At 38.9% G+C, this 144179-nt stretch overlaps 1 protein-coding gene and 3 long non-coding RNA genes across 8 annotated transcripts; 3 read left to right on the forward strand and 1 right to left on the reverse strand.

Annotated features, from left to right (window-relative positions):
- Window positions 1–2031: 2031 nt before the first annotated feature.
- Window positions 2032–21821, reverse strand: LOC146768569 (uncharacterized). 2 transcript variants are annotated; one of them, XR_014954608.1, is made up of 4 exons: window positions 11786–21821; window positions 11092–11294; window positions 7887–7977; window positions 2032–7772 (listed from the first exon to the last, which is right to left on the reverse strand). It is a non-coding gene; the product is annotated as an uncharacterized LOC146768569 (long non-coding RNA). The 2 variants fall into 2 exon arrangements; XR_014954606.1 differs by having other exon boundaries at window positions 11092–21800.
- Window positions 21822–38146: 16325 nt separating this feature from the next.
- Window positions 38147–55176, forward strand: LOC146768570 (uncharacterized). 2 transcript variants are annotated; one of them, XR_014954697.1, is made up of 2 exons: window positions 38147–51323; window positions 54613–55176. It is a non-coding gene; the product is annotated as an uncharacterized LOC146768570 (long non-coding RNA). The 2 variants fall into 2 exon arrangements; XR_014954678.1 differs by lacking the exon at window positions 38147–51323 and adding an exon at window positions 51337–53680.
- Window positions 55177–57718: 2542 nt separating this feature from the next.
- NECTIN3 (nectin cell adhesion molecule 3) lies at window positions 57719–115542 on the forward strand. 3 transcript variants are annotated; one of them, XM_085577744.1, is made up of 9 exons: window positions 57719–58031; window positions 79284–79622; window positions 86528–86824; window positions 88510–88627; window positions 90535–90686; window positions 104534–104672; window positions 106034–106115; window positions 112014–112076; window positions 112572–115542. In XM_085577744.1, exons 1-9 carry the CDS (start codon window positions 57824–57826, stop codon window positions 112746–112748), a joined length of 1575 nt encoding a protein of 524 aa, XP_085433870.1. In that variant the 5' UTR covers window positions 57719–57823; the 3' UTR covers window positions 112749–115542. The 3 variants fall into 3 exon arrangements, with proteins under 3 accessions (XP_085433870.1, XP_085433918.1, XP_085433824.1); XM_085577792.1 differs by lacking the exons at window positions 104534–104672; window positions 106034–106115; window positions 112014–112076; window positions 112572–115542 and adding exons at window positions 60973–60975; window positions 64042–64116; window positions 98828–99662; XM_085577698.1 differs by lacking the exons at window positions 104534–104672; window positions 106034–106115; window positions 112014–112076; window positions 112572–115542 and adding an exon at window positions 98828–99662.
- A 2209-nt stretch (window positions 115543–117751) lies between these two features.
- Window positions 117752–119279, forward strand: LOC146768571 (uncharacterized). The gene is made up of 3 exons (XR_014954768.1): window positions 117752–117889; window positions 118400–118525; window positions 119147–119279. It is a non-coding gene; the product is annotated as an uncharacterized LOC146768571 (long non-coding RNA).
- Window positions 119280–144179: the final 24900 nt, after the last annotated feature.

Genomic DNA, 144179 nt, shown 5'->3' on the forward strand with positions numbered 1-144179 from the left:
TTTCTAGTGGAAAAATACTCCTGTAACTGGGCATGGGAGGAATGTTCAGCCCTTCCTGAGCAAGGTTCTGATTGTCAGATTGAAGTTATGTATATTTCCTTAGAAAGCAAAGTATGCTGTGTCTCCTCACTCCTTTACTCTTACACATGCTTTCAGCTGTGGGCAGGGCTCAGGCAAACTGGCCAAATTGGTTGTTTATTTAATGGAACCAGCACTCTGCTAATTTGGGCAACAGAGCTGAGTCATGGCTCACATAACTGCTAAGCCCTATTTCTCTCTTAGTTATTTACAACTCGGGGGAAAGAAGCCCATGTGATGTTGTTTCAAATGATGCTGATATCAAAAATCAGATACCTGATTAGTGGGGCTCCAGCAGTGGAAATACCTTTAGCTGGAAAATTAAACTAAGAGATTGTACCTGACACTAAGACAGGCTCATAAAATTATTGTTGTTAAATCTCTCTGCAGAACTAATAAATCAGCTAGCTCCTTAAATAAAAACTACTAAGTATCAAAGCCAAGAATGGATCTCATCAGAAAATTCTGAATTGTTTCTCTCACTTCAACTAAAAGCAAAGAGGCTGAATATTTACTTATCTGTCTATTCCTAATTGTCTGCCAATTACAGAATGAAAATTGAGTGTGAAAATGTTATTCAAAGTCCTGCTCAGCCTTGGGCAGGTTATTTGATGTGCCACTGCTCACGCAGGCACTGTGTATTAAAGGTAAGGTGTGTGGAGCTGGAGGAATGCAACATGCTGTCAGATGATGCCCAGAAATACCTCTTAGTGTTTTGTTTCAGATTAATAATGCAGTGAAATATCAATAAGCCAGAGTGGACCAGTTTGTGGCAGAGGTTATGTAGCAAATGTTTCTCAGATATGTTCTAGACTTGCAGACCTGTACAAAAGCTCCTGAGGATATTAGACTGCTGAAATAGTTGAAAAGAAGCAGTTTCAACTTATTACATCCCTTTTCTTTCAAATTCTTCCCTGAGTTCATAAATTCAGGTACTATTAAAGGAAAAAAAAAAAAAAAAGTGACATTATATGAAAGAGCTCTGGACATGATAGGTTCCTTTGAGGAAAGTAATGGGACAGTCAAGGAGGGAATGCACCTCTCTGGCAGAAGAGAGGATTCCTTGTTCTTTCAGTTTATTATATCTATGCTATAACTACAGCATAGTTTCCAGAGCTGCTGCATGTATGGGAAAAAAACACACTGGGTAGTGAGTAAGTGTCAAGCCATCTGCTTTTAAAGTCTTCCATGGTTCTGTGTTGCTGTCATTTTTAATGAGAGTCTTGTACAGTGTCAGAAGAAGAAGAGCTCTCATGCAGCTCAGGAAGAGCTAGAAGTGAGCAGTCCTGCAAATAAAAGCTCTTATGGTTTAAAGGTGGTGGTGGAGGTGGTGGGTGCATCACAAGGAAGGGATCCTGGCTATGAGCAGGCTCCTGAGAGCACCCAGCCATGCAAGGCTGCTGCAGCTGCACTGCACTGCAGCACAGAGCTGGCTGCTCTCCTGGATTTGGGGACTGAAGCACTGCAGGAACTCGCTGGGTGCAGCAGCTGCGTGTGCAGAACAGCCTCTGTAGGAGAGAGCAAGCATCCCATTGTGCTGCTGCTTGTGTTTTCCAAATTATATTTACATATTTACAGATCTCTAGCACTTTATGCTACTGGCTGGTATTCAGAGCATGACTAAAAGTCCTGTTGCAATCTTTGGAATGTCAGGAGTAAAAGGAGAGGAAAAGTTTAAAAGTGAGACTAATATGAGAATCTCCTGTTTATGTGGTAAATGACTAGAGTAAGGGACTACACTTCATTTTCTGCACAGAAATGTGCACATCCCAGAGAGCCCTGATAGACAGCTGGGTGTCATGCTCTCAGTTCCAGACGTTGCCAGTCCATGAGTCACCTGCACCCAATGGATATTATTAGGATCCCTCACCACTGAACCCAGGCATGTGAGCAAAATGATCCAATGCAGGGCAGGTATTGTTACTGTTTGGAAACACACATAATCACAGGATATGATTATCTGCAGGTGCTTTTATTGAGAGCTCTGGGAATCAGGGGTACAGACCCAAATCTGATTCTGACACAACTTTCGAGCTGAACATATTTTATATTCTGTCGTTACATAACTCACATATTAATTATTAAACTTATATTTTTCTATTGTATACATTGACATGAATTTCTCGTGATCTTTCTTAGGTCACTGACCAGAGTTTCTCATGATTATTCTTATGATTAAACAGTAATTATATTTAATTACTAAACAATCATCACATCTAACAAGTATATCAATTATCATGTACTAGCTACTCGGTGCAGTTCTAGCAAGTACGAGTTCTCCATGTGCTTAGGGTGTTTATTTTTCCAGGGCCTACTAAGCTTATTTTTCCTTTTAACCCTTAATCCCCATGATTTAAAAACCCTTTTAGTATCAGTATGGCTGTGCTTAAATTACCAGTTCAGGTATGCTGCAGTGCACTGGGGACCATCACACCAGGAATGAGTGAGAGGATAGCCAATATCAAACTCGCTGCCTGCTCCTCTGAAGACCACTGCACACAGTGGAATGGAGTGATAAATAAAACATTGAGATACTGACCTGTCATGCACTCAAAGCCTGTGGCCACAGAGACCAAAAGTCAGTCAGGTGTGCCTAAATCCCAGGACTCTGCTCAGAAATCCTGGATGCTCTTCTGACACATGGATTAGCAAACAAAAGGCATCCAAGAAGTCAAAAGTTCAAGTGTGTTTCCACAGGGCTCTATATTGTACTTGTCTGTGCTTTTAATTGGTTTTGTTCATTACTGCAGCTTTTTTACAAAGAAATTATAAATTAGTAGTGAAGGGCATAGAAACTATTTTGATCCAAGATATCCTTTGATTCACTTGTATCCTACAGTGATTACTAGCTCCTTTGTTCTCCTTATTGCTTATTCTAATATGGATGAGAACACACATATTTTGTTTTTATTCTGACTGGGCCAGATTATCACAGCATTGTTAAAGAGAAAAATACTTTAAACAGCATGTGGCTTTTAGTTTCATCACCACTCTAGCAAAATAAATGACAGTAATATATCTCATATTTAAAACAATTCATCATTAAAAGGCATATGCAGTGAATGGCCTTTCCTGCATATATGATTTTGGACATAGATTTCCTTTAAGACCTGGTAGTATTTTATGGGTGGGACGTCTCGAAACTTCATTATTAAGACAATTAAAATATTTGAATGAAGAACTTTGGGACAATACCCTGGTTTTTCTTTGAGTTACTCTGTCTCCTTTGTTCTTTAGACAACTGCAAATGCTGCAGAGTGAGAAGACCAAAGACTGGAGAGACTGAAGTTAACAAAAATTCTAACTAGCATAGATATAGACAAGCATAAACAGAAAATTATTTTAAGGACATTTTATATTTAAAAACTTGAGTCAAGCCTGCTTTTATCCTACAAAAATATACACAGAGCTGATGTCAACCCTTTTTTAGTTTCGATTCTGTGCCTGTTTTCTTTAACTGGAGCTTTTTTATGTTACATTTCACAAACTGAAAATTCTTTTTCCAATTTTCACGTGTACAATATTTCCTTGTTTCTAGTACTTTAACACATTTATTAGTGCATTTAATATTACAGATTTTTAAATGAAAGATATTAAAATGTCTATTATAAGCATTCTCATTTTATCCAGTAAGTCTGGTATACATGCAGTTTGTATTTCCACAGGCTGCAGTGTATTAATCCTAAATAATCAATATTAATAGGAAATTCTATGTTGGTTTCTTCTGTTCTACTTCTATATGAACACATTTTACTGCAGAAGGTTTCTGGCAGCTGGTGCTGTCTGTACTACTAGCACAAGAGAACTTGATCTTGCCCTTGGCTTTCTTGTATGAAGGCTATTCAGGCTTTTCTAAATCCAATCTAGTTGGCTTTGTTTGTATAACAACACAGAATTCAAGCTTCTTTATTTAAGAAAAAGTCAACTATTTATCTTTATGCAACAATATGGACATAAAGTGAAAAGAGATGGGGTTTATTTCAGACACATCCAATATCCAGATTGTCAGAGGGAGTTTTATGAAAGCTCAGAGAGGCTCTGAACTATCATGAAAGGGGGCTAGGCTATAGGTACCTAAATGGGTTCTAAAGTGGCCAAGCATCCACAACTGCAGTGCAGTCACAGCTTCCCCAGTCTCACTTCTATTAACTATTCTATTAACACTTTGTTTAACAAGTGCTTCTTTCTAGGAAAAGTACAGATTATAGGCCTAGTTTAAGCTTTTAAGCTCTTAATTGCCAATAAAGAGCTCTTGGCTCGTTTGACTTATTGCCACATTAGCAGACTTTGCTTTACTTCCAAGTTTCATTTGAGATTACCACTGATTCACAGCTGCTGTCAACAGGATTGTCCTTGATGCAGTGGCTCCAGAGAAATAACCCAGGGCATTTACAAGCAAGACTTGTGAAGAGCTGAATCAGAATAATTATCCAGAAGGGTTAGAGTGTTGCTGAGATCTGAAGACCTGATAGGGTTGAGGAGGGGACTTCTGTCCACAGGCAGCAGGTCCTTTAAAGATTTATCCCAGGAGGTCACTAGAGAACCTGGTGACATCACTGAAATTCAGTGCAGGCAAAAGTTCTGTGTAAATTTTATACAAGAGAAAAATAGCCATGAAAACCCCTAGTGCCTATCAAGTCAGTGATCAGGGAAAAGGTCAGAAAATTATTCATTTGCTCACCAGACCCAAGGGTGAGCCTCAGGTGATGATTTTACTGACAATAACAGAAGGACAATATTTTCAAATCTGTGTAATCAAGAATCTAATCCCTTCTCTTTGCTAGTAAAAAATATGAGGTATTTTTCATGGTAAGCTTGTGTAAATGTATGAAACAGACTAAACTAAACCTGGCAGGCAGTAAGCATTCTCTATATTTCCAACACTACAAAATGCAAACCCTAAAGGACTGGCCACTCCAAACAAATTAGAGGCTCTCAACATTTGATCTGTGTGTCCAGAAAGGGGAAAGAATAACTCTGAAATAAAATCCCATTAGTAACTGACTACTCACTTGTCACTTGGGCAAAATCTCAAAAATTAAACCGTTTCTTCATAAGAAACACAACCTGCTCATATATTAACCTTTTCTGGTTAAAATATAAACTTTTAAGTTTTGCACCTCATTTATGTCCTACCTAAGGTACTGTCCATTGGTACTAACCATGAACATGTTTGCTGTGCAGTTAGAAGCATGGCTAAAATCACTTAAGGTTCTCCTCTGCTTAGGTATCAACACCATATTTGTGCATCCCATCTGATGTAGCGAAATACTTTAAATTCATTCAGGAAGGCCATATTTTAGGATACAGGTTCCACCTCTGAGATCTTTCTGGACAGTTGTGTGATCCCATATCTTTTTGTTTCATTGATTCTTCATTGAAATCTTGGGATTCCTACTGAATGAGGAGGACATAAAGGGTTACTGGTGTCTGCCAGCATAGTTTCAGGCAGAATTTTCTTCCAAAACCTGGGAGCAGAGGAGCAGATGTATTGAGGAGGAATGTGTTGTATGAACTTCAGTGTACTCATGGATGATTGGCTTTAGTGGCTCCACCTTGTAGTGCCAGAAGCTTTTTCTGGTGGCACACCTCCCTTCAGCTCTGTGCTAATAAACCCTCCTAGTTCAAGCATGGTTTTGCTAAGCTTAGTGTATGAGCTGAAGTAACTTCCACCAACTCAACAGAAGCTTGAAACTAGTGAGACAGTGAAAAAGGGTTTTCCAGCTATTAGCTTATGGGCCACATATTTATTTCTTCTGCAGAGTCCAATCTGAAATATACCTTCATCACCTTACACTGTGTTGGAGTGAATGAAGATGAAGAAGGACATCATTTAGAGCCAGGGTTTTGTTGTTTTGGTTTTTCTCTAACTGAAAAATATCTGATGCTCAAGGAAAGAAAAACACTAGTTAGGAATTACTACTTTTATCATTTTAGGGAGTAAAGGAGTTAATTTATGCTACTGTCACTACCTGTAAATTTGCCTTATTGTATTCATATACATATCCTTATTACATCAAATTATGTGTAATAAAAATAAATGAAAATAAAAATAAAAGAGACCAGCTGTCCTCTTCCTAAAATCCAATTTGCCTCATTATATGAGTAGCACCTATCTTTCTTCACCAGGTAGGTGCTACTCATACTTGTCAGCAGGTCTTTGAGTCTTCAGCTTGTCTCTCTCCATCATCCCCTGTGGCTTTGCTGCATAGAGGGACCCCTGGAAAGACATGGGGAGCAGCTCACCAGAGCCCTGAAACACATCCTTGTTTTTGTCACCAAATTGAAAAATCTGGTCACGAAATGGAACGCTTATGCCAGGAAACCTTCAGGCAGCCTCTGTTGTGACAAAATCCAAAGATAACCCTCCTCCTCCCTGCTCTGAATAGGCAGAACACAAATAAAGAGTGGTGGGCTGCTCCTAGCAGATCTGTCCCTGTCCCTCACCAGCCTGCTCCATCAGAACTACAAAGTCATTTCATACACAAGGATGGAGGAGAAACAGAGATGTGCTCCTAACGTGCAGGCAGTACATGACACCACTTTTGCCAGCTTCACCAGTGTGCATTATATATGTATGGTAAAAGTCCTAAAGAATACCTGAGGAACTACCTGCCTTTCTGGCAAGTTGTATTTCATCAATAAGCAGAGATATCTCTTCCACTCAAAATGTTCTTGGGAAGTAGAGACACTCCTGAAGCCATTTAGCAAGCACCCTGTGTTGTATTTGCAGTGGCAAACTTTGAAATCAAGATCATAATAATTCTCATGTCTTTGAAAAGAGATTTAATTTCTGTATTAAGTCATGATCAGCATAAAAATCCTAAGTTTGGTTAGTCTTTATCTGAATTTCTCACTAATTTTCACAGTATTGGTCTCACCCTCATGTTTCAAGCCAAGTTTTGGGCTTATTTTATACCTGACCTAAGAAGGCTGGGGTTGGAGGTCTGGTCTACTGAACATGAGCAGAAGTGTTGTAGTATTACTCAATACTTTAGTTTTACTTATGCATTTCAGTAGCAGAAAAAAATTACCAAGAGCAAAAATTTTTTCTTCCTGTGGCAAGTGCTAGGCAGTGGCATCAGCATATGCCAGTGAGTCAGATGGGTGCACCCTTGGAGATCCCTACAGAATCTTCTTACCATTTCATTTTGAGTAGCCTTTTTTTTTTTAAGCAGTTACTTTTAATGAGAAACACTGTGCAGCATTGTTAAGCTTGATTAGGCAAATTTAATTTGCTATAGTTAATGTATTTTTTGCAAAAGAAGTACTCATCTTAAGCGTGGTCCATAATCTTTCAGTAATTTAGAATAATTTAAATAACTACGAAGTCTTTAACTTGTAATGAAATGTATTGCAAGTAACTTCCTCTATTGTCTCTTCAACTGTCTCAAAAATTGCATACTTGCATTTCTGGCATTGGTGATCCTCAGTTTCCATGTCTCAGGTGGACACAGCCATATCCCTTTCCTGTGCCTTGATGGTTTGGGCTCCTCTCCTGTGTAGTCTCGTATCAAGAACACATTTTGTGGCTATTTGGCATTCTCTAGTTGAGAGTTTTACCATTCTGGGTTACAGACACCAGATGTAATTAGTTTCTCAGCACACCAGCAGTGCTTGCTCTGATATTTATCTCCTTCATCTTCCTGCTCATTAAGCTGCTGCATTCCCAGAGCTCCTTCCACCATAGGGGTCTGTAACAACAAGGAAATCAGAACAATTGAACCCCATACCACAGAGCTACATCAGTATAACAGATTTGCTAGATGAATATTTCTAATCATCACTTTCCATCCAGGAAAACTTACTTTTTCCTAAATTTGTCCTGCTTCATTTTCAGTTCAGCAGAGAGGTAGCAATGCAGCCGGACACTCAACATTTGCAGTCAGCTACAAGTATCTACAAGAGAGCAATCTTCCTCAAAAGAAATCATTTGCTTGCTCTTTCATACTTTCATCCTAGCTGCTATGACACACCTCAACACACATCTGCTCTGGCTATTCAATTTTAGTTATTATTTCCTGTCAACAAATAACACTGTTTTTCTATTCAGGGTTCTCCTATTTTTATTTTATAGGCTTGTGTTAATTCTCACTTAAAGGGTAAAGGCCTTCTGATGCCTGTGATTTTATTTTCTATTTTACTTTATTAAATGAACACTTCAGTCAGTAAACTTAAACCTTGCATTATTTGAAGCATGCAGTGTGGATGCTAAAGAACAAACAGCTGACTGAAAAATGTATTTCTGCTTCATTGTATTCTGTATAATTCATCCCTAATCACAGCCTAATTGAAACCAAATTGAAACCAAATCTAAGCAGAATTTTGTTTCACTGCTGTTGGAGTGCTCTGTCCACATCCATTGGTTTTCAGAGTACATCTCTAGCACTTGTAACTAAACAAGCTAAAGTTGAATGTTGCAAGGGGCTGAAGGGTTCAGTTTGCTAGATGTACCCCCACGCCTCCAAAACAGAGCACAAAGGGCAAAAATTCTCCAAATCTCCCCTGTTAACAAATAATACAGTTTTAATACCAACCATGTTTGGTGTTTTTTTCCATTCTTTTGCAATTAAATAAGGAATAAGCAGTCCCAGTGCACCTTTAATGATCAGAGTGACACCCAGATTATTACACAATTTATACATTATTTTCAACCTGCTTTCTGCAAATGATGGGAAAATATATGTTCTACACCATGTTCATCATAAAAAAAACCCTCCAGACATCAAATTCAGCATATGCTATCACAGACACAGTGAAGAAAACATCCAGTTCTCCCTTCTCATTTATATTCTCTCCTGTGGTATATTTTTAAATGTACCTGTGCATTAGAGACATCTAATCCTATTATTTCTGCAAGGTTTCATTAGTATATGGAATAAAATTCCCAGGCATTATGCTGGTCATCCCTATCCTTGTGTAAATGAGCAACCTTTTGAAGAAACAGTGCATAAGTTTCTCTAAATGAGATTGAAAAAATCTCCTAACTGCAATATATAGTGTCATTATTGCTTCATTCTCTACCAAGAATACCTTTGGCAAATTCTAGAATTGTCTATAATAACTTTTGTTAGAGCCATGTTTTTCTCTCTTTTATGCCATAATAGACTGAGACTACCAGCTGACATTATCCCCCATCACACAAGACCTTGCCTATTGTGCTGTGATTTTTTTTCCCCATTTTTACTATATCATTTTTTGCAAAATATTCCACTTCTGGTTTCTATTAAGGATGCCCTCAAGCTTTGTCTTAGTGCATTTTATTACCATGTTCTTACTACTTTTGCCTATCTTATTCAATATACATATTTACCAAAGGTCCCATGACAGATCTTTGCTAAACATAATTAGTTAACTCCCTCTGAGATTTCTAACATTCTGTATTTTTCCTCATTAGTAAAGATTGCTTATTTAATACTTCTTCTGCCAGTTTCCAGCTTTGTCTACTCTACATAATTTTGAATTCTTTGATTTGTCTTCTTGCACGCTGACAACTGCCCTGTGCTTGCAATAACCCACATTCACTCCTTTGCTACTGCAGCACAAAAGTAGCCTGAAAAAACTTCCTTTCAAATATTCAGCTTCACCACCTAACTTCTTACCCAGCTTGGAAAGACAGTGGGTTATTTGGTAAAACTTGGGGGGTTTTTATCTTTACTGTTGCTTTAGAAAGAATTTAAGACTTTTCTGTTGATAACAACACTCAAGTTTATGGTAGAAGTTCTCTCTAAACCAATATTTGTTTATTATATTCCTTTCATACAAGACTTCACAAAATAAGTTCTTCATAAAGAAGAAAAACCTCCATGCAACTCAGCAACAACAACGTGGTATAAAAAACCAAATTCTGTGAGTAAGGATTATATGTTTCACAAGAGGAATAAAGGACATCCAATAATTCATTTTCAAACAGCCAATAAACTGTTTTGTGCCCTGTTTAGAGGCTTAATAGGAACTCAATAAATCAATGTAAAACCTCTGATATGGATCACTGTTTCAGTCTTTAAAGAAAAGTATCCAGAGGAAAAACATTTTTCTATTCCTGTTGGGGTCACTGCATGGCCTATTGCCTGAAACATTAATGCTTTCCAAAGGCTAAGGTTATATGAAGGCTACTGCCAGGCTACTCTTCCATTTTCCTTCCTCTTTGCATCTTCAGTTAGACATTACCTTACAAACCAGCATAAATCATGAAGCTGCTTTTAAAGAACTATTTATTCTGTCAATCCATTAAATTTCACACCTTGTCAAAGCAAGTGATGCTCAGTCAATCAATTATGTAAGTGCATATGTTAGTGTACAGTTTTGAATTCTTCATTTTATTAAAAGTCTAATACAAGCTGGTTTTCTGGTATCAAATATTTGGTTATTGTCAAGCATTTTTCCTTTATGTCTCCTGTTAAATCCCAACCTGCAGCATGAGTTACCTTGCCTACTAACTTTGGTCAAGTTTTGTGTACAATTAGTTCTCATTATAAGATCAGTTCTAGATATGTCTCAAATAGACCTCACCCACATGATGTAGCCTCTTGTTAAGCAAACCAGTTGACTGAATAAGTTAACTATTGAAGTGTGGCACACAAATCAAATGGGTGAGTCCCACTGAAGATCTGCCACAAATTTATCAGGATACCACAAATGCAGATACTATTTTGGAGCATCATGCTGGGATTTGTAACCTCCTTTTCAGTTTCCCTACCTGTGTGTTTGTAGTCTCTGATTCATGGAAACAGCCTGATTTGAACAACAATTTCCTTGTTTTTGACAGCAAACATATTGTGTGTGTGTGTTTGAACTATTCAATAGAAGTGGGTTTTCCATAAATCTATCACAGTTATTTATTCAGCATTTTATATGAAGAGTGAACATGGACCCACGTGCATCCAACAGAAAGCATGAAACAAAAAAAAAAGAAGTCTGATGCTTGTTGGTAGACCTATTTCAATCCCTACTGAATTTCTAAACACTCTGTGGTGGAACTGATTAAGTGCCCCTCATCTCACCATGCCTTACCTGTTCTGTGAGTCCTTCAGCTGAGGGTCACAGCAGGCTGACATCTCTGCAGGATTTATAAACCCTTGTTGCACTCAGCCAGGAATGAGACTGCCACGCCTGCTCCCTGTGCATGGATGACCACACGGCAGCAAAGGGTGCACTCTCACTCTTCCTGGCACAGGCTGCAGGTGGAACTTCCTCCTAACTCTGGCTCATCTTGCCTTCACAGAATCACAGAATAATGAGGTTGGAAGAGACCTCTAAGATCATCAAGTCCAACCTGTGCCCTAACACCACAACTAGACCATAGCACCAAGTGCCAAGTCCAGTCTTTTTTTAAACATATCCAGAGATGGTGATTCCACCACCTCCCTAGGAAGACAATTCCAGTATTTTATTATTCTTTCTGTGATTTTTTTTTCCTAATATCCAACCTAAACCTTCCCTGATGTAGCTGAGGCTGTGTCCTCTTGTTCTGTCAGTGCTGCAGGTGGGAGAGACCGACCCCACCTGTCTGAACCTCCCTTCAGGAGCTGTGGAGAGCAATGAGGGCACCTCTGAGCCTCCTCTTCTCCAGCCTGAACAACCCCAACTCCCTCAAACCTTCCTCATAGGGCTTGCCTTCCTCCCTTGTAACCCTGGGCACCACTCTAGGAAAACATTACTGATGCTCTCTGCCAGGTTCCTTCTCCCTGCCAGGCATGCCACGTACCTCCATGCATTCATGCACAAATATTATAGTTTCTGGGTTGGATATCTCACTGCAAATCAGGCAGTCTCTCTGTGTGATAAACACTGGAGGTTTTCATTTTCAGTTCTTTTGTCCTTCCCAATCCCAGGACAGCTCTTGTATTTATTGTTGCTTTTCTCAGTTTACAAAGTGCCCTAGAAAACCTGTTCAGCTAGTTTTTCAGTTTCCTTGATTGATTAACTTTTCTGTTACTAAGCCAGGATCAAGCCTGCTTTCTGACAGTACTATTTTGTCTTCTTGTGCAAACTTTGCAATAGGATCAATCATACTCAAATGAACCAGAGAACAATGGTGGAATATGCATTGTTTGGTGGCCTGACACCTGACCATTACTTCTTTTTTACATCAAGCTCCCTAGAGTTATATAAGTTTTCTTAGAACAATGAATTTAATATTCAAGTTGAAATAAATGGCTATATGTCTTTACAGAGCATAGATCTTTAGTTTTGAGTGGCAACTTTAACATATCACCTTAGAATGTCTCTAATTTTCTCTTTTGCTGTAGCCCACAGCTTTCACGCTGAGCACTGAATAATAATAATTGGCAAATTCTGGAAACCTGAATGATACTAGATCATTCCATAGGCATCCTGATTATATTTTGGGGTTTTTTTAAGCAGGTTTCTCTCCAGGCCGTGCTGCTGTCCAAGGCAGAGGGGAGAGGCTGGGAGGAACTTGGACCCATGCCACAGCACAGGGATTCTGCCCTAGCAGCTAACAAGTGACACAGAAGACTGCAACTAAAGTTAGGATAGAGCTGCACAAGGGTGTTCCCACTATTCTCTAAGCATGAGGACAAGAAATGTGGAGAGCTGAGCTCCTTGGCCTCTGGATCCTGGCAGTCCTGTTTTCCCAGAAGCCTGGGCCAGTGCTTACACAGGAGAATCCACAATTTAAATTCCATCGTCTCTTCCATTTCAGTGCTTCTAGACACTGATGTCCCCAAAGATGGCAAGATACATACTCCCATTAGTAGTCAGTCTTCAGTCTTTTTCCTTATGGATTTCTTACCATCTTCTGAGCATGTTAAAGAAGTCCTTATTCACATGCAACGATGTTTATGCTGAAGGATTTTGTTTTAGTTTTGCTAATGGCATAAAATCTAGGACTATTTTTTTTCCCCTTGCACAGCTTTTAGGGCTGTTAGCAGCTTTCAAGTGCTTCAGGTATATCATTTTCAAGAGTTAAAATTGGGCAATTTAACTTTGACAAAAATTCCTCTTTTGTATCCTGAAGTTTAAAGTGTTTGCCCTCTCCTCAATCCTGCTAAAGAGCAGGTCAATTTGTTTCGCTTTTATGTTACTTACATGCACAAAGCTCTATTCTTAACCTTTCCCAGAATTTGCCTACACAGTTACATTTAAATTTCATACCTCGATGGTATGGGAGGGCAATGAATGTTAAACTTCCAGTTTAACCTCTTTTACAGCATTATGTCATATTTTTCGTGACATTTTGTTGGGCATTAAAGCATACAATTTTCTCCTCACACTGCAGTAGCAGCAGTCATTTTTTAGCTCTTATTAAGCAACAGAAAAGCCAAACCATATGGTTCTTCTATTACTTTCAGAGATGCAACAATACTGGAAAAAGAACCTGGTTTTTCATGTCCTTTAGGGAAGGGAAATACTAATTTTTTCTGATATTTATTTTGTGGTGAAACTATGGCATATTGGAATATTCTCTCAAAGCATACTGGAAATATTAAGTTTCAAAAGTCTTCAGGTAAAAAAAAAAAAAAAAAAAAGAAAAACCAAAAAAAACCCACCAAAAAACTAATGAACATGGCAAATCCAAGTTTCAGTTAGTTTGGGTGTGACCAAAACAGAATTGGAATACTGCTCATTCATTACAGCACAGCCCCAGAATTTTCAACAAAATCTAAATATTTGCTGATACTTTTAGTTAATCTTTAATACAGTGCTGTGAAAACTAGCCCACAATATGCCTAACATGTCTTGATCATTTCATAGGCTTTATCCCTGAAAGGAATTTTTTTTTGGCCATGTGCATACCATTCTGCTGATACTTTCATACCATTTCTAAGTCCTACGATAGTGACATCTCTTAAAGTATCAATACCTCCTCCCCCACCCTCCAACATTGTTTCTCCATTCCTTTAAAGATCAAAATCACTCAAAACTACCAAACCATACATTAAGTATCTTGGCATTCAGTATTGCTCCATCTTTGGTAGCCACAAAATTACACACTGCATTTGTCACTATGACAATGCAAGCTCAGGGTATTTATTTCAGAAATCTGCTTTTTGCATGTGAAATAGAGTTAATTAGCTGTAATATTTGGGGGGGTCTAACTCATTTTTGCACAAGTTTTCCCCAAGATCTTCCTCCCTGTTCCAGCAAAATTCTTTCAGTGCTTCAGGACTTCTGGAGACCTTTTGGGGTTCACTACTGTGATCCACCTAAGTCACCATGACAGGCACACCAGAGCTTTCTTAGTTGCAGGCCTGCCTCTTACCATGTTTACACAATAAGTTGGAATGCTTGCATGAGCTTTCTGCAACATTTCAGGTCAGAGGAACTCAGAGAATATTTCCACATTTTAGCTTTGCTAGAGGCAGGTCAGGTTCAATGGCTGCAATGACACACTCATTTTGCTGCCTTTTTTGCTGCTGTGCTGGGAATTCAGAAGTTGTCTTCCATGTCCTGTCACCATCCCCATCCCATAAGCTGCTTTGTTTGTCTGTAGAGATTTTTCACATCTGGAAAGAGTCTGAGTGTCACACAATACTTGAAGGTAGTATATGCAGAGCACTAATTTCTGGCTCTTTGCTCATGCCCCAAGGTTGCTTCATAGACATCTCCTAGACCCAAACCCAAAAGTTTGGGTCCAAACTTTTCTAATGCATGCTTTTCAGGCTTATAATGCAAAGTGGATGCAGAGCTGGACATCCTCCTTGGCTCTAAGGGTGGAACCAAACCCTCACAGGAGACAGACATCACATACTGTGTGAATGCAATGGCTGCACAAAGTCACCAGCTAGATGCCATGCCCCAAAACTGGGGACAACCCTGTGGCAAGCACATTTCTCTCCCTCTCAGGATTTTTCATGGAGGTGCACAGAGAGAAATGAAAGAGAAAACAATTTCTATTTCTGCTCCTTGTTTTTCCTATGTGGAATGTGTTTGGAGAATTGTTTACCTGGGGTGGTTGCTTGGTTGGATTCTGGGGAGGATTGTTTGAGCTGATGGCCAATCCAACCCACCTGGGGCTGGGCTCTCAGAGAGGGTCACCAGTTGTGGGAGGGTAAGAGAAAGTAGTATGTAGTTTGAGTATCCTCCTTTTATATAGCATATTAATGTATTTTAGCATAGTTATAATAAAGCAATAATTCAGCCTTCTGACTTGAGTCAAACATGGTCATTTCTCCCCATTGGGTTTGCCTGCATTTACAATACAACCCCACCCAAATATGGGATTAAAAGCTGAAGAAGAACACATCACATGATGCTGGCAAGTAGAAAACATCAAGGAGAAGAGCACAATAAAAGGAAGCTTTAAAACAACTATCTTGATAGCCCTAGTGTGCAAACTAGGTTTTGACACGTATTGGAGGGCAAAATATCCTCAAAAGGAAGAGCATATAATGATCTATTTTTTCAAAACAAAAGCAATAGTTACACTGGAAAAAAACAAAAACAAAACAAAAACAAAACAAAACAAAACAAAACAAAACAAAAACAAACAAACAAACAAAAACCCAATTGACCAAATTTTATGTATGGGCTTCCCAAAGAATAAAAGTTGTAACAAATGCTGCTAAGCTCATTTATGAAGATGAACTAATGGACTTATTAACATTGGCTTTTTCTCACAGGAGTAATATTTGTTTGCAGTTGGATATTTTTTCCTTCATCAAAGTTGCTGGCAAGGCAGTTTTCAAAATATAAAGATTTACTCATCTTTTGAAGGCACCCATTCTGGTTTTCACTCTCTTAGGTACTTGCCCACACGATGCATCCCTTGTTTTTCACTGGCTTTACTACCAGCAGATGATAGTGCACAATTTCTGAGTTTTCAGCTCTCAAGGACAAGAAGCTGTTTGAGGGTTGGTGACTCCTTTTTATGCTGCTTTGTGCCAGCCACAGAAAGGCCTGTAAGCAAAGGAAAGCCAAGCTGCTCTCCCTAACCAGTGATCACTATCTTACAGCAAAAGTGACTTTCATCACATGCAGGAAGAGAGTTGTAACTTGTCAAAATCTAGCAGGGCTTGTATTTTAATCTGCATGTATGAAAATAATTTGAATCTCTGTTTTATGTTAAGATGCAGTGCCACATATGGTTTTCTACTCTTGTTTTATTGTGTGGATTGGAACAGATCTCAGGCAGCCAGTATCCCTGTCCCCTCTGTGCCTCAGGGCTTTATTAATTGTGAACAATAGGTCACTGTCTCTGAGAATGAAGAGAGGCTAATGCTTCCTAAGTACATTATTGCCTATTCATTTGCCCTTAAAATCATTTGGCTGAATTTCATCTGTTCTTCCATCTGTGAAATCATCTTTTAGCTGAATGGTGATTATGCAGAGTTGATTTCCAGTTCTTCATTACTGTTTAATAGCTGTGCTGTCTTTAAAAGATTGTCTTATTTTTACTATAGCTCAAATGCTTCAAACAACTATGTTTTCATATATGATAAACCCTCTCCTTTTCCCATCACTGAATTCACTGGTGGAAACACTAGGGTAGCTCAAACACAAGGAAGCACTGGGGATATATTTTTGTCCCATGGAAGTTTAAGGTTGTTTCTTGACACTGAAGCCACCACCGTGGACATTTAACTATGAGTGAATGAGCAGGGTTGTAAGTAACAACAATTTTACATCATTTTAATGTAATTTACCCATCATTCTATTTCTTCTTTAATCACAGAGACCTTCTCTGGCCCTAGAAAGCCTTAGATTAGAGAAAATTAACTTCTATCTAGCATGATATTTTAATGCTTGCAGGCATTACTGAGCCCATGCTGTGAAGTTTATTTTTTCACTGCCCGTTTTAAAACCTCATCTGTACAGAATATTTTATTGTGTTTGTATTTGCAACGTATCATCATATGACCATGCTTTTGTTATCTATTGAAACTAGTTTAAATTTGTTCTTTTTTTTCCTGAAGGTGGTTCCTCTATTAATACAACTAATTTATCTTACAGGTGATTTCCTAGGAAGAGTAAAATGTAAAAAGCAAGTGAAGGCTGTGTTGCCCTGCTTGTGCTAGAGCAGGCAGCTTAAGGTTATCAAGCTGTTTGAGCAGCCTGTGACAGGTACATTGCACCCAAAGAACAGCTCCACCTGAGCCAAAAATTTCTGACCATCACTTGTGTCCTGGCTCAGTTCCATCAGCAGCTTCAGGGTACCTTTTCTGCACAGACAAACACAAAAACTGTCTTCTAAAGCTCTCTTGCCACTGGCAAGCAGATCTCTGCTTTCTAGATGTATGGTATTAATAATTAACAAAAGGTCAGAAAACTTTTACCGTATAGATTCTACATTCTACCTTGTCACAACTTCCTCTCATGTTTGAGAAGCATGATAAGAAGCCAAGTGCTTTCAATGTCTTTCAAACAAATGAGCCACAGTCTGCAAACCAAGAAAAAAGTCTCCATCTGGGCAGGAAGAAAGAGTCACTTTGTTCCCTGCCACAGGCTTTCCTACCCAAATGGAATTTAGGTCTACACAGAAAAATCAAAGTGAATGTGATTGCAGGAAAATATGCAGCATCAGTGGATGTCTCATGTCAGGATTAAAACTAACTGAGGATCCTGGGGGCTTGCTCTGGGGGCAGGCTTTGGTACCTGCATTTCACAGTGAAATTACACAGGGCAGGTAAAGCCAATTATCAATAACCACAGTCCCTCTTTTCACTCTTTAGGGGGATCATTTGGGGTTTTACAAGGAGGTATAAATACAGGCATTAACTTAACTGGGGTTTTGCTTAGTGAGTATAATCTTAGAATATATGTGTGTTTGCATAAATTATTCTGAACTTGATAATTTGAAGATTATTAAGCTTTTTGGTAGAGAAAAATGAGATCTACTTCAGGTCACTGGTAAAGTATCACAAAATAATCTTGTTACGTTAATGTAGATATTCATAAACCAACTTCGAGTTTAGCTATATTTTGAAATTTGTCTTGAATTTGAGACAGTCACATCAATGGTCAACTACATTCAAAACTATATGCATATATCTCATATGACAAACTAGAAAAGGGAAATAATTTTCATTGTTTTCCACAGTCCACGGTGGGCCTGTGCAAATTTATTTTCTTTTTTAAATGCGAACATCCATATTGGTGGAACCGATCTCTGACTACCAATATACAAGACAATTAAATTTAGGGACATCATTATGGCATACTACAAGCTTCCTATTGGAAGTTCATTTGTATTGCTAGCTGATCACACCCCTAGGATGCACAAAGATAAATGCAATATATCCTGTACTTACAGCAGTATGAGCTTATATTTTCATATGCACAGACATTCCGAGGCTGACCCCCATTTGGCTCTGACCAAATCAGGTCTCTGAGCAATCTGTCTTGACAAATCAACAGCAAGAGGTTAAGCAGGTTAAATGTACCATGTTATCTTTATTGGCTGCTAGGAAAATTAACATCAAGCTTTACTTTATGGGATCAAAACTTCTGCCCGTAAAGAGGGTAAGGAGAAACTGAAAGTGGTAAAGGTGAATATGTATTAACGAGTCAACAAACTTCAGTGAGATCACTGGAGTCCTCTTCATATTTCCAGTGCTAAATGGGTGTAATCAGAGTGTAATCCTAACTGGTTTTCTCTGTAACACACCTTTCCTTCCCCTACCTCCAATAAATGTAATGATAAGGTTTCTCCTGATGATGCAACTTTGTTTGTCTTTACAGAGGTAAAATTGTCCTTTGGAGTTCAAGTTTCCTTAAAACAACTGACAAAGGCTTGTTATTAGGGCTTGTTCTTTTCATTAAAAAGTGCCACTATGAACAATTCTGTGGGTTCAGTATTGTTTTTTCATTCATTTTGGCTTCATCTTCATAACTCTTAATAAACATTCAGCTGTTTCTGCTAACCACACTTTATTCAAACCTAGCTATCAAAATTACATATGCTCCAGATGAACAATGTGAACTGAAATGACCATTAAAAACATCCATGTCAGTGGATATTTTGGCATCAAATATCACTGATAGTTATGCTTTACTGCATGTCTGCAGTCTTGTGAAAAAATGTAGGTATTGATAATCCAGCTCCCACCACTGACAAACAAGCTTCTCAACCTGCCCCAAAAGAAGAAATGGAGACTTTAGGGAGCCTAACAAAAAGGGGTGCTTATTAATAGTGAAATTTCTTTTGTAGTGGGCTACAAGATTGTCATAAAGTGTATCAATTATTCCATTTGTGTCAGAGTACAACTCAGCAGAAACGCAGTGGTTGGTAAGCTAATTATTTAGTTCTTTCTTCCAGCCACCAATAATCAGCATCTCTTCATCCATGCAAACAAGTTTATCAGGGCTCCTTGTCCTTTTTAAATGGGCATAAATTGTTGTTTTGTCCTAGGGACATCTTGCTTAAGACTAAAGCAGGCTGGAAAGCATCTGGTTATCCTTGTTCCAGAAGGGGTTTGGCAGGCTGTAGCTATGTCCTGTCTGCAGGTGTTTTCTTATCAGTAGTTGGCAGTTTACCTGCAATGCTGCTGCCTGTTATCCATGGGGGACCCAGCAGGATGCACCCCCTAACACAGACACGGCTTCAACAATCATCCAGGTGAGCAGTGCAATTGGGCATATCCTGCCTGACCTCTTGATTTTGTCTCTTTTGGGGCTTAATTATTATTACACATTAGCAAGAACTCCAAAGTGTTCAATTCCCAGGCTTCAGAAAAAAACACTTGTAAAGAACAGAACTATTACACTACTTAAGAAGCAAACACTTACAGCTACTGAGATAAACAATGACTGAAAAATACCCAAGTTTGTAAAAGCCTGTAATGTCTGACACTGTGGAACATTGTGGAACAGCTTAGAGAATTTTAAAGAATTTGTTTTAGAAAAAAATCATAGAAGAGAATATATGACTAAGAAGTTTTCTCTAGGATTTTTTAACCTGGTCATTTGAAGAAGTCTGCTTCACACTTCCCATCAATAACCAAGTAACAACATCTCATATTGGATAATTATATATTATCATAAATTTCTAGCATATTTTTCTTATAGGAGACACTTGAAACTTGAGAAACTTTCAAGCAAAAATCTGTAATTGAGATCTTCAATTCAAAGTCAGCCATTACACCATGCAAGATAGTCAACTTTCAAATAAAAGTAACATTTTATCAAGAACACTGTTGCAATATTTATTTCCAGTCATTTCATGAAAAGCCTTGAAGTTTGAGGTATTATGTCAGCACTTTTAAAATGACTGTCAATTAAATGGCAATAAATAATTCCCTGACAAAGACAGAAAAACCCCATACACTCAAAATATGAAGGCTTTAGGGAGCTGAAAGGAGTGGATCAATGTTCTTTCTGTTATCCCAGCTGAGCTCCAAGGAGCAGCAGATAAGTTTACACATGAGACTCACATTAAACACCTAATCCCTCACCCCAAAAGAGCTACTGCCTGTGTTTATATTGTATTAGCATTTGATACATGAAGCAGTGAAAATTAACAGATAACTAATATTTCTTTTTCTAATAGAAATATTCCACTTCATTCTTTGCATTACAATGTTGGTATGAAAATCTTTGGGTTGCACATCACCCCAGAAAAAGAGAAAATGAAAGAAAAACCATTGTCAGGAGAGGAAAAGAAACCAATCACCATGCAAACCTTCCCAGAAATAAAGTAATCCTATCACAAATCTGTGCACTGGAGCTTTAATTTTAACACCAAAGCTTTGAAAATTCTACCAATGGGAAATAAAAAAAAATGATTATTTTTAAGGAAAAGAACACAAAATCATCAGTGTTTTTTTCCTTGCTACATGATTTTTGCACCTGTTCTCATTGAAAAAGAGCTGTTCTTTTTGTATCTGATTTTCAGTGATATGGTACAGTTTTGCAGAGGGCATGTTGGTATAAACTTTTTGATTCTATTGTTAGCTGACTTCTAATGAGAATTAGGCAATATTTTCAGAATTAAATGCACACATGTTTTTCCTTTCTGACTCCAGAGGAAGAAAATTATTTTTTCTTTTTTTTAAATAAACTTATATGCTTGAGCAAGCAGCTATCTCACTAGAAGCTTTGTTGTTCTTGTAGTAAAATTTGCAGTGCACAAGAAAATATTTTAAGCATATTAGAAGGAAATTAATTATAATGTCCTTGTGACAGTCTTTGAAATATACACACACACATGAACAAACACATGCTTAAACTGAGACTAAAATCAACACATGTTTCTGATTCTGGTAACATTTCTGTCTATTTGAAGGATGTATTTCCCAAACTAGAGCATACCTTCCAAACAAACTCAGACTGAGAGCATAGATTCTCATCACAAAATTTGGAAATGTTTACATCTGGGAACCCAGACAACTAATTCACCTCCAGTTTATATTACATGACTTTATAATTACTAAGTCAGAAAACTGGGTTGCATTCCTGATTAATGCAGCAATTAGAAATAATTTTGCAAATATAGCATCACTGAATTTTCTCACAGTCATTTACATTTTAGCTGATCTGGTTTTCTAGAGAAAACAGTGATTTCATGCTGTCTCCATCAGCCACCTCAGATGTGTCACTCATCTATGAGTGTCAGCTATCCACCACAGCTCCAAATTCCAGGGGTGTCAATGGTACAAGAAGTACCTCACTATTCTGTTAGCCTAAATCTTTTCTTTGCTTATAAATGTTGATTTACATATTAACCAAAATAAATTATAAAGGCATTTTTAATAAAGAAAATAGAAATTTAGCTAAAATTTGTATAAGCCAGTATTTTAGTAATGTAATTTGGTCTGGTTTGATTCCCAAGAGAAAACAGAGCTTCTTTATCAACAGTTATATCCACAGTATCTGTTTGTATGTATATATATATATATATATATATATATATATATATATATATATTTAAGTGGGAGAATTGTGTAACAAACCAACATTAGATTCTGTTTTTCACACTGTAAGCCAGTACCACTATACCAGTGATTATCAAGTGTGGAAGAAAACGTCATACACAGCTACCTCTCAAAAGCTAATATCTCAAATATCTATCCATAAGTAAAATACTTTACCTATTGAGGGTTCTGCCCCTCTAATTTTGCAAGAGTTAAACATGTGCAACTGGAGGAGAATGTCACCTGAGCACAAGTGTAATAGGCAGCATGCCCTTTCCTAGCAGAGAAATATTCTCAGCCTACATTACAGTGTACATTACATTAATTGACAGGACTGAAGAAAAAAAAAATGAAGAAATTGAAAGAAGACTCATCACAAAATAATTCAGAATGAGAGGAGAATACCTCATTCAAACAAAAACTAGAAGACTCTTGGAGAATGAAAGGTTGAATACATGAGCACAGCAATGATGTATTTTGCTTGTAGAAAGGACCTCTCCCAGACCTTATGCAAAGCACATGTGAGTTTGTTTTCCCATTCAGTGAGATGTGAAAAGTCCATATTTCACTGCTGAACCAGTCATATTGTTTTAATGTCCTGGATTAACAATGTGAAAAACAAATGTACAAATGTCCTTCCCAAAGTAGCAGGAGCAGAGCTCCCCAAATGCACAAGACTTACACAGACCAAGTAAGTAACTCATATCAGAAAATAAGTTTTAATGTAATTTATGCTGTCAGCAATGTTCAGGTCCATTTTAAAAAGATTTTGACATAATAAATGGGTCTGTCAGAATGCACTGACAAGTGAAAATCTCACATAATTGAATATCTCCATTCGGACTTGAGCTGTTTGCTCTTATCAGGACTGATTTATCAGTTCACATCAGAGAAGTCTCCAGGATCCTGGAATAATGTGTTGTCTTATATTATCTATGTGAGCACATATGGTATCTCACAAAACACAAGATGAGAAAAATATTTTGCTACTGTACATCACCAGCAATCCATCTGTTTTCAGCAGCAGAGAGACTGCTACTCAAAGCCCCCGACTCTTCCAAGAAGACTTCATTTGAAATGTTGTTTAGTGTAAACCAAAACCAAGCAACTGGTAGGCCAGAAAAATGCCTAATACAGTGGTCAGCACCATCATCAGCCACTCAGAGATGAAGTGCATGACAGAGCACGATACCTTTCATTAAAAGGGATAAAATAAGAACTGCTTGTGGGATTATTCACAAGGTCTAGGAAGACACTTTTGTTCTGGGAGAACATGGAAAGAAAATGCTAATGGCTGGAAGAACCTCCATTATTCTTTGCTTTCTTCCTTAGGTCTTTCCCAGAGCCAGAGTGAATCTTTGTGATCTTTCAGACTTTTTCCATCTTCCCACTTCTGGCTATTTAGAGTCATTTTTTTACTGATGACTACGAGAACTTTGGAAAACTTAGCATCACCAGCCTGAGAATCCTTCAGGTAGGCATAGTTAAAACTTCAAAGCCATGCTTAAACTCCTATATAAGACTATAGATTGACTTGCCAGTCAATTGTAACAGAGCAGTTATACATGCACAGATTTTAACTTCATTTTTTGACGCAGTGAAAAAAAGCATGCCTTGTTTTTATGCAGTCCTGTAATTCATCTTCAGTAGAACTACAGCTTAATTTTTGCACATGAAAGAGTGCCAGGTGCTGGCATTTTAACATAGTCATTCCTATCTAGCTGTGATTCTAGCAAGACTGTTAAATGTGTACACATTTTACACATAAGCAAAGAAATACTGTTGAGAGCTTATGAACACAGTGATGAATTTGTAATTTAAAGCCAAGCCATGGTGTGCTACTGTAACAAGAGTTCATAATTCTTTATGCAGGCTAAGCAATGTCAATAGGCTCCTTCATAAAATAATGAATGTTTGTAGTAATAATTTCATGGGTTGACTGCAATTTAATAGCCTGTATTTCAATATAAGTTCATGAAGGATATCATTGGTAAACAGGTTCTTATGAAATACATTCAGTGAGAATTACCATTAACCTCATGTTGGTGTATTTGGTGCAGTTTTACATGCTGTCACTGTTTATGTGATGATTCTGTTTCATAAAATTTTATGTGTCAATTAAAAGCTGGACATTTGCAATAGCTTTACAGAATATTTTTATTGATCAGCTAGGAGCTGGTGTGCCTGTGTTGCATCAGTTTTTTGCTTGTCCAATACAAATTACTTCTGAGAGCCCTTTGATATATGCAGCACGAATCCATACACAGTTTGCATCCTTTCCCTCCATCTGCCTGAATTTGTGGTGTCAGAGGGTGTCACATTCAGTACCCAAGGGATTAATTTTCTCATTATTCAACAAGGACAAAGCAAGCAGCAGACCTGCCAATGTGCTCAACCTTGACCCGCCTCTAGGGCAGAGCTGGTCATGCATTCCCTCTGCTCTTGCCTCTTTAATAAGAGAACTAAGAGCAAAAATCAGTGCTATTAGCACTCCTCTGCAAAGAAACCAACCTCAGATCTTTTACTTGTGATTTGAACTAGTGACCTGAAGATAAAGACTTTGCGTGTTTTTCATTGAACCTTTGCAATGTCTGGGTTATGAGTTTAAAATACATACTTGGTTTATATTCAGCATGTCCAGGACACAGCTAATTCACTGAAATATTAATGTATTTTTTATGACTAGCAAAGCTGGAGAGGGCAGTTGTCACTGCCCATTCCCCCTCCCTCCCAACACACCACTGTCTCTGTTGTGAATCAAACAACTGTTTGTGCAGTGAATCAGATTTAAAAATGGAGCACCATGAAAAACTTATACAGGAGAACAAAGTGAGAGCTACGTAAGCTAGTTCTGATGCCAAAACAAAAATATGTGCTACCAAGTTCTTTGTTCATCCTTTACTCGTTCTAATAAAGCTGGCCCTAATTATTTGTAAATTACAATTAATTGTACAGAAATTATTTTTACATTTTAAAGGTTGCAGAACAAATCTATATAATGGAAAGCAAAGAATTCTACAACTTCTGTAAGCTAATCCTCTGTATGCAAACAGCAAAGAAACACAAACAATAAACTATTAAATTGGTAGTGAAGAGGATGCAGCAACATATGACAATGACTGACCAGAGTTATGACTCAACTCTGTGCAAGTCATTTCCAAGTGCTTCATTTTTTCTTTTAAAATATAAGGAAAGAAAAAAATCACCTTTCACTGTTAAGAGCCTCTGAGCTTTGGAGTATATGAAAAGAGTTATATAAGTGCAAATTGCTGTGCTTAGTCATATCTATTAAGAAAACACCAGTTTTTCATTAAATGTTTTTCTTTTTTTAGAAGTCCATATCTTGATCTAACAAAACTTACTCAGCCCATTCAGATGACCAGAATCTGTGATTCATTCACTGTGTGCAGCAACACTAAAGCTTTGCAACAGCTTTGTCTGTGCCCCATGGTGGGGTGGGCTGTAATGCCAAAGTCTGGCAGCCTACAGCACGATGTGGGTTTAGATGGGAGATCTTCAAGAATGCACATTATACACTTTAACATTTACTCCTCTGTGAGAACCCCATCCTTGCTCTGGGGTCCCATGTGGTGGTGAAATTTCTCCTCCAACCTGTGATTCCAACGAAAAACTCCACAGCCTCTTGCTGTTCAGTCTCAAGGCAGTTTATTGTGAGTTATCTAAAAGATTTTCTTCTGAGGCTGCTGGGGTTTGCTCACAGCTCAGGCAGAGGCACACACACACCCTGACATCCTCTCTGACCCCGACTGCTTCTTCTCTCCCACCCAGGGCTGCTGCTATCTTTTATATGATATATTACATATTACATGTTTATAGTTTCCCCCAGTACCTACTACCTATATTATAAAGTGCTTTTCTACTCTAAACCAATCTGTGAGTGGCAACATCACCAAGAACATGGAGGCAAGGAAGAAGAAGGAGGAAGAACAGGATCAGCCCACTTTCCTCCATCTTAGAACTTCTGACCCCCATGGACAAAGTAAAAACCCCCCTGGACAGGTGCTAAAATCCCCGTTTTAAAAAAAAAAAATCCCCCCTGTTTTGTAACTACTTTTACTATACTATCTAACCCTTTGTGACTGCTTGTTCCACCTCCAAAGTTGGTAAATCATTCCATGGCTCAAACTCAAAATCACAGCTGTTTGCAGCTGCCTGCCAGGGTCTGAAATGCTTCTAACCAAGGCCTGGAACCTCTAAAAATGTCTGAGAGACATTTTGAGTTCCAACACTACTCCTTTGACAAGTGTCATGTTTCCTGGAGTCCATACTGACCTCACTTTGCAGTGTGCCTTTGGAGGTGTTCTTTACTCAATAATAAAGCAATGCCAGAAACCCAGCTGGATGGGCAGGGTTCATTTGCTGTGGTGCTGTAATAACAGGGACACTTGTAGGGCTCAGAACCTTTATTAGCTGCAAAGAAACATCATATACTTGCTCTCTCTTCAACAAATGCCAGCTATTATGAGGTCTTATCTTAACTGCTTTATTTTATCTCAATCCTCGTGTGAAAAACAGGCTTTCTACACCTCCCGTCTAATTCTTACAGTGTGCACGCCCAGCCTGTTGCTTAGCAGTTCAGAGGTTGATATCCATTATTTTCTGATCTAGTCCACTTTTATTACTGTTTCTCATCTCAATTCTATCAGCAACCTTGGATTTGTTCCTCCTTAATCCACTTTGATGTAAGATCAGCCACTGACTCACCAGTAAGCAACCACCATCAGATAAGGTCCTGTTTTCAGGGCAGCTGCTCCAGCTCTCTGCAGTAGGATTATCCATAGTGCTAGTCCAAAATCATTTATGAACTGTGCCTTCCAAATATTCACACACTACCTAGACATGTATGTTTAATGGTTTTAATTACATTTATTTTGGCTACTACATGTCTTAATAATCAGCATTCTCTAATGTAATATATATATAGTAATATTGCCAATGGTTAAAATGAGCTGTGCTTGCTAGAATGGGCTCAAAAGGTTGAAATACTGAGCTGAGAACTCCAAAGCAGTTACAAAGTGCTACAGACAAAACATCAGGGAGGGGAGAATCGTCTCAGCTTGCTTGAAGTGAGTTTGAGCCTACCTTGTGACCTGACCCATCAGAGGTTGATTCAACCCCTGTGCATCAGAATAGCCTCAGAGATGCCAACACGAGCTGCTCATAGCTGAGCAGAGTAAACCTACCCTAAATGGAGACATCCTGCTAGTTTATGATGTGTCCACTGGGCTGGCAACAGAAAAACAACCTGGAAGGAGCTCTGGATAGCCTGGGAATTCAGCAGAGGAGGGAGAGGTTCTAAGGGGACAGACACATCACACAGCAGAGTCAGGAGCAGAAGGTTGTAAAGCAGCCTCTATTTCTCTTACAAATCTCTAATGCAATAGAGGTATTTCAGAAAAAAAAAAAAGTTGTAAAATTGCAATGTATTGTCAGGTTTTATCTAGTGTTACATAAGTTCTCATTATTTTGATGTTTATAGTGTAAAATGTTGTAGATGTGCTCAGTATGCTAAGAGTAATTAATGCCTAATTATCATTACCAGACTTGCTGTTGGTATCCAAAAGCACATCCTGTTCCATGTTCTAGCAAGTGTATGGAGTACTAAAGACTTCCATATAGAAAGCTTGCTTATCCAAGCAAGTAACACTTAGCTGCTTAACTCTTGCTGTGTAAGTTGTTGACTTGCCAGTTCTTTCATCAGGCTCAAGAGAGACCTAAAATCCAGCCTAACAGTGGTCAAACACCTGCAAAATTACCAGTATCCCTTAAACCAGTGGTATTGATGCAGTTTCCTGTGGATCTATTGGTGAGACTTCTACAAAGACATCAGAAAGATGGCACTACTCACTTTTCCTTCCTTGGGATTGCAAAGTATGCATATGCTTACAGCTGATTGCTTCCTTGAGATGCTTGGATAAAAATTAACAAAATCATCCATGACAGGATTTTCCACAAGATGTGTAGAAAACCCACACTCCCACATGCAAGATATATCTCACTTCTGAAGGTGAAGAGGGGCTTTATATTTGAGCTTTGAACCTAAGTCTGGGAATTATGTTTAGGTGTGCCAGTGATGATGTGTCATCACAAAGGGTTTTGAACATGAATTGCATCAGTGGCAAATGCAAACAAATCTTTCAAAATGGCAACTGGAAATCATTATACATAGAAATATTTCTATGCATCTTAGATGACTAGAAATCCAAGTCCGGAGTTATAAATAAAGTTCTGTATCAGTTGCAGTCTGAAGTAGATTTTGAACTGAATCCAAATCTGAAAGTTTCATCTTGCCATTTCCCAAACTGCTTTTGTATCTGAAATTCTGTGAAGTCAAAAAGTTGACAGCTGCATTGTTGAATGTAAGACTATTTCCTGTACAGGCTTCAGAGTTGGTCTCCTTACCCCAGAACATTAGATGCATAAATGCTGACTCTGTGTGCAGAAATACCACCAAGGATGGGAATACACGGCATTGCTTCTATCAGCCAGAGGGCTCATTTAAACTGAACATGACATTACAGAATTTTCCCAAATTTAGTCTTCCGAAGCTGTAAAGTGAAATAATCATATGGCATGAATCAGGTAAATGGTTTGGTAATGATTTAAAAACCTGAGCTTTGGGCCTAAACAATAAGTTTTTAAGAAGTGAACAAGTTTCAGTTCAGCAAAGCAATACAGGTATGAGTGAAAACACATAAATTAGACTCTTAAACAGCCCTGTGACAGGGCAGGACCTGTAAGTCTTCACAGGCCAAGCAGATGCCTTGAGAGGCTACCTAGAACAGGGCTAGACAGTGCTAAAGGAATAAAGAACATATTTCTTAAAAGGCCCTCAAAGGATACACCTTGGGCAGTGCAAGAGCTTGGCCATGGCTCCACACAAGATGGACAACAGGTCGCATGTTTTCACACTTTTATAAGTTTAGGTCCGTTTGCATATTAGGGTTAAATGTCCAATTACAGCTTCAGGTTACGAAGTCCCATCCTCCCAGATTGCTCTCCTCAATTTGCTGTTGTTTATACTTTTTTTGAGGCCTGGACTGCAATGGTGTCCTTGGTTCTCAGGCTGCAAAATGATTGTTTTGTCTAACTAAACTGTGAAGAGAACTTGCTAACCCTTTATGTGAAGTTCAGTTATAAACTAATGCAGCACAGAATCTGGAAAATATGAAAGCTAAAACTTAAGGCATCAAAGTGACATAACAAGCAAGAAGTCTGAGGATCTCCTATCTACGCCTGAAATTTCTGAAGATGTTGCCAGTTGTTTAATTGCAAGTTGTGAAGCTAAGCTGATCCCCTCTGCCAAACATTTTGGGCACATTTTGAACTAAAAAGAATGATCATCCTTACAAGAGTAGCCTGAGGCCATCTGATGCAGTTAAAAAATGGTTTGTAAGCATATGCATATGCCACTTTGCTGACTTCTCCTTCATTCTTACTGCTGGCAGGAACTTGTCAAATCAATGTGATCCAAATGTATGAGGCCATATACTTGGGGTGTGTATATTTTTATTAGGAATGCACATGTGCACTCTTTTGTCCTCTCCTTCGTTCATTTGTTCCACAGCAGGAAATCTCAGCATATTTGGCATGCAAGCCCATCAGCACGGTGCCATCTCCAGTGAGCACCAAGAGGCTTTCCAGCTTGAGGCTGATGGATCCATAATATAATATATAATAATACTGGAAAAAAGAATGTGAGAGGGAAAGCTTGGTTCAGTATCATCCTGCTGCTCACTTGGGAGATCATTCCCAGGCTCTTTCCCTGTCTCCCTGATGTTGGAGCTCCTGTGCCAAACTGTTTCTGCAGCTCCCACTGCACCAGTCCCCTGCCAGGGCATCACAGGGGCTGTGACAGCAGGCAGGGACAGGGATAATTACACATTATCAATAAGGGAAATGCCCACTGACAGGACACTTTGCAGCAGTTCTTTGCCTTGCAGATGTTCTGTGGCAGTCACTGCACTGGAGGCCTAATTTATTGCAGCCCTTAAGACAAATTTCTACTTTATTATTAAAGAATTTCTACTTGTTCTAGTGGTGTTTGCTCTCCCCAGGTCCCAAGAGAAAACAGAGGAGTCAGGCACTGGCTTCATATTTTTAGTGCCTTCATGTTCAATATTTCTTTCTTGCTGGAAGAGTCCTTGGGCACTCCTGAACATTTCAGGCACTCCCCCATGCTTTGCTGGGTGTCTCTGCACTCAGGTATTGCTGCCTCATTCTTTGTACTGCTTTCTGCAGTGAGTGGAAAAGGCACATTACCCTGCAAGCTAAAGGTGGTGCAGACTGTTCTCAACAAAATCATCTAACATAAACCTGTACAGGTAGAGATTTTGTTTTGATCTGCACAGAACTTTCCCTCTTTTGCAGCTCTCTGAAATGGCTCTGTGCTAAAGAACTGCTTTCAGGAGGCAGGAACTAGCATTTATCCTTCATTCCAGCACAAGGCTGTGAAGGAAAAGGTGCTTTTTGACTCATTTTGACATGTAGCTTTGATTTGTTCTTCCAGACTGAAAAGGTTAAAATTAGACAACTGCAAAACAAACATGCCACTTTACTTTCACAAATGCTGTACTTAAAGCACATACTTTTCTGATAACCATGTCACATTAAGACCTACTACAAAATAAATTTCTGGCTTTTTTGATGAAAATATTTGGGGTTTTTTTCTTCTTCTTCTTTACTCGTGGTTTCCTCTTATTAAGGAAAGGAAGATATAAAGAGGGAAATAAAATTAAGTCATAAAATGGTGAATGACTTCTGAATGAGTTGCATGGGAAAGTTAGGAAGTTCCAAAAATAAGAGCACTGAATTAGGATCACATGTGTTAAAAAGAAAACGTAATGGAATGACAGCAAGATGTAGAAGTTCACATTTCTAGGGTATAACACAAAGGAGATGATAAGTGAAACAAAGATTTGAGGAGGCATCAATGCATGTTAAAGTTAATATGGTTTGAAGGGAGAGAAAATTAACAGCTAGGTGAAGTTTTTTTGATGGGGTAAAGAAAGAAAGAAAGTGATTTCTGATTGTGTTATGCCTTCCACAGGACTGAGACAATTGAAGATCTGAAAAAGCTGCAACACTGATGACAAGACAGGAGGATTAAAAAGAAAATTGCTGTATTCTATTTGCCTGTCTTTGCCACTGAGTGCATAAGCTCTGGCTGATTCCTTGATGGCACAGCTTCAATGTGGCTGTGAAAGGGGCAGGAGAAGAACAAGCCTGGGCTCTGAAAATACATGAACTGCTCAGGGGGCACATGCTAAACAAGGAATCAGATCTTTTTTAATCTGATCTCCAGAGAAAAAGCAACTTTGGCCAGGGCAGGAAACGACTATCATTTATTTTATTGAAGCTGATAGTTCTAGTTAATTTATGGTCAATGTAAAATATGTAGACAATATTTTCAGTTTTAGGTAGTTAAATGAAGGCTTTTAAGTCCATTTTCAGCACAGAAAGGAAGGAAGGCTGGTTTTCAAAAGCCATTATTTCAGTGGGGCTTATTGGTGCTCTGTCAGTTCCTAGCTAGCTGCCAAAATATGGATTTAGGAGCCTGGCTATGGTCGGCCAAGACAAAAAGCTTGGTCACAAAATATACTGCTGGGCTCTCTGTGAAAGCAAACCTTTGGAGAAAAACACCATACATACAACAACTTTTGTTTCTTGTTCAACTTTCTGGGCTGACTCAGGTGATTACCTGTTTGAATTCTGCACTCCTGGGAACACAGTATACAATAAATCCTAGAATTGCATATCTCGCTTTCTTTCCTAATATATTCCCTTCAATATTCTTATGTTTCTCTGTACACAGGCAAGGAACAAAAAGCTCAGGAAAGAAATTAAATGGTTATTTTTTTTTTTTTACCTGAATTTCATTTACACAGTTCCGTGGAGAATGAAAGTTCCTGTATGCTCCTCCTCTAATCAAAAGGCAAAAGTCTTTTACAATATGGAATGATTAAAAATTAAGTGAAAATATTAAAAACTCCACCCAACCAAACAAGTTAGAAGTAGTACCATTTAGTTTACCTGAAACAACTGCAATTGATTTATTCTCCCTCATTAAATTTTGGGTTGTTAAAAACCAGGGATACAGCTATTTGTGAGAAACATTAGATTATCACTCCTTGCTGACTCACAAGTTTTTCCCATAATTACAACAAGCCCTCAGTTTAAAAAAACATGAAGCTATTTTTAAAGGAATTTCTAAGGTTTATCTGAAACTAGTGTCCAGCTCAACACTTTTTAATATTAATCTATCTGAAAATCACTGAGGAACACTCAGCTACCTAAAGTCAACAAGAGGTAAACTGAGAGATCAAAAAAAAAAAAAAAACAAATTTGGTTTGTGCTAGACAAGGAGCACTGAACACACAGTTATTCTTTTGACAAATCAGGAGAAGATACGTGGCTTACAGGCTCCTGGCAATGCTATCAAGGAGCTCAGGGAAATTATGAATTTGCAGGAGTGCCTTGTTGAGCATGATGCTTTTGATCAATGAAAAGCTGGCAGCATTCACACTGCAGATTACACTGGTGGTTCTGCATCTGGGCACATCTGCCATCCTTTAAAAGTCCAGGTTAATATGCTCCCTTTACATATCAGCATTTGAACATCTCTTTGTGAAAGGGGCTGGAGAAAATGAAGGGCACCAGAAGAGAAAAAAGCAGTCTGAAGTGCAGCTATAACTATCCTGTAAATAGCTGATAGATGTTTTTGATAGAGCCATTATCTATACAAGTGCATTAAAAGCCACACTGAATATCCTTCAGCATAACTAACTGCAAGATGAATTTAAGCAGCAGTTGAATAGACAGTCAGGACATGATATCCACGTTCGAATCCCTGGATTAGCCCCACAGTTTACATAACACAGTCCCTGAGGTCCACTTTGTAACTGTTTCTCATCATGCGAGGATTTCCTTTGGATTAATGAAAAGATTAATGTCTGGAAATCCTTTGAATTTCCTTTCAGTGGCATGAGGAAGCAGTGAAGTTATTTACCCAATTAAACATCTCTGTTTGACTTCCCACCCTTATTTTAAAAGTGGTGATTTGACAGCATAGATAAATGAATATTAATGACAGTTGTCCTCCCTTCCTTGTCTTATCTGCACTTCATCCTCAGCTGTTGCTAAAACTATTTGCAATTTTATTTGTATTTAAATGTCTGTAAATAGAGATGCAAATTGGAGTTGCAGTTTCTGAAACTGAGGCCTATAAAAACCTCATTCCAGAGATGCTTATTTTTAAATGCACAAATGTGAACAAGTTTCTTTTCACAAAGTCCTCCCTAGACAGGGAACTGCTGCTCTCCCTCACAGATTTCTATCAGAGGATCTTTCAAACAGCTGACCACTTTCAAATCCTGCTATTGTCCCTACCTGCTGCAAATAGCTTAGCCAACTTTGAACCAAAACCAGTCTTTTCACTGGATTATGCATTGCAAAAGGCTTTGGATTATTTTGTGTGACTGGACCCCTTATTTACAGCAAGAAGATTATGGTTTTAAACAATAAAGAATTTTTGGATTCATGAGGATTCAGATCTTTTAATTAATTTGCTAAACACTTCAGGATAGAGGGCTCTTGGTAATCTTCTAGTGCAATTGATACCATAGGAATTCCTACATTTATGAACACTTTAAAAAACAGTATGTGCAACCCCTCTGATACCCTAGGTGGTAAAACAAGTCCTACTCACTTATGCTATGTAGATACTGACTGAAGCACTCAGGCTTGTTAACTTGGCTACTAGTTTTTAAAAAACAACACTTGAGAACTCATAAATTCTGGCATTTGTTATTCTGCAGTTATTATTAGTTATTCTGTTGCTGTAACATTTGGCTGTCTCACAATCTTTCCATTTAGTCATGGTTATTTACCCATGGGATTTGTAAATGAGGTGAAGCTCACAGTGGTAGAAGAAGGTCCCCAGCAAAAAGTCCATTGCACAGGAGGGTCCACAAGCACCAGACTGATGAGGTTTCATTTCCTGTGAAGTGTTGTCTCATGGTTCACTGTCTTTGGCATTTTCATTCCAAGACCAAAGTGACATTTCTTCCATGGACAGACATTTATTACACCCTTTATGTGTGCATTTTCATGTCTGTATTAAGATTGGATCTTACATGTAGCATTTACCATAAAAAAATGCAAAAATGGTCTTGTTCACCCCTGTGACCCCTTATTTTCATTACATTTATTGGAATTGAACCCCCTTTCAAGCCTGTATCTCTATTCAAGATTATTGGAACTGGCCAGCCTGCTTCCAGTGGCAGGAAAATATTTTTCTTTTTCAGGTAGAAGAAGAGCAAATGCCCACCAAGGATGCCAACTACTTTATTTACACCACAGTTGAAATCAGCCCATGACCCAGTGCCCTGTAGGAGTTTTGGTCCAGCCTTTGCTTTAATGAATGCAGCTCCACAGGGCAGTAACCTGGAGAAAGGTTTTGCTGCTGCACCATGCAAACTGCACTGCCTCACAATCTCTTCTTTTACTATAATAGCCAGCAAGCTTGGAATGATTTGAACTGTAAATAACTTCTGGGGCTTTATCAGAAAAGGAACAGCGTGGAGAATGATAAAATTGTTACTGTAAATAATAGTCTGAGAACTCCAGATCAGCCTCCCCTCCAGTGAGGCAACTACCTACCTTCTCATGAAAAACAACAGCAGCTCCCTTCCCTGAGACAAGGATCCATGCTTTGAGAACAGATGGTGCTACTTTTGATGCCAAGCACTCTGCACTTTATTAAATTGGCCAGAGAAGACTGTAAGCTCAGCTCCCAAACAACACACACGAGCCATGATGTCTGCGCCGTGCACCTTTTACACTGTAAAGTCATGGGATATGCACAGGTGGAAATCAGGTCCTCTGAGATTTTTCCTCCAGATGATTTTTTTAAAAACTCTATTTCTATTTTATTCATAGAAATTTTTTACATTTAAATAATTTCTGGAAGATCATGACAACTGTTTTATAATGCCCCCAGTACAGATGGTGTCAGTGTCCAAAGCTGGTGGAGAGGAAACACCACTGCTTTGACTTCACATCTTTCTGGCTCCCCTTTGAATCCCTCCTGTAACTTTGGTACAGAGTTCTTCATGACTGCTCTACTTCTTCCTAAAATAAGTGCCAGAACACCCAAGTCTTCAACACTGGCATGCCCATAATTTCCAGCAGAGCAGGGAGCAAACCTCCTAGCTTTATCTCCTCAGTAGTGACCCAGTCACACAGGTTACAGGTATTTGCTGTTGTAGAGGTAGTACTTGAGACATTTACACAATTGGCATTTCTCAGGATTCAGCTCAGTTTTCATATTCATCTCCTCAATTTCAATTGTCTTTACAGCACTGTAGTATACCACAGTTTTATGATTGAAACAACAAATAAAAAAAGAGACACCAAACAGTTAATTTTTGTGAAGCAGCAGTTTCTGGAAAGAACAATTCCTGTTATTGATTTTTTTACTATTTGGTATTTTTGTGATTTTAAAGATTGCTCTGAAAGGAAAGTACAGCCCTGAAACAGACGTTTATAGCACTTCACCACAACCACAAGTACTTGACAAATGCAGTTATACATAACCTGTAATCATCATCTACAGGGGGATCCACACTGCTCTCAGCAGTGAAAAATCACACTCTGCTCCTTGAGGAATGCCTGGCAGTGGTAAAGTTCCTGGGAGAGGCTCTGGACTTTCAGCTCGTGTGTGTTGACTGCTGAAAGATGAAAGCTGTTTAACAGGTCCTATGCCCTCTGACCACTCCTGCATTCATCACTTTGGCTTCCCTTCCCTTCCTTTTCCTTTTTTTTTTTTTAATTTAAATTTAAAAAAAAATCTGCCTTTTAATGCATTAAATACCATGTTTGTGTTTTCAGTTTGAGAATTGAAAATTGATCTCATTACCAATAGACATACATTTTTGGACAACCTAGCTGTTCAATAAAGGTTTTCCAAGTCTATAGAGATCAAAGTAGCTATGAAAATATTAAGCTGGGGAAGTTTTTTAGTGGTCAAAGCTTAAGTTTACAAGCCAGTGGATCCTGCACAATCAAATCAGGTCTCAGTTGGCTCCAAAGTCACATCAGCAGGCAAGTTGGAGAATCTGCAGGATGGGTTCACTGAAACCCAGAAGCCTCTGGAAACAGCAAGCAGCAGTGAGAGGAGAGGGAGAATTTAATTTATCCAAGGGAGCCAGCCGAGTCAGCAGGGAAACAGCAGAGGAACTCTGACCTAAGATTGTTCACTTTGTTCCATGTGGCTGGAAGCCATTCTGATTTCAGGTTCATTATTCTTCACCAGCAGAGGACTTCAGGAAATCAGCTTTTTTTTCTTCTTTAGTCAGTTCCTGGCTAATGCACAAGCAGAGCTTTGCTTACTAAAAAGAAAAATTATTTACGGGCGTTTTGGCATAAAGTTGGGTTTGCGTGGGCAATCAAATCTACTAAACATTACAATCAGCCACTGGCCAGCAGCAGTGGGGGTGCCTGTTGCAAGGATCCTTGCAGTGTCATCTTCCCTTGGATCAGGACACCTAAAGCCACAGTTTTGCTCAGTTCTTATAATCCAGCAGGCCAGGGTCCTACATGACCAGCACAGCACGTGCACAAATCATTGCTACTCCAACACCCCACAAAGGAAACATTTCTTAAACATCTTTGCTACAGACATAAGATGTCCCACAATGGCCATTTCTGGAGGAATGGTTTTATTGTCTATTTACAAATGTTATATCTATGTACAACCCAATCACTTCAGCGACAGGGATGTGTTTGTACACTCCAGCCAGGATGTCAATAAACACATATAGGCATAGAAATTACTTTCATCAGGGGCAATTTCTAGATAAGTTCACAGTTCCCAGTGGTTGGCCTGGTAATGATCAGCTCCTGAATTATGAAGGTCCAGTTAATAACTTAGTTTCAGTTTGGTTCATTGTCTCAAGCTTGTCCATTATCTCATCCATGAGGAGACTGCTGGGATATTCCTGAACCCCTCAAGAAATCCATGATTTGGTGTGCACATAGGCACCCTGTTACCAAGCTGCACCACAATTATAACTAAAGAATAAGCTTGCTTTCCCTATTTATAACTCACAAATTAAGTCACATAGCTCTTGTCACACCTAGTTGTCCTGGATGGAAGGGAAAAGATGTGGAATAGTTTTCCTGCTCTTGATTATAAATAATTGTCTGTATTAGAATGTCCCACTTGAAAAGAATTTAATCAGCCAAAGCAGAGGATGATCACTCAGATATTTCCCTGCCCTCCCTCAGGGCAGCTGTGGGGAACTGAACTTTGAGCTGTAAGTTGGAATGCCTGACTTCTGTAGTTTGAAGGGAAGACAGCAGCTCTAGTTCACCTGTTATTTCCTCTGCTCTGAGGAAAGAAAGAATTGAGAGCACGATTAGGCTGCTTTAATTAAAATACACTGAATTTTTCAACTCTCAGCTAGGCTGAAAGAAAATTCAGATTCAGTCTTCATTCTTCTACTGGAGATACAATTTATTAGTATGAAGTTAGGGTCTTCATATCTGAGAATTACAATATCCTATAAAGTCTATTACTCTTGATACTCTTATTTCATAATGAATTCATTTCTTAAAATTAATCCAGAAAATTGTCAGAGGAGATGAGAGGGAGAGAAAAAAGGAGGGCAAGGAAAGGAATGGAAAAGGAACAGAAGGTTAAGGGAGGGTAGAGGAACTAGGGATGGAGGAAGAAGGGATGGCAGATGAGAGGCAGGGAGGGGAGAAGGCATTTTCTGTACATTTCAATGTAGTATCATTTATTCTAGCAGAACTGTCATGCTTTATACTAAATGAGAATCTGAATTGAAGTTACTAAATTGGTATATAAACCTTAGTCAATTAAAAACAAATTTAAAAAAAACCAGACAAAACAAAAAGACACCAAAAAAAAAAAAAAAAGGACACCAAAAAACCCAAACAAACAAACAAAAAACCTAAAAAAAATCAACCTGAGCCCCTACTGATCCTGGCACTTTCTCTTTTGATATGCATTTATGTAAAACAATCATTAAAGGTTTTTATGGGAGCACATTTACTTCTGTCTCTCCAAACAATGACATTCCCATGGTAATCTTTCTTATCTTCAAAGCTTTTATCCTAGCTTTACAGGATTTTTACTTACAACAGCAATGTTCACTGAAAGCTATCAGCAGTGATATAATTCATCAGTAGATATTCCAGTAAATGCTCTTTTGGACAGTCATCTTCTAACATGAGAGGAAAGATGTAGTCAAAGGGAAAATAATATGAACCTCTCTCCTTAGATCCACATTCTGCAAATACTTGAGTACTCTCAATATTAACTGATCTACACGTGAATGTACAATACTCAGTTCCTCAGTGGAAATAATCTGCAGCTCACAGAATCAGATATCTTGTTTTAATGTTAAGGCAGCTCATGTAAATCACATGTAGCCAAAAACACTCCCTATTCAAAATTGTATGATTGATTTGAATCAAAACAACCAAGTCTTAAGCATAGGTATTCAGACAGCTGTGTCTTTTTATATGTATGTAAATATTCATTAGAATGTCCAATAGCTTCACTGGAAGATTAGTGAGATTTTACTCTGGGGTTAGCTAATAAAAATAAATTGTTGAATGAAAAAAAAAGAAAAAAAAAAGGCAAGAATAATTGTCATGGGAATTGGATAAAATACTCCTGATACAGTTCTTGGGGAACAATTCCATTCCTTCTTTCTGCAGCAATCACCTCCTGAACAGTACATTAGTCTGTGTACAATGTTATGTGTGATTTCACAGAACCTGACATCAATGTCTTGTTTCTAATTGCCAGCACCATATGATGGAAAGCATTCATTTAAAATACAAACCTATTGGAAATTATTCTTATCTCAACCTAACTATCAACAACATAGTCACAAAAGAAGTCACTTGAATTGTCAATATTTTACTTTCAATATGCCTGCATTTGTCCAGCTATAAAGCAAGTATATTCATCACTTATTAAATCACCTGAAATAAATAGATGAAGTTTGCTGGAATTAACAAATATGATATCAGGCAAACACAGATTACTTTAATGTGTATCTGAAAATATGCTTTTATTATTTTAGTGTTTATATTCTGTGAACAAAAGTATTTTCTTATTATATGTTTTATATTCAAAATTGCTATAAGTCAAGGTGATCAGAGTTCTAGCTAGCTAGCTAGCTGTTTTGAATAAAATCCTTTCACTAAGCTTTTGGTTTCTGCTTTTCTGTCCTTGTTACAACAAAGATCCTCAGATTTGAAGTAATAAAATGCCGTGCATTCCCATGGATAAAACCAGAGCTTAAAAAAGCTCAGAAAAGATTTTGCACAGTTCACATGTCAGACAAACTTGCACAGGCTCACGTTGCAGCAGAAGACAAAGATCAGGAATTCCTAGCAGTATGTACGTATGCATTCACTGAAGTTGCCTGCAATTTTCGAGTGATATTGGCACAATGTTGCTCAGAAGAAACCACAAAAATCTCCTTTACTAAGAGTCTGAGAGGACAAAAGCGAGCAAAGACAATGAGAAGCCTGCATGCAGATTCCAAAGCTGTTTCAGTCATGGGAATGCAAACATGGGTCAGTTGTGTTTTTCAGTAAGATGTAATAAAGTGACTCAGAGAGCAAGTACAAATTAGCATGGTGTTACAGTGGCATGGATACTGAAAATGTGAGAATTACATTCAAATATTACCAGGTGAATGAGAAATCTCAAGTGACATCATTATTTGCATAACTAAATGTATGTACACAATATGCAAACTCCCTCCCCCTGACTTCTAGTAGAGAAAAACTTAAAGAGGAGATTTTCTTACACTCTTTTACTTATACTTTTTCTTACATTGGGCCACTTTGTCCTTCTTTCAATCCTGTTTGCCACAGAAAGGTGATAAAGAAAATCCAGTCACAGTACACTGAATGGTGAATGTAAGTAACTTTCATCTAGCATAATTTATAATTTCATAATTTACCTAAGAGGTTTACTTTCTTTAGGTACCAGTTCTGCAACAAATATCATTCAAATGATAATCAAAAGGGGTGGGGGGCACTGTCTTTTTTTATGACTATATAAAGCTGTAGGACTGCTTCAAAACCACGGTCTGTTACAGGGTTCACATCCTAGATTTTGAATGTTTTGATTGGCTACCAAATTTATGTCTCCTAGGAAAATTTCAAAGGATGGCTCATGCTTCCTTGATGCAGGAAATATTGCCAATATTATCACTGCTGCACACTGTATAAGCTGCATTGTACATCTCTGGGGTCTCAGTGAATGGCAAAATAATAGGATTTTTTTTAATATAGAGTGCTTGAGTGGGCATTTACATTTCCTACACTTATTCTGAAGTCCTGGACACACCTGTGGTATAACTGATAGTGATGGCAGTGTAAATTACAGTCTGGATAGAATTTAATTTATCCAAGGTAGAGATCATGTTTAGTACTGATGTGGCTTCAGAGTTGTATCAATATGGCTTGAGAGGTCTGATAAATATCAAGAGTAACTCTAACACTGAAAGTCTAATGATGCAATGGCTTTTTTGCATAAGAATTACAAAAAGGAACATAAATTGCATTCTTGAAGTGCACTTCTTTCTCTAATACATAAGAACATTAAGCAGAACTAGACACTGAATTTCATTTTTCAAACCGGTCATTTTTTAAATTTTGCCACACATTTCTTCATCGTGAGAAACACAAATTAGACTTACAATTTTTACAGAGGTATTCACCATAATATTTATGACTAGAGCACTTTCCAATTTTCACTTGGCATGCCTGTGTGGAATATTGCAGTTCTGTACCATAATTACCCTGAACAGTAAGAAACATTTTTAAAAATGTTTTTATTTAAAGTGAATATCACTTAGACAATAAAGATTTTTACCTGCTATACACGAGAAGTAATGACCCAAACGAAAATAATGAAAATAAGCATCTGGGGTGATGAACGTAACATTTTAATGAACTTTGTCAAGATTCTGATTTAGATTAAAATCTAGAGTGACTACAGAATTTTTTATATATCAGTATTCTTTGTATTTTTTATTGGCCTATCTTTTAGGTTTCTGAGTAAGCACTGACGATAAATATGGATATGACGATAAATAGGATAAAATATGTTAGAGCATATTTAAGCATGGATAAGATGTTCAACCAAGACATCATTCTGAGACAGTATTTAATTAATTCTATCATGGCAACAGGAGATCATCTCTGCTTAACTTGCCACGTTTTCCAGATATGCTTATCCAAAGGACTCAAGCTGGTCATTAATGATCATAAAAAAGCCTAATGAATTAGTTACAGTCACAAATTTCAATATTCTGGTCAAACAATATTTTAGAAGTCTATGTTTCCATTAAGTCCTCTCAAATTTTCCATTGGGGTTTTAAGTTTTACTCCTTTAAAAGGTTTCCCTTCCAAGCAGCTATGCCTTCAGTTGGTTAAGTTGATGTCATAACCCTGAAGTCTTGTGAGCATCTGTGAAACATCACCATGTCTGATTGTAGTTTGGTAAGATTTCTTAATTTTGCTTCCTGTTACTGTTTTTGGTAGGTAGGTTTTTATTTTCTTCAACAGAAAGTATCTGCACTCTATCAAAATATCAAGACATATCAATGGCTGTCTCAATAATAATCTTATTTGTGGTAAAATGATGAAAACTTTCCCTCTGAAAAGTACAGAAGAGATGTTACAATAGCCAGAGGAGTCAGTTGATACTGAATCTATTGTTTGATATGGGTAAGACATTTTTATAATAACGTAACAAATGCTACATGCCTCAGATTCAGAAGCTACTCAGTGTCATGACTGAATTTTTAGTGTATGGCACTATGCTGGAAAAGAAATCAGTAGGAGGTCAGTAAAAAATTACTTTGTTTGCATGTCAGTGTGCATAGGTCTCCAAAATGTTGAGCTCTCCCAGACTATATCCTCCAGTGGAACTAAAGGCTTTGTCATGTGGATTAAAAATGTAAGGGTATGCTCTGCAAATTACTTTCCTTATGGGGTGCCAGAAAACAGAGCAAACACCATCTAGATTTCACATTTGAGATGGATGCCTCTGAAGGGAGAAAGCTTAGAGTGGAAAATGGGTTTGTAGCACCATTTTTTATAATTAGTCAAGGATAAATCTCAGAAAAGAATGCTTTTGGACATGAACTCACACACACATGTACACTTATGTCCTCATACATATGGAGAGAAGAGTAACAGCACAAAACCTTTTACCAACATCCAAATGAGCCTCTGGGTCCTTCAGAGTCTGACACCCCTGTACATGTGTCACACTAAAAGATGCATATACAAGAGCTGCATATGCACATTATGCTTGTGATTCAAGTCAGACAAAACCTCAATATGGAAAGAAGACTGATGGTATTAGAGCCTCCAAGGTTTCAACAGAGGCTGTTCCTTACTTCTTGTGTATTCCATGAAATTGTTGCTCTCAATAGCTTCCCTGTATGCTAATAGTGTTTATGTTCTTATGGGACAGCAAAAAAAAATTTAAAAAAATTAGCAATTTAAGATGAGCAGAAATAAGTAAGGAAATTCAGAACTTCCAAAGGGTAGAGCTACCATATTTCATGTCCATGTGAGAAAACAGGAGTTTCTTCTGGCAATTAGTGGTCCACTACAGAGCTGCTCAAAGATTCAGCAGTGGGACACAGATGGCAGGAAATTCTGCCCCTTCCCTTCTGCAGCTGCTCTGGTCTGGGTTGGTCACAGAGTGGTGCCAACAACTGGCACTGCAGCACACAGAAAACACAGAGCCAGCAGTGACCAGAGAGGCCTTAGTCAGAAAGGGTGCAGCATCTCTTCCCTTTGCCTTGTAAACCATAGTCCATTCCCACTTTCACACACTTCCCAATTTCCTTTTCATGCCTGTGCAGAGGACACTGAGGTTGTCTTCAGTCACATAAAATCTGCTCAGGTGCAAACTTCATACATAAATGGCTTGCAAAAATTGTGATGAATGTCGGCCCAGAATATATTCCTAAAACTTCCCTTTCTCTAATTTACATGTCTATAATGCCAATGCCTGCACCTGAGCTACTTAGTTCAGTTCTTCTAATTGCCCAAAGTTAGAAGAAAGCACTTTAAAAGGTATGTTCATCACATTGTTTTGATTGTCCACTTAGGACAAGATACACTGCACCACAAAGAAGCCCTTTCCTCTACACTGTCTTTGAAGAAAATCCAGAATGGAGATAATAAACACATTTTTCATCAGATTAATCCCTCCATGTTTTTCAAGGCAAAGAACAACTTGTAAAAGACACTTCCTCTAGCTGTCCGTAGATTCAATTGAGCCTCAGTCTTTATGTACACTCCACGTGACACTTTAATAACTTTAGCTGACTTTTTCCTATCCTGCTGTGAAATTTTTATTCTGGAGGGTTATGATGGTAGAAGAGGGGTACTCCTTTTTAAATTACTAAACCTTTTAAGAAGCTATCAACTGTTACATGACTTCCACAAAGCCATGTAATTGACCTTCAAGGGAGGTTGCCATAACCATCTGAACAGGCAATTAGCCATAATAAGCTGTGGCTGCATTGCCAAGCACTTTTAGAAGGTTTCCTAGTCACAACTGGAAGTGCTGTAGAGATGAAGTCCATGGGTGGGCAAGTGCAGATTCCCTAGCTCTGTGCTGTGCTTCTCTCCAGGAAGAAAAATCTGTCTCAGCCACTCAGAGGCTGAAACTGGATCTGTTGTGCTGCTGGGGCTCCATCCATTAATTACCCTGAGGATTAAGTTTAAGGCCTTCAGCTGACTTTGGGAATGATCCAGAGCCAAAAGAAGGAGAGTGGTATGAATTTCTCTTTTGCAAATGTCTGAAGCTAGTCAGAAGAAGGTGCTACACATTACAATATGTGAATTTATCATCTTCGTCTACATCTGCAAATTCTGTGAATTATAGTCATTCTGCATGGAGGCAAACAATGTAGGAAACATTGTTCTATTTTGTTAATTAGTCCCATGAATTTTTACTCGTATAAAATATTAGAAAGTTACACATTTGCACATGGGTATATTAATATCATTAGTTGTCTATTCTGAATGAAGCTAATTAACTTTCAGCTGAATTTTACATAGAGAGCAACCAAATTCTTTTTGTTAGCAGGAAAGCTGGGTTTGAATATTCACATTTCTGTTTGGAGTGATCTATGGGTAGTCTGGAATCCTAAACAGGGAGTATTTTGTAGAAAATAGCTGGCTGCCTGATTGAGTCAAAAAGTAGCTGCTGCTGCAGTAAATCTCTGCCACAGTTTAGCATAAAGGCATATCTAAATGGGGAAACAGAACCTTGCATTTTAGAAGCATATATGAGAAAGTGTCACAGGTGACAAAAAATGGCTATTTCACCTGGGAAGGGATATATATAAAATCAAAACATGCCATGACACTGGAATCTATGATACATTTCAAAATGAGGGGAAACCCAGCAGATTAATGTTGTTTGTACATTTCCAGCAGTCCTGCAGTCACCTTGTACTTAACATTAGCCATGAAATGACAGCAGAATCAAACTCAGTAAATATTTATTTAGCCCTAAAGTATTAAGACTAATCCCTTCTGTTTTCCCCTCTGTTGTTCTTTCACACAAATGTGAAAAAGTTGGCACATACAAACTTTAATTCACTAGTGGTAAGCTAAGGGGATATAGAGCCACTTTAACTTACAGAGGTACTTGCACAGGCAGTTACAAAATCATTGCAGCATTGCTGCAATGTAGGAGAAAAGGTTTAAACTCTGTAGGGTGGTGGCTCTTAACTGACTGGTGGATCAGAGGTTTTCTATACAAAGGCCTGAACCCCATCATTTCATCAGGAGAACTTTGTGCTGAGCATTTCTGTGCTGCAACCAGGAGCTGACAGATGCTTGGTGGGGTTTTACTGGATCAGCTTTACATCAGTTCAGAAAAAAATAAGCGAAAGAACATGGTCCAAATCCTTTTTGTCTTTTGCATCAGCGCAGCTTTTTTAATAGTTAACACTTGTACACCCTGGAGTTGTGCCATGTATCCTAACTCTTCTCTGCCCATTTTATGAGCCCTGCGTGTTCCACTTCCATGCCAAAGCTCTGAAGTTGGGGTCTGGTGTGTTCCAAACACATCTTCTGGATCTTCACTTTTGAGTGCCATGAGCTTTCTGCTTGTGTAGCTGTTCCATTCTGCTTCTTCAGCAGATCTCCACAAATTCAGGAAATGAAGCAAGCTCGTGCCTCCCCTGATATCTGTCTATGCAGGATGGCCTTAAGAAAGTTTTTCAATGAAATCTGCGGGCTCTGGATGAGCTTCTTATGGTGGCAGGTTTTTTCTGCAAAGCTACCCTGTGCATCTTTCAAAGGACAGTTTGAACTAAGCCAGGCCTATTTGCAGTGTCATTCCTTGCCCTAACATACTTCATCTCTGAGGGTCTAGTTATGCTGGCATTGTTTGAATTCACAGAATTTAAGATGGTTTCAAGAATCAAACATGGATGTAAGCAGCAGGAATACAGCTGGTAGTTATGTTGCATTCACACGTGGTCTGGACACCTTTAGCCCATTGTGTTACCTGTGAAAAATCAAATTAATTGCATTGTCACACACTTATGAGGTGGTTTTTTTTCCTTCCAAAATGTAATTGGGTTTAAACTGATATCCACACACTGGGTTATTGATGGCTACAATTATTACTAATACATCAGAGCAAATTATGATTCTATTTTGTTCAATAATTGCAATAAAAATATAGAAAAATCTTCTACATTGAAAAAGAAATGGACTTATTCTGTGTATTTTTCATTGTAATGCTGCATTTTGTTCCCAGATTATGTGCCTCTAATTATTTTGTCTTTAAAATATATAGACCACTTGCCAATAATAAAATGTTGTTTGAAAGAAGAAACCCAAAATGATTCATTAAAATATGTCAAAATAAGCAGTTGGTGATTTTAAAATGAAACATTTCAGATCTTTTTACACTGCTTCCATATTTTTTCAGCTGTAATTATTTGCCAAATTACATTCATTGATCTGAACAATTTTGGTCACTTTAAAACTGTACTTTCAGTGACTTTCACAGTAATTGAAAAAAAAATACCTCTCCTGCTGTTATAACAATAAAGGATGCAAAAATATTCTCTGCAAAATGGAGCAGGAACAATAGGCACAGTCATAACAGCTGAATAAGAAACAATATTTCTGTTTCACGAAAGTAATCCAGTAGGCATTTTCCAACCTGTCTACATTTAACAGTTGTGAGTGGTCTACAGCCATGTCTAAAAGCTTTAGCACCTCATGTAAAACATTTTTTCATCTCCCAGGCTGAGGTTCCTCTCTTGCCTGAGTTAGTCTGCATTTGAGTCTCAAGTACATACTCCTGCATCAGTAATTTAGTGACTTCTTTCTTTATCAGGGCCCACACTGTCTTCTTTGTCTAGTGAAGATGTTTAATGTAACAAACATGATTTGGCAAGTAGGGGTTTACCTATTTGAGATAACTTTTAGTCTTGGAGATTCTCACTATCAACAAAAATTCCAGCTTCTTTGAAAATGGTGTATACTCCCTTGTGAGAAAATCTGATTTTAATTCACCTACATTTTCTGATTATAACAGGAGATTTTGGTGTAATTTCCCAACTCACTGTAATCAAGTCAGATCAGATCTTCTTTACTGTTAAGATTAACACACAGGCTGAATACTACATGTGCCAGAGACATTGTTTTGGTCATACCAGGCATATAAAATAAAGCATATGCATAAGTCTTTGCAGAATCAGGTTACTTGTAAGAAAAGTTGATCTAACACATCTATTTAGATAAATACATTCATATACAGGTAGAAAGATGCAACATATGAGAATGATGACTGGGTTGCCACTAGAACTCTATTTTGTGTAGAACCCAAGAATTTTTCCTCTAGAAAACCATAAATTACTCTCTGTCTTCTACCACTGAGACCTTAAATTTTAAAAGACATACTTGTGTATTACTGATCAGGGACATATAAATATTTAATGGCATAGAGGTCTGCTCATAATACACCAAAATTAAGGACTATTGAACTTTTCCTTCTGGAAAGGATTTGTGCAGTGCATAATTTATCCTATTGTCCACACATACAGTTATGGGTACAATGTCTTCTGTTTATTGACTGAACAGAGCACCAAAATCACCTTTGTGGCCAGAGTTCTAACATCTCAGTTCTCATGCAGGGTTCACATCCTTACAAGTGAAGTTATTTATTAGTGCCTCACTCAAGTTTTCTTCCCTCATGGGTTCCTTGTGGATACAAGTTACTCCTGTGGACATTCTGATTAGACAAAAGACTAAATTTTTCAGAAAGAGAATAATCTGTCACTGGAATCCTGCCAAGGAATCCCCAGCACTGGACACTTTTAAGATTCAGCTGGGCCATCTTTTCCACACCATGCTTTTTCCAGAAAAGATTGGACCATCTGATCCTTGATGTCCCTTCCAAACCAGAATTCTATGACTCTCATTTTTGAGATTATTAATAAGAATATTATCAATCAAGTCAGTCTGACTTTGGAGAAGCTTTTTTATTCATTCGCCTTTCTGAGAATTTACGACCTTGATGGAGGTACCTCATGGGAAATGCAAGTGATACAACCAACAAACAGTGCAGCTAAAAATGTCTGTCAGGATTTAGAATGAGAATTTTAGATCAAAGTCAGCCAAGAATCCTTGGAAATTTGATAACAATTGGCTATATATTTTGTGATATCAAATCCTGAAACTTTTCTATCCTAGCAAAAATGTGCTTGGTTTCTCATTGAATATATACATGTTTTTGGGGGCTGTTGGCATTTATGCCTGAGCACCGCCTCTCCCCAAGAAGATCTGTTAGAATCACTCTGTTACTGATATAACCACAAGAATTTATGCAGTTTATTTAAACCCCATGCTAATAAAAGCATTGCACCATTATACATCTCATGACAAGCCATCCATTTCTGATATGTTTAAAAGAGTCAGACTTGGAGTGTCAGGGATTCAGGATGACCAGGACTATCTGCTAGTTCTCTTTATTTCCCTTTTTACTTACTGTGAGTTTCATTTAACTGATTGTCAGCAGAGAAGAACATAACTGATTAAAAATAATCACTAGAAATAACATCAAATAACAAGTTTTTTTGTGATCATATTATCATAAAGAGGTAAGAAATAAACTATGAGAAAAAAAAACTCCATGAAGTTCCATGCGTTGCAAAGCCATGAGGTAATGGCTTTTCTCAGATTTGTCATTCTAGGTGTCTCTGCCCATGGAAGGGAGATTGGAACTAGATGATCTGTAAGATTTTTTACAATCCAAAACTTTCTGATTCTATGATTCCATGATTCTGTGATTCCATGATTCAGTGATAAGAGGGCTAACAGCTCCCATTGTCCCAAAAGTGATTATGGCTACCATGGTGGTGTTTCACAATCAGGAGAAAAATCTGAAGAACAGGATTTGTCAGGTTGGCATGGTTTTTCATGCTCATCAAACTGTTTAGAGAGCTTAGCTGAAGTAAAAAGTGAAACGGTATAGCAGCTGATGCAAAAAGATCCTTAAACATTTGATAGACAACATACATGAGAGAAAGCATTGCTCTGGCTGAGAGAGGGAGAATTGCAACAAAGACCCCAATTTATTTTTGCCATTCTGCCTATTATACCTAGGATTACAGCAGAAAACAAAGAACTAATGGCATTGTTCCTTTCAAGTGCAAAGCGTGACTGACTGCACTTCATTCTGCTCCATCCCTTCTGCAGATTAAAGCCCACAAGTGACTACTATGTTTTCACACCAAAATATGATACATAAATAAATCACTAAATAAAACTGATCATCTGCTGCAGGACAGATGTTAACAAAACACTCGTGGTTCAGAAGTGAAATTTATACTAAAAACATTTGCAAGCGACTCTATGACTGGCAAGCATCAAAAACCAAGAGATTCATATTTAATGTTGGTGCTTTTCTCTAATTCAGATGTATTAAAAAAGAGACACCATATGCTCAGGGGTGGGAACAGGGTGGATATACCAAAGTGACATTACATAGAAACTATAATAAAATCACTGTTGAAGAATTGATCCCATATGACATGCTGCTGAATGTGCCTGGATGTAAAGCAACTGACAAAACAGAAATAATTAAATATATAATTAGGCCTTAAAACTTGCTGTTGAAGAATAGTACTGAGGATGTAACTAATTTCACGAGGCATTAGCAGGTGTGAGTTTGTGGGCAGGAGAAATATGTTTTACAGCCTGTGTTTCTCAAGGTATTTGCATCTACATGTCACTTAGAGTGAGTTTTCTTTTAATTGGGTTCCTCTCATTCCTAAAGTCACATAGGAGTGTGTTCTACCAGTCAAGCCTCTATTCCTCCCGGATCATATCTTACAAAGGATGACATTAGAAGAATGTCAGGTGTTTCAGTTACTGTACACCTCATGAAGTATATTCCTTTAAATTGATATATTTCATGTAAGTTGGAAAGAGGACTTTTGTATTTCTGTTACAGGATAGGCTGATTTGGATTACTTAATCCTTTCTGAATGGATTACTATAAATTAAAGGACAAAAACCTCAGGCCTCATGAACCCTTAAATAAGGTGTAGGTGTACCCTTACTCCACCCTCCACCCCCACCAGCTAAAATATTAAAAATCCAAACCTCATTTTTTCAGAATCTGAAAACATTTGTGAATTTGGGACAGCTTCCAGAAACTTGCAGAATGTCTCATTCTGGAGGACTGCAACAAGGAAACAGTAAATATTTCTGAAATGAAACACTGATACTTCACATTTAAATTATGCTTTTGTTTAAAAACTGACCTAATTTGAAGGGGTCAGCAATGTTATAAAAGCCAAACAATTGAGCAACTTTTTTTTTGGCACAACTGAAATTACATTTTTCCCTGGATGACCGAATAAAAAAAATCCACTATTATGTGCTATTAATCTACTCAGATTTTGAGCTTGTTACATAACAATTTTGATCAGGAGGTGATTTCTTCATAAAATAGTTACATAATTGCAATTTAAGTGTAGTTATTATTAATAAAGGAACCTTTTTTTCATTACAGGCATAATGCTTTTTGCTTCCTCATAATTGCAGCTTTCTCTGGTATATGGGAATATTTAAAGAGGTGCAAGATATTTACATAGATTAAGACTCCAGCCTCAGCAATGCCTTTGTGTGTACCAGTGTTGCTTCTCTTGTCAAGACTCACCTTGGGAAAGATCTCAGGTTAAAACAGAGTTTTTGAGGTTTCTGGTCTGCCTATAACAGTGTCTATTAAAAAGATGCATAGAAATGAAGCATTCTTTGTGCACAGAGACTTGTTTTTAAAGTTTCATAAGGTTCCTTCAGGTTTTTGTTTTTTTTTTTTTCTGAAAGAATCAAAAAGTGTGTAGGTGCATTCTGGGCTACCCTTTTCACACTGAAACTAGAAGGGGAAATTCAGAATTCAATTACATATGTAAAAGCATAAAAGTAAAGTGTAAAAGTTGTCTAAAATTAATATGTGCTCCTCTTTGCCACTCAGAGTTTTAAAATACTTGATCTGTGATCTGTGCTCAAAAATCATTCAGAGACTAAAACCTTCACTTCGTTTCAGGCCAACATCAATTTTTGTAGATAAAAATGGCAGAACAGAAAATGCAATGTGCACAGGCTTCATACAGTAGAAACCTACAGGTATAACAATGTGACCTTTTATTACTGAACCATGCTATGTTTCAATTTTATGCTGGTTTTTGAATTGACAGAAGATGGTTTGAAGAATCAAACACGGATGTAAGCAGCAGGAATACAGCATGTTACTACAGTTATCTTGTGAGTTTACCTTGATGCATCTTTCATACACTACATCTGCAAGCTGTATCCCTAAAGCACAGCCAGGCATAACCTTTGGGTTCATGCACTCTACTCATCACGCAGTGGGAAACCTGCTGCATTTAACTACCAATCCACAGAGGAAAAGACGAGGCAAAAGAAAAAAAAAACAAAGTTTACACATTTTTTAGTACTTAAATCCTTGCCAAGATGTGCTCATTTCTAAGGGTAAGAATAAGCATTCTCAAGAAAAATGAAAAGACTAAAGGAGGAGCAGTTGAGAAGATGAAGAGAGTAAGTCTAAAAAGAAAAAAGAGCAAGCTCCTCCAGGGAATTCTAAACCTGCTTCTACTCCCATAATTAAGTGAAGCTAGTGAAACAGTGCAGATACTAAAAATGAATAAATGTTTGCATTAAAATGAATGTTAAAACTCTCTTTTCCTTTTCCTTGAATCAGGAACCAACCTCCTGCAGGGGCTGAGATCATGTCAGTGAATTAGCGAAATGAAAATATCATTGCAAAATGTAAGTATGCACTATAAAATTGTGACCTCATTGAGATATATATTTCTTTTTTGGAAGTCATCTTTCTTCTTTTAGACACTTAAGAAAAGAAGACTGATTTTGGCTATCTCTAGCTGTGAGAGAATCCTCTGTAACATAGCAATTATCCTCCTACAGAGCTGGACCAGGACCATCTTGGATAATCATCCCTCCTCCACCACTATACCACAGGGTCTGGATGAAGCAGGTCAGGGTCTCTCCCTGGTGCAAGGAAGTCAGCCAGGCTGTGCAGGTGTGCCTGGAGGTGTGTTTGGCCACTGGAGAGACCAATGCCAAGGGCAGGGAACTGCCCTGTAGGGATGTCCAACTTGCAGCAAGCAGACTGGCAACAACCTCAGTTCTGGCTAATAGTTTTAGCCAGGGAGCAGCCCCAGGGTGAGTGACATCACTTAGCATCCTCCCTCTCTGCACCAGCTACTCCCCAGCTACAGACCAGGGCATGGTCCTTTGGGTTTCTTCTCTTCTTTCTAGCTTCTAACCACACAGCTGCTTTTAAAATGTCATGGTACCGTAACAAGCCTTCACTCACTTGTTCTCTTTTTCATCTCTTCTCCACCCGTTCCCTTCACTTTTCTCCTTCTTGCCTTCCTGCGTTCTTGCTGCTCATCTCAGATATATAATGCTTGTGCCTAGAAAGGCTGTAGTTTTAGAAAAAAGTATGCAAATTGTGCATCTGTCGAAACATTTTGTATTTATTAGTGTAAAATATCACACTTAAAAATGCAAATAAATAGTTAAAGAAGAAGAAAAGCAAGAAAACAAGCATACAGAAGGAGAGCAAGAGACTACAGTAAAGGGAAACAGAACAGAAAGAAAACAGGGAAGCATTGTATTGCAAATATGCTTCTGCGAGGAACCCTGAAGTTTTCTGTTCTCTTTGCCAATGAGGTAAGTGGAGACAGATCTAACTGGAAAATCTACCATTTCCTCACCTATTATTTTTTGTCTGCCAGAAATGTACAAGGAATTTACTAAGCTGGTTGTGAGTTTTAAATCTCTTGGCTGAGACAACAGGAATCACAGTTGTACTGCAGATTGGATGATATGTACTCCTGATCATGGGTGTGAAACACAATGCTGGAGAGTGATTGTTGTCAGTAACTGCATTACTCTTTTGTGACAAAAAGCCTGAGGTCTGGAACTTTTCTGGGCTTGACCACTCTGTGAGCAAGAGAACCAATTTTTTAGTTGTACTTTGCAATGCAGAAGGAGTCAGACACTCATATTTCTCCTTAAAGGGATAGTCCTTAATTGAAACAAGATTTAAGTGTGTCATCTTTAATAGGACTGGTAGATATATTTTAAAAATACAATATACCATGCAACTGTATGTATATTATTCTTGGCTAAGCTTGTTTATGATTTAAATCAAAATATTATGATAGACATTTTATGAGGTGACAACACAGATTGTTTTTCATTATACTGTATGCAAAGAGTGGGAAACAAGAATAATCCATCTTTATAATATATTCCTAATTGTAATCATTTTTGCATAACAGACATGGTTATAGAGCATCCTTCCCCCAAAATTTCCTCAGTGTATCCAACAGTACTAAAAACACACTCTGCTAGTGGTAAGGCAAACTGTGTGCTGTGGGGTGTTGTGTGAGCCCTTCCCAAACACATCCATGGAGGATCAGCGCAAGGAGTCCACCACTGGGTCAGGAAATTCATGCACATAAATATGCAGACCATGTCCTTTGGTCTTGCTGGCCCTGCTGTCAGTCACGCCTGCTGCAGCCTGCAGAGATGCTTTAACATTGCTTTCTAGACAAGGAATTGGACAGGCACCTTTCTCCATAGAGCACAGAAAACAATTCCTCAGGCAGCAGTTTTGCTGAGGCACACCCAGAGACAATTGCTCCCACTTCAGCTGGAGGGACGATGCAGAAGCACAACCACCTGTTAGCAAATCACAGAAACTCCGTGCACTAACAGGCTAAATACCTCACCCAGCTGGAAGCACATGGAGAAAAAAAGAGGCAGGTTTTGTTTGGGGTTGGTTTGGTGCGGTTTTATTTTAAAGGGTCATAACGGGTGGTGGTGGTGCGCAAGCATCGCCAGGGAGGCCCCGTCCCATCCATTGGAATGGAGGCGAGAGAGTGTTGAGAAAAGCACATTGTTCTGCCACAAATCTATTTGCCCATTCTCACTGGAGTGAATAGCCCTTCATTCCACTGGGAATTTGTGCCGTCACTTCAAATGTTATGCATATAAGTTAATTTCACACTGCTTCAGGACTTTGTTTTCAAACTACCAAAAGGGTTAAGAACTGAGAAGGAAACACTTGCCAAACTCCCCAGTCTAAACTAAGGGTAAGGGATTTTTTTTTTTTTTCATGGGGGAAGGACAAGTGGGTGGACAATGGCCAGAAAGAGAGGGAAATAGGGACTGGAAATAAAGTACAGTCTTTTGTATTTCTACAGCTCAAAGATGCTTTTTAACAGGACTGCTGCCAACTGTAGAACAGCATCTTTTTATGGACAAAATATGCCAGTGACAACGGATTCACAAGAACTGAGCCAGTGTGTCCTATACGCATTTATTTCATATTATGCAAGATTAATTGTTTGGAGCATCATGCCTTCAGGAGTGTTCTAAACATTGAGGAGCCAAATTTAGACTTGATATCATGAAGTCAAATTTCCTTTTGTACCACAAAGTCCCCAGGATGCCTGATTACAACAGTGCTGAATCTGGCACTGGAAGATGTTACCTACAGACTGGGCACAGTTCTGCTTAAATATGACAAATTGCATTTGCTTCCTTAGCCTGCATGTATCGATGTACATAATTTGGTGCTAGACCTTCAAAACATTTTATTTTAAACGGACTTAATGCTTTTTGTTGTTTTGGAATAGAAGGAATAAAAATATAGCAGATGGCAATTTGAATATACTTGTCACACACAGGATTTTAAGGTTGCACTCTCAATTACACTACGGCCCCATTATATTTCCTGCCCATCCTAGGAATGCCTTAAACTTGGTGTAAATGTAATTATGAAATGTAATTTGTTTTGACTGCTAACTATAAAATGGGATTTATCTGTATAGGACTCATCTATACAGGGAAATAGAATAATTAAACCCAATTAAAATATCTACCTGGGATGTTACATCAGCAAAGCTATAGCAGTATAAATTATTCTGCTACAATTATGCTCATTAGTTTTCCCGGGTAAAAAGGTTCTTATCATAAATAAAAATGGGTCTCTAATGATTAATTCAGTATTATATTTATCCAGGTTTATTGGCATGGGGGAATACATTGGTTACCATGGAATCAAAACGGAGAATCTAACAGCAGAGTAAAGGACCAGGCATCAAAAGTATCAGCAGAGTGAGAAACCCTCTTTTAAACAAAAAGGTTTGCCATATGAACATGACTGTGTACCTTTGGACAGCATCCTGTGCACCACCCAAGCGACTCCACATCCCTGCTGCACATTGGAACGTGCTGTATTGTGGTTTATACCTTGTGTTATTTCTGCAATGCTTTGTTCCTGTACACCCTATTTTCCCCAATGGTCTTACCCTTAACTGCCCCTTTTCTTACATGTTAATCCCCTTCCCCCTCTGGAGTCAATCAGCAGAAAAGTACTGAATCATTCCCTGGTACCTTCTCCATCACTCGACTCCCCATCCCACCTATCTAGAACCTTCCACATGGGCGTGGAGTGATTGGGTGTGGGATCCCTCCTGCCTGCCTTCCCCATCGGGTATCCTTCTGTCTCCCCTGAAATCCCTCATTGGTCTTGGGGTGATCCCCTCCCTCGTCTCCTCCTCGGTTTATAAACTGTTGCTCCCTACCCCTTGGGGCTCTTGTCTCGTTGCTCTGCTAAGGTTCACGGTTCCTCAGGAGCATTCAATAAACCTTGGAAGAGAGTCAGCCTGTTTCCTTCCACGGTAGTCACCAGCCTCTCCTCCCACCAGGGTCAACAGCGTATGACCTGGAGATGCTGTCCAAATTCTGTCAGAACACAGGAGAGTGTCCCCTGCTGCTAGCTGAGGATTAGGCTGATAAAATTACATTTCATAAAACCTGAAGTCCTTTCAGTTATATTGGTTTTCATAGCAAAATGTTGAGGAATGTCCAACATCTATCATAGCCAGCAATTTGCTTGTAGTAATCCGTTGCCTGAATACTGTTTGTTTCACAGTTACAAATTACTGAGGCCAGTTAATTGGCAAGTAGTGTGGCTGGAGATGGAATGAAAGCTCTATTGTGAGCATCTGATGAACTTAGCCATACATATTTTTGTGAGAAACTGCTCTTCATGTCCACTGTTGAAAGAAAGCAAATATTTTGGGGAATATGTGGTACTTACGTGAAATCTGCTAGCCACAGATATTTCAGCAGCAAGTATGGTATTTATAGCTATTCAGGTTTTGCAAGTATAGTGCATCTGAAATGAAAAGACTGTAAAGAGGCAAGACTCTCAAGCCACTTCTTTTAAGGTACCTGTATTTTGCTGCTGAAAATCACATCCAGGATACATAATGGGATACTTCCATTGACACCACACCCACAAAACCGACAATCAGCGCAAAGAAACAGTATTTCTTAGAAAAGTCACCTTTAGTTTAGTGACCTGGTTACAGACTGCTCTAATTCTCAGACAGCCCTTAGGGGGACTCCGGGGACCTTGGGCAGAGGCGTGAATTCCCTCTTCACCTCGAGCGGCCACTTTGCCCTGACAATACTCGAGCATTGGTGGCTGGGGCACCATCGCTCCCTGTGGGGCAGCTCTGCCCTCGTCAGCGGCAGCGTTTCCCGGAGCAAAGCCAAGAAATCCCTGCAGGCATCAGCGCGACAGAAACGCTGCCCGCTGCCCCCGGGCCCCTGCTGCACAGGGCCGTATTTGGTATTCCTCGGTCAGCCCCGCACAGGGCTCGCTGTGCTCCCAGATGGTTTCAGACCTTCGGATCCTGCCGCCTCCGGCGGGCTCGGCACCGCCGCGGAGCCGAGCGCTCCACGCTCCCCGAGTCCGCCCAGATGCCGCCGGGACACGGGGCCGGTGCCCGGCACACACCGCCGGGACACGGAGCCGGTGCCCGGCTCACACGCCCGGCTCACACCGCCGGGACACGGGGCCGGTGCCCGGCTCACACCGCCGGGACACGGGGCCGGTGCCCGGCACACACCGCCCGGACACGGTGCCGGTGCCCGGCTCACACCGCCGGGACACGGGGCCGGTGCCCGGCTCACACCGCCCGGGACACGGGGCCGGTGCCCGGCTCACACCGCCCGGACACGGGGCCGGTGCCCGGCTCACACCGCCCGGGACACGGGGCCGGTGCCCGGCTCACACCGCCCGGGACACGGGGCCGGTGCCCGGCTCACACTGCCCGGCTCACACCGCCCGGACACGGGGCCGGTGCCCGGCTCACACCGCCGGGACACGGGGCCGGTGCCCGGCTCACACCGCCGGGACACGGGGCCGGTGCCCGGCTCACGCCGCCCGGACACGGGGCCGGTGCCCGGCTCACGCCGCCCGGACACGGTGCCGGTGCCCGGCTCACACCGCCGGGACACGGTGCCGGTGCCCGGCTCACACTGCCCGGCTCACACCGCCGGGACACGGTGCCGGTGCCCGGCTCACACCGCCGGGACACGGTGCCGGTGCCCGGCTCACACTGCCCGGCTCACACCGCCGGGACACGGGGCCGGTGCCCGGCTCACACCGCCCGGCACACACCGCCCGAGTCTCTGCCAAGGGCAGCGCAAGCGACGCCAGGACAGCGCCGGAGAACTTTATTGTTGGCAAAACCAGCGGGCACGGGCTGCGCGCCCGCGGCCGCAGCGCGGGGTTCCAGCCCGGCGGCCGAAACCGGCCCGGCTCCCCGGGACATCCCGGCTCTCGGGAATGCCCTCGCCCGGCGTCCGGCGGAGAGGGCTGTGGCCGCTCCCCGCCCGGGCGAGCGCTGCTAGCCGATGCCCAGCTGGCGGGGCCGGCCGAGCCCGAGGGGCGGCGGCAGCACGGGCCGCGGGCGCAGAGTCCGGCCGGGCGGGCGCCGCCGGCCGCGCTCAGGCGGCGGCGGGAGGGGCGGGGCGGGGCGGGACGTACCAACAGCCCCCCGGGGGAGGGCGCCGTGACGCCCCCTCCCACGCGGCGCCCCCGAGACCAACGGGAACCCCCCGCGACGCGCGGAGCGCGTCCGCGAGTCCCGCAAAGCGGGGCGGGATAGGAGGGGGCGAGGCGACTGGTCCCGGGGCGGGGGGGGGGGAGGTGGTGGGGGTCGCGGTGGAGGCGCCTGGCACACGCGTCCCGCCTTCCCCCGACCCCCCCCCCTGCGGCGGGTGGTGCGGCCCGCTCTGAGAGGGCGGGAGCGGCGCGCCCCGCCCCGCTCAGTGACACAGGCTCCGTGTGGGGAGGCGCCGGCGGCGCGGGCAGCGGGACCGGGAGGGACCGGCCGGGCTTCGTAGCGGCGGCGGCTGCGAGCCGAGTGCGAAGCATGGCAGGGGCTGGAGCCGCTGCGGAGGCTGCTGCTGGTTTCCCTCCTTCGCCGCCTCCTCCCGCCCGCCGGGAACTTTTCGTAGCGGCTGGTGGCGGTGCCTCCCCCCGGTGGTGGCAGAGGCGGCGGCGGCGGCTGCTGCGTTCGGCGCTGCCTCCTGGGCCGGGGCTGGGGCTCCTGGGGCTGGTTTTCTCTCATTTCTGCTGCAGTAAGTGGAACTTTTACCCTTGGCGGACGGGTGAGGGGGCGGGTGGAGGAAGAGGAGGAGAGAAACCCGAGCCCCGGCAGCGCCGGGGGACGCGGCCGAGTTGAGGGAAACTTTGTGCGGCGGCCGGCGGCGGGGAGGGGCGGCGGGGGGAACCGGGCCGGCCGGGGCCGGGACGGTGGCGGAGGGAGGGATGCGAGGCGGGTCCGAGCCGGAGCCCGCTCCGCGGAGAGCTATGGACTCCTTCCTCCGGGAACATCCGCTGCGGGTGTCCCGGGAGGCCAAGCTTCCCTGGCACTCGGCTGCGGTGGCCGCGGCCCGGGTGGGGCAGCAGGGAAAGTTTATTGTTCGCGGCTGGGGCTTCCCCCGGCGGACGGCAGGTTATCCGCTGTAATTCCCGTGCTGGGCGGCGGGGTTTCGCTTGTTTGCGGGAATTCACGGGCACTCCCCCCACCCCTCTCCTTTAGGAAGGACAGAAGGGTCTTGGTGTTTTATGCGGGGGAGGGATGGTACGCGCTCTGCCTCAGGCGGTGTGGGCTTGTGTCGTTGTTCCCTCTCAGAGCGAAACCCGTGCTGGTTTCGGTGTCGGGTCGCTGGCCGCTGCCGAGGTGGGATCGTGTGCTCGCTGTACATCTCCCGCATCCTGAGCAGCGGCTGCCGCGGGCACTGCGCTGCGGGCTCGGCGTGACCGCCCGCAGGAAAATGCCAGCACCTACTCCCCCTTCCCCTGGATCTTCCTGCGAGGAACAAACAAGCGTAGCAGTTGGAAACTGAGCAGGAATTTATTTATTTATTTATTTATTTGTGCTGTGCTGCATGCGGCGTAGTGTGCCTAGTGTCTTTTTTTTTTTTTACAGCAGTGGAAGAGGAGAGGAGATAAAAGTAGACTTGGGCAAGAGCAAATCGAAAACCCTCTTGCTGCCGTTGTATTCCCAATGCAGTAATGAATAGTTGGCAAGGATATTTTATTATAGGAGACGCTGTGTCCCTTCCCTCTTTAATGAAGGAAGAACAAGTTAAAGGAGGTAGTCTCTGGAGGTTCGTGTGATAAAAATACCCAGGAACGAGCAAGACATGCCGCCGTAAAACACTTGTGTAGTATCTGAGAAATGCTTTCTCTGGGAGGGAGTTGAGGCGCTGTAGGATTGTGCTCGTGCATGTAATAGTCTCCCCCCTCTGGCAATGATGTACCTTTCAAAAAAGATTATTGTTACTAAGTTTGTAAATATTGAGAAGGCATCGCGTTTCAACCTTAAAGGCTTGAAGACTTAGTTTTCATATGGTTGGCAAACTTTTTCCACTGGCGCTTTTCTCCCCTCCCTTTGTTCAGGGTTATTTCTGCTCTTTTGCGATTAAAAAATTGAAGTTGCAGACTTGACATAACCTTGACAAGCTATTTTTACATCTAAATGTGAAGTTAATAGTAACAATGAAGCTAAGAGCATCCGTGCCTAGTGTCATACAGCGACTCAACCATTTTAGTCTTGATGAGTGTAATTTGGGTTGTCAGTCTTCCCGGATTCTTCTTTTTGCATAAGTGAGCTTGACTGATAACACTTCAGAACATCCGGCAGGAGTGGCAATGTTGTGTTGAAATAATTTTGTTCTTCGAGCACTAAGTTTTGAAGTATAATCTCTGGATAAAAAGGAAAACTTGAAAAACTGCTACAGACTTTTGGACTTGGAGGTAATCAGCAGGGGAAGAGTTTTTTTGTCGATATCGTAGGTTTTAGTTTTCTTTTCACCTTGAAATTTCCCACAGTTGTTTTCATTGTTTCTGTAACTGTAACATGTGACTATGAAGGAATAATATTATTACTGTGGCTCTTAAGAGTGCTCCTAAATATATTTTAAGTATGTTTACGTGTTGATGGCGTCCAAAACTGCTTATTACTTTTGGTTGCCTTTTGTCTTGCTACTCGGCCAATTCTGATAATGCTAGCAAAAGGATGATTTGTAAATGGTACCACAAAAGATCCCAACCCTAAAAGAATAAAGTTGCTACAAAACCAAATAAATTTTTATCCAGTCATTTCGATTGACAGTTAGAATTGATGATTTATTGGAGCTATAATTCCCCAGAGACATATTGCCAAAAACCTCTCAACACTCACACTAAAAAACTGAAGTGGGAAAGAGAAAATATATCAAGAATCTGAAATAACAGCAGCTTTTCTATTTCGGAAGAAATACAGACCTGCTTTAATAAATGCTGCTTCTTTTACAAAAGCAAGAACTGCTGGCTTCAGGTTATATGTACGAGTATTCTTCCACTTGCCTGTCAAACAGTGCACGATACAACGAAGTGCATACTGAAGTTACATGATCAAACTAATACAACCTTGAGCTAGGGGACATGTATGGCATCCATAAGAGTCATCATCACAGCCTTTAATCTATAAAGTAGCTTACTTTGAATCACAGCAAATACTTTTCAGCTGTGCTGTAAATGAGGACCTGTGTGCTACTAAATAACGAATTCCTCATCATTCCTGTGCCTCGTTTCTTCACTGTGCACACAGTGAAAAATGTTTTGAAATTTTAATTTAAGCATGAATTAAAAATAAGCAGAACTGTAAAATGAGTTGAATAGAAGGATGTTCAAGATGCATTTTGCAGATATTTTGTTGAAGAAATAATTTTATTTATTCAATTTAAATTGCTGGTTATGTTAAGCTTCTCAGTAAGGCTAGACAAAGAAGTACACATATGTCTTCTAAGATCCCAATGAATTTTTTTTTTCTTACAGGAGCCTGGAATACAGAACTCCAGACTGGTAGTAGAACTGGAAGGATTGTGTTATAAAGGTGGAGATGATATAAGAGTGCAAAAATAATAAATGAAAACAAAATCTCCAAGTAATTATTGATAAGAACAATGTGACTAGAAACATTTTTACTGATTTTTCAGGTGAAGTCATGGCAAATGAGAATGTCAAGCAAAGCAGGTTACCATCTTGGAAATGAGAAGGTGTAGTAGAGTGATCAGAAGGACAACAGAATTTGGTTTTTCCTCATTTTATGTTAATAGTTTAGAAATCTGTGTCTAAATATGCATTTATTTTTTGAAAATGGTATGGAAATAAATGTCCATTTGAACAGGTGTTTGCTGAAGCAATATGACAGCAGTGAAGGAATAGGAATGCTGTAGAAGTATTTGAGAAGTTGGAATGAAATAGTGGTGAACCATGAAGTAGGTTGGGCAGTGTATGAAGCTGCTGTGTGAAGAAACAGAGCAGCTGCACTGGTAAGAATAACAGATTGGAGAGTTTGAAACTGGATCGATTGATAACTAACAAAAAAATTTTAAAAGTTGCCAGAAGTTTGTCCAGCCTGTACTTGAGGGTAACTTGTTGGAATGTTGTACTTTTGAAAGGATTCTTAGCTGTTTCATTGTGATAAGTTTGTTATTTTCAATGTTATTGTTACACTGTGGTGCTTTTGGTGTGCAAGAACTCCCATATATATGGAAATGAAGTGCAATGTTACTTGAGTTAGAGTCTGAACACTTTTGAGTATCATAGAAGAATTGTGATGGTTGTTTAGTCACTTGTGCTGCATAAAAGTTGAACATTAACTTGATTTCAACAGTGTTTCTCTCTTGCCTTAAAGAACTTAAATCTTATGTCATGGGATATATGTACTGTTTGATAGTGAAAAAAGATACCTCTAGCAGGATTTACTTTTTGTGAGTTTAGATAGTTAAGTATCCTGTTTAAAAATATGGCCAAATTTAGGTTGTTTTCTTTCTGATCCCTTTTATGTAGTATTGCTGACAGGGTTGATACTGAGAAATAAAGGAAACAAACAGTAGCAGGAGAAGCAAAAATATGTGAACTTTATAGACCACCGGTACCAGTTGATTACCCTTCAGGTGCTGGTAGCAGAGTTTTTAAGGCAGGCACAATCTGATGTAAATTGCATCTGTGTGAGAAGGGAAAAGGAGTTGGGGAGTGTGTTGCTTCAGAAGGCAGTGTGTGGGGCTAGTGAGTGGAGCATTTGTGGAGCTCAAAGGAAAAATAAGCTGGAAGCTCTAGAATCAAAAGTCCAAATTTTAATCTGTAGAAACCAAATCTAGAGTGAAAGAAATTAAGAGAAAAAGAAAACCTGGTACACAGAAGATAATCTTGCTAAGTGCCAGATAGTTGCAGTGCTGTTGGTAAATGTCCATTTTCAGTGTTATCTGTTGAAGAGCAATAAACTGCATCTGGTGTTACACCAGCCTGTTGCTGTGGAGGTGGCCTGCCCTGCTGCTGCATGACTGAATTCAGCTTTGTCCAAACAGCTCTTTATCAGAAGGTACAGCTGTAGACTGCTTGGATATGTGTGCAAAAAAATGAGAGTGCTGAGATTGTGTGTTGTCTGCTTGCTCTGGAGCCCCTGTACTCTGCCTCTTAAAGATGGCTCTGTGATGACAGATTACTTTGCTATTTGTGTTTGTACTTCTTGTTTCCAGCGTTGAATGAATGTGTTGTATTGGATGAGCATAATTGAACTTTGGTTGGTTGATTTTATTTGCCCTGATGACTCCTGTTTTGATTGGTATGTGGATTGTTATGCAGAAGTCTCTGTCAGGAATTTTCTAAGGCAACTGATAGTTGGAAGTGAGTGACCAGATTTGCTAAGTGAAAAATAGGTGCAATTATTTAATTATTATTACTTTGTTATGCCACATGTTCTTGGGTTTTGTGGTTGTTAAAAGGTGGAGGTATAAAAGGTCTTTAAATGTGCCTTTAACCAAAACTCTTTTGTGTTTCTGTGGTTTGGTTTTGGTAGGGTTACCTGTCTAAAACAAGATTTTTAAGCAGTACTTATTTGGAGGGTAGTTGTATTCCATGCATTAGAGTTTATAGGTGTCTGAAATGTAGTAATATATTTTTATTGGGAGGATGGAGATGATGAGTTTTTGATTAGGCATGAAATGGGTTGATCAAGCTTTCTTGTTAAAGGTAAAGGGGTCATGAGTATTATTCTTTATTCCTGGTTAGAAAGCAGAAGGATTGCCTAGAAAATAGTGTAATCTGTGGGGAGTATGGGGAGAAATCGCAAGAAAAGCTAAGAAAGAAAAGGTGGGAATAGCTGAATGTGGAAAAAATGCAAGAAAATATATGAGAAGCAAATAAAGAGTGACTTGTGCAGTAAAGACTGAGGTCAGGGGAAATAATTATTGTGTTTCTGTCTCTGTTGTGGGGAGAGATGATAAAGCTGTTGGGTGAAAGCTTGTCTCGCTCTGCTGGATGTCCTGGGTGGTGAAGGTGTAAAACAGTGCGTTAAAAGGAAGTGGAGGTGTGTCTGAGGCTCCCGAGGGGGCTCATGGACAATATTTATGTTCATTTGATTCTAGAAGAACTGGCCTATGGTTGCTTAGTACATAAGCTCGTGATGAAGAGCTTTGAGGTGTAGCACAACTTCTAAGTCATGGTGAAAACACCAAACACACTTTTTTGGTGTTGTCCAATAAATGAAAATCTTTAATGTCTTAAAGCTTCTGTTGATGTCCTCTAACCTTTTACCTTGGATTTTTCAGGCATATGGGAAGGTAAATGTAGGTAAAGTTTAGTGTGTTATCAAGGTCACTTTTAGTTTAGCTTCTAGACAATCCTCTTTTATCATAGCTGCATACTTTTGTTCAGTATTTGTGCTGCTTTTCAATTGTTTTTCAAGTAGTGTGCAGGAGTAAAAGCAATTTTAATTTTTTAATAGTGTAAAATATCATCCATCTTATTCTCAGTGTGAAGGCTAGTTGAGTGTAACTCTTGAGTTGACAGGGATACTAAGATTATCTGCAGCAGTAGACAGCTCTTGCCCATTTCCCTTCCCTGATCCCCTTCCCACATCAGATTTTCATTATCTGGCATTTAAGATAATGTTATATGTCTACAGGGATTCATTGTTTTCTCCTTTTCTATTAGTCAAGGCTTGTATAACATGATAGCTCTTAAACTAGTTCTGGGATTAGTTTGTACAGAGCAGAATGTTTTCTGAAAGTGGCTGTTGTTTTGAATACTTGGCAGGTGCTAGTGCTATCAGTGTAATGCAGTGGCATGTGCAAAATTTGGAGTCATTCAAATGGCAATCTCCTGCTAAAGGTGAATAAAGACTAGTCAAGCAGGTCTCCATAGCTGATAAACCTACAGATTAGTGAAAAAAAAAAAAAAAAAAAAAAAACTGAGCTAGCTTGATTAATTTATTGATTACTTTTGGATTTGTTATTTTTATTAGGCCCTCAGAAGATTAGAGATTAGTGTTGGATTTAACTTTTTCATACTCCTGTATTGTGTGGGCATTCTTTGCCTAGAAATAGATGTAAAAGTGAAGTGAGGAAGAGCAGTGTGTGGTGGTGTGTCCACAATCTGAGACTGCTGTGACAAGAGGTCCTGAATTGATTGCTGTAAGTACATGGGACAAGACACTGGACAAAGGAAGAACAGGGAGTGTTATTAACCTTAAGGGGCTTTTAATAGAATTTCCTAATATCTCCTTGTAGCTAAACTGGTGAGATATGTTTTGGAAAGTGGATTATGAGATGGGTGAAAATTTGTGTCCTGCTGATCTCAGAAGGTTCTGATCAGCTGTATGGAGTCCATCTGGAGGCTTGTCACTGGTGGCACCAGTGCAGGGGCAGTTCGTCTGCATTCCAACTTCTCTTCCAGGTTTTAAGGCACTTGAAGCAAATTTGTGGATACTGTGGATGACTGTGAGGGTCAATTCCTCTACTGAGACTGGGGCTAATTGAGTGGGATGTCCTCAGGTCAGAAATAACTGTTGGGAACCTTGTGAAATTCAAAAGCTAGAGAGACTTCTCTTGGGAGAGATGACCTCATGCAGCAGCAGAGATGTGGTGCAGATGGTGGCAAGTACCTGTACAGGAAAGATCATAGGGGTCCTTGTGGGGTAGTATGTGCCAAAGGTAAAGAGCACACTGGGCATGGTCAGCCAGTTGAAAGAAGCAATTTGGACCTCTACTATTTGGAGCTTGTGAGACTACATCAAAAGTACAGTGCACAGTTTTGTGCTCCCAAATATGAGGCAGGTGCTGAGGTGAAAGGCCAATAAGTTGGAAAGTCACCACATGATATATGAAGAGGACTGGAGAAGTGAGTTTGTTCAGCTTTGAGAAATGTCTGAAGTGGGGCATCGTGATTGCTGCTGGTGCTAGGCAGCAGTGCAAGGGAAAACAAAGACAGTCTCTCCTTAGCTATGCAAAAGACACAAGCTTCAACAAGGAAAATCACTATAATGTCTTATGTTTTCCCACACAAAGAATGAAGCACTGAAATAGGTTGTGGAATCTGTCCCTGAAAATATTCAGAACCTGACTATACTATGACCCCTGAGCAATTTGATCTGACTTCAAAGTTGACCCTGCTTTCAGTTGGGGATGGGATTGGATAACCTCCAGAAGTCCCTTTCAGTCTAAATGAACCTCATAGTGTGCATGGGCAGGCATGAGCTAGTATACTATAGTTGCTAGCCCTAGAAGGAAAGTAGAAGTTGGAAGTCTTCTATTTAGATTAAAATGTCAAAGTCTAAAACAAGTTTTCCTATAAATCAATTTGACTGCTAAAAACTTAGTTCAAAATTGAATCCCATTGTTACTTCCTAATAGAAGTTATGTCTGTTAGAGAATTTGTTAAATAAGTTTCTGCTTATATCTTCTCTCTTATTTCAGTAAGTAGCCAGTAAGACCATCCCATACAGCACAGAGCTGGGTGACAGTGTGAGACATACTGAAAACATAGCTTAGCTGTAAATTGAGCAGCTATTAGAACAACATTCCCTAGCCTTACTGTCATGATGCAGTTCCTGGACAGAAAGAGGTTAACTTTCTGGAATGGCCTGCAGGGAGCTGGTCTTAAGAGCTAAAAAAAAGCCAGCAGTGTCAGCAATGCAGGGGGCAGCAGGCATCCCATAACTTTGTAATGTAACTGGTAACTCATCAGATTTTTTTTATGGACAGCTGAAATTTGCTGCTCCTGACAAAATAAGTTTGTTCTATATTTCATTGTGCGACCACAGTTGTTCAATATTGGCAGCTAACGCTAAAACTTTTCAGGTAATTGAAAATGTGAAGTTAATATTTAGCTGTTCTTCTGCAGTTGTTTGAGACTTTGCAACATTACATAGTGCAAAGTACAACCTCGCTTCTCTTCCTGCAGACCTCAGTTCTCCCTAGAGTTGGTGATGTGTGGAAAGACAACATAGAAAAAGTGACTGATCTGCTTGAGGCAGTCAGGGCTTTCCTAGGGATTGAAGGTCTTTTTCCTTCCTCTAGAAGGATGTCACACACGCATCAGTGTTCCTGGCCAGTTTTTAATTGCTTTCTGTTTTCAGTGTGGGAAGTACAGTGTGGGGGACAGGGAATGCTGCATGTTTACAACTCTTACTGGATGCTTAGAATTTCAGGTACTACTTAATAGTTTCACAGAAAAGCCAAAAGAGAAACTCCCCAGAACCCAAAATCTTGATAAGAATATTTATTTAAAGCAATTCAGAAACTTTGCTTGTACAGAAGTGTTTGGTAGTTATGTGGACCATGTACTCTCATACCACTAAATGCAGTGGGCAGTCTCTGATTCTGCTGTGTCCTTTTCTCCAGTTGATGTTCAGTTCTCTGTAACTTGAACTTTTACTTTATTGTTCCTATGTAAAAGTAATGCTCTACGAAAGACAAAGATGTTAATACAACAGTATTTTATTTGCCTTGTTCTTCCCAAAGTGGCTGAAATGCCCTAGATAGTTGCTTTTGTGGATTTTTTTTTTTTTTTTTAAGTTATCCCAGTCAAGGAGGTTTGTGCTTAAAATTTCTTGGTTAGGTTAGGAGTTTCATAGACCTTGCTTTTCAGTACGGCACACCTTTAAATGTTGATAGTTTTGACTTGTCAAAACCAGCCAGCATTTCTGGTGATATCTGTTGGAGTTAATAGGGGGTTTTTGTTGATTTTTTTAAAACTGCATTGTGTTTATACTGGATGAAAAAAGATGAAAACAACCCGTATACTTTGACTTCATAGACTTCATTCTTCTGAACTGAGCTGTTCAGAAATCCTCCTTTCCACCCCCACTTTTGAGTAGGTAAAATATGGTGTAGTTCTAGGACGTGTAGCTTGAATGTGATCACGTTTTTGTTAGACCATATGTCTGAACATCAAGTCAAACAGTAATTGTGAGTTTCAGAAATTGACAGTTAATTGGCTCTCTGAGTCAACTAAGTTTGCCTTGATAATAAATGTAGAGGTGGAGTCTGAGAAGTGCAGGGTAATATTAGAAGAACAGAAGGTATATGTGTATGGAAAATTAAGTTACTGAATAACAAATTAATTAAGTACGGATATAGCATTGCACAAGTCAGTAAATACAGACACAGAAATATGGTAATTCTTGATTTATATCTTCATTGCTTCTCCTAACCAGTTGGGTTGCTGTCATTTCAGCATGTGTGCTGTGCAGTCTTAAAATTAATACGTAAATTCTGGCTGACCATTGCAGCTTTCCTATGCTGCCTGGTGTAAATAGTGTGAAATGCATGAATGATCAGGTATTAATTAATTGGACTTCTCTAGTTGCTGAACTTTCCCTGAGGAACAAGGACTACTGAACTGGAGGGAGGGTCTGTCTAAGGAAGTAAGGTAGAGGGTTCTTTTCCAAAAGCATTGCTAGCTTATGAGGGGGGTTTTAAACTATGCATGTTGAGATGGCCTTTGATTTTTCTCTAATCTCAAGAGAAGCAAAGATGCAAAGAGCAATCAACAAGTGTCAAAGGGGGGTATGATGGAAATTGTTTCTATCCCTTTCATTGTCAAGGCAGCACAGATGAGCACAATTGAAGACTTAGGATCTCCTTGGGATTGCAACAATGTTGTGGAATAGTTTGCATGGCTGGAGTCAGAAATGCTCACCAAGCCACTTTGAATCACTTACCAGCAGTTCTAGTTCACTGGAAGTTAGCAAATGTGTCCAGCTCCAAGAAGGACTGGAAGGAGGATAGAGGAGACTCCAAGCCTGTCAGCTGATTCAGTGCCGGGGTTGGTTATGGAGCAGATCATACTGAGTGCCATCACTCAGCACATGTAGATGTGGCACTTGGGGACTTTGTTTAGTGGTGGACTTGGCAGTTAGCTTAATGGTTGGACTCGGTGATCATAAAGGTCTTTTCCAGCCTAAACAGTTCTGTGATTTTTAAGTCTCACGTCTGGACTGAGATAACTCCATTCAGCAGCACAGGCTGTGGTCCAAGGGGCTGGAAGGCAGCTTGGCAGGCACAGGTATAGAGAGCCCTGTGAACAACAAATTGAGCAGTATCAGCAGTTGGTCCTCACAGCAAGGAAAGGAGACCTCATCCTGGGCTCTGCTAAGCATGACAGCAGATTGAAGGATGGGATAGCCTTTGCCTCTCTTCATCACTGGAGCACTGTGTCCAGTTTGTGGCTCATGGTACTGGGAGGACACTGAGCTACCAGAGCAAGCCCAGAAGTGGGTCACTGTTGACTGGAGTACAGGGTGAGCAAGCAGAGGCTGCAAGAGCTGGGCCTGATCAGCCGGGAGAAAGGAAAGCTGTAGGGAAGGAGCCCTTATTTGCTGCCTGATGAGAACGTACCAAGAACACAGATCAACACTTTATTCAGAGATGCCCCACAGAAGGGAACAGGAACAAACTGGAGTTTGGGAGATCCTGAGCCAATGTAAGGAAGTAAAACTTCTCTGTGAGGGAGAAGGTGCCCAAAATATTTGAGGAATCAGTGTCTTGTGGTGATATCCCAAACTTGACTGGATGAATCTTCAAGCAGTCTGATATAACTGGACCTACTTTGAGCAGGACTGAGTGGCCTCTTGCCTCTTTGCCTACACAAAATCATTATTCTCAACATCAATACTAGAGCTTGTTTGACTTTGCCAATGATAAATGCATTTATGAAGAAACCTGTGCCTAGGAGTTCACTTGTGTTTGTGGTAATTGCTAGGTGACCTGGTTGGAAATGATCACTATAGCTTACATCTGTGTTTGACATAACCTGTTGAACACTTTGAAGAGATCACAGGGTTTCTGTGGAAGTTTGGTTGGTTGGGTTTTTCCCTCCCCTCTATAGGCCGGTACTGATGAATGTGATTCCTGTGACTTGAGTCTGAATGCTACAGTCTGACAAATGAAATCAGACTGATTAAGAATATCTTAATGCTTATCGTTGAGACTCTGGGATAGACATGAGCTTTTTGGGTAATCTAGGAAGATGCACATTATAGTTACTCTCATGGTTAGGATAGCAGCTTATGTAAATACTGCTGTGTAGCAGAAAAGTGACTTGCTACTTTATAATGAAAGACAAACAGCAGTAGCAAGAATCCTTTACTGAACACTTTGTATTTTTGGGTTCTAATTGAGTTGCCTTTTTTTTTCCTGTTAGTCTTTGAAATGGCAAGTTTATTACATGGTAGCATTGAAACAACAGCCATTTAACTTGGAAGGAAAGCTGTTTTTTTTTGACTGGGTTGGCATCAGGAGCAACAACCCATGTTTTTGTAAGTTTTGTGGTTAGGTGTAGCAGAATATGCTGCTATGTCATTGATAACTTCCACATCTTGAAATGAAACAGAAGTGATGGACAGTAACTCCTCAGGCTTCTGTAATATTTAGTGCTCAATCCCTCACCCCCAATTTCTCTTCCCCTCAAAAAAAAAAAAAAAAAGGTGGATATTGTAATATCATTAAATTGCTGTTCTAAATAAGGAGTGGAGCGGTCTAAAGTCTGGAAGGAAGTGGCAGGATATTTATCTGACCAGACCATTTAGCAGTCACCATGGTCTGGGAAGTTTTTCTGGGAGAATTTGTGTGGTGGAAGCTATAGTTGTAGGTGGTGCTGAAGGATAGTAGGATCTTGTCTAATGCATTTCTTTTCCTGGAGTATGAAGCACCCTAATTATGTATAACTGCTAGTTACTCTTAGCAAATTGGAATAAAGATGACTTACAGAGTTTTGAAGTACTTTAAGAAACTGAGGGATTGAATAGTTAAGCAAGCTGAAGTGTAGATGGTTGTTCAGTGATGCCCATGATGTATCGTTTATGGAGGAGAATATTAAGCTTTGTGTATGAATTACTATAAATATTAAATATTTGTATCATTGCAAAGAAGGCCTTGACTATGTGATGGTCAGTTCTGTGAGCTTTGCCAGAGGTCTGGTTTGAAGGAGCTGCCTGTACAAGGTCTGAACTAGGCAGGGGACTGCTGGGAAGCGTGTCCTCTGTCATGATGTTATATTGGCATCCTCTTTGAAGTGTAGTTATGCCAGCTTTGAAATTTCTTAGTTCTGAAGCATATACTAGAATTGAAACCTTCTAAGAAAAAACTGATGTCCAGAAAGTGTCAATTTTTGTGTAATGAGTGACATTGTCTGTATCATGAGAGGCAGTTTATATATAGAAGTCAGAAAAGCTGAAGCACTAGCTGACTAAAACTGTGTGATTAGGTGTTCCTGTATATCTCCTGAATGGAATTTCTTTCATCACCTTGAACTCACAGCCCTGCAAATAAATGAAGAGATTGAGGTCTTAAAATAAATTTTAAGCGAGCAACATTAGAGTTATGTCTAAGAATAAGGTTATAACCTGACTTATTATTGAACATACTCAGGATGAGTTATTTTTTTCAAAGCTGAAGGCTGCCATTTCTCCCAAATCTTACTTGTCGCTGAGAATAAGACTTGTTTGTAAGGAGTGATTTGAGGATGCCACAGTGACTCAGCTGAGGACAGCCTGAGGCTGACAGAGATTTTGTGGGGAGTTAAATATACAACTTCGAAGAGTTAAAAGCTTTTAACAAAGCATGTGACAAAAAATTAATATCTGCTTGTGAATCAGAATAAAAAAAAGTAAGTCATAGAGGAGACTGGTCACCTGCTATGAGCTGGCTGTCCTGATGATGAGAAGAACCTTTACTGAAAAAAGTAACTAAAGGATACAAATAGAAGGAAATGAAAAATACATTTGATAAGAAAGTAGTTATTTATTTTAACAGCTTGTGATGTTCAAGTTAAACCGAATGCAAGCTGACCTGAGAGTGTGAAAAAAGTACCTGAAAGTGCTCTAAGTAATTATGTTTTAGTAGAAAGCACTGGTGCTCAGTAAGGTCTACTTACTAAGCATTAAAAATGAAATTATTTTGCCATTCTAGATACTGTCAGTGTTAAATTCTATTTTGTGTTTTCCCTATTTCGTTCATGTATAACTAGGTTGGTTTCTTGATTTGCAAAGCAAATGGAGGATAGTCTTAAACAGTTGAAGAAACAGCAGATTTCTAGGAAGAGGACTGTGAATGACATTTGTAAAAGCAGTGTATTCTGAATTCCTCTCACAGTAGCAAGTCTGGGTGAGCCCAGTGGTCATGCTAGAGCAAGTGGTATAAGTGTATGGGATGGAATATTGCAAGTAAGTTCCTGAAGTGAACTTGTCATTAAATCCTTCAGTATGTGTGTCATATTGGCTAACAAGAATTTTAAGGAAGACTGGATTATTACTTTAGTAAAAATACCTGTTAATTTTATAGTAATGAAGCCAATAAAATCCTTGATCATGTGCAGGATCAGCTTAGGTTAGTTTGGGAGTTTGATTTTTTTTTTTTTTTAAATTACTAAATATCAAACCTTTCTAAAGGGTGTGGAGGTTTGTCATTTTGGCCAGGGTGTTCATTTGAGGAATACATGTTCTGTAGCATTAAAGGTTTTCTTTATTTCAATGGGCTTGATGGCTTGGGTTTTTTTAACTTCTGTTTTTGTTCTTTTTTTGCTGCTTTACTGGTTTATCGCCTTCCTAATCTTCGCAGGCATTCTCTTTTTGCAGTGTAAGTGCTTTCAGACCTTTATTGGGTTACCTTTTATGAGAATAATAATGAGTCCTTCCAGTCCTTTCCTGTAGGTCATGTTTTCTGGGCCTTTGAGCACACTTTGCTTTCAGACTCTCTAGATGGCTAATATATGATGTGTGCTGTTCAAGCTGAACAACTCCAGATGGAGCCTCACTGATGTTGGCTAGAGCTTATACTTCTATATTAGCATATTCTATAGTGTCACTTTCAATTTTTGGTATGTAATCACCATGCACTTGCTGTAGCTTCCAGAATATAGTTTGCTCTCTAACCAGTTATTTAACATTCTTGATGTGTTACTTAGACCTGTTCCTAGCTGGCTGCTAGTCTAAGTTGGACCCACTGCAGCTTGAAGGTATTTTTCTGCCTGACTGGGAAAGGTTTGTTAAGCATAGCTTCACTTGTTTCTCTGTGTATAATGCATTAGTCATCAGCCCCACCAAGATTCAGATGTACAACTCTCCTTCTGACCTCCAGTTTTCTGTTAAATATTTTGGTTATGTGTTTAAACTGGATGTCACATAGGAGGACTTCAGCCTTTCCCACCAGATCAGTTTGTCAGAACTATTGACTCATCTTTTGTGTTTCAAAAGATTTCTAAGATCATCTGGAACTCTTTAACAAACTTTCCAGTAAGATGTTTTAGTTATATGGAGGACTGCTTGTTTCAATCTCTTCTGTGTATTTATACCTATTGCTCAGATACTTAGGGATTTGAATTTATTTAAATGGGGGTGTGAAGCATTTTGTGGTGGTTAGGCAGTAGTGGTGTGTATATGGATAACTTTTGAACTACTTTTTTACTCTTACTAGCAGCTTTTTGAGGGAGTAGGATGTGAAGTGAGATGTCTTTCTCCAATCCTGCTGTTGAGTATGGCCCATTTATTGGAAAGAGTACCTCATTGTCCTGCTTATTTTGTTTTAAAGGAGATGGGCTTGGAAAATTTGGTGAAACAGAGTTGGAAATATTCATTACAGAAAAACTTCCAGCCACTTCATAGCCTGCCTTACTTATTAGTTCAACATGTTTTTTAGACATCTTAAAGTTCAGTGTCAGGATAAACACGTGTCTTAATTTGCTGTGTGTTAATATGTATAAAAGATTATAATGTAAGAACATGTAAAATAGACATTGATGTTAATACGGTCTAAGTCAAAATTCCACATGAAGTTTTAAAGTTCATGTGACTTTTTAAACATTCTTAGTGAGTAGTTTGATTTAAAGTTTCAACCTTATAAAATTGGTTTTCTGAGAGTGTCCTTCCCAACTCCATTTGGATCCTGGCCTAACATTCCTTTTTAACTTCCTGTAGTGTCTTAGATCATTCTGCTGCTTGATACTAAAGATCAGTGCAGCATAGTAGGAAGCAGAGTATGCAGAGGCAAAGTGCTGTCTTACATGGAGTTAAGCTAGAACAGAAGCACTGGTTCACATGTGAAAATGGTGTTCTGAATTAAGAATGGTGGGTAACAGCCAAATCTGACTTCAAGGGCAGAGTTTTTCTGAAGCTCCAACTCCTGACTGTATGAGTGGAGCTCAAGCAAATGTTAAATTCTGAATTGTAAGTACTTTTTCTTTGACTTTGTGTTGCAGGGGAGTAAAGTGTCTCTTTGAAATATCTTTCTTTGCTTTCTGTGTTACAAATGTCAGTCTTGTAGATAATTGTTTATTTTGGAGCTGAAGAGATTTGCATGCTTTTTCATCTTTGACTCCTTTTTGCCAGGATGACATTTCTTTGTCCAGTATTGCATTACCTGGCCTTTTAGCAAGCAGTGTGAGTTCTCTCTCTGGGCTCTGGATGCTATCTTATGAATAGTAGCTGTAGCTTTGCCAACAATAATTTCTATTCCTTGTTCTCTCTATGTAGATACACATATACACATGTTGACTCAGCAACTAGAGGGAGATAACTGACAGTGTCTTCCATCAGCTGTGGGAATAAAGGAGCAGAATAAGACAAACCTCCTGGCTGAATGGTGTAATATCTTGTCAGCTGTACCCTTAGGAGCAGCCAGATGGTGGTTCATAGTGTTTCAGAATTCTGCAGAGCATCCTGTGATAGCACTTAACTGAGAATCCGTCTGTCTGGAGCTTGATGTTAGTGAAACCCTTCAGCAACAGCTAACTTTTGAGACAACACTGAAATTGAGACTGATCTCTTCATGCAGTTCTCGTTGCCAGTCTCATTGAATTTTAGGTTGCTTGGAAAAGATACATCTCTGTGCAACTTTATTTTATAATTTTCAAGTAGAAATTACATTCCCCTTTCTATGGTTTTTGTAAGAAGTCAGGCTATACTCGCCTAGAGGAGAGCTGCCCATGCCATAAACCAAACCAAGACTGGAACCTCATTTTGGGCCATTTGCAGGTGTAGGAAGTTAACATTCAGAAGTTAACCATTTCCAAATGGTGCATTTACATGAGTTACATAATAATGTTTTTAGTTTCCTGTTGGTATTGCGTAAAGCTGGTTTAAAAGATAGAATCCCTTGAACTTCAGTAAAATGAAGAAGCAACCTGAGAGAGCCTGAGAATTTTGTAGTCTTGGCTTCAGACTATTGAATTGCTATGCCTCATTTCACTGAAACTTTATTTACATTCTGGTAGGCTTTTGTATGCCTATTATACTGTGTGCTAAACACTGAACAGGGTTTTAAGTTTTGCTCTCTGAGATGGAACTAATACATCCCTGGCATCCTTCTTTAAAAAAAAATAAGACAAGTTTTGTACAAAAAAAAAAAAAAAGGGAACTTGAGCTGAGTCCTGTAAATGCAATGCTTATAGAAGCTAATCTCGTGCTATTCCTGATCTCGGCTCACTTGTCCCCAAAGAACTGATTGATGGTCCACTTCAAGCAAGGATTGTGACAAAGCAGATCCTTAGGTGGGAGTAACACTAGATTATAATACTTTCTCTTTGATTTAAGTGCAGTTTTTTCCTAAGTACTTGCTTAGCACTTCTAATTGGATGCTGGTGCTGAGGCATTTTGTACTACTTAATCTTGAACCTCTTCCATTCCTTGGTTCTGATCTTTTTTTGACACGGTAATTTGATCATGCCCTGGTGCTCAAAAGACACACTGACTTCTTCCCAGTCATTTAAGTATATATTTTTATAAAACCTCAAGTTGAGGTTTCAGCTTGTTTTCTGCAGTGTCTTAAAGTGCTTTGTTTTTCCAGTTAAACAAATCTGAAAATGCTACTAGATTTGTGGAGCTGTGCTCATTGCCTGTGTAGTATTGCCACTTCTGATTGACTGAGCTAATTGAGAAGGTTAAATCAGGAAGAGAACAAGTGAATTTTTGTAGGTAGGGGTCTTTTAAGTACCTGATGAGTGCTGACACAGGAGGAGGACTGCAAGAATAAGCTTTCTGATGTCAGCTGAAATTAAACTGGCCAAACAATAACGCTTAACTTAGCCTGACTTTAGAAGTGTTCCGTGGGAAGTTCTGCTGACAGCAACTTGCTGTCAGTGAAATGGGATGTTCGTGTTGTTTTGCTCCATTCTTGATTGGAACTCTTCTGAGTTCCCTGCCACTAGTTTGTGCTAAGGCCATGTATACCCATGAGCTGAATAACTTTCTGATAGAGGGGAAAAAAAAAATCATTTTTTTCTCTTCTGTAGTTTGGCTTTGCCTTGTGGAAATAGTTGGCAGGTTGTGGGAAATCAGTGGCTAGAAAGGTCAGTATGGTCACCCCATCTTGCCAGAAGTGTGCTGTTAAGTGGGTAACAAAATGTGTTGCTTTTATAATTAGGCTTGTGCATTGCTGCTTCATATAGAAAATCTAAATCTGCTGTTTATTGCAACAAATAAGCCTGTAAACGTAGAAAGTATTCTGTCATTCCATATCATGAATACTTTGTTGTGTTATGAAGGTTGTCATATAATTCCTCAGTATCTTTTTTTCAGTTAGTGTTAGAAGCTTAATTCAGAATTGACATTGAAAAGATTATCATGGTCAGTATTTGATAGCACCTAGTTCTGTGGCTTTTAATGCTGCAAGTGAGCCTTAGGGATCTTTTTGTTTACTCTTTAAACATTCTGTCAAGTTACATGAGTAGAGTCATTGCCTCACTGTTTCAAATGAGATTCTTGACTTTATTGTCAAGCATGGCATTGGATCACTGTGATCAAAAATCAGTTAGTGCATAGGGACTTAGCTGAAATTGGATCATGTTAAAGTGCTTGAGATAGCAATCTCATCAGGCTGCATGTGAAATGGTACAGGAGAATCTTACATACTCCAAAGGAGCAAAAAGGAAAGGGAAGGCAGATCTCTAAAAACCTGGGCAAATATAAGCAAAATGTAAGAAAACCTCATGATGCTGTGTTTACCTTGAGAAGTTACAAAACATCTTGATTACTAAGTAAATACAAAGTGTATCCATAAGGCTTGATGAGAATGACAGACTTCAATATTGTGAACTTCAAGCAGAGGTGATCAGATTTCAAGAGGAGGAGGGCTGGGTTTCATTAAAACAATAAATGTATGTCCTATGTGTCAGTACTATGGATCAATTAAGGACCTGTATAGCATGGGCTTGAAGTGTCTTGTTCTTCAGAACCTTGTGCATTATAAGCTTCTAAATGTGTTATTTTGGGGAAGACATGTAGCTTGTTATTCAACTACAATATATGAGCAGAATACGGACTCTTGAGTGGAAGTCTTTATGTCAAAGGAAATGCTTATCTTAAGCATCCTGAGCACTGGAGAGCCCTGAATATCTACATGGTAATTAGCTTGCTAGTTTGAACTATTAGCTTGATTGCTCTGCAACTATAGCTAGTTAAATAATAACTGGATGGAGATTAAAACAAAACATACCATTCTAAATTAAATATGTAGCACTTCAGATGTAAACTATTTCTAGCACTTTAAACACTTTGGAGTCTACATACTGTTGTATGAGCTGTATGTAAGTTCAAGTTAAATGATTTGGGTAGATTAGTTGATTTTTTTTTCCCCTTTGGAGACTGAACATGTGTCAGTAGATGAGATAAAGGTAAAAGTGTAAAATTTGGAGTTGTGTTATGTTAGCTCTTGCTGGAGAAGGGGAAGGAAAAAGATCTAACTGATCAACATTCTATAGCTGCAAGTGTGTTTATGTCTATAAATATATATGGGTCCTGCTCAGTTCAGTCTATAAATCTTGAAAATAGCAGCAATGAAAAAGTTTGACTTCTGAAAATATTAATGTAATTCATGTGAGAACACAATGTTCTTATGGCAGAAATGAGCTGTTAGAAGTATTCCTTGGTGGGAAAATTGTTGCCTATTGACTTTTTAAATGTACAATGTTCATCTTCATGTAGCTAAAGCTTCCAGTTACTGGGAGCAGAGTTGTCAAAAAAAAAGTAAAAGGTAGCAAAAAAGCTCATGTGTTCAGTTAACTGGGATGTTTTTTCAGTTCAATTTGTTACCTTCCCCAGAAGTCTGAGCAGTTTTTGTAAGTTCACTCGTGGCTTTTTTCTGTACTAAATTGTTTGGGGTTATAGAAAGGTAATCGCTGTGATAAAGTTTAATATAGGTTAAGATTCAGTTGATTTAACTGTTGCAAAAAACTGATTCCTGAATGAAAGTGTTTTTCTTTGCTTAAATTGCATTACAGAATATGTATATCCTGTACATTCTGAAATTCATTTCACAAGTGTAACCTGTGAGCCTTATTTAAAAGGTAGAAAGCAATAGTCAAATACTTTTCAAGGAACATTCCACCTTGTGTTTACATGTAGCAATGGCAAGCAGAGATGAAGTTTGGGTGAAACTCTGCACACTGGTTTGCAAATATTTGCCCTCTTTCCAATGTCTGTCACAATAATGTGTTAGAGAAGAGGCATGAGGAGAATAGACAGAATGTTCTTGCACTACTTGTCATGGCAGCTATTCTATATTTGAAATATGTAATGGGTTTTTTTTTACTTTTGTTATTTTTTGTTTCCTTACCAGCTCCACTTAGCTATTGAGGTGTCATCAATATTAGTCTAAATTTCTAGCTTAGTTTGACTTATTTGTGTAGCTTAAGGTGTTCAAACTATTGATGTTATTCAGTAATTTTATACTAAAGAAATCCATACTTGAATCACTTTTTTGGGTGACTTCATTGACTCAGAAATGGTTTGAACAATGAAAAATCAATCGATAGTAAGCAGAAAGCTTTTAGCAATGGACATGTAGATAAAGGCTTTTAAGGACTTCTTTCCTGAACACATGGCTTACCTTTTGTGTGAGCTTGGTGAGTGAAAAGGCAGCTCATATCTCAAGTTGAATGACTTCATGCTTATGAGAATGGGGCAAATAAAAATTTATACTTGACTTTTGCTTCATCAGTAAACTTCCTCAGTTAACAGCTTGATTACTGACTTGGTTTCTGATGAGAGAATCAGAGCATTTGAAACAGTTCTGTTAAAATCTGAGCACGGGAAAAATACATACATTGTGGACTAATAGTTTGTTTATCAGGTTAGTTTGCCCTGAGAGAACTAATGAGTGGAGTTGCTGGAGCATCTTATTAGCAAAAGAAATTGTGAACCCATCGTATATTGAACTGCTTTGACCTAGTGGATTTCCTAATTTGAAAGGAGACTGGTGTAAAATGCTGAGCTCAGAATGTAGTTGCTACTGTGGAAGATATTTTAGCTATTAAGCAGAAATACATTGAATCCTAAGCAAGCACTTGACTATGCCTCCTCTTGCATATTTACTGTCTGAGATAAGATCTTGTGTGAAGACAGCCCACTACACTGAAGCAGCAAGACTGCATCTGTATGATGGGAAATGTCTTCACTAAGAATTAGGGTAGCAAAGTTCAAGATGCGGTCTTTGAGTGACTGGCACTGTAAATCTGGGATTTTGATAGGGGCTTTTCTGTTTGGTTTTTTTTTTTTTTTTTGATTGTTGCTTTGCTTTTGAAGTATTTACTGGCATGTTAACTGCTAGAAGTTTCACTTATAAAAGATATGACTTAATAAAGATTGTTTAAGGAGAGCACGTAAGTGCAGTAGGTTATCTTAAGTTTTTGCGTGATGCTCTATATCAGTAATCAGACTGCTAAAAAGTACCACGTCTTGTTTTTTTTGGTAAATCTGAATTCACTGAATGTTCATATCTAGTTAAACTCCCAAAAGACTGTTAGGCCAGTTACAAAATTGTCAGGTTATTTTTATATGTAGCTGTGTATTAGTGGTAGTAATCTCTGAAAAATGATTGATCTGTGCCTAGGTTTGATGTTTCTGCTTGAAATGCATTTCTGTAGTATTTCCACACTGTTGTGAATCAGTTAATCAGATAAAAGCAGGAATTCTCATCTAAAAAGGTAAGCTAATTATGGAAGGCTTACTGTGTAAACCAAGCAACGTAACTTTCTTGTGTAGCAACTAACCATTGCTTTGTTTTTAGGTGCCTTAGCTGGACCAGTTGTTGATCCACATGTGACAGCAGTTTGGGGGAAGAAGGTTGCACTGAAATGCGTAATTGATGTAAATGAAACAATAACACAAGTTTCTTGGGAGAAGATATATGGTAAAAGTTCAGAGACTATTGCTGTTCATCACCCTGAATATGGAATATCTGTTCAAGGAGAATACCAAGGAAGAGTGGCATTTAAAAACTACTCACTTACTGATGCAACAATCATCATAAAAAATGTCAGCTTTTCTGATGCAGGAGAATATGTTTGCAAGGCAGTTACATTCCCACTTGGAAATATACAGTCGTCAACAACTGTAACAGTATTAGGTAAGTTAGCTGTTTTTTGAAAGGAAGATTCTGAAAACTTATAAGTTGAATTTGACCATTTAACCCAAAGAAAATGCAAAATATGTGTTTGCTGGTCTTTCATTAGAGGTATGTAATTTTTACTAATGTCATAGAGGAGACTTCTTTTGGGTCTTGCTTCTGTGGAACTTGTTCTTTGACTATCTAGTTATTAAAAATAAATAACCAGTTCCTATTTAGGCATTATGCTGAAAACAAACATTCAGTTTGTGTTAGCACAGCATTTTAGAGCTTTGAGAGACCATGCTGATACCAGGGACTTGTCTGTATGTTCTGGGAAGCTGCAGAACTTGGCCTTAGCTACTGCCTTGACTAAATTCCCTCAGTTAGTACCGGGTAGTCACTGGTCTTCAGAAGAAGCAGGTATTTCTAAACTTTAACTGATTGTCTCAGTGAAATTGTCCATCATCTGTAATGAGGTTAGAGAGTTCCCAGTGAGGCTCGATGCCCACACCTGGAAGCATTCAGATGGGACTCTGCAGCAGCCTGCTATAGCTGAAAATGTCCCTGCTTATTGCAAGGGGATTGGACTGGATGACCCTCAACAAGTCCCTTCCAGTGCAATTCTATGATTTTATAAATGTGCTGCTGACATGATAATTTAATATTGCTGCTTGGGTCTGGTGATACAAACTGTTCTTTGTGTAGTGTAAATGTAAAGCAAAACTATCTAGATGACTGCTGGAGTTGTGGGAAGAGTCAATTTAAGCTCTTGACTGTTTGTGGATAGTCATAATGTGAAACCTTTATAGACTTGAGGGTTTGTTTACACTAATTTTGTCCCTCTTGTTGAGGGCTGAATATTGCTGTCATAAGGAATTAGAGCTGAAGTGCAAGTAACTCAGGTGTTACTGCAATGTAAGATAAAATGATTACCCTGAAAATCTTGAAAGCATGTTATTAAGTTGCCCTCTCCTTACAATAGTATTCCTCTTGTACTAGTATGTATCTCTTGCCAGGAGTAAAATAATATTTTCTGTAGCTGAGGTGATCATCAATGACTTGCTGCAAGCTGATGTGTTTTTTAGGATCATCTCTTGATCTTTGATTCCAGCTTTTCATAGTAGCAGGATATTCAATGGATTAATCAGATGGCTATAGCACAGTATGTAAACTGGTTTTCACCACAAGGTGGGGCAAAATAAATGCATCAAAGCAACTGGCTTAATCCAATTTGAAACTAGTAACTTGACCAAAATTGTGTGTGATGCACAAAGCATGTGGCCTTACGGTTCTCTGTTTCACCTGACTTCCATCTGTACTGCAGGTGGCTTTGTGTGTGGTTATTGTAGCAGTCTCTTGACTTCAGGCTTCAGCTATTGTGCTTTACCAATAATCAGAGGGAATTTCTTACTACCTCCCCTCACCTTTTCTAGTCAGTTTCTCTTTAAAATGTCTTTTTATTTTTTTCAGGTAACATTAGTTATTTTGTCCTATTTGCACTCATCAGGTTTCTGGAGGAACTTAAAAACATGTGTGTCTCATGTGCATATTAGCCTACATTTGGAAGAGTGGAAGGACCACAACTTGTTTCATTAGATATAACTTATGAAAAGTTGCACTTGAAATAGGCAAAGAAGTATTAGTCAAGCATACAATGGTTCTGGTCATAGCTTTTTTCATCATTGATGTAGATGTTGCCAGTTGCTGTAAATCTCTCAGGACTCTAAATAGCAAAACCCAGCTGTTATTTGCAAAGATGCTTTTCCATTCTAGTTATCGGCAGCCTTGCTTGCATGTATCACTAGGTAGCCAATCCTCTGTTGGACTTCAGTTCTTTTGTCTTAGCTGTGTATTTTCTGTCCTTTTAGAAACTTTTTGCTACACTGACTTGTAGACTTAAGCAGTCAAAATACTGGGGAAGTAATGATTTTCAGAATATGCTTGTAAATTAAAAACTTGTGAACTTTGCTGGCTGGAGCTCAGCAATTCCAAGCTCATCAGAATCTTAAGGCATGCAATTGCTGCAATTTAAATCTTGATGCAACTTAAAATAATCTTCAATGATACATTGACTGTATTCTCCCACTGGTCTAGAAAACTCTCCCTTAAGTAAGGAAAAAAGTTCCTGTCCTAAGACTGCAGCTGTTTCCAGTTGAAACAGGATTGCCTTTTTTCCTAGTTCCTGTCTGTTCTTATTTAGCAGAGAATTAGTTTCCTTCCCCTGCGTAGTGGACATACTTAGTCATGTACCAGATGCTTGTACACTGTAAAGTGGAGACACTGAAGACAAATGGAAGAAAGAAATAACTGCAAGATAAAATGCCTGGTGTTTTGCCACGGTGCACTGATTACTTAAGACCATATTTAAAACCTCTTATGCACCCCAAGTTTGACAGATGAGTCGTGTTTGGTGACTTTGCCCTCTCCTAGTTTGCTTTGTTTAGTGCTTCATGTTGTCGTAAGGAAATGCACTGTAAAAGACGAGTCTAAGACAGTGGAAACACAAAAATGCTTTTAGGGTCAAACGGATGTATTGAACTTTTCCAAAACTTTGTTAAACTTGTGCAAGAAATGGCAAATAATTTTTCTGTCAAGCTGTTGGTTTCCCCAAGATACCAAGATGCTGACCAAATGAGGCAAATCAGTGTCTCAGGGCAGAAGAAAGGGCTTGTTGCTGAGTAGTTTGCAGAGATGGCATAATTTTTAGGTTACTAATTTGAGTGCTGCCCATGACTATTTTAGATACTTGGTTTGGTTTAACTGTGTCTTGTTAAGTTGGATTTCTTGTTGAGTATTGATAAAGTAGATCTTGTTCCTCTGCAGCCTAGCTCTTACCAGTGCCACAAGTGAGGAATGAGTTGTACAGAGGAGTATCAAAGGCATAGGTCTGTCACCATGAATTAGATCCCAGACACTCTAATGCAGAAAGTATTCCAATTAGTAATTAAAAGATTATCTATGTCAGTATAGATATTGCATCCTACAGAATACTCTGGGCCAAAAAAATTAAGTAGATGGCAAATTAGTGAACTGAATGGCCTTAAAATAAACAAGCAAACCAACCCCCCTGCAACTACTAAAAAAAGAAAACCTTAATAAGTTAATTATTAATTAGCAAACAGAGTAAAGTACACAGAAAACCTCTGGTTTTGAGGTAAGAGAAAATAAAAACTTGAAATACTGTTTTGGAAAGAAGTTAATCAAAGTACATGTCAGGTGTGCTGAAGGAGATGACAATTCCCAGTGTCATACCCATGTCAAGGAATTAGTGAATTTAATGCCAGGAAGAGATAATCCTCTTTGTGTTGTAATCATGCCAACATCATCCAGGCCTCCTGTGTCCAATGTGCACTGAAAAATAGTTTTAAAAATTAACTGAAGCAATTGACAAAGGCTTATGAAGTATAGGAAAACCAAGAAGCAGGTTTTTGGCCTCAAAACTTGATGCAGTAGGATTTAAAGCTCATGTCTGGATCCTATATTATGTTATTTTTCTGTAATGTTTAAGGACCAGAGCAGTGAGAGATTTCTGATATATCCATGTTGAATATAAGGTGAAGGTAGAATAAGCTGGGTTAAATTAGTTGGTGGTCATAAGTCAGTAAAAAGGCAAGCACAGATGGGCAAATTAGTTGAGACCTTTTGAACAACTGCACATCTATTTTTCCATGCTTCAGCCATCCTGTCTTTAATATTCAAGTATAATTCACACCATGATGTTGCTTGAGATGGAACTTACACGCTGAGGAAGTAGGTCTTGCTTTTGGATCTTAGAGGATTGGTAGCTTCCTTTTCCACAGAGCATTGTCCTCACCATCTTTTTCATTTGTCCTGAATAGAGTACAACATTCTACTGAATGGGTGTCACAGCTTCTCTAATGTTCTCCCAGCTGCCTCTCTTGTGTCTTCTGCCACCACTGTGGGCAGAGAAAGTCAGTGAAAATCACATTGATGTTCTGCACTGAATGCGCTGGGATAAGAGGACTGCATATAGAAATTACACTTTCAAAAAAACACAAAAAAAATGCCACAAAAGAAATTCCAAAGCACATACATTCAATTTGGTCTCTTTTCCAAACTGGAAATGGTTTTGCACTATTTTGCACTGTGAGACATGAGATGCCAATTGCCCCTTGTAGTTATGGATTCATTCACCAGATACTTCTTAATCCATGACTGAAACATCTAGAAAGGCCATAGAGTAAGTATCTGCTTCTGCTTGCTTTGTTTCAGTTGCTGGGACAGAGTAGTCCTGAATGATGAACTATAGAAACAAGTATCCTAATTGCAGTTGCTTTCTATTTTTCAATATGTGGCTGTTTAGTTATCTTGCAGTTGGTATGTAGTACAAGAATCACAATTTGTGGGAAGATGTGACAGTAGAAGCCTAAACATTTCTGATGTATAAAAAAAACGAAAGCATGGAAACATGTAGGACTGGGAATAAGTATATTTTGTGATGCTGAGTCGTTTTGAATAGTTCAGCTTGGTGTCTAGTTGACAAGTGTAAAACCAAGTATTGCACAGTGAACTCAAAATGACAAATGGCTGGTATCATTTGAGAAAGTGAGTTTTTAAATTTAGTCTATCATGCTTTCTGGCTACTTGACTTCTTTTTCTAAAAGTACAGTACTAAATAGTCTGCTTTGGGTCTGGACATCTCTGTAACTTTGTTAAGTGTTCTTGTTTACTTATGTATCCCTTCAACAAAGAGGTGGAAGCAAAATTACGCAGTTGCATACCTTTTTTAAAAGAAAAATCAAAGGAATAGAACATTTATCAAACTTTTATTTCCAGCTGAAATTATTGGAGTATATAATTTTGGCATGAAATGCTAATGATAGCTGCTAATTTAATTTATTTTACTGTTATGGAGATCTTGGGAGGGGAGGAATACAGCAAAAATTAGAATTTTCATGCATGTAAAATTCTAAATATAAATTTGGGTTTTTACTTCTGCATTTTAGTAATACTACAGACACTATTGAAAAAGTCTCTACCAGTGATTTGAGGAGAACACGGCACTAGTGTTCATGTTATATCAGGAAAACCAAAGTGTAGGTCAGATAACAAGGCTATGTAATGTCAAGTTCTCCATACCAGGTTTTAAAGGCTTTTTTTGCAGATGGAACAATGCCTCATATGTACATCAGATATCCAAGCTTACTGCACAAAGCACTAGCTATTGCTGGTGGTGCAGAGCAGGGAATCAGATTTTGAAAGAAGCTGTATTAGAAATGCTTCAGATCTAGAAGAGTGAGTGTACAACTTGGCAGAAAAAAATGCTATTGGCTTATTTTCGGTAGGGTTACTAACAAATCTCAGAGGGTGGGCATTCAGAGAAACAAAATAGAAATAATTTGCTCTCAGTATCTGCCCAATCTTCAGTTTCATAACAACTTATATTCTTCAAGCACTTCTAAGCATAGAACAGAAAACACACATTTTTATAAGGTTATCCATTTAACAGTTGCCTTTTCCTATAGTGTAATTGATCAAATAATTAACCAACTTGTTCAGACATGAGCAGTGTTAGACTGAGCAGAAAACAGTCAAAAACTGTTCCTGGCACTGAATGGGCTGAAGCTGAAAATATTTGTTATCTTTGGAAGGTGTAGGTAGTTGGAGAACTTGCCAGGTATGGTGAACTTTGCTCTATTCTGTTACAAGATATGTCTGTGGGTCAGCTTCAATTAATTGGAAAGAAATTCCATGAACTAACTTTTCTCCTTCTGATACTGAAAGGCACAGAAGTTGCAAGACTTGTCTCTGCTTTGTGATTAGTGAGGGCTGATCCACTGAGGTGGATTCTGAAGCATTATGGTGAGTAGCAAGACCTTCCTTCGGAGGACTCCAGTGGCCAGACTAGAGCAAAAGACCAGGGTTGTGGAGCAGGCTGGCACACTGCTGCACACCTGTCCCTTACGGAGCTGGTGACACAAATGGGCCATTCTAAAACAGCCCAGCCACGGTTTGTAGCTGAAGCACCAGGTCATTCTTCTGACCTGGGCTGCAACTGGTGGGTGGCTTGTACAGATTTGCTAAACCAGAAAGAAATTTTTGGAAGCTTTTTAGTCCGTGGCCCTCAGCGGTAGACTTGTCCATGAGGAGCTCAACATCCTTTTAGAAAGAAGTATGTTCCCCAAGTTTTTAAAATTTTAGGGCAAGCAGTGGCTTTACAAGGCAGTCACATCCTTCCATGTGCAGATTTCTTTCGTTTTGGACTTAGTATTGAGTTCCATATAGGCAAAATGTTACTTCTATATAAAACAAGGAATTTTATTTTGTTCTTGAAATGTTATTTATATACCGATTGCTTTGTATATTGAAATCTTAGATAAATTTTATATACAATTGTGTATTTCTGTGTATTTATTAGATCCTTTGTTCAGTGCGTGGTGTGTGTGTATATATAATAAAGATGCAGCATGGAAGTCATTTCTATAATAGTGATCAAAAAACGCTTAAACTCTTAATGTTGGTTGTTAGAACACTGAAGTAGATTTCGGTCTATGTTGACAGTATAGATTAATTATTGAATGCTTGAAAATGCAACAGAATCTAAGCTTTTTGAAAAAAAATCTTGCAGTGTCATTTCAACCTAATACCTTAAGTTTACTGTTGTCAGACACTGCAGCTGAGCACTGCAGCTGGTGTTTTGGACCTAACCACTGTGGAATTCCCTGTCAGTGCATTAAACAGTGAATGAACAACACTGAACTTGAATGGGTGGACAAAGGGGGGGCAGTGTCAGCAGGCCAAAGCCTTGTAGAGCTGTCATCTCTTGAGATATGCGTGCTCTTCTAGGATGTCTGATTAACTTGAGCATTTGCAAATGGATTAGATCTTGTTTCACTTTTATGTAGTGACACTTTCAAAGATGTGGAGTTCTTGTTTAAATCTCCTTTTTTCCCCCTCCTTAGTTGAACCTGTTGTGAGCTTAAGGAAAGGACCAAACACTCTAATAGATGGTGCAAATAGGACAGTAGCAGCCACTTGTACAGCAGTCACTGGAAAACCTGCTGCACAGATTGACTGGGAAGGAGGCCTTGGTGAAATGGAATCCACCTCTACTTTGTTTCCAAATGAAACTGTGACAGTTGTGAGCCACTATGTGATTGTCCCTACTCGGTTTGCAAGAGGAAGACGCATAACTTGTGTGGTGAGGCACCCTGCCTTTGCAAAGGAGATGCGATACCCTTATGTGCTGGACATACAGTGTAAGTATTCTGTGAGGTAACTACTCCTGGTATGTATCTTGCAACTTCCCCCTTAATCAGTGTACACCTTCCACAGGAAGGAGATGAGCGCTTCGTGCTTCAGGAAAATGGAAACTGTATAGAAAAGCTGTGATAAGAGGCAGGTCAGCCAGGAGTAAAAGCCTAGGTCCCTGTATTGAAAATAAAGTCATGAAGCTAGCATACGTTTCTACTGTTTTGGATATTGAATCATGGGTAAACATGAGGGTTGATCCATAAGCTGCTTATAGTGTCTTAAAATTTCAGCAGTATTAAAAAGAATACTAATGAAGATTACTGTATGAGATGCTAAGTTGAAAACAGGTCTTGTGGTGGTCAGTAAGTTAATTTCAGTTTATTCACCAAGCTTTGTCAACTAGTGCAAGAAAACATGCCTAGTGTTTGTTATTCAGCTTCAGATTGCTCATATAATTCAAACCTGCAGGCTTCTTTAATGTATGGCTTTTAAAAGACATGAATACAAAGCAAAGTGATTTACAATGTTGGTTAGTTAAAACCAGTTAATATAAATAAGCTTTAAGCTTGTGGTCACTTTTTGTTACAGTACATATATGAACAAAACCAACTATTTTAATGTTGTTCCTTTGGTGTCCTGTCTTGTCTGTGTGCTGCTTTAAAGCTCCTAAATCACAGGAGTCTGTCAGTTCAAGTAGAACAAATGTACTGGCTGGAAAAAGTAGACTTGGCTGTTTTGATTTTGGCTTGGTTTTGTTCTGTCACTCATTTTGGCATAAAATAGTGACTAGCACTGCTTTATTTTATTTGACCTTGAAATAAAGTTCTAGATTGGAGGGCCATTGATACAGAAGTAAAACTGAAGAGGATTTGTATTGTCTCAAACAGTGAATAAAATAATTGTTTCCTATTGAAAATGAAGTGAGGGTGGAAGTTGGTCTTAATATTTTCATCTGAGATTAGTGTTAATGCATGTTTCAGAATTTCTAACAAGGTTATATAGTAAGGTACACAGCAGTAAGTGAGAAGCAGTGTGTGCTCTTCAGTCTTCCCTGACACTTAGTAACTTTTGCAACTGCTTCTCCATCTCAGCTCCAGAGCTTATCCCAAATCATACTGGTTTGTCTGTTCCTTGGCTTTTAAATATTTTTCCAAGGCCTCTCTGAAATCACCTCCTGGCTTTTTAGAGCTGTAACATAATTGTACATTTTGGTGCCAGTGGATAATTTAAACGTTATAGTTGACATCTGTGAACTTCTTGGTGATTTCTTAATTACCTGGTTTCTCCCAAGGTTGTTTCTGATCCTTTGCTGTATCTTTTTAGTGAGAAGTAGTTCTAAGCTAGCATTACTCACTTCTCAAAAACATGAAACTGATCCTTTTTTTCTAAAGTTCTCTCACTTCTTCAAGGTGCTGTGTGGTTGCTGAAAACACACTGGGAAAGTTGCATCAATTAAAACAATTTCTTCATTGTTGCATATTAATGTTGTAGCTTGGAACTGTATTAGTATGTTCTCTGTATATTTTGGTGGTGGTCTTTAAATTAGAAACAAAAAGGCAACCAACAACTAAAATACACACAAAAAAAAAATTAGGAAAAAAAGTACCTTTCTGTTTTATTTATCTTACATGTGATTCACTTTTAATGTAAAAACTGTGATTGTTCATAGATGAAATCTTTTTTTTGTCAGATGCCCCAGAAGTCTCAGTAACTGGCTATGATGGAAACTGGTTCATTGGAAGAGGAAATGTTCAGCTCAAATGTAATGCTGATGCAAATCCATTACCTATGGAATTTATGTGGAGCAGGTAAATATTTGTGAAAAGGGACTTGCCACATGATTCAAGTGGTATAATCACTTCACTTGCAGTAAATGCATGTTTTGAAAACAAAGGGTATATGACTTGTATTGGTCATACTGGTTTTATCTAGCATTTTAAAAGGAGAATACAAGATGTGTGTTTGTATGAATACAGGTGAGTGGATATCTTGTAAATTTATGTGCCTAAACAGTTTGTCATTACTCTCAGGGTAAAGTCTCTTTAGTTACTCAAGGTAGACTGAGCTCTGTGTGTTGTAACACGTAGAGCAAGGACCAATAACTCTAATAAGGATTCAACTATTATTTACATATATCTCTGATGAAAAAATTTAAAAGCTTGCATATCATCCACATTTCACAAATCTGTGGACTTCCATCCCAGGCTTAGTTCAAAATCACTGTGATGAGAAATTTCAGCACATAAAAATTCCTGTGTTTAAAAAAAGCCCTTAACAGCAGTACTATTTGCTTCTTCACGTGTACTAGGTTCTCAGTTCTCTCATTTGAATATGAAACATATGTAAGTACTAATCAATACTACCAAGGTTCACAATTCTAGAAGTAATTAACCTATTTAAATACATTAAAAGCCATTCAAGCTTCAGAGATCATAGTTAGATTTCCTAAACTTAAAATGGAAGAAACTTTTACAGGAAATCAAAATTCTCTGGAATAAACTTGGTGTGCCTTTCTGAGCAACAGCAAAACCCATCCAAAAAGCTGTAGTACTGGTGAATAAGAAACTTTAAGTGTAGGGAGGGAAATCCATGTAAAAGAAGGGTAGCTTGAGCTTGGAGAAGTAAGTACTGTGTTGAACAGTGTGCTGTTTTGACTGGTGTCAGATTACAGTAGATTGTAGAACTACCTTAGCAACCAGTTTTTTTCTTTGGAATCCTGGATGGCATTGTATTTACTGGGCTAGTGATATTTTCATGGTTAGCAATATATTGCATTTAGTGCTAACTGTGAAGTGTTTGTTTCTTTTCCTTTAAGTACCTGTTTTAAAGTGATGGGTGCCTTTGTGTTCAATATTACTTAAAAAAAATCAAGCTTGCTAAATGCTTTCAAGATACTGTCATCTAGTGATCTAGTTTGAATATTGATTTAAGCCTGCTTGGCTGTTAATAGGTACTTAGATAAATCAAAATGGGCTTCAATGGCATGGAATTGCACAGGTGTTTAATGTTGGGCAACAGGGCAGTTGGCAACTCTGTTAGAATAGTTCCAGGGCCTTTGCCCTTTCTCTTTATTCTCTTTTTAACAACTGTTTACACAGTTGTTACTGCAGTCTCAGGCAGAATTGTACAGGGAAATGATAGACCTAGAAAAGTCAGTTGATAAAAAATAATTTTTTTAACCAGTTGTTTCCCCAAGTGTATCACCAAGTACCACATTGCATTTCAGTGCTGTTATTTAGACAGAATTTAGAAGCGATGGGAGATAAGAAAAGGCATCTCAGAAGTTCTTGCTCAAAAGTTCTAGTCAAAATGTCCTCTAAATTAAGCATGTATAGACAGAAATATTTACTGGATGCAAATAAAAAGGCACCTAATGCTGACAGCAAAAGTGCTTCTTAGTTAGATTGTTAGTTTTCAGAGCTTGGGATGTCTTGTTCCTCCAAGTTCTTTTGAGAGGCTGTTTTCTTAGCTGTAGTAGTGTTGATTTTAGACAGCTTGCTAGTTCCAGCAGATGTGTCATTTAAAGGATTTGGCCCAGAAATTAAATACTAGGTAAACCTTCAGGTGTACACTGAGAATATTGAAGGAAAGCCCACTAGAAGTGTCAGAGCACAGTGAAAAATTAATTCTATAGGTTGTTTTCAATATTATTTTAAACTACTTCTGTTTAAACTAGTTGTAAATATACACAATTGAAATACAACTGTTTTTTTAGGTTGGATGGACAATGGCCTGAAGGATTGTTGGCTGTTAACAATACTCTGCAGTTCTGCAGCCCTTTGACTTATAACTACACTGGGACTTATATCTGTAAGGTCACTAATGCCCTTGGTCAGAAAAGTGATCAGAAGACTATCTACATATTAGGTAAGTCTTACTTCTTAGAAAAGATATTATATTAACTTGGAACATTTTTTTTGTCAGTGATTGAATTAGCAAACTGAAGAACCAGTTGTTGCATGAAATATATGAAAAATATATGCTTTTTGTGTGAAAAGCCATTGAAAGTGGATTTAAAAGCACAATTTGGGATTAAACTGACTCTTGAATAGCTACATATAGTGGAAATTCTTATGGTTACGGTGCTTCTGAGATGATTATTTTCTCTTGGTAGCTAAACTAATGGTTTTTTGCAGTGTTAAGCTGTGTTTGATAAGACATATTGACTGCAATAAGCAGTACCTTGTCTGTAATAAATTGAGAAAACAGATGTTAGTGGAAGGGGAACAACTACATTTAGAAAAGCTAAAGATGGCAGAGCAACTTTAAGGAAGTTATGGTTATGTTCTGAATGTGTGCATTTTACACCAGTTACTCGTGTAATTTTCTTGGGGTGTAATCATCAAGTTAAATACCTCATGCAAAATTCTTGCTGATCTACTTAGTACCATACAGTGAATTTCTGTGTCTGTGTAGCACTACTGCTGTTGGAACACACATCCCTGTATCATTAACACAATGTAATTAATGTTTTACTGTGACACCTTTTTTATGAAAGAGCACTATGACTTAGAGTAATTATGAATAATTCTATACAAATATGGAAAACTGTTTGGATTTCCATAAGGGATTAAGCAAATTAATTTGATCAATAAATACTAGTATTATAGGGGTTTTTAAGGAAGGTAATAGACATCAAATTAAAACTTCATTCTGTTGTACTGTGTTGCTGCTTTTCAGCAAGTTCTTGACATTAGGTATTTCATTAAGCAAGTTAAGTGTCAGCACACACATTGGCCTGTTAGAGAATACAGAGATGGTGGATACAAACATAGGTAACTTCTTTCTTAAAACCCCATATGAACACTTAAGAGTTAAAATGGGAATGAGAATTTAAGGCTAAAACTTTAAGTACAAGATGTTTGAAACCACATCAGTAAATTCACTTTTGACAGTTTTCTGCATCTTTAGAATGAATGATAATGTTGGAGTCAGTGATATAACTACACTGTAGGCCACTGTGGAAAGCTAGTAAGTTCTAATTAACTGTCCAGTCAATGAGCTAGTTAACTGGAAACTTATAAATAGTTTGAGACAGTTGAAGTACTTGTAAACAACTTAATAGCTAGAATTTTATGTAATTTGAAAGATTTCAAGTGCTGCCAATTGTTATGAAAGTTACTTCTGTGAGAGTAACTTTCGGATGTTTTGGTTCTAAGGCTGATTCTCTGGAGAAGACTTCATGGCTGCATAGCAGTCTCAAAACAAATACCAAAACTGGCACATTGTAAGAAATATAAATTCAAAAAAGTAGAAAACCAACATTAAATAGGGTGAAACATTTGACTAGAATATAATTTTCAAATACACTTACTCAAAAAAAAATAACAATGCAGTTTCTAGCTCTGTTCTCAGTCCTATATCTAAGGAGTAGGGAAAAGTTTTTTCAAGTCCACTATTATTCAGGTTGTCAGTTCTATAGATATTATGTGCAGTAAATAGACCTCATGCTTTTTACGATGACTGTCAATGCATGAAAATTAAAGGCTGTCATTCAAATTACATTTTAAAACTAAATGAAATTGGCCTAACTAAAACATGCCAACCAGGAAATAATAGATAATATTTCCTAAAATGAATCAAGTTTTTGAAAAGCAGGTGTACAGGCTAGTTGGGCAGTGATGATGGTTTATGCTCTAGCCCAATGCAAATGTTACAGAGTTTAATCCAGCTCAGTGCAGAGATTGTTAAGCTGCAGCAGCTGGCCTTTGCTGTGAACTGATGGGCACTGTTTATATGTGTGCTGCTTTTCAGCTGTGCTCAGCAATGTGGTTGTACTGTAGCGATTTAACTGCAATTAGCAAACCTTTGCTATTTTCAGGGAGTAACAAAACTTAGCCTCACTTTGTGCAGAATCATACAGGGTCATGGTTCTGCCAGTTAGGTACACCAGTGACAATAAAGGTTTTAGCTGACAGTAAATTTCAGTCTTTAAATGTGCTATGTTGATCATGCTGACAAAATGATTAAAAGCACTGTGTATAAACCTTTTGTGTATAGGAGACTTGGTAAAAGCAAGAAAGGTGAAGCAATTATTAGTGTAATACCTGTATTGTTTTTAGAAACAAATATTAAGTACATTCTATTCTAACTCTTAAGAATAACTTCTCATAGTGATTGATTTTTTTTTAATAACTGAAATGCCCTTAAAATGATGCAGGATGGGCAAGTGACTAATATCAATCTACTTATCACCTGTAATACTTGACTTAAGTCACCAGATTTCTGTTAATGGTAAACATGGCAGTGATGTACTGTAGAGCAAGAAGCTGAAATAATAAGTTAGTTTATTTTTCTGTCTTTGCTCTTAGCCACTGTATAAAACTTGGCATAAAATGTGAACAGAAACTTGGAAGCTAACAGACAAAGCTGTATGATCACACCATCTTTCAAATTTTAATTATGAAGCTGTCAAAAAAGATTTATGAAGTTAATGTTTCTGAACAGTCACCATGCTCGTAGTTGTTTAGCTTTTTAACTGCTAGGAAAAAAACCCTATTAAGTTGAAATGTGTTGTAGGTTTGGAATATAAGCTGAGCAAAGAATTGGTTTTGGTCCTGATATTCATTGTTAAAAAAGTCAAAGCTATATTTTTAATAAGTTCTGTTGTGCTCCTAAATTTTGTTAATATTCTTGAAGTGAAATACAGAAATGAAAGAGAAGTAGTTGACAGGAACTAAATAGTAACTTCAGCTTCAGGAGATTACACATCTTTGTAGGGATAGAGAAATATTCAAATGGTTTTTGAAGCATGATACTTCTTTTTATATTGCATTTAAGGCACAGCTATCTTTGTTATTTTTATTAATTTGGTGTTGTATAGTTAAAAAGTTTAACTTTTTCCATAGCTATCTTGCAAAAGTAAGTCATGCTCCTCATGGAGTTCAAGCATTGAAGTAAGTTTTCCAAAATGTGCTGTCAGTTTGATATATAAAGCACTTCCTTGTATGATATTGATTTACTGAGTTTTCTTACACAAGGAATTGAATTTTGTTTTCTTGACTCTGTGTTCTTTCACCTTCATGCTGTTTACTGAGGCTTTCCCTTTCTCCCCTTGCAAGGGGGAGGTGACCTGTGAGGCTTGCATTAAGGTAGGAACATACTTCTTCTGTCATGACAGCCTTTGGAGAGATTACTTTTGTTAAAACTAAAGCCAGCCTTTGTTAGGCAGCAATCCTAGAAAAGTGTTTTATATAAGCACAGGGGTCACCCTCTTGTAGAGTGGACATTGTGAGGATTAACATAGCAGGAACTGATCATTGGTTTTAAGTTTTGCTGCATCATATATAAACCTCTGTTCTGAGAGTGCCTTGTGAATACAGGCACTCTTTTATTTTCTAAATTATGTAATTGCAGGGGATGTTGACAAACTGCTCTTTAGCAAAGGGCTTTTGCTCCCTGGTCTAGCAGCCATTGGACTTTCAGTGGTCTTCCTGAATATTCTTCCATGCCAGAGGTTGTGTTAATAATAAGTTTCTCTTGTGTCCCAAAAAAAATACCAAAATCTTTTATTTGGTGCATGAAAGTCCCAGTTAGAATCCACAAAAGCACACTGAACTTTGAAAGTCGATGATTGATGAGAGAAACTGTTGGTACCAATATTAGTACTGTGCTGCCAAAAAGAGGTTGGGGAGCACACTGAAAACAGTGCTAGGGAAAATGTTTAGCTCTAGTGTGGAACCTTTGTAGGCAAGACACTGTGGGGAGAATGTTATGTAGTGTCCTCACTGATTACTTGACATAGAGTAGCAGTGGTTGTAGAAAGGAAAAAAGAATTATAAATTTCCAAATCAGTTACTCTTAGAAACTGAGTCTTCTTCCATGGAAGGCTGACTCCCTGCTGTCATAAAGGAGATGCTACATAAGCTTTTCAGCAGATGAAAGAAAGAGCTAATTTTTAAGACCTAGCTGCACAGAATTATTATGCAATCTTTAAGGTAATTTAGCAACAACAGCAAGTCAAGACATAGTATTATGTATGTATCTGTGCAAACATACTAGTACATACACAGGGAGATACTTGTCACTCAATAAAATGGCATGTGCAAAGACAGATCTTGTAATTTGTTCAAAGTCAACTCACTTTTGGATTAGAAGTAACAGATAGCAGGTCCTTGTCTTGTAGGAGGCAAAAAAGGTGACATCTTGAATAGTCTGGGATTGTTTTTTGCAAACGGAGAGAACTATTTTTCACCACTCTGTTATGGCTTTTGGAGCCAGACAGACTTTGACTGTCTTTACTAACAGACAGCAACACTCCAAGGAGCTTTCCCTTCAAAACTTTGTTTCTGTAATGCTTAAATTACAAATTTTAACCCAAGTAAGTTGTAGCAATATTGAATTATCTTACCTGTTGTAGAGCTGGTCAATTTGCCTCTCAAATACTTCAGAGTGGGCTAAATTCAAAATGCTTTATTGTTTAAGAGTTTTGTGTTCTCTTGTTGTTTTTTTTACAATGATAAGCTGATAATACCAATGCAGCATGTAAACCTTAGACTTTGAAGATAGTGGTCTGGTTTTTAGGGGTGATTCATCCATCTCTTTCTACTTTTATTTCTCTGACACTTGGCTTATTGTTGGCTTTGAATTGGCACCAGAAGCAGAGGTGAGTCTCAGACATTTGAAGGATGGTTTGAAGCAGGGAGATGCAGTGTTTGGATCACAAAACATGTGATGTTAGTTGGGTTTAGTTGGCACTAAACTTAATGGTAGACACTCCCCTGCCCAAGATAGGTTGTTGGTATTGTGAGAGCTGAGAATATTATATCAAGAATAGTCATTTAAGGGAAAAATAAAAATATCAAGTTGACACTTGAAAGTTGGTACTGACTTTGATGGGAAACATCTGTAAAACAATTAAGAGTGTGAAAACTGAGCAGGACACGGGAGCCATGGTCCTTTAATTTGAGGTGGTATCAGCTTCATTTGATGTCATGAGTAAATCTTCCTTTTATTGGCAGACAACTGTGTCAAAGGCTTTGAAAGCAGCTAGGAAAACTTGGCTTCTTTATGTATGGAAGGAGCCAATTTAGTTGCTATATTCATACCGGAAAATTGGGTTTTGCTTTCTTCAATTATGTATCTTATTTTAATGGGAGTGGTAGCTATGTAAGAGTAGAAGAAATTTTGTTGGGGTCTTTCCTCATCTTCATCATTATTACAGGGTACATGTAATAAGGATTTGAGCAGGCCCCAGAACATAGTAAGAGACAAAAACTGAAATCAAGATGTATTTAAACTAAACCCAAGTATTTTCCAGGATTTCTGCTACTTTCACCTCCCTGGCCCACATGGATATTTTAATATGTTATGCTTTGTGCAACAACAGAAGCCTACGTCAGTGAGAGACAAGAGCTTTTAATCAGTGGGGCCAAAGTAAAATGTTAAAGGAAGTCATCAGTAGGAAATTGTTGCTTTTGAATAAAGTGCTATATGAAACAAAATTTAAATTATGACCTTAATGTTTTGTGGAAACCATTAATAACTCAGACATGTATCAGTGATTATGTGAAATATTACAGTTTAACAACTTGCTGAAATGAAATAATATCGTCCTTCATAGCCACAGATAAGAGTGGCATTTTCTTGATTTGGAGTTGGCATTTGAGATGTGATTTGCAAGCAAAATGTTATGAGGTAAGCATAAAACTTTAGCATTCCTCATCTTAAAGTTGTTCTCTATTTGGGAAACTTGCTTGGTACAGGAAGTAAAAAAAAATTAGTTTTACGTTTAGAAAGCTCTGGGTGACATCAGAAGTGAACTCACATATTCTTAGTTGTAATTGGCGTTATAAACAAGCAGGGACAGTTTTAATTTTGTAGTTCTTCATCAATAAAAGGTACCAAAACAAATAAATCTTAGAGCTATCATGGTTATGTATTGCAGGAATACATATAAACAAATGCTTAATTGATCCTGTGTTTGCAGTTGGTTTAATGTTAATTAGTGCTTGTTGGTAATGCAGCTGGACAGCCTGACAACTGGTGGATGAATGGGAAGTTTTGAAGGAAAAACTCTTTGTAAAACACTGAATTTCTAATATATTAATAAGATTGTAATTGCCACTGTGATTATTTCACATATGCAATGGTTAGATCTGCCAGGATGCAAATACTGCATCCTTGTGGATGTGGAGAGATAGGACTTAAGACCTCAGTATCAGAGGCAAAGCAATTACAAAGCCAAATAATTAAAACCAAACAAGTATATATAGCCTGGAAGGATTTTGCTGGTACTGTTTGAAATTGTCTTTATGGCTATAAATCTTGTGTCTTAAGCAAATAAATTTTCAAGAAAGAGGGATTTGAACTTCATGGGATGTGTGGGACGTAGAACCCTGGTAAACTTGAGTTCTTTAATCTCTGCTTCTTTGTTAAATTACCAAACTCACTTTAAGTCAATTTTTACTAAAATCATAATCCGAATCCTCTTATTCATTTTGGTAGTGCATCTTTCTTGTTCAGTTTCCTGTCTTCTGTCAAATTAATTCCATTTATGCATAGTTCCCTAACGAACCATCACATTTTACATAGTTAAGGAATATAATTATGCCCTTTGAAAATCTGTGTAAAACTTTACTTATGTCATCCTTAAAATGTTGCATTCAGCAGCAATGTGTGTAGTAATCATGACAAATGTGAAAATTCTGTCTAATATGAGAAAATTGTATGTCTGTCTCTGAGTAGTGAGATTAAAAATCATATTTATGGCTATTTAATTGTGATTTGTCAAATAACTGAAAGCTTGATAGATTTAGTTCTATCTGGTTCACTCTTTGTGGTGGTAAATTTAGGATGCTTCTAATGTGGTGGTAGTACTGCTTTCATGGATCTTGCTTATGGGCATTTAACTAAATAACATAATATAATGAGCTACTTGGCTGTCCATGCAATATTCTCTCTGAAAGGTTCAAGCTATAATAACATGTTTAGAATTGCTTTTTTGATTTTAAAATAGTTAGCTTGCAATGGGCAAGGCACAAAGTAACTTCTTTTCAGCGTGGCATAGAAATAAGAAGTGGAGTTGTATATAATATTGTGAATGATTGATATAATCTCAGTGTCATCAGCCCATCACTTGGAACCTTGCCTGCAGTACAGAGGCATGCATCTCCAGTAGACCTAAAAAGGAAAGGAGCAAAGGAAAAAGCTGCATGCTGGAGAAACTTGCTATCTGGCAGTCTCTTGTTTACATGCATAACCTGACATGAAATCAGTTTATATTTTATACTGAGGAATGAATATGGAAATTTTTTTGTGCATGAAGGATCAAATGGCTTATAGAAGGAATGCATAGACATAATTTTTGGTTCAAATGTTTCGATCTTTTATTGCTTTAAAAACCTGAAGGCTCCTTGCTCAACATAAATGTTACTTGAGATTAATACATGTCATTTTTAACTATGCTTCTTTCACTAATCCCAAGGTGAGACTGAGTAAGTTTTATTAATGAAACAAATGTTTTTGGAGAGAATAGCTTAAAAATCAGTAGTTCACGTGACTGAGCACACAACTCATAGTTTTTCATTCTTATATTCAGTGCCCTGAATTATTTCTGAAGGGGGAATTTAATGTGGAATAATTGACTCTGTAGCATAATGAATTAATTTGATCCAGAATTCACTATGGCTGGATGGAAAGTTAGAGGACTGCTAAAGTTTTTCCTTCTTGGAGGAGATAAATAATGATGAACAGTCAACATGTGAGTGGAAAAACTCTTATCTCCTTACTTTGAGGAGAGCAAACTGTGTACCTGAAGGTTATTTTTATTTTGTTCACTCCTCGTACTTTCTGTCCTGCTGCAGCTTAACTCAAAACCATGTGTAAGGAAGCTAGTTCAAAGCTTGTAATTTAAGACTTCTGTAGTGCCATGAACTTGAGAATGAAAAACTATTCTTGTAGAACATACCCATCAACTTTGCTTTCTTATAAACCCTTAACTGATTTAGCTCGCATTGACATTCTGTGCCTTTTCTGTGTCTTGTCTACTTCTTTGCTCTTTCCATTAGATCCTCCTACTACTACCACTCGACTGCCCACGGTTCCCTGGCATCCTTCGACTGATGGCACCACAGGTTTAGCAACAGAACCTAGAATAATACATTTCCCAACATCAACCTTGCCAACAAAGCAGGACGACACTTGGGGTATCGTCGTCGGTTGTGTGGTGGGTGGGATTCTTTTGCTGTTACTTCTTGGTACTCTGGGTGGAGCTTTCTACTATAAGAGGAGAAAGACGTTCCGCGGTGACTACTTTGCTAAGAGCTACATTCCACCATCAGATATGCAAAAAGAGTCCCAAATAGATGTTCTTCAGTCAGATGATATGAGTTCTTACCCTGGCAGTATAAAAAAAGAAACAAAGCACCCAATGAACTTAATATCTAAAGATTATTTAGAAGACCCTGGAAAACCTGAGTTGAACAATGTAGACAATACTAACAGGTACCAGGACCATTATGAAAGACCAATGGATTACCATGAAGGTGGAACATTTGGAATGGGTTTTATGCATGGTGAATTTTATGAGGATGATGACTTTGTTTCTCACTTAGATGGTGCGGTAATATCTCGGAGGGAGTGGTATGTGTAGTAACCACTGAAAACTAAATGTATACCTGCAGTTTGCTTCATTGGTTGGTCACTTTCAGATTGTTTATACTTATACAAGAGGAGGAATAAACTTTTTGAAACTTTTTTTTGAAGGTTTTTATATTGTGACTTGACACAATGGAAATACTGAATCTGGGGAAAATGTATTTGAGCTGCTTTTTTTTTCCCAAAGCTGTACTACTGTTTAAGATTTGAGTTTTAATGCAGAGTGCTTATATTGGTCTATGTCAGAGTTAAAAAAAAAAAAAAAAAAAAAAGGCTAAATTAAAGTTGCCATTCAATATTGTTTAAGAATAAAAAGTGGCTGTCTTGGCTCTCTGATTTAAAAATAAGTTTACCCAAGGCAATGATCAAATATAATCTTTGGGGGCTTTGAATTACTCCAATCTAGGTACCATCCACAGTAAACTTAGTGCTTCTATATAGCAAATACTTTATCAGTTAAAATGTGTTACAGCAGAATTAAAGCTTTATTTTCTAGGGTTTTTTCTGCATAAAAATGAATACCTCTTAGCATTTTAATGAGCCTTCTTGTAACTATATACTTAAAAGTTAAGTCATTGCACTGAAACTAACTTACGAACAACATTTTGAGGAGTAACTGTAAACAGGTCAAAGGCTTGTATTTGAATACAATGAAAAGTTATTTTTTTATAGTCATTGATTTCTAAAGCTTACTCTAGTGTCTGTATATATACATACAGTGAGGTGTTTTGTTAGGCCTGTAATTGGCAGGATGTCAAAACTCATTAATGCATACAAGATGCTCTTTGCAAGTTCACAGGGTGCAATTTCCGAGACCTGTTCTGGAGGCTTTGTGGGAATCTCACCATTGAATTTACAAGCTGGTTAATTTGACACAACTAAGGAGAAAACACCCATAGAGATTCCGAAGCTGGAGGCTAATGTGAATGTGCTTATTTTCCCAGGTGCCAAAAAGCATTAGAGTTTCTATGAGCAGAAGTTAAAACAGCGGTTTTACGCTGCTTCCGAATAAGTTACAATACCTGCTTTGAAGAGGGTAACCAGAGTTTCAGATTTTTAGTAGGGAACTGGACACTTGCACTGCTACTTCAGGTATTGAAAACACACTCTTCAGTGGTGCAACTAAAGAGTCTGTGAAACAGGAATTCAGGTGATCTGTGCAGTCTCTGTACCACAGTGGATTTGTTTTCCCTGCAAATAATTCATACTGATTTTACCTGTTCTTTAAAATGACATTGTATCCATTTTACATAGGAAATCTTGTCTGACATGTGAAATAGTTCTACTTTATCTTGAGCAGATTCACCAAACTAAATCTGCCGTGAGGAGGAATGAAACAATTTTAGGTGAATTGCAGAACAACAATAAATGCATAAGTAGAATACTAAATCTTTTGAAGTGCCATTTTTAAGTGTTTTGCTTGAGGAAATTGATGCTGATAAGGCTATTAGTATTTGAAACCTGAAAAGGGATGTGAAATAGGCTGATAATTACAGCTGCTTCATGAGCATTGATGCTGGAAGTTCTTTTCTATCCTCACGGTGTTTGGTAGCTTACAGCATTTAGAGCTTCCCAAAAATAGTTATACTGAGTGTTGTAGACAATACACTGTGATTGCATATGACTGCATGTCTTTGGAAAAGATTAAGACAACAGCTTTATTTGAAATTCAAATGGAAAAGCATCCCTAAACAACTTAAGTTTGGGTTTGGATTAATGGATTACTGATACATGATTGACCAAAGTCTCAAAAACAGTAGCAAGTGATATTGTGGTTATCTGTAGTTTGAGTGCAAACACAAGAAAAGGAGTGAAATTTCTAGCAGAGGGTTCTAATCCAAATTATCTCTGGAATAAAGAGATTATACCTCTCTTCAAATAAAAAGTTGATAGTTCATCTTTAAAAGATGGTTTTACTTGGAAATGAACATAACCATAAACCAGTTTTCCACATGGGATATCTTGCTTTTGTCTCTGTGGATTTTTTTGCTTTGATTTTTAAAAAATATATATATATTTAATTCCTATGGGTTGAGAAGTTGAAATGTTCTGGAGTTGAAGTTATTAATAGGGATAGGGCTTACGCGCGTTGCAATGTTTTGTACATTATGTCTACTGTAAAAAGAATTGATTGTACTTAAAAATGGCTGTTGTGTGAATAAACTTTTTCTTACATTCTGAAACATAGGTAGTGTTCAAAAATGTTTCGCAGTTATGTTCTTAAAATTGGAGATGGAAAAGCACGATAAACCCAGAGGCTGGATAGAATGAATTAAGGTGTTTAAGCTGTTTGAGATGAGCTGTTAAGTATTCACTTGAGAGCATAAGCTTATAAAACAAGTGTCTTCAGAAACTCTTTCAAGAAGATTAAGAGAATGATAAATGGAGGTGTTTACTGTCCAAAACATTTCTTTTCAAGAACAGCTGATAAACTAATTAGGATTTGCATACTTCAAGATAGTCTTGTGTTTTCGTTCTATTGTCTTTGTTTACTTTAACCATATTTCTTGGAGTTAATCAAATCCCATTTATTTCTGACCATCTGGTGGTTAAAATGCTTTGTAGGTGGCACCATACATGTTACGTGCTCTCTGGCTTGTGCAGCTTGGCATGGTGGTCTGGGTTTATGATCATTCCACTGGTTAGACTGATGTTTTGCCAAAGCAGTTCAAAAAACCAAATGAAGCGTGCCCTGTGGTAATTGCATTTAAATTCCTGTGTGTCACTGTGCTGGGATATTACTATTTTTCCTGGTGTTCAGAAGCAAATGGGTGTTCATCATCGCACCCAAAATCAGACTTAATGGGTGGACTTTGATTGAAAGTATAATACTTTATGATGTCTTAACATTATAGCAGACTTTACTAGAAGAAGAGGCACCATGAAATTAGGATGAAGCAGTCAAGGAACTCTTCTGATATAATCACAAGACCAAAGCATCTTCAAGAATTCTGGACCTAAGAATGTATATTAGTTGAGATTTTCTCACTTCAAGAAGAGTGCACCCAGTGTAAACTAAACTTAAGCCAGTTAAAATGCAGTGGTTAGGTGACCCTTCCACTGATTCATGTGCCTGCTTTTCAGGAAGAATTATGAATTATGCTTGTGTCATAGTTTAAGCCCAGCTTGCAGCCAAGCACCACACAACTGCTTGCTCTCCCCACCCCCATCTCCTCCCACCCCAGTGTAATGGGGAGGAGAATTAAAAGTAAAGCTTGTAGGTTGAGATAGGAACAGTTTAATAATTGAAAAAAAAAAAGTAAAATATAATAATAATAGTAATGGATAATGAAAGGGAGGGGGAAACAAACAAGTGATGCACAATATTTCTTTCTGGGTAATTTCCCCAGTTTATATATTTGGCATGGTGTTGCCATGTTCCAAAGGGAAATGGCCCTTTGGCCACTTCAGGTGATCTTTCCCAAATATGCTCCCTCCCAGTTTTCTTTTGTGCAGCTCCTCACTGGCAGAGTGTGAGAGACACACACACAAAAGTCCTTGGCTTAGGATAAACACAACATAGCAAAAACCAAAACATGGGTGGGTTATCAGCACTATTCTCATGCTAAATCCAAACCACTGTACAAGCTCCTGAGAAGAAATTAACTCTATTTCAGCCAAAGCCAGGACAGTTTATAGTGTCCAGGCTGGTATCTGGTGGACACATGGAGCTTATGCTGGGAAAGCTATTAGATGAACCAAAGGTGGTACATTGCATTCTTCTTTGAGGAGCAAAGTAACTTCTGCAAGCTGTTCCTCTAGGACTTTATTCCTTAACATTAAAGAAGTCACCAAAAAAGCTTATTTTAGTTTTTTTCAAGTTACTTAAGTATACTGTGGGGAATATTCATGTCAGATCTTTGATAAGCAGTGAGGGGACAGGAATTGCTTTATCAGAGTGCAAGTCAGGTGTTGTATTTTGGGATATTTTTTTTTTAATTGAAGGGTTTTGCTCAGATTTCCAGCATACAGGCAGAAGAATATTAGAAATCCGAGGAATTGATAAATCATATTGCATAGTTTCAATGGTTTTATCTGTGAATAGAGCATACAGCTTTCCTTTGGTCAGAGATTAAACAGAGAATGTTTGTGTTGCTTTTGAATAATAATAAAGTGGACTGCTTTAGAAATATATTGTAGGTATAGAACTGTGTTAATTTTCAATTTCTTAATTGTTAATTTTTCTATTTGAGTACTCAATGTAAATTGAGAGCATTATTTAATGTATGCTGCCTAAGTTTTGTAGGTGTTTAGTGCAGCTGACCTGAATTATTCCAATTGTGAAACTTTTTGTTGAGCCTGTTTGCACAAGTTTAAAGCACTGATGATTTTAAATTAAAGTATGTTAGCAGCTTTTTCAGTTTTGAGACTTAAAATTTGATTTCTAAGCATAGTGAAAGGAGTGGCCTTTAAACACTGACAGGTATGTTAATTCAGTCTGAGAGTTGTTCAGCATTGGATTTGGCAATGCTAAGGTCAAAACAAAAATGCTGTAAAGGGAAAAAAACACAGCTTTTTCTCTCCTCTTCTTAAAATTTATTTATGAAAATTACTTTCTTGTAGCTTGAAGTGTGAAGTCCTAAAGATGATAGGTGGTCTTAGAGTTTGCTTTGATAAGTGTAAGCCAAGTATTTAGTGTTTGTTTGCATATTCATTGCTCCTAGTAGTTAGTATATGGGGTTTTTTTTTACCCTGATTTTAAGTTTTTGTTTTTTGCTTTCTGCAAACTTAAGTGTCTTTAAAGAAAGATTGTCAATAAACCGTAGCTGCCCAGGTTTTTGCATTAACACCTTGTTAGCTTATTTAAGTGCAAATCATACATTTTGTAATGTTATCTGTCCTTGAAATTGAGAATGAAAGCATGCTGCTAGGACTTAATAAAAGTAGTCCATAAAATTTTTGAAATCAAAAATTTTGATTTCATGAACTCTCTTAATTTCCCCAGTTTTTTAGTTGGGTAAGTTGAAACAATACTGCAGAAGTGCTAGTGCAGGGCAAGGCTTTCTGTTTGGCAGTGGAAGGAAGAAGCATTTCTCAGAGCAACACTGAAGTAGCTTATCTGAGTATTGAAAGTATATGAACTTCTTAAAGTTGTAATCTGTGCTATCACATTGCAGATGTGCCCTTTAAGCAGACATCTTCTGTTGCTGTAGCAGGGGCTGTGATTGGAGCAGTCCTTGCTCTTTTTATCATTACCATCTTTGTGACAGTGCTGCTGACCCCAAGGAAGAAAAGGCCAGCCTATCTTGACAAAGTGTGAGTATGTGTTGGACTTTTTTTTAAATTCAGTTGACAGCTATATGCAGAAAGCATTTGTTCTGTACAGTAATTTAAGGGTCTGACTTAATTTAGCAGCTACTCAGCTTTTGTAATTTCAGGGCTCTATTTTCAGAGTACACTAATGTGAAATCATACATTTCTGAAAAAGAAACCAAGAAGGTAAGAATTACTTCGGAAGTAATGTAACATTTTATCTCTTGAGAAGTTCGGGGTTTTTTGAAAGAAAACTATCCATGGATTTAACTGGAGGGCAAAAAAGGGTTCCTTCTTGACTAGTGCCAATGGCTGCTAGTTTGTTGTAACTGCAAATAAATTGGCTATGCTTTGCAAATGTGAAGGCCCCCTAAAATTAATCCTGAAATGTTTGTAAAATGAAGCAAGCTGCCACAGATACTTGCTTAGAAATTACTGACTTGTGCTTTCTGGAATGTTGGTTGTTTCTTCAAATCTTTGGCACAGACATGCAGTTTACTTTATTCAATGTGATCAAACAAAAAAGAAGGAAACAAAAGCATCTGAAAATATGTCAGTTAAAGTGGATGATGTCTAGATTCTGTTTAGATAAAAAAGTGCATGAAAAAGTGACAGGGGATTAGAAGATTTGTAATTATGGGTCTTCTTACATCCCATATACAGTTTCTTACATCCCATATACAATTAACACTAAAACTTAATCAGAAATGTTGCTCATGTAGTTAGAGAACTAAAATAAAATAACTAAGAACCTTTAGCATAAAATAAGTTTCCTCATTTGCACTGAGCTACCATGATGAATCAAGAGTCTTCTTTTAAGCAACTTTTAACATGGTTAGAAATGCTGTTTCTTGTTTGTTTTTGTTAAATTCTGTAACTGAAGTTCATTTATATGAGTGATCTTAAACATTTAAATTATTTTATAACCCACTTGCTTTCACTGAGAAAGTTAAAATAGAAAAAGTCTTGCATGTAAGAATTGCTAATAAGGCTTTCTCAAAGGCTTTTTAAGGGAAGGCTATAATTAAAAAAGTTGTATCAAGCTGTATCTAACTTAGAAACTGTTAGATATCAGTAGCTTCTGATCCTCCTTAGCTGGAGTGTATGGGGGGAAATTCAGTCTGCTTAGCAGAGGATGCAATAAATAACAAATTCTGGGTAGTGCTTTTCTACAAAAAGTGTGTGACTGAATAATAGCCAGTGGTAGATATATTCCATTACAATATATCACATCTGAGTCATTGCTGACTGAAAGGTATTTGTCCCCAAGTACTGAGTGTTGGGTGATTTGGCAGTTAATATCTGACCATTCAATTGGACTTCACAAACATGATGTGTCATATTTCATTCCCTCTTTACTACAGGATTGATCTTCCACCCACTCACAAACCAGCCTCATTTGAGGAGAGATCATTGTCGGTGCCACAGAAAGAAGCTATGCTTCAGGTGAGTAAATGTTTATTTGCATCTTAAAGTGACTTAAGGAAAGTGTTAACTTTGCTGTATTATGTTAACTTGGTCTGATTTTGCTTTTCTGGAAATATATGGTTTCCCTACGTGTGTGATATCCGAATCTCTTATCTGTAATGTTAAAGTCATCCTTAGAGGTCAGGAAGCTTGGAGACGGATAATCTTGTATTTCCAACAGCCTTTGACAGACACAGCCTTCCTTTTGAACTAGAAAAACCTATAGCTGAAATTCTGTGGTAAGAGAATATGCATGGCTTTATAAAGCAGTCTTCATAATAGGGAAAAGTTGTGCTTGGTAAACTTAAAAAGTGACTTTATCAAAATCTCCCTTGCTAGTAATAACTGTCATTCTTTTGAGTTATTAATGGTTGAGGGGTGGGAATAGATTGGAATTTGGGCTTTGGCATGGCTAATCTGCCAAAGTATGAGTTTGATTCTCGTTGAAGATCACTAAATTACTTCTAAATATTTGCAATTATGTAACTTCTAATTTGATCTTTTCTGCTTGCATTTACCAGCATCAAAAGACCCATACCAATTTCATGACAAACAACTGAATATTTACTGTGCTTTTTGGGGTAGCTTCTTGCCATCTAAAGTAATGCTGTACAAGAAAGACAGCAATAGGCAAAAAACTTCATTACCAGCATTTAATGTTTTTGTGGGTGTAATCTGATCAAACCAATTTGTAAAAGTCACACTGGAAAGCTGATTCTAGCAAATGAAACAGTTTGAGTTAGTGGGGAGCAAGGAAGAATAGGGCTACATTCTTCCTTACAGCATGATTTTGAGGTGGAGTGGCATGCTTGGGAAACTCCAGGTGAATTCAGGCATTATAGAGGAGACCTGCTCTTGAGAAGCTACTTAAGCTAATATCATTGATTATTATACTTCATATACTAAACTAGTCAGTTATAGATCCTAGCCATGGCCCCTAAAGTGTCTTTTGTGTGTGTGTGTTTATATTAAATTAATCAGTCAGATTTTTTAGATTTTTGCTTACATTGAAGACAACTTCTAGCACCTATCAGTATTTGTAAGAATTAGATGGTAATTGTTTTTAATAAAATTTTTGTTCCATCCTCAGTACATACCATAAAGGTGATTCTAACCACTGGTGTGCTGAATCATAACATTGAGCTAATTAAAACAATCATTTTTTAATAAGAAATATTATTTTTCCAATACTGTGGTGTATCTTTGCAGCTTTAAGAACCTATAGAAGTCATTTCTCACAGAGAGGAAAAAAAATCTTCACCTACATTTAAGAAGGATTTTGATGGAGTTCTTAATAATATTGAAAATATTCTTGTGGATTTTCTTTGTGATTGATGGTTACTAAAGCTCACCAAATGTCAGTTGCTGATAAAAGCTTTCCTTATATCATAAATGTTACAATGGGTAATACTTGTGTATACTGTTGATGAGTGAAGCAGGAAACTATTCTGAGATCCACTGCTGCAGTAGTAGTGGATCTAGTAGTAGCAGCCTGATGATTATTACATTGTGAAGGTAGAAAACATTTAGTTGGCATAAAGAATAATAAGTTTTCATCTTCTTACCTTAAAGGTGGTATAGCACCAAAGATGACACAAAAGAACCAGTACTTTTCTGTGCTTAGGATGGGCATCATAGCTATTTGTTCTGTTACTACAGTACTCAAAAATTGCAATTTTTGATGAATCATTCTTCTGCTAATATTTCAGCCTAAAGTATTTGAAAAATACTCTCTTCCTTCTAGAATCAAAATATATGGTTTATTGTGGCATTTGTGCATCTGTAGTGCTGCTAAATGGCAAAATGACAATACTAGGAAATGCAAATATTTGTCCTTTACGGAGCAACTTATAAAGGAGGTAGACATAAGAGAATGTGTGCCTTATTGCTTTCCTCTTCAGAACTTTGCTGGCTTTGATTTTTGTGCTTACTCTGGCTTTGTTAATGGGTACTAAAGAACTTAGGCTGAAGTTGGCTGTAGTCTTGGAATCAGCCAACATTTAATACGTGTTTTAATACATAAAACTTTTAATAGAATGATTTATTAAAATGTATTTTGTAAATAGAGAAAAATTGTAAAGAGACTGAATTGAATATTTGTTTTCCTCAAGCTGGATAAACAGAGTTTTCAGTTGTATTGGGAGGAGAAAGATTCCCCTTCAGGTTAGGTGTTAGACTTTATTTAAGAAATGGATGTTGGCACAGCACTGTTAGTGTACCTGTCTTTTTCTCTCTGGAATTCCAGCACTAAAAGACCTGGAGCCAGAGGCTGTCTTCCTAGCTGATACTGCCTCTAATCAGTATGTACTCTGTTATGCTTGAGGCAAGAGCTTCATTTTATCTAACAGAACTAAATATCAAAATACTGGCTTTAGCCAAGAAGCGATTGGTTGTGTTGTGGTGTACCAAGCCAACATTTGGATAGCTGTAAAGAGGCAAGAGAAGCAAGTTAGCAGCCTGTCAGGATGTCTCCTCCTGTTTGACTCAATGTCTGTACTCACCACTGTACTACCTGATGTTCCAATTGCTCTCCACCCAGAATGAGATACCAGGTGAGCCTCTCACTGCGTAGTTAAGATATAAACTTCTGGATCTGCTGAAAAGAACTGTAGGGGAAGTGTCACTGCTTTCTCAACCACAACAGATGATCACTTCAGCCTGAGTGGAAATGATAGGCTGCATAAAGGTGCAAAGTAAAGAAGTGAATTTAAATGGTGTATTCTGCATACTCACAATAACGTAGAATTGAAAGTGGATTTACTCAATTTAGGCTGATTCTGGTAGTTGTTATAAATAATGTGCAAGGTTTTCAATCATCTCTGCTGTTATTGTTCAAATCATGGACTGTAGCTTTTTTTTATCTTGTAAAGTATTTAAGATCCAGTAGATTATGCTGAAATTCTCATTTTTGTTTCCCAGCAATCAGTATTTTAACTAATTTTACGCATATCTGAGTCAGCAGGTGATGGTATTAAAATGAAGGGAAATTATCTGGACCTGTGATAGTACTGGATAGCTAGTGTCTTTCATGGATACTTCTTGAGACTTGGAAAATTACAGTTTGCTTTAAATAGACATTCTCATTTACCTGCTAGTGCTAATAATGAGCTGCTAGTATGTACAAGTACTGTGTTAACTGAGTACTCATAAGTACTGGTTACTCATAAGTACTCACAAGTACTATGTAACTGAGTACTGAGTACTTGAAGATACTGATTCATGTATTCTTGTGAGTCATTTCAGAACTGAGAAAAACTGGCTCTCTTATGGCCCTAAAAGAGTGAGGCAAAAGTCCAAAACATAGCAATACATATGGAAAAAAAATATATTATAGCTTTATTTACTGTGAAGACTGTAGGTTCATCTTTGTCAACTTTTTTGTCAACAGCACTGTTACTTTTGTCCAGGCGTTCTTTTAATAATCATTGCCATGGAAATGTTATTCAGTTGCTCAGAACTATCTATTACATGTAATGTGAAAGAGTGGTGAGCAGCCTGAAGGTTGCACCTTTGGTGAGAAAGGAATCCCTGCTCGGCAATGCAGTTTTTGAGGCAAATCAGGAAGAAGCTGAGCAATGGAAGAATTCCAGTGGCTTAAAGAGGAATTTTTCTATTGCATAATATTTTAAAAAGGAGTGGAAGAGGGTGCACTAATTCTGGCAGTCCTTGGAATCATTACAGTTAGCTTCACTGTTTCAAACAATATATTACTAAGAAGCAAAAATGTCTTTACTTTCCTCTAAACATGCTTGCAACAGGCAGTCTTTGACAATGTGAAGGAACTGAAGTTACTATTACCTTGACAGGTGCTTCTGAAGGAAAGAGAAAAAACATGTTTTGCATAATGCAGTGATGCTTTCAGAGTTGTTTAAGGATTCAGAATTTAACAAGGCTCTTTTGTAGAAACAGGAGGAAGAGTGGATAAGGGAAATGCAGCCTAGTAGGTATGTCTGGCCATGAGGAGACTTGACTTGAGACTTGCAGCTTGGAAAAATGCCTCTATTTAGCCAAGCAAAGTTCTTTAACTATTATTTGTATTGCTGATCAAAAGAGGAAAGAAAAAGATGAAGTTGTCTTAGCATCATTAAAAGCATCAAATACCATTTATCAAATGATGAAGATGTTTCTGAATTAAATTTGAAAACATCAGCCACTGAACTCTTAAACCTAGTATAATACTGATTCATTTATAGATTATAGCTCTCTTGCACTCTTCTAGTCCTTTTCCTAATGCTGTTCATACAGGTGGGACTATCTCTTCCTTGATGAAAAAGGAAGCAGTATTGTTATCATTTGCCTTAAACAAAAGAACTGTTTCTACAAATAATAATGGATCAATAAACTCATCTGCATTGATAAAGGATCTTGCAATAGGGAAAAAAATTTACCAGATAGGGGTTTGAATGAGGCACAAGCTTTTTGTGTTTGTTTTTTTTTTTAACTAGGAGTGATTATACCACAGTACAAACTGTACCCTAAATCATAATTCTTAGGTGGCATTACTTGGTGGGATTTTGATTGGCCGTTACCTCAGGCAGCTGGTGATTAACTGCATGCTTGGAAACAGCTCATTTCACAGATGAAGTTTTTCTATCATAATGGTGGAGAATAAAATAAATTTGAAAGAAGGGAGATTTCAATGCTTCTGTGAAGTAACTTCTCATCCACCAACATTCCAGAGTCCTTCTCCTTAGGGCTGCTCTCAATCACTTCTTTGCCCAGCCTGTGTTTGTGTTTATGATTGCACTAACCCAGGTGCAGAACTTTTGAACTTCACAAGGTTCACAAGAACCATCTCTCAAGCCTGCCAAGGTCCCTCTGGAGGGCATCCCTTTGCCTCCAGCATATCACCATACCACATAGCTTGGTGTCATTGGCAAACTTGGTGAGGGTACCTTGATCCCACTGTCATGTTGCCAAAAAATGTTAAACAGTGCTGGTCCTGATACGGACCCCTGAGGAATGACACTTGTCACTGGCCATTGCTTGGATTTTGAGCCACTGATGAGCCATCTCTTTGAGTGTGACTATCCAGTCAGTTTTTTATCCACTGCATGGTCCACCCATCAAATCCATGTGTCCTCAGTTTAGAGATAAGGATATCATGTGAGACAGCATCAAATGCTTTGCACAAGTCCAGGTAGGTGACATCAGTTGCTCTTCCTATTTCCACCAACACCATGATGATGATCACCAACCAACTCCTTATTTTCCATATGCTTTAGCATAGTTTCTGCTCCTTCATCTTGTTGGGCATGAGGTGTGACTGACCTGTAGTTCCTCAGGTCATCTTCTGTTTTCAAACCATGGGGGTCTTATTTCCCCTTTCCCAGCCAGTGGGAACCAGAGTTCTGCCACTACTTCTAATTAGTCACTTCCTGTGAAAGTGTCTTCAGAACTTGCAGATGTATCTCATCGGGTCCCATGAACCTGTTCACCTCCAGATTGCTTAGATGATCTTGAACCTCATCTCATACAGTGGGCAGTTTGGCTGGGGTGAAACTAATTTTCTTTGCAGTAGCTTGTATGGGGTCACGTTTGGGATTTGTGCTGAAAATAGTGTTGATAACTCAGGGAATTTTCTTATTACTGGACAGCATTGGGACCTATTCTGCTTCTTGTACTGCCCTGCCAGCAGATGGACTTGGGGTGTACACAGGAGACTGGGAGGGAGACAAGATATTGGGAGAGGGAACACAGCTGGGGCAGGTGACCCTGACTGATCCTTGTCTTCTTTCCACCAGCCATTGGATTGTAAGAAGGAGTCTAAATTATAACCAGTTAAGACACTTCCTAAAGCAGAGTGTATTTTGGGATGAGTGGTGTTCTGCAGTTTTGAATCTTGACTTGTTTCCCCTCTAACTTTTCTTCTTTCAGAAAGAACATTTTGCTTTGCAGAGCCAGTACAGAGAGAGAGATGCTGGAAACTTGCAGCACATGGTAAATAATAAGATGGGTTGAATTCCTGATTGAAGCTTTTGATTTAATCTTATTCTATAAAATAAACTTATAATGTTGGTTTTTTTGAACAAAAAAATATTTGTCCATCCTGGTCAGTAACTGTTGGATTGTGTGAGTTAAGTTAAAAGTGGCAGTACCATTTTATTATCCTATAGTAGTTTGATGACTAATTTAAATACATAAACACTCCAGCTTTCATTTCTTGGTGAGTAACATAAAGCAGAGGAGTGCTGACAGACATTTTTCTAGTTGGTAACTTGGTATTTAGATTTATTGAGCTTTAGAGTCCAGCTTAATTTGAAACAAACATTTGAGGTTAACTCTGTTAGTGGAATTTTTAAGTTCCTGTTTCTTTATTCATAGGGTTGTCTTGGAGATCATGTATCTCTGATTTTGCTTAAAGCTTTATCAAGAATAGGAATTGCAGGTTCTACACGTGAACTTTGAAACTTACTACTTCTTGTGTGTGTTTAGAAAGCTGTGAATGGAAGGCAACTTACTTGTGAGGCTGAAGAGCCACAAGAACAAGAGGGTCTTCAGCCTATGTATCCAGTTTATCAGCAAACTTACTACAAAAATTGGAGCAACAGATACCCACAAAACTCGGGACCTGGAAGAGCCTACATCAATCCAAGGGAGCATTATGTATGATTCTGTACCCAGATGTCTTTAACAAGGGTTTTATTACCTGTTGACTCCATGACCCTCATGCCTTTTTGGCTTTCATCTTTAAAATGATTGGGGTTTTTTTAATGTGTGAAAATAATGTATAGAGAATTTTATATAGGTAAACTATATGGAATTTAAAACTTGCCTCTAGTATTTGATATGTCTGTGTTTCTGTAGTAATACTGATCTGCCAAATGAGGAGAGCCACTTAGCTTTGTTAACATTCAGAGTTATAATATGTATAACCTGTATTAATTGGTTGGCACATGCCAAAATGTAGTTAAGCTTTTTCACTGGCTATCTCTTGGGAGCATTCTCTCTGGATATTTTACAATAACCTTACCCATATAAAACTGAACAAATTATGAGCAAGACAATTGAATCCCTTGTGATATTAGCAATCTCAGGCTGAGCCATCTTAGAAAACATGGGATATCATTTTGACTGGCCTTAGCTATTGATTTCTCAACCAGCTCTACCTCTCTCAGTCAAATGAACAACTAGACTACCTCTCAAATACTGACTGGCTGGTCCATAAGCTCACTGTTTGTCTTCCCACCTTGTTAAAAGTGAAGCAATTGCCTTACATCAAAAGCTTTTTCTTGTCTATTGATTCTGCCTGTTGCTGGCTTTGGTTTTACAGTTAGGTCTACATGAAACTTAGTTGAAGGAGGTAGATGAGTAGGCAGACAGAACTTTCTGTGTCTTTTGTGAAGCTACATCTTACCCTTAAACTGCTATTTAGCTGTTTTCCCAAGTGTGACTCCTATTTTAGATGCTGCATAGTTTATTTTCCTTGGTAATAGATACTTTCCTTGTTTTTTTCTCAGTTTCCAACAAAACTGTCTGTAATGTGTTCTTGTGTCTTAGCAAGAAAAGAAAAGCTTCAGTCAACTTCAAATGCTTGTCAGCACTGTCCTTTAATCTTAACCACTAGTGTGAAGTAACTGGAGAATGTCCTGACATTACCAGTGCTAACCGTATCCCACATGAATCTCTTTGTGTCTGTGGTAATGCTTAAAAAATGTGCTCAGGATCTTTCTAGAAAAATAAGTTTCCATGTGAACTAAGAAGTAAATACTTAGCAAGTAAAAAATACATATATAATGTGCTAGTGCTAAAATTAGCTGATAGGACAATCTTAAAATATTTTAAGACAGTAGAAAAATGGGTTGTGTCTAAAATCTGCCAGAGAAACTTAACAGACTTGAGTATTCTCTAAGTATGTGTGCACATAAGTACAGAATGATGATTTTTGGTCAGATGACATGAAGGACAAAATGTTAAGAATGCCTGGTGTCATGCTGAACTACCTGTTGTACAGATCTCAACATTACTTCTGGGCTATTAGTGTGCTTCTCTGCAGATGTTGGGATTTTTTTAGAGGCGAGAGCCGAGCTGTAGAAGCAGCAGCATTGAAAGCTAGCATAGGTGAGTGTGCTGCAGGCAGGGGGCCATTGTTAAACCTGAAATTCAACCTCCATTCATCCCCATCACACTACAAGTTTATGAGATCCCTGTCCACAGCAGGGCCAGATAAATCAAGTTCTTCTACTTTGTTACAGGTAGCAGGTAGAAGATTATGGCTTGGGTGCCTGTATTCTGGACCCTGTAGAAGTAGGTATTAGCTGTTCTCTTGCTAAGCACTTTTCTGTTAAAGGATGGGGTTGAAGTTGACAGCTGAAGGAGTGGCAAAAAGAAAGGTTGGACAGAATCTGCTTCTCGGGAGCTATCTTTGAAGTATTGGCACCTTGCTTTTCTCTTAGGAACTGGGCACATTCATGTAAATTGAGCAACTGTTTTCAATTTTAAAGTTTCCTGCTGTATTTGAGACCTAAAAAAGGGCTTGTGTCCCCCCAGAACTGTTTTTCCACAATGTTAATTTAAGTAGCTACCTCTCTACATGAGCATTGCCCTGCCTATCCTTACATTACTGCAGCTGGAAAAAGCATCAGCTGTCAGAATGCTGAAAGAAAACAGTGTTGTGGCCAAATGAATGACAGAACATGGAGATGAGCTATACTGCTTAAGATAATTTGATCAATATTACTGAACAAAACTTGATACCAAAAATATTTGAATAGGCATTATAGAATAGTTCAAAACTATTGCTGTGACAGTGAGTCCTCTGCATTCATTAGTACAATGTGGTATTGAGCAGGTAACCATTTCAATCCCTTTTGCAAAAAAACAACCTCTTCTACTGCTTTTTATGATTATTTGCAGATACTTTTTTTTTTTTTTTTTTCTTTGAAGAGGTAAAACTTTGGGAGAAGGAAGAATGCTATCAACAAAGCTATAATTGTTTTTTTAATTTGCAAAAAAAAAAAATAGCTGAAAAATTAAAAATGTAATCTGAGTGTGCTGTCCAAGTTACGTATCAACAAACTACAGAAAGCTTGATTTGCAAACTACCCATCAGGATGTGTTTGCCCTAAAGTCATTAGGGAAATATACATTATCACCTACAGGTTTATTACCTGTGAGAAATGGTTTCTTTGTAATCTGTTCAGGGACATTTAGTGTATTAGGTTTTTGAAATGTTACTTTTAGTTTTAAGTGTGGATGGATTTGGGGGGGGAAGGGATTTGGCATAGAATGCTCAGAAGAGAACAGAAAATATGTCTGCAATTAGGCTTTCTCACTGAAAGGATTGTACATATAGAAGTAAGTCTGATCTGCTTTTTTAAGATGTAGAAAATGTCATTTTTTATTTTTGTACATTTTCAAATGCTTGTATTTTTAATTTGATTGGAATAAAAACATTTAAAATATATTTTTCTGTTGTTTAGATTTAAGATTGCTTAAAATGCAAGGACCAGTGAAATTCATCCACATTTTTGGTGTGTTTCTTCTGTATATTGTTGTATATGCAGAACATGTTGGGTTTTTTTTCCTAACACTACCACTTTGGGATATTGTGGTGTTGCATGCTGAAATCCTTTCAACTTTCATCTTACATAACAGGAAGCATGTAGTCCTGTGTGAAAATCCAACACTGAGGTGAACTGAACCCCCAGAATCACTGGTGAGGGAGGTAGGGAAGGAGGGGAAGATTAGTAATTCATCTCTCTAGCATTGGTATATGTAAATTGTCCTCTGCCCAAGTATCTCTAAATTCTACAAGGTCATGTAATTATAAAAAGTATAAGATTTAATGTTTGAAGTATGTTCAAAATGATAGTGGATACAATACAAATGAAAACTAAGAAATTGTACTACTAAAAGTAAGGAAACACTTAACAAAATATTATTAAAGTACTCCCACTGTTCAGTCACAAATGATCTAATGTATTGTGTGTTGAGCTCAAGGAAAGCACAACAAAAATGTGTGATAGTTCATGAAGAATGAAGGGAAGCTTTTCACCTTCTGACTTGTTACTTTGCCTTCTTTCTGGCAATGTTACTGCTCTTTTGTCCTCTGAGGGATGCAAGTTCAGGTGCTATGTTGCTATATAGGTGATTAAAATTTTTTGCAATAACTTTTTAATTCCACAGACTGAAAGCACTCTTATCTGAGCTCTGTGTTGTGTGAAGGCTGAATGAGTGCTGTACCAATAATATTTGCAGAGTGGGCAAAATTGTTTTGACAACTTAGGCCACTTCAGAGGCTGCTGACAAGGACAGGTAAAGCTCCAGGTGAAAAAAGAAATGTCTGTGTAGTTTCCTCCTTGACTGCCCTGTGGGAGGTGGGTTGGGACTTTTTGGCCACTGGTGGTATATGTCCAGAGTACTGGGAGACTGGGTTTGACTTTCTGACAGAAGGTAAAGATGTGATATCTCTGCATTTATTAAAAGGTATTACATAGTTCTTGGTGAATAGCTTAATGTCTTTAGCTGAATTATATTGCAAATGCACAAAAAGTACATTGTGAATCTTAGTAGCAATTATTCAAACAATCTGAGAAGCCCAAGTAGGATGTTAGGCATTTTAATCTGCACTGACAACCCCACAGTGAAATTTTTCCTAAACTTGTTTTATGATCCTAGTTTTGATTTTATGCTATATCTAAATGTAGATCCTTCAGTTGTCACTGAAAATAAACTTATTTATTTAAAAGCCTACAAGTCAACTTGTGACTCTTCTACCCCTTTGTGGGCCTAGTAATCAAGACTGTAAATCAGAATTTATTTTGAGACTAAGTTGGAAATCAAGCAGACTTCAGCTTCCTCATCAACTGAGATAAATTTGCATATCTGTGCAGGGCTACACACAGAATGCATAGAGTGTGCTAAATATATTGAAACATCATTTCAATTTGACTGAGTTTAGCTGCAGATCTATTATATTCCAATCTGAAGTGTGCTAGGTTAAATTAAACTTATTATCTAACAGAAATTTACAGGAAATAACTTCTCTAATACTGATTATCGGTGGAAGAAGTTTAATATATGCCATAAAAGATTCCATTGTCTTTTTTTTTTCTTTTCTCAATGTTAGATTTTATTTGTTTATTACTGTTTTGCATCTCTGAATTATTACTTCTAATAGCATTGCCACATTAGATCCTGTTCCTAGGAACGTGTGCCTGCAGGTTCAGTTTCCCTGACAATTCATCTTGCCTGTCCTATTAAGAAGTCTTATAGTCCTTTGTACGAATTCAGATATTCTGTGCTTGAACAGATCCATTCCTTGACAGCAAAATATTTTGGGCCAGGATTGTTTACCCAGTTCAGGTGATAACAAACTGCAGAAAATGACTCTTTCCCTGCTGATGTGTGGCTGTGTGCAGTGCAGCAGTGGACCCACAGAAGATGCTTCAGCCCTGCCAGTTGCCTCCTGGCTGGCCAACAGAGCAGCAGACAGTTGTCCAGGTGGGGTCTTTACTGTCACCATAATGTTTTGTACTCAAAAGAAAAAGAATTCAGAGATACACATAACTTTTCTGAACTGCTGTCCTAATTTGGGAATAATTGCTTTCAGGCACTATTTGTGGCAAAAGCTTAATTCATTGTCAAGTAGAGCAGTTGGATTTTCTGTCTTATGTTTGACTAACCTGGCTCTTTGAAGACCAGACTTCAGCCACTGATGTGATTGCTCCTATTAAGCATACCAACTGAAGGAGATTGACTTCAATCCCACAATTAACAAAGTTCTTTGCTGCTTTGACATGAATTGAGAGGTAAGAGAGAAATGGCTGTGGGCAAGTAAAATGTCTGTGTATTAGCTTTAAAATTCAGATTGATGGGTAGCATCAAATGTAGATTGGTTTATCCAGCCAGGCTAAGCAAATGGACAAAACACTTAAAGGGTGGCCAGAGGAATGAACACAGTTTCAAGGTGCAGTGCTTTAGTAATGCTTGTGACATCTCAGTGTGTTGCTTGCTTTCATCTGGATCAATTTCCTTGGTCAATAAATACTGCTAATGACCCTGCATTAGTGCTAAAAAAACCAAATATTGAGCAGGGCAAAATGTCTCACCTGTTAGGATGTGTTTTAAATAAGTTTTAAATCTGACTACTAGAAGATTGGTTCTTAAAAGTCCCACTAGCTTAAAAAAAATAAGTCAAGCCATCTGCTTTACACTTCCCCCTACCCTGAATTTTTCCTGGGTGGACTTCACACCTTAAGTCATGTCACACAGGTGTATCTACTGCATGTAAAAAAATTGACTGGTCTCTAATTTTCTAGGATTGGTGTGCCCATTACCAAGGCTTGTGTGGACAGAAATTTGGTTTTCCAGAATTTCTCAATGTGAGATTGTTACTTGATCAGCGAGCAAAGCCCCTGGTGTCCTCTGACTTTGTTCACTCAATGGTATAAACCAGAACTTGCAAATTCTCCTTCTTGCCTCTGTTTATTCACAATGTGTATAATTCAGTTCCATTGAGGATTAGTAATTAAAGTATTTCACATTAAAAAGTTGTCAAGCATCTTAAAAATGCCTGCTTGTTTCTATTAATTTGGTAGGTTGTCTGTCTCCTATCCCTTCCCTCTATCTTTGCTCCTTGTATGTCCTTAGGATTTTTCGTTGTTCATTCATCTCATATCTCTTTTTTTCCAGCTGGGAGAGGTAGCAGTCTCTTCCCTAGCCTCTTCCATTCTTTTTCTATTATTGACTAAATTATTTCTCACTAATATACCTAGTTTGGGCTTTATTAACAAAAAAAAAAAAAATACATAATGCCATTCTAAGATGGAGAGCAAGTTCTATTTTGTTCCATATTTGTTTCTTACCTTTCTTCTCTGGCTTCTTGGGACAGTGTTAGTTAATTTTCAACTCTACATGGAAATGGTTGAGATTCAGTGTTGCTGAGTTCTTTTTCTCCTTTCATGTTCTGTAACAGCTTGAGGGATGTAGTGTGTCTGTGTTTAACTCCAAGAAATTTTCAGAGTGGAAAATGGATAACTTGTTAACATCAAGTATTCTCATTACAGGTGGACAAATTAGGATCATGTAACATTGGAGATGGTTGAATCACCTTTCAGGAGATACATGATGTAAGAGTAAGCAAGAAAAATGGCAAACATGGAATGGAGCTTGAAGGAAACAGTTGCTGCTTATACAGGAAGGTGACATTTAGCCTGTTGCCTTCTTGAGACAAAATACCTAGTGATAATAAAGCATAATATAGTATAATGATAACATAATAGTATGGCTAGGAATTGGCAAACAAACAGAAAAATCTTGTTCTCTATCAAATCAGTGACTGTTTTCTGAAACAATTTAAATGAACCAAAGGTAACCTCTGGCTAGAAAGCTCCTCAGTTTCTCATGTGTCCTAATAGCAGGAAGAATCTGGTTAATCTGCATGTTGATGCTACTTAGCTGACTATTGCAGGTTATAGTAAATTATCCCAAAACCAGTTTGGAGACAAATTGAGAGATTTAGAATTGTCACTTTCAAATGTGTTATTGTGAAATCACATCCAAGTTTCACCATCTGCTTAACATGAGATCTGTGTACAGATTAATTAGCCACATAGCTGTGCCCTAGTCTGTCCAAAGATTCATCTAGAAAGCCAAAGATAATTGGATTTCTAGTGCCACTGATCATACTCAAGTGCATGATTTGCACAGCAAGTGTAATTGACCTCATGTGTATCTATGTGAAATAAAATGTCCATTGGATACTTGTATTTAAAAGCATTGATTATACAGTAAGTAGTTTGAGTTACTGTATTGGGAAATAATTCAGTCTTTTTAACTGAAGAAAATCTAATTAACTAAGAAAATCTATTATTTTAAAGAATGCTGAGGGAGGGGGGGTGGAAGAAGCTGCTGTCAACCCCAGAATACAAAGTCTCAGCTGAAAGCAGAAAACAATTTCAACTACAACTGAATAGCCACAGCAAGTAGTGGCATTGGTTTCTCTTGTAATGGGAGCTTCAGCTTTCAGACAAGTGTTCCTCTTGAAAGAATACTGGAAGACAGAAGATGAACCAGAGCTTTGCAAGCCTTTTGTGTCTAAAGACAAAGCTGGGAATGCATGATGGAGATGCCTGAATCTGCACGTGCTTCTGCACCTTTGATTTTCCATCCCACTTGCTCTGTCTGTGAGGCTGCCTGGGAGCCTCAGCAAAGGGCTTCTGCTGCAATCCAGCTTCTCTTGACATCAGCAGTTGGATTTAACTCTGGACTGCCTTCTGCCTCCCCTTGCTGTGTCCTCTCTGCTGACACTTCTAGCAATATTTTGGGATTTTTTCTTTTTTTGATTCCTAATGTTCTAGAGTTAAAGGAGCTAATGTTGCTGAGCTTCTGAGATGGTGATTTAGACAAATTATGGCAGACCATGATATGATGATGTAGCAGCAGGCTAAAGGATGCCCTGAAATGTTTGGAGCTTCTTTGGACCTACTCCCACACCATTTTACAAGTACGGTCTGAAACAATCCTGACATGCATTACAAAGAGCTTCCTTAGGAAATCCCACAGAGTCATAGAGGTGGCAGTGCTTTTTTTCTGCTGTTAATGTTTGATTACAGCTCACAACATAATGTTCATAGGCAGATGGCATCTTAATTTGATCACATACAATTCATTTCTTCCAGTTCCTGAGCAGACATGTGGTAAAGAGAGGAAAAAAGCCCACTGAGGTAATATGCAAGTAAACTTGAATCTTAAATAAGCATGTTAAGGGCTATGCTTAAGCAGTTTCTATGAGAGCTCACTGATAGTTTAGAAAAAAATCAGACAAGCTGGGCATTTACTATTATGTGCCAAGCTATAGAGATGCCAAGCCTTGCAAAAAAACTGGGATGAAACTTTTTAAAATTACATTGAATTTTCCTTAACTCCAGCTGGCCAAGTTGCTGTTTATGCAAATAAAAATATTTCATTGATATCACACAGTAATACATAAAAAAAAAAAAAAGATTCAGGGAGATAAGCAGAAGAAAATTCTTGTGAGGTTCCTACACACAATATGTATATGATGAGATGCATGTTGATTGATGCAGTTCAGGAAACCGTCTGTTCCCTGTCACAAACTCCATCTTGGCATTTCTTACAAGTTTAATTGTATCAATAATAGCACACTCCCACAGCAAATGTTTGCTGGCTTTTATAACTGTGATTTTGGAATTCTCTAGGAAATCTAAGTATTTTTCATATTTCTTCTGAAGCCTATTTACTACTCCCTCTTACAAAGATAGGTTTGCTGCTCCTCTGCATTTAACTAAGCATTGCTTTGTTTACTTGGAGATGGAAATTTAATTTTGAAATATAAGGTCACTGTTGCCCCTTCTTGACAGACATAACTAAAAAGTTCTAAATTAGACCCCTCTATTTGGGGCTTTTGATTAACCTGTCCCCTTCTCTTTGTGACTTGGAATCGGAAGTCTTTTACTGACCTTTTTATTCTTTGTAAGTTTGTGCATTTAGCACATGTATTTGTTTTGAATTGCAGTTAATTTAGACTTACACACCTGACATTTTTGAAGGTTAAACTGAAAAGAAGGGGGGGAAAAACACATATTAAAAAAAAAAATACCAAACTGGATAAAAATTACCAAACTGGATGCTGGTAAATGCTACCACCCACGTGCCAAAAGACCATTTTAAAGGCTGCCACTGAAGCCCCACTTGCTTACTGGAGCACTAAACAAATAAGGCTGAAGGGCATAGTGACTGTTGAGGACTACTGTGCAGCTGGATAGCACTCACCCTATCTCAAGATAGCTTCTGTTGTATTAAGAGCTTGTATCTCACCCTGATTAGCAACAGGAAATAATTAAAATATCATCAGGCTCTCTTCATTAGAAATGTTCTTGAATACTTTGAAAACTGTCAAATAACTGTCTTCAAAACTGAATGTTTCTATAAATAGAGTAAAAGAATAATGTTGTGTCTCTGGTATTTTTTTATAATGCATCTTTGGCTCTAATACCAGGATAAGCATACACTGGTTTTGCAAATGCAGAAGACTAAAGCATTTTGGATATTTACACAGACTCAGGCTAGCAGAGACAGCTCTTCCATAAGACTGAAATTCCAGAAAGTTGCCATTTCAAGTCAGCTGGTGAAGGGATAAAGATGGAGTTCAACCTAGGTGTAAAATATATTTAGCTCTGAGTTGTTGGTGCATTAATACAGGTAAGCTGCTTGTCCTGCTGTTTGGATCTCCCCTGCCTTGGGCAAGTGCCCAAACTGAAGTTTTTTCTAAAAATTATCAAAGGTACCTTTTTGTACGTTTCCCTCTATGAATTGCTCTGCTGTTACTGAAATGCTTGTTGTTCAAAAAATATGTTCAGTGAACTCGTGGGGCTGCCTGTAATAGGTTTTATGTATCTTCAATTAAAACAATAAATGTCAGGACAAAGTGATTTTGCTTCCCCTCAGACCTGTACAGTTGGTTACCAAAGAAAGCTGGTGGTTCCTGCCAGGTAGGTGGTCAGTGCTGCTGCCCTCATTAGGTCTGTGATTGCCTGGAGTAATTATTCTGCAGCTTAACATTTGTGAAGTCAGCTGGAAGATACAGAGGAATATAAAATGATGTGACCCTCATGATACAATGCTGCTGTGCCTCTTCAAGTGAATTTTCTCTTTTGAAACAAAGATGTTTCCTGTTTTTTCCTATGTGAGAGAGACATTGCTTAGTTGAAACTGAAACACTTATTTGTTTCCCAAATTGCAAACCTTGGAAAAAACAAAGATGAAGTTCTAATTTGAGCTGATACTGAAATTTTCCAAGAGAACCTACACTTCCATTCAGCCTTTGTGAAATCTGAAGATACGTGGTTTTATTGTGAAGTGAAACCTAGTTGCATTCTGCAGTCTTCTGCCTATTCTGTGTATCAGATTACAAGGAAAAAAATGTCCTGCAACACAAGTAAGTTTTAGGTTTATTTCTCTGCTGTATCAAGTTTGTGTTTTTCATCAGTACCCTCCATCACTCATGCTTTTGCCCTTAATAGCTGTCTCTCAGAAATTTATTCAGCTGTAATACTTCCTAATAATTAAGGAGTTTTTTCCCAAAATTTTCCTTTTTTTTTTTTTTTTTTTCTGGTAAAAGAAAGTTACAGTCTAGCCAGAGACTCCCTTTAATTACATATTTAATTTAGATCTCCCTTTAATTGCATATTTGTTGGTAATGCCACTTCTCCCTCTTTGTGTGAGTGCACCTTGGGATGAAAGAGTGAAGCGAGGAAGGAAAATCCTTCTCCATCAGGATAAGACAACTTCAGCAGCTGCAAAAGGTGCTACGAGGGACTCTTTGTGCCCAGAAATGTGCTCCTTGGTGTGGTGTGGTCTGTCACAGGTGTAGAAGCTGTGAGACAGCACAGTGGCTGTGGCTGAAGTGATTTTGGTGAGTGTGTCACCAGCGTGAGCCACGCTGAATGTGCCCTGTGCACCCCACACATCCCTGCTGAATGCCAGGATGGGCTGTCAGCCCTGTGCCTTTGGAGCTAAACCATATGGAGTGTGAGTGCAATTAAGGCACTACTGCTTTTGCAGTTGCTTGCAGTTCCAAATGACTAAAGATGCCCTGAGTGCCTAAGGAATTGCTTAAAATATAATGATGATCATCTTAGTGAACACAGGAGGAACTGGTGGGATGCTTTTCTCAGACAGAATCATGTATGGTGCCAGAATAGCCTCCTGATACTGAACTGATGGTGTGAATTTACAAATGAGGAGAAGGTTTTCTGAAAAGTGTCCTACTTTAGCTTCAGCTGCACACTTGCATCATTTTGGAAGTCTGAGATTTTTTTGTCACCCATAGTCACTTGCCAATTTCTGGCTTGTATTGGAAGGGCTGAGATAAGAGTGCTCCACAAGGGGCTTCACAAACTGAGTGGAACTGGTCTTTTCCCTTGGCCTGCTGACCAGGGCACACTGCTGCAAGGTGGAGTTCACCAGTGCACCCAGATGAGTTCCTGCAGAGGCCAACACTTGCTCTGTGCTTTCCCAGTTCCTGCATTTCTTATTTTATGGATCAACCTGAGCTTTGATAACTGAGGAACTGAATCCTGCCATACACCTGCTTTGATACACGTGTGCTGTGCATAATAATTTTGATGGGTAGTGGCCACTGAACTTCAAAATTGATAGAAATGTTGGCTCTCCTAAAAAGGGAAAATTTTCTTTGTGTGTTTGGTCACACTGTGGGTTTGTGGTTTACTTGTTACAATGCAGGGGGAATGGTTCACTCTGCTGCCACGGTATTGAATTAAAGGTTTTCAGCACTGCAGCAGCTGTGGTAGGTGTAGGTGCACTACAAGTTTGGTCTCTTATATTGCCTTTAATAGCACTTAAATATCTACAGAGAACTGCTCTGGAGATTGTATTTCAATGCAGTAAAAACACTATTTCAAAACAATAAAAATAAATCCTTATTTGTAGATAGAAAAAAGAGCAATGGTGTCATTTATTGTCCCTATTCCTTCATAATTCTGTTGTAAGGACAGAATCACTTTAGCAAATTATCACGTAGCTTGGCTTATTGCAACATGTATCTTCATAACCAGGATAGCTTCTAGTAAATATATGTATTCAAGAGTATAACTGGTCTTTTACCTTTCTCACATGTCTTGGGTAATTAATTTGCAACTTAGACATTGTACCCAAACTTTTCCCAGTGTTCAGGAAGCTGTCTCTAATTTGCAGGCTTATTAAACTCCTTGTACAATAATATAATCTTTCACAGTACTATCCCTGAATCTGCCTGATTATTGTGCTCAGATCTGGAAGGTGGAAGTGCACCTGAAAGGCAAAGCAGGCTGATCCAGTGAATTCTGCTGTCCTGTGATTTCCTTCTCTATTGGCAGAACTTGGATATTATCTGGTTTAGATTGAGTCACCAGTGGATTTTGCTCTCAGAGTCACTGCAACACTGAGATTCAGTGTTTATGGAAAAGGAAGTTCAAGTGTTATGAGTGGCAAAGGACATGGCTCACTATTTCTCAGAATAAAGACTGATGTACCTCTTGGAAAGTCTAGTAAAAAAACCCCAAAATAAATACCAATGTGGTATATGCACAGCCCATGTCCCAGGAAATAACCCCTGAAAGCAGCATAATGGAGCTAGGGAAAAAACTGCAAATTATTTGGCTTCATAAATAACTGTGTCATGGGGGAGGAATGGTCCACTACAAAAGTGTAGAATTTTAAACTATGCTTTTTATTCTTTTCTTAACTGTTGATCCATTCTGCAGTCTCTGAAAACACAAGTTTTGACCAGCAAGCAAAGAGCAAAAGGTGCAGTTTGCTACTTTGGGTGAGTGGCTCAGTCTAAGGAGATTTGTTCATCCCAATTGTAATGCTAGCTGTGGAAGATGGCTGTTCCCAGACTTTACTGACTGCCTAAAAGTGACAGTGCAAACAAGCTTCTGAATGATGTGATGTACAGGGAAAGAGAGACAAGGATTAGCTTTAAATTGCTAGTTAAACATCCAAGCAGACTCCTGTTGGAAACTCAGGTAACTTTTATGAACCATGGAGACAAAAGCTGTCTCAACTGACAGCAACAAATGAAACTATGACTGCTGAATTGCCCAAGCTATAAAAGAAACCAGAGAGAACATGGGCTGCTTGTTGCTTTGGGTGTAACAGATGTTGCACTATGTACCTCTCCAGCCTTACAAAGTGCTTACAGTAACTTTGAAATTTCTTATGTAGTTCCAGATATTTTATCTGTAGAAATCCTAAGTAAGTAGTAGCTGTGCTTCCCAGGGAGCAGAAATGCTTTCATCTCTCTGGTTTAGATGATGGGTAGATCAAAAGCCTAGAGAGTGAACTGCTTCCCTGTTGTTAAATGCTTGAGCTCTGAGACACTGGTGTCTGGGGGAGGTATGTGAGAAATGTCCCAGTAAATCTGCTGGGACATATGGAGTGCTTAAGAACTTAAAACTAAGACTAGAAGGATCTCTCAGGCTGTGAAAGTAAGCTTCCCTACTGTCACTTCTAGTTGTTCATATATTCACTTTCACTGACTGGCGTTGCTTCATGTGTAAATCTGTTGTTTTGTGGAAGGTTTTTTAAACATGTGATGGCTCTGCTGGCTGGGACATCCTGATTTCCAGCTTACAGGTGTATTTGGTAAATCCATGCTATTTTCTCTTACAATGAATTGTCTTCAGTTTGAATTCTTCCTCCCTGGTCTTATGGCCTCTGTAGCCAGCAGCTGCATTTCTCCCTTGCCCTTCACGGGCTGGGTTAAGGAAGTTCAGGGCTCTGTTGACAGCACCAGACTATTGCATATAACCCCCTAAAAGACAAATATTTTGTGAGCCTTTGCCTGGTCTGCTTTGTTGTAAGCACTTGTAACTTTGGTTTTAAAATCTCACACCAGATACCCCATCAAATCCATGCTTTAGTTAGTGTTATTTATTAAAATGCAGAAGAGGATGGGGGTTTTTTTCCCCATCCAGACACATGAGAAACAGTATGAGGTTCTTGATCTGCATGGGGTTCCTTTGCCACATATGGTGGCATTGTCAGTGTTCCCAGTGGCTGACAGAGTAATTAACCTGGCTTTAATTATTTGAAATGCTATATTTGGAGCAGGAGGATAGATAATATGAACAATGAGGCATTAGGATGAAATTAATTCCATCAGAGTGGCCAGGAAGTCCTGCAGAGCAGAGTTGCAGTGCACTTGAAATCCTACCAATTAGTGCCCTGAGCTCTCTGGTCATTGCTCGTGTCACTGCCTGTTAATCTGCTGGTTCAGCAGAGCACCTTAAATCAGCCATAGCTGGAACTCTAATTGCCTGTTTTGCCCCCACCCAACATCCTTCTGTTGCCTGTAGGGCACCTGCTACCAGGGCCTTACTCCGTGATTTGAGCTGCTTTTAAAGCCTGGATGGTTTTGTATTTGGAATAGATCATAATTCTTTCCACATAGACACTTTGTTCACCAGCAGTGGGGATGGGAAACTGGTGGTTCTAACAGCAGTGGTGTCTTTGGAGGAGACTCCAAGAGCATGCACAGGATCTGAAAAAGTACTGTTTAACTCTGTTTAACTCTAGTGCTGTTCAACTTTTAGAAGGCCCTGCTGCTAGCAGTGCACAGGGGGTCTAAATAACCTCCCACCCCCAGCATTTTTCACAGTAGATGTACATCCAGTGAAGATCCAGGACTTCCAATGCTTCCAGGCACTGAGGTTCCTCTGGCTCCCCTTGGCAGGGGCAGGAGACAAGCCACATTACCTCTCAAAACAGGAAGGTTTTTTCTGGTGGGGATCTGTGATTTTGTACAAATAATTGTGTGTTTGCTATACAGGCAAGAGGATTTAACCACCCTCCTTAAGCTACTTGGTGGGCAGAAAGCAAAGCTTTTTCAAAATAGAAAATTTTCAGTAGGGGATGTTCAGAGCCAGACTAGAACAGAGTAGCCATTACTAATCCTGAAGTTTAGCATACAATGGAATTGTATGGAAAATGAAAATTTGGATTGGCTTCTTTGATGCCATAGTATGTATTCTCATATTAATTTTCCTGAGGTTTTTGTGTCATCTTACAAAATAGCAATAAGTCCCAATTTATCGAAGCAATGAGTAAGTATTTTTCAACATTAATAACTCTTTACAACCCAGGTAGAGTCATGGTAATTCTGATTTTGCTATGTGAGTTTAATGCTTTGTGGCAGCTTTTGATGTCTGCTAAGCCTCTATTGTTATGCAACTCCTCCTCAGTAAGCAAAGTCAATCTGTAATTACAGTGGCAAATCTGGGAAACCAACTTTGGGACCTTTTACTGAAGAAGAATTAAGTGCTGGAAAAGTTATTAGATGTCTTGGATGTGTTTCACCAAATGTACAGACTGTCTTAGGATCTTCCAACATAGAAAACAGTCTAAAGCCTAGGTGCTATTTCTTGTTATTACTGCAAAGTATTAGATGTCAGGGGCATGGTCAAGCCAAACAATGGGAACGTTTTAAAGCAAATCCTCCTGTAAAGAGGCAAAAATAAATGGCCCTTCCCAGTAGCTGCTTAGATGAGGATGGAACCCGATATGTTCTGTCCCTTGCTGTTGGCTGCCTTTCTCACATGTCTGAAATAATGAGTGAACACTAATGAGCTGCAGGCCCCTAGCAGAGGAGTCACTGGGCAGTGCTGGGGCTGCCAAGCACTGGAGCACAGCACAAGGTGGATAAGCAGCTCCTGGCTCATAGGATTTGCAGCCTCTTGCTGCTGGTGTAGCTGAAACCTGAGGGGTTGTGGGTTTCTTCTCTTTCTGCAACTAAATTTCACAAATCAATGTTGCCATGGAGAAGCGCCTCCTCGTCATCAAGGGCAGACGGTGAACTAATTAATTGCAGAAATCTGACTGCAATAGTGATAATACCCCTGGGATATAAAACAGTTACCATTAAATTCAAATAGCCATTTTCAGGGAAGCAGTACTTCCTTCAACATAATGTAGTGCTGGCTAATCAACTATGATATGAAAATATAGGCACTGATGGATGTGTAACCAAGAATCTGGATGCTCAGCTAGTTATGAGTGAATAGATAAATCTGATTTATGCCTTCATTTCTACGGATGTGGGTATAGGAAAATAAAGAAAAGATTCTCTTATGCACATTTAGATCACACACTGAAGATACCTATTTTTTTTTCTTTCTTTGACATTTTATTATTGTTAAAAACATGATATTCTGATATAAGGAACTTTCTGATTGCTGTGGTATTTCTGCATAACTGTTCTCCCTTTCTTTTTTTTCTTGGTTACCCATTTGGGTTTTGCCTAGGACAGCCCTAAGCCTCATCTCTGCTGTCTTAACCTGCTCGCTGAAGAGCATTATTAAGGAGCAGAATGTAACAGGTTTAAGTAGAAGTGTTATTTTAAATCTTGCTAGTATGAAGACATTGATCAATTCCATATAAAAGGCACATTAAGATGTCAAACAGTTGGAGAAAGAGGTAAAATATCAAGTTGCTTGCAATTTGATAAGGAATTTTTAGTTGCTGTGGAAAGGAGGGAGTTGCATGGGAGGGAACCTGCCTTTGCAGTGGCTATGGGAAGAGGAAAATGGAAGATGCTGAACAAACAGCATATGGGCTGGTGTGTCAGATGGGAGCTGGGTACCCTTTCAGTGCCCTTTTTTGGAAGAATGAAGACATGCATCCTTTCTGTATATAAATCTGAAGTGGCACGTGTCATCTTTGTCCTGGTCTGGTTATATCCCTTGCACATCTCCATCTCCTCAGTAAGCAAAGTCAATCTGCAATTACAGTGGCAAATCTGGAAAACCAACATTGGGACCTTTTACTTAATAATAAGGAAAGTTTCAACTAATCAAAAGGTTCACAAGAAATCCTTCACAGTGGAAGTGTAGGATGCTTGTAAGGCTCTTTAAAAATGTTAGGTAAATTGAGAATTTGTCCAGAGTGTCTGAAGATAAATTTCTGCAGCTCCTTTAGTGTTTGAGCTTCACTTTCAGCACCGAGGGTGGATTTGTCAGTGCCTAATGAGGTCTGAGCTCCAGCTGCGTGTGCCACTGCAAACAGGGCTGGCCTGTCCCAGTTCTCTGGTGGCTCTAAGTGGGAAAGCAGAGCACTAATGAGGGGGCTTGGCTGTGTTTCGTGCTCCCCTTCTGCAATTAGGGGCTGCCTGGCTGGGCAAGGAGGGAGCTGGGTGCTGTGGGTCGGTGTTGGCTAAAGGCACACGGAGAAGGGTGACCTTGGAATGCAGGGAGGAGGGTGTCCTCCTGAGCAGCACCTCTGTGCCTTGGTTAGACTCGATTTTGGGGGAGCACGTTCAGCAGGGAGGGCTGTGTGGACACGGGGAGGCTGCAGCTGTGAGCCCAGGAGGGAATGCATGAGGACTGGCTGACATCAGGTGGCAAACTTGTTCTGTTCTGCACGTGTCTGCAGCAGGAGGAGCTGCCTGCTGCTGCAGTGAAGCTGCTGGGCTGGATTAACCAATGGTTTGGGCTGCTGAGCTAAATGGTGCTTTCTCAGGCACAACTGGTCTACCAGTGTTTGGAAAACTAAGGCTAAGAGAGCAGGCATTTGCAGCACACCTCCCTACTTGGAGATCATCTTACAAAAATGTTTTTACAATAAAAAAAGAAAAAAAGAGAACAGTAGATACCTTTCTCATAGTTGTCTGCTCGTTTTGCTCAGTTATTGCAGTAGAGCTGAATGGAAGTGCATTTGCACAGGATTCCTCTCCCTTATCCTCTGTAGCAATGAGCTCATACATTAATGTATCCCTTCCTGGAATAACTCTGAGAAGGGTAGTGCTTGTTAACAAATAGAAAAACTAGTAGTCATTGAAACACTTTGAGGGTATTCTGGTCACAAGACAACATCTGAATACAGATGAGTAAATAACAGAACAAGAAATTTATGAGAGGCTGCTGCTTGTGCTTAAGGAACAGTGAAAAGTCAAATTAGCATAGAAATGGATATGCATAGATTAGAGGAATGAAGGAAACTAAAGTTGCACCTGTACTAACTGAATTGGTAGGATAGAGTGTTTCTATTGACTGTGAAATAAATAAATAGGAGTTCCAACCAAGGTCATGTTGGAGAGCACTTACCTAGAGGCTGATAGAGCCTTTGTGCTTCCAGAGCAGCTCTGTTGGATTCAAAGCTGAGAATCAGATGCTCAAGGTGAGCTGCTTATAGAGAGCAGTGATAGGAATGCTGAATTCAAAAGTCATACAGTGCCACATGATAAAACAGTAACAAAGGCAGGTAACAGCCACTGCAGTTGTCTTGCCTGATTAGACTGAGGGGTTTTGCATCACACTCCATGCCAGAGGTGAAAATGAGTTCATCACTTGTGGGTCTCAGATTCAGTCAAAGAGAGAAACTGAGAGTTTCTAGCCAGGCAGAAGCCTAGAAAAGAGTTGGAAAAGAATGTAAATAATTCTTTATCTCTCTTGTTTTTTACATTGTTTATAGTTGAGTTCTATCACTGTGCATCAAGCACTCTGCACCAATGGTCTGGGTTGTTTTCACTTCAGGACCAATGGATTTGGTCCTCACAAAGCTCTGTATAAAAGAGTGGGGTATTTTGAATAAACCAGAGTTTTTACTCTCACAGCCTTCTGATCAGAGTCTTGTCATTCCCATCCTGCCTCAACAGCGACAATCCCTGTTTTGCTGCACACCAGAGTGATCTCCTGAAGACCTACTCTCCTATCCTGTGTCACACCACGCCTCAAAGCAGTCCAAACAGCCAGCAGGCTCATAAAAACCTTCTTCAGGAACTGGAAGTCCTCCAGAATGTTTAGATCTGGCCTTCCATCATGTGCTTTCCAAAGACTGTTCTCTGCACCGAGTACATTTGTACCAGCAGGTAAGGAAAGCTGAAGAGAGTGCTGGGCTACTTTGTATTAGCAGAAAGAAATTCTTTAGATGAACAGGGGAAGTCATTAAGATGTTAAAGTACAGATGTAGTGGGGTTTCTTTTCCCTGTTAACAGGTGATTTCTTTTGGTTCTTGACTTAATTTTCATTGTCAAGTATCATCTTTAATTCAGTTATAATCGACCTCTCCTCACCCCTTTTCATGAAAAGCAAAAAAAGCTCTTTTGATGGAGAAGATAAAGTTACTTGGGTAGAGTGTGAATAAGCTTGAATCCAAAGCACTGGGGTATTGGTCTCTGATCAGGTGATGGCTTTTCAGTTCTGATGTTTACTAGGAAAATATCTGTCCTGTTTCAAAATTCTGCATATTTATGAGAAGATACCCCATTTCACTTGATTGTGTGATACAGAAGTTGCTATATTTTCATTTTAAAAATGCTGGAGTTTCTTCTAATTTAGTATTTCTAACACATAAAGTGCCATTGCGATCTGCTCCATAATAGTATTCAAGATGTAGGTGTATTCTCCAGTGTTTTTATTTCATTTAAATCACTTAGGCCAAAGGAACTGTGGAGTAAATGTTGCTGAGCAAGAACTTTGCCCATGGAGTTTTCTGGTTGCTCAGTTTACTTGCCTTGCTTCACCTACAGCAAACACCAACCTCTGAGACACCTTTATACCAAGCAGGTTCATCTCTCCCTATACTAAGCAGCTCACCAAGATTTGCTCATCCTCCTGCTTTGTCTGCTCCCTCCCACTGCCTCTCCATGTTCTGACTTGCCACAACACAAAAACCGTAGTTTAAACTCAGCTGTGTAGTGACTGATTTTTGAAAGAGGCTGTACCAGTCTCCCAGCTGCTTCCTTGCACTGAGTGTCAAATCCAGCATTCATCTTGTCTGCCTGTCAGGAATCTGACAGCTGAGTTCAATCTAATCATGGGTAGTTTAGGGAGGTGTTCTTTTTCTGGCTGGATCAAAAGTTTGCACTGCAGCCACCTGACTGTTCAATCCAGTCAATGGGAAACAGGGCAAATATTTAGGCAGCAAGAGGCACATTTGGGTAGCTAGACCCCCCACTTTGGCTGTAGCCTCCTCTTTGGATGGATTAGGCATGTTCAGTGTAAAAGCTCTAACCACTAAAATTTAACACCTTGTATTTATTGTAAAGGCAGGTGAGCCCAATGGGAAGAAATGACCATTTCTAACTCAATTCAGAAGGCTGAATGATTTCTTTATTATAACTATGCTAAAATACATTAATATACTATATAAAAAGGAAGATACTAAAACTACATACTACTTTCTCTAACTCTAACACAACTTGTGACCCTCTCTCTCTAGTCCAGCCCCAGGTGGGTTGGATTGGCCATCAGGCTCAAACAATCCTCACCTGAATCCAACCAAGCACTCACTCCAGGTAAACAATTCTCCAAACACATTCCACATGGGAAAAACAAGGAACAGAAATAGAAATTGTTTTCTCTTTCATTTCTCTCTGTGCACCTCTATGAAAAATCTTGAGAGGGAGAGAAATGTGCTTGCCACAGTATTCACCTAAAACTGAAAAGATATAATGAGTAAAATCTCAGTAGTGTAAATCCAGAGACTTTATTGCTGCTTCTTGATAAAGACCAGACACAAATTAATTAACCTGGTTAGAATTATTTGCCTTTAAAATCTTTCTTCCAGGCTGACCAGTAATTACTGAAAGAAAGAAATAGGGGAGGATCTTGAGCACATTAATCTATGTAAACAGCTAGAAATTGAAAATACTCCATACTTTGGTAATCCTTTACAGGGCTAAAAGTAGAGGTGCTTCTCAAAGTAAATCAACTTCACTGATATAATAGTTCAGGTTCATGTTGCTGTTCCCAAGGTAAGAATCTAGTCAGGATGTGCAATGCCTTGTATCAAGTGCAGTCAGAAGAGATTGCACAATGCACAGACAGGTGGAAGTGGGAAGATAAATTAATTTTCCACGTGCAGTTCTGAACCCTTTCAGATGTTCTGTTGCATTTTCTCACAGGGAGCAGAAAAGCTAAGCATGTGTCAGTGGCTGAGATTTATTCCTCATGAAAATATTAAAGCTCACTGGAAATTACAGAAAAGTTCTTTAGAGGCCAATGATGTCATGAGGTGATGTTCTCTGATGCACAGATGTTAGGTTTGAACATAAGGTTGCTACCTGTGATTTTATTTAAAATCTCCTTCCTTACCAAGGAAACAAATCTCTTAACTTGATTTGTTTAGGTTTGATTCTGTAACAGCTATTATCTCTCCTTAAGCCTTAAGCTTAGCAGAATGATCCCTGAGCTCAAGGCAGCCTGGTGTGTGGCTCATGTTGTACAGGAAATTAGTGGTGCCCATGGCAGCAGTGCAGCATTTTAGAAATGTGAACATGCAACCAGGCACATTAAAAAGCCACTTTTGTCACCAGCTCTAAAATACAGGTTAGCCAATGCAGGCCTTGCACAAATCACTGGCTGATAGAAAATCTGTCCTCCAAGATTTTTCTCCTGTGAGCTTTTTTTTTTTCATAATAAATTAATCTTAGTGAATGGCACACTTGCCATCTCTCCTACTGAATTATTTATTCACTTCCAGCACTTGGCTGCTCATTTGAAATCCTGTGCTGTCATGTATGCATCAAGGAAACTGTTCAGTCTGAGGAACTGCTCAGGCTGCCCACATCCAATTTAGCTTTCCTTGGAAAGAGGATGTTTTGGAAGAGGATGCTTTGGAACTCAGGAGAAAAGCAAGAAGAAAATATGATGTGGAGAACTGATGGCTTTGGGCTCGGAATAGAAATAACCACTGTACAAGTGTTGGATCCTGCAAAAGGCTGAGGAACTGAAAAATCTGTGTGTGTCACTGTTCTCATGATGTAGTTGTGATGGCTGCATAGAAAAGCCAAGGAAGAAGCATCTGTGAAAGATAAAATCCAACATATGAAAACTCAGTTTGATGTCACACTTGAAATTATGGCTTGGGATCTGGCTGATTGTTCTGGTAAATGAGACCAGGAAAGCCTTTCAGGATAAAATTGATGCTGCTGCTGCAAATCCTGCTGACCAGTGTTCTGTCACTGTGAGCTTCTTCCAGCAATTTTTGCTCTGAAGTCTGAAGCTGCTTACTGGTTTTCTGCTTTTTTAGGATTTTAAATAGGTCCATTTAGTGTCATCCTGGGTGCTTTTTATTGGCTCTTTTAAACCCTATATTAACAGTCCAAGTGTGTGTTCTAGAATCTGCCTCTTATGCAGACTAACAAGATGTATTTTCCCTGCACATCAAGCATGTCCATTTTGTTTCCTTTCCCTAACTCAATATGTGGGAAGGAGGGACAAATTTTCCACAGTGTATAGATGTATCCCAGAGGCTGTTGGGAGTCTCAAGTGAGATGTTCAGACTCTCACAGGAGTGATGTTGGAGTGTGAGGTCCTCAAGAAGATGATTTCCTGAGAAAAGTCTCAGAATCTGTGCTCCTGTGCTTTGCAGAAGGGTAGATCCAGGATTGATCTGCACCTTTCTTCATCTCCCTCCTGCTGAGTTTTATACCACGACCAAGGACTGGAGTAAAAACACAGCTTAAATGACATCATTTGAAGGATGAGGAGGGGAAGAAAAAAGCACCAAACTCTGTTATAGCTGGTTTTTTGCTATGGTTTGAACAGGAGTGATCATTGCCAGCATTTAAACTTGTGTGCTCAGGACGGTGGCCTGGGGAGGCTGATCTTCAGGCAGATGCTGTTGTGAATTGTGCAGGTAGCCCTGGCTTGTCGTGGTACCACAGGGTACCAGGAATGCTTGTAGATTAAGTCAATACCTTGTGAGTTGGCAAACAGCAAATTCTGTATGAGAGTGAGCTAAAATAATGAATAATCAATACTGTTGAAAAATTAGATTTCACAGAATTTCTACGGGATTTTTTGGAGGTTTCCTGCCTTGTTGGGGAGGGTGGTGCCATCTATTAAAGTTCACTGGCATTCTGAAATTACTGCTGGTATGCTGGGCTTACAAACAAAGATTTGTTTGTGAAGATGCTGGCTTAAACCCCATTTGAATTCTTCTGGAAAGATAGTAGGGTGATATATTTTTCTTTGCAATAAATTATTCCCTGGTAGAAATGGAAATGAGTAAAAAGTATTCTGGCATGAAAGCATTCTAAAATGGTTTCTACTCCTACCTGGAGTCAGCAACCATTTTGGTGTGCCAGATAACAATTTGCCTTGCCAAATTGCAGGTGGAACATGTCTGCAAACAGGGCTGGAAGGTGGAATATTTACTCTTGGATGCTACTCAACAGCCAACAAGCAGTGTGTTGTGTAGGGAGCGCTGGGCTCCAGGATGGTTTGGGTGAATCGAGACGAGAGATCTCTGCAGGCTGCTCTTGGGATATCAGGTTTATTAGGGATGGAGAAAGGTCTTGTTTGGAGCTGCCAGATGCAGCACGTGGTGAGGCTTGAGAGGATGGGGAGGGGAGAGACAAGAGGATGCTCTAGGAGAGGGTGGAGGTCCTAAGAGGGGGGAAGTTCCAAGAGAGCGTCTGGCCCCTCGGAGCCCCTTATCAGGGGGCTTCAAGATGGGCTGGAACAAGGCTCAGGCCAATGGGGTCATGGGCACTTGATGTTTTAGGGGAGGGTTACAGGTACAGGGTGACCCATACATTTTGGGGGTGAGATAGAACAGTCCACTTGACCCCTGGACCCATCTGTAGGCAAGGGCATTGTCCGGCTAGCAGAGAGGACTGTTTTCATCCTGGCTGTATTATTTATGAATAATTATATTTATCCATCCTTCCCAACAATTCCCCCATTCTGTTAAACTATTTGAAATACTAAACATTGACTTAACTACTATTTTCTGCACATTCTGAGGTATACAGGGTATCACTACTAAAACTACACTCATTACTTTTAGAATAATCAAACCTACTTTACAGAGTTCCTTTAGCTAAGGTGCAAAGCTCAAAACATCAAATAAACTGTTCAGCTAAATTAGTGATTATAGTAGAAGTGACATTTACTTCTTTACTGAGCCAACCTCTTAACTTGTTTGACTGCTTTAGTGTAATGGAAGAATTTAACTGAGGTAGCATTATCAAAACCTTCTGGAAAAGGTCCTCTAATTAAACAGGTTGAAAAGGGTCTGTTAGAGCTTGTGGCAGCTAGAGAGGTGGTACCAGAGCCTGCAGACTTGGCTAAAGCAACCCAGGCTTTTGTCTTTGGTTGGCTTGCAGGTAAAACTTCAATACAAAAATTAAAACAAAAGAGCAAAAGCAACATGCACACGTGCAAACAATAAATCTCCATCCTTTTCTCAATCCTTCCCAACAGTGTTGTCCTTAGAAGAAGGCTCCTGGCTAGCCTGAGTGAGCCCACAGCTGGGGGCTGCTGCCTCTCCCCAAACACCTCAGCTTGCACCAGTGTGAAATGTCACTCCAATCTCCTCACAGGCTCTGTTGGGCAGACCTTCCACAGGCAATAAAACCCAGAGATTGCATCAATCTCCACTGTGAAGCTGGATCAAGAGAAAATTCCAGCACGGGGGAACTTGCCAAAATTGCCCATCATGGAACACATCCACGTAGTTGCCTGTGTGGTTGCAAAGTCTATTGGATCTGGATGCTTAAAGAAACTGCTTGGGCAGCTGTTGCTCAGTCTGGAATAGATTTTCCTGTAAAAACTTTATATTAATATTTTGGGAGAAAGGTAAGTTTTTCAGTTAGTGTAACTAACGATAAGAAAATCATAAAAGGTAATTGCAAAGCCCAGGCATGTGTTACAAGGGATGAATCATTGTGTCTGGCTTCTTAAAAGTTATTGTATTAATACTCAGTGTGTATTGACATAATCTCCAGGAAGTTTTCCAGCAGTGTTTTATCTCTAGCATTTTTGGATCAATAACACAAAATTAGAGATGGTAAAGCTTTTTCTCTAATGGCCACTGCTGACGGGCTTAAAAAGGATTCCAGTCAACAATTTTATTCAGAAGCCATTGTCTCTAATTGTAAGATGCTGATTAGTTATAATAATATGCTGCCAACAATTGATGAGTCATGCCAATAGTCAGATCAAGAGATTTGAACAACAAACCTAAATATAGCAGATACAAACAAACTGGAGAGTCTGAAGTCTATAACCAAGGGCATTGCTAGCACAGCTGTTGGAATACATGGGGGAATATAACAAAAATTATTTGCAATACAAAATGTCAGTAAAAGCCTGTTGTTTCTTACAGGGATTGATCTGACAAATAACTCAGAAACTTCTAATTCAAACACTGCTCCCAAGGTGCTTATTGCACGTGAAGCTTAATTTTTGTTGCAGATTATCAGATTGGATTCTTCAAAATCCGTTGTCATATTCCCCTTTCCCTTTTCTATTTCATTTCTTCCATTTGTAGGAGTGAGCATTGAAGGTCTCTTCCTGAGACTTGTCAACCTCAGAGCACCTATCATGAAAAGTGGTTTTGGGGGGTGCTGGTTGTCCTTGGCTTTGCTCAGGTGTTCAGAAGGAGGACAGCACGTGGGCAGCAGCTCTCGAGGAGCAGAGCCCAGGGATGTCTCAGCCAGCCCTCCTGGGGCACAGGGAGGTGATGCAGTCTGTGGATGGATCTGTCCCACACCACCCAAAAGCCTCCTGGGATAGAAGAATAAAGGAGTGGCAGCTGCAAAAATTTAAGAAGCCTGGAAGAAACAAAATCCGAATGTAATTTGGTTAAAAGAAGAGAAGCAGGTGAGCTGCTGGTCCATCTGCTAACTACAAAGGAGAAGGAGAGCCTAGAATGACTTTAACTGGTGATAATGGAATATTTGTGGGTGTAAGAGGCTGGAACATAGAAAGGCACGACTTCCTCTAACCAAACAAGTATTTACCAAACATTAGGGGATCTACATATGTAAAAGTGCTGCATCTATTAACTTTGCTTTATCTACTGATAAATTAAATTAAGGGCTTGTGTGGATCCAGGTGATGCCTTTGATGCCAGTGCAGGGGAGAAAATATTAAAACACTTGGTAAAATATGGTAATGTTCTTTTTTAGAGTTTATATCTGAAACTGCCTTGGAAAGTAAAAATGTTTCCAAACAGCGCCTCATATTTTTGCTTATATGGGTGTAAAGGAAATAAATGCATGGCTGAGGAAAGGCTTTGCTGTGAGCATGTGTGAACTCAGATTATCTAGCAGGGGCCCAGGGTGTGTGCAGCTTGTCTCAGAGGGCTTGGAAAGTGTGATCATTTCCATATTAGAACTATACTGGAGGGAGAGGAAACATGCTCATTGCATATCCACATGCCTCAGTAGGTCAGGAACACATTTGTTTGATGTAGATGATATTTAGCTTTGTAGATTGAAGAAATATGAGTAATGAAATATTTTCTTTGCTATGTGGAACACACGTGTTGCCTTGTATAAGGAAAAAAGGAAGATGTTAAGGCAATAAGACAAACATTAATCATAATTTTCTTTCTTGGATCACTCTTAAGCAGCTGTCTAATTCATTGCTTCATTTCTGCTAGAGGCCAATGAATTGAAATTACAGTATTTTATAGCTGCATCTGCCTGAGCCCACTTTGGAAATGTTAGTTCATTAGCAGGAAGCCACTCTAAAATGCTCCACCTTGTTTGTCTCCAGCTCAGCACAACCAGTGAGCAGAGAAAGCACAAATTTTTTTCTTGGATAAAGTGAAAAAAAAAGGATTGTCTTGAATTTTGTGCACATGGGTCATGGAGCATGGACTCAGGCCCTCGTGGCATGTGGTGAATTGCAAATTAGCCCCAAAAAGTCCTGGAGGGTGAGTGCTGCGAGTGTGTGGGAGGATCCACATTGCTCCACTGGAAACTTAAGATCAAACTGTTTCATAATTTTTCTGTTGTTTGCGTTTTCCAGCTGGGCTGCTTACACTAATAATGTCTTTTTTAGGATTGCAACATGTGTGCGTCCCTCATTATTTTCCTCTGCCACCTCTGTGAATTAGCTATGACTTGTATAAAAATGAAAGGAGAAGCAACTTGTCAAGTGCTCAAAGGCTCTCAAAGTCTAAGAAGGGATGGGAGCAGATGCTCAAATGTGACTAATCCTGCTTTTTGTCCTTTGTCAGCAATGGATGTTTTCAGCCTGGTGCTGCTTCTGAGTCTGAAGCACAGGAAATACAGTGTGGGCACAATGCCATACCAACCAAGGAAGTTTTTGTTTTTTTTTTTGCTTAAATGCAGCCCTTTGAGGGTTCCCAGGTTGAGGCTGTAGGTGGTTTCAATTGTTTGAAATTTGCAATTGGCAATTTCAAGGCATTCTCTCAGTTTCTGGATCCAGAATTCACATTAGTGTGTATACATCAGGCATGTGGGCAGCCAGGTGTTCTCTGATTCCCTGGAAAGAGCAGTTTATACAGAAGACCATGGGAACAGCGTTTTAAGAAAGGATCAGCCAGTTTTAGTTGCGTTGAAAAGATTTCCAACTGCTCCCTGCCATTCTTTGGAGGAAAGTAACTTGTACCAAATATCTCCAGGACAATGAAGGAATGCCAGGACCTGCCAGTCCAGCTTGCTTGTGCCATTATCCCAATGTGACACTGGCACATGGGTGATCTCTGCAAGAAGTGAGGACTCCCTCTCCTGCACTGGTGTGGGTTTATGGACTCAAATCACAGTTCTGCAGCCAAGGAGCTGGGTGGGCAGCAGGGTGCTCCTCTACCCAGACTGGCAAAGCTGCATCTGGAGAGAGGAGTCCAGTGCTGGGCCAGTGGAAGAGAGACAGGGACATACTGCAGAGGGTTCAGATAAAGGCCACAGAGATGACTGAGGAGTCAGAGGTTTTTTCACATGAGAAAAGGCTGTGAAAGAGCTTTGACTTATCAGCTAGAAGAGAAAGTTTGGGTAGATCTCATCAATGTGTATCTGATAGTATCTGATAGGGAGTGAAGAAGTCAGAGGCAGACTATCCTCAATAATACTTAGTAGCAGGACAAGAAAAATTGGGCACAAATAAAACAGAAAATTCAATCAGAAACCACTGTTTTACAATGTGGGTGGTCCAGAGATGTTTTGGAATCGTGATTCTTGGAGATATCCAAAGCCTGACTGCATGCAGTCCTTTGCAACCCACTCCAGCTGACCCTGCCTGAGCAAGGGTTGAACTAAAGGGTCTCAAGAGTCTCATTCCCACCTGAACAACTCTATGAAAATGCAGTTGGATTGTGTGACACGGAAGCTTGGAGGAGGACAGCTTTATTTAAGTATAAATTGGATTAAGGTGAGTAGTTTTACTTCAAAGCAGAGCAACCATTCTGGTTTTGTGAATATATGTGACAGTGGATCTCCTCACAGTCTTCAGTCTTCTACCAGCTGCTCTCTGTGTGGTGCCTGGCATAATGAGGATGTGGCACTGCAGACACTGCTGAGCATAGAAGGGAATGTTCTTCAGTGGCTTTCTTCTTTTCTTCTATGTCTCAGAAGAGAGCTGTAGGCAATTACTTGCTTTCACAAGTTGGACTTTTCTGGATTTCAACAAGTATTCCACTGTGCAGGCTCTTCAATACGTATTAGGACACTGTTTTGCCTGAAAATGTGGCTTTTTTTTTTTTCTCTGCCAGAAGGTGGTAACATCTGCTTCTCTAAACTACTTGAAAAAAAAAATCTATTTCATTTGGTTTACGCTGTCAGGACTTGACTGGCTTTTTCACAGCCTTGTAGATCAAGATCCACTATATTTAGTTTCTGTGAAAGCTGCTCAGTCTAGGCAAATGAGAAGAAAATATGAAAGTGCTTTGTAGACTGTAGATATTGCCCAGGAATTCAGGAAGGGAAAGCAGATCAGCAGCTTTCCCTCCCACCTACTTGGAGATGGACATTGAGGGGATGTGGGATGAGTGACATGGGCTTGTTTAGTGCCCTCCTACAGCTGCAGATTGTTTTTTCATGGTATATCACAGCAGAATTGACAAAAATTTTGACTAAAATTTGGTGCCAAACCAAAGCGAGGCCACAACAAGGTGACAACTTAGGTGGATGAAACCTCATCACAATGAGCACAAATTATAAACACATCAACGAACATTGAAAATCTTGTATCCAGCAGAAAACAACAAGCAAACTAGGTGACTAAAAGGTGCAATAGATGCACAGGCAGGAGAAGCATCCATGTGACTGACCTGTACTGGGTGTTTGTAGTCCAGTTACTGTGAAGATTCATGATTTCCACCTCTCCAGCTGCTGACATCATGATCCCCATCCCTGCCAGCCTGATTCATACTCGTAACAGCCAAAGCAAACCCCATGACCATCTGGAGCAAAGGCTGCAAATTAAATTACTGATATGTTTGCATCAATTTATAGCTGGATCTCCATGGTTAGATTTGAGGTGTTTCTTCCTAAATCATTTTTGTTACCTCCCAAGCATTTTCTTTGCCTGTGAAGGGATGTAATTGGCTGTGTGGGACTGGGAGCAACACAGGCAAGTTCACTCCACCTTTCAGTGGCTGCAGCTGTGCACAGAGCTCCAGAACACCAAGATCTGAGTCGTGATGCTTTGAGAAGCCTGGGATATCTTGGTTGTTATAGCCCTGTAACCTGCTTACTTCGTAAGGACTGATTCTTGTTAGGCTCTTCCTGATTTTGTCTTAACCATCCTAGTTTTGTTTAGCAGCAACATTTCTTTATTATTTTTTAATGACAAGGAAGCTGTTAACTAATTTGTTTTGCTCTTGCTTAATTTTGTAGAAGCATGTGGAATTAGCTTAATTTTGTATAGGCAATTATAAGAAGCAGTTATTCTAATTTAACACTTATTACCATAGCATAAATTAACATGGGATAATGTAGGTGTGATATGACAGTAGAGGCCACCAGAGAATCAGAGGATGTGGTGCAAAGGAGTAGTGATGTGGTGCAACAGTGGAGGGGGCAAAGGATGATACTGGAAGCCCTAAAGTTATTGACAGCCCAACTATTCTTAATTTAAAAACTGCCTAACCATGCTCAGTTAAAAAATTGTAGAGCTTGACAAAGCCAGTTTTAGTCATAACAAAGAGAAAAGGAAGAGGTGTTCAATTTATGGAGAGAATTTCTCAGCTATAGCAAATCTGGCTGTTGCACATCAGTGAAGAAAGATTTAAGTTTAGAACTGTCCTAGAAAATGTATTAAATTACTCAAATGGACACCCTGGAGGGAGAAGAAAGAAGCCATTGATGGCATAATCCTCTGCAAAGGAGAGGAAACAACCCCATCATGAACATCGTTCTTGCAAAGGACTGGGAATTCTAACAAAGTGTTTGAACCCTGGTCTCCTGTCCTTCCCCATGAGCTGATCTCTGAGGCTGATTTATTCCACACTTGAAAGCCAGAGGGGCAGGGTAAGCCAGAGCAGAGCAGAACATCAGGGAACACTCCTGTACAGAGATCTTTGCACTTCTGAGCTGTGCATTGTGTTGTTTAGATAACTGGGATTCCAAAAGTGTCACTGCAACTGCATTGTAATAACAGTTTATTGTATTTTAGTTAGGCTGTTAACATTTTAATTAGTCTAACACAGAATTCCTGGCTTCCCAAATGAGGCATTTCCCCTTTTGCCCATAATAAGACTCTGAGTGTAATAACTTGTCACATGGGTACTACAAGGATTGAAGAATGATGAGTGTGTTCACAGAGAACAAAGGTCTGTACTGACACTGTGAAAGAAATCACAGAGAGGAGCAGACAAAGCCAGAATGATCCTCTTCCCAATGACTAATGATAGAATCCTTGTGCTGTGTTACTTATGTTATTTTAGCAATCTCCTGAGATACCCACTGGGAGGTGTTCCTGGTGATGTATAAAAGCAGCCAAAAAAAATAACAGCTGTCTGAAAGAATTTTCCTGCGTTAGGTAAAGCAGGAATATGATGATGGGAAAAAATGTTCAGCTGAGATAGCTTGGTATTTCATGCCAGTTTTTGCTCTTAGTTCAGCTCACAGTTGATTGGCTTCATTGGCAGGGACTGGAAGCACTGGATGTTCCTAGGATAGTCTTGCTAAGTTGTTGGTTTTTTTCCAGAGGGGCAATTTCAGCCACATGATGGAATTGGGAATTGACAGGAAGATGACATGACTAGGACCAGACACAAATTTAGGTAAATCCAGCTGACTTATTAGATGCAAAACTATAATAAGGCAGTAAGAAGATGTGAAGGAGACTCAATCCAGCACTGTCCGTGCAGATTCTGACTTCCTTGAGAAATATTTGAGCTCCAGAGCAGGCATCTTTCACATGGAAGCCCTATTTGTAAATAGCATCCAGTAGCCATGACATTTGAGGGTGATTTAGGTCATACACATGTGCCTTTACCTGATGGTGGTATCTGAAATTACTGAGTAAAAGATACATCAAATAATTTATCGCTGCATATTGTGATTATTCCTAATCAGCAAACAAAGCCTGATGTGTTTTTTGATGTGTTTTTTGGATATAATAGAAAGCCTTAGACTTCTTGAAAATGATACTTTTATGCTTTAGAGCTTTACTGGCTTTTACTGAGACACCTAAGAGAAACTGAGCATTGTTACTTAAGGCTATAGATGGTGAAATGTTGCTTGTTTACCCTGCAAATACTTGGAAACTAATTATTCCTTTTATTCTCAATATATCATCATGACTATGGGGAGTGTTTTATCCATAGGGTAGAAACCTTAAAAATAAAATACGTTGCCCCCAAACAAAATCCCCAAAA

The sequence above is a fragment of the Lonchura striata genome, chromosome 1, assembly GCF_050655825.1.
Source record: "Lonchura striata isolate lonStrDom1 chromosome 1, ASM5065582v1, whole genome shotgun sequence".
Lineage (NCBI taxonomy): Eukaryota > Metazoa > Chordata > Aves > Passeriformes > Estrildidae > Lonchura > Lonchura striata.

Bases quoted from the DNA above. Each gene is read 5' to 3' on its own strand.
- NECTIN3 (XM_085577792.1), top strand. From the start codon at position 57,824: ATGGCAGGGGCTGGAGCCGCTGCGGAGGCTGCTGCTGGTTTCCCTCCT. The intron at 64,117-79,283 runs GTGAATAAAGAC...CTTTGTTTTTAG, and splicing joins ATGGCAATCTCCTGCTAAAG to GTGCCTTAGCTGGACCAGTT. The intron at 79,623-86,527 runs GTAAGTTAGCTG...CCCCCTCCTTAG, and splicing joins AACAACTGTAACAGTATTAG to TTGAACCTGTTGTGAGCTTA.